This window comes from Saccopteryx bilineata, chromosome 3 (assembly GCF_036850765.1).
Source record: "Saccopteryx bilineata isolate mSacBil1 chromosome 3, mSacBil1_pri_phased_curated, whole genome shotgun sequence".
NCBI classification, from domain to species: domain Eukaryota; kingdom Metazoa; phylum Chordata; class Mammalia; order Chiroptera; family Emballonuridae; genus Saccopteryx; species Saccopteryx bilineata.
Genome location: NC_089492.1, coordinates 273170053 through 273279759, shown reverse-complemented (window position 1 = coordinate 273279759; position 109707 = coordinate 273170053). Strand labels below are relative to the sequence as shown.

General features: G+C 45.2%; 2 protein-coding genes and 1 pseudogene across 3 annotated transcripts; 2 read left to right on the top strand and 1 right to left on the bottom strand.

Annotated features, from left to right (window-relative positions):
- The first annotated feature begins 23316 nt into the window (after window positions 1-23316).
- On the top strand, window positions 23317-24500 carry LOC136330071 (keratin, type I cytoskeletal 18 pseudogene; annotated as a pseudogene).
- Window positions 24501-34747: 10247 nt separating this feature from the next.
- On the top strand, window positions 34748-99401 carry WDTC1 (WD and tetratricopeptide repeats 1). 2 transcript variants are annotated; one of them, XM_066269959.1, is made up of 16 exons: window positions 34748-34948; window positions 52269-52416; window positions 53861-53944; window positions 78790-78836; window positions 79256-79367; window positions 82045-82232; window positions 84980-85162; window positions 86080-86174; window positions 86572-86687; window positions 88310-88385; window positions 89003-89111; window positions 89877-90050; window positions 93076-93311; window positions 95007-95184; window positions 96099-96291; window positions 97442-99401. In XM_066269959.1, the coding sequence occupies exons 2-16, from the start codon at window positions 52369-52371 to the stop codon at window positions 97637-97639; spliced, it is 2037 nt and encodes a 678-aa protein (XP_066126056.1). In that variant the 5' UTR covers window positions 34748-34948; window positions 52269-52368; the 3' UTR covers window positions 97640-99401. The 2 variants fall into 2 exon arrangements, with proteins under 2 accessions (XP_066126056.1, XP_066126055.1); XM_066269958.1 differs by having other exon boundaries at window positions 34749-35179.
- On the bottom strand, window positions 46592-47780 carry LOC136329172 (large ribosomal subunit protein mL39-like). The gene is given in 2 exon segments (XM_066265119.1): window positions 46592-47599; window positions 47706-47780. Coding segments are annotated over 2 exon segments (1008 nt in total). The 5' UTR covers window positions 47770-47780; the 3' UTR covers window positions 46592-46655.
- Window positions 99402-109707: the final 10306 nt, after the last annotated feature.

Here is a 109707-nt window from a genome sequence, read left to right as displayed (position 1 = left end):
TCTCTATGCATTTGTTTCTGTCTTTTTTGTTTGTTTGCTTATTGTTCATTTGTTCTGGATTTCACATATGAGTGAAATCGTATGGAATTTGTCTTTCTCCTTCTGACTTATTTCATTAGCATTATACACTCAAAGTCCATCCATTTTGTCACAAATGGCAAGATTTCATTATTTTTATGGCTGAGTAGTAGTCCATTGTACGTATGCACTACATTTATTTAGTGATGGACACTTAGGTTGTTTCTATATCTTAGCTGTTGTAAAAAATGCTGCTATGGTCTGACTGGTGGTGGTGCAGTGAATAGAATGTCGACATGGGACGTTGAGGTCCCAGGTTCCAAACCCCAAGGTTGCTGCATCGCTTGAGCTTGGGCTCACCAGCTTGAGCGTGAGGTCACCAGCTTGAGTGTACGATCATTGACATAGCCCTGTTGATCACTGGCTTGAAGCCCAAGGTCACTGTCTTAAGCTCAAGGTCACTAGCTTGAGCAAGGAGTCATTGGCTTAGCTGGAGCCCCCTGGTCAAGAAATGCATGAGAAACAATCAATGAACAACTCAAATGATGCAACTACAAGTTCATGCTTCTCACCTCTCTCCCTTCCTGTCTGTATGTCTCTCTCTTGCAAAATAATGATAATAATAACGCTATGAATATAGGGGTGCATATATGTTTTCTGAATTCTTTTCTTTATTGATTTATGCATTTTAAAGAGGAGAGTGAGAGAGAGAGAGAGAGAAAGAGAGAGAGAGAGAGAGAGAGAGAGAGAGAAGGGGGGGAGGACCAGAAACATCAACTCCCATATGTGCCCTGACCAGGCAAGCCCAGGGCTTCGAACTAGCGACCTCAACATTCCAGGTCAACACCTTATCTACTGCACCACCAAAGGTCAGGCACATATATTTTTTCAAATTAGTGTTTTAATATTCTTTATAAAAATGCCCAGAAGTGGATGATATGGTAGTTCTATTCTTAATTTGTTGAGGAATCTCCATACAGTTTTCTATAGTGGCTGCACTAATTTACAATCCTACCAACAGTGCCCAAGGGTTCTTTTTCTCCACATTCTCTCCAACACTAGCTGCATTTTCCTAATAATTAGTGATGTTGAACACCTTTTCATGTGCCTGTTGGCCATCTGTATGTCTTCTTTGAAAAAATGTCTATTGAAATTCTTTGCCCATTTTTTTTCCCCCAGAAAAGTTTTATTTATTTTTTATTTTTTTTAATTTTTCTGAAGTTAGAAATGGGGAGGCAGTCAGACAGACTCCCGCATGCGCCCGACCGGGATCCACCCAGCACACCCACCAGGGGGGGATGCTCTGCCCATGTGGGGCGTCGCTCTGTCACAACCAGAGCCATTCTAGCACCTGAGGCAGAGGCCACGGAGCCATCCTCAGCGCCCGGGCCAACTTTGCTCCAATGGAGCTTTGGCTGTGGGAGGGGAAGAGAGAGACAGAAAGGGAGGAGAGGGGGAGAGGTGGAGAAGCAGATGGGCGCTTCTCCTGTGTGCCCTGACTGGGAATTGAACCCGGGACTCCTGTACGCCAGGCCAACGCTCTACCACTGAGCCAACCGGCCAGGGCGAAAAGCTGGGCACTGAGGATGACTCTGTGGCCTCTGCCTCAGGCGCTAGAATGGCTCTGGTTGCAATAGAACGACGCCCCAGATGGGCAGAGCATCGCCCCCTGGTGGGCATGCAGGGTGGCTACCCATCGGGCACATGCGGGAGTCTGTCTGACTGCCTCCCTGTTTCTGGCTTCAGAAGAATACAAAAAAAAAGAAGAAAAAACCAAAAAAAACACATTTTTTTTCATTGATTTGGAGGGTGAAGAATGGGGAGAGAGAGGGAGAATCATCAACTCATTGTTCCACTTAGTTGTTCCATCTAGTTGTATAGTCATTGATTGCTTCTCACATGTGCCCAGAACTGGGGATCAAACCCACAACCTCAGGGTGTCGGGACAATACTCTATCCACTTAGCCATCTGGCCAGGGCTTTTTGCCCATTTTAAAATCAGGTTGCTTGTTTTTAATTGCTGAGTTGTATGAATTCTTTATATATTTTATTTATTAACCCCTTATTTGATGTATGCTTGTCAAATAGCTTCTTCCATACCGTAGGTTGCCTTTTCGTTTTTTTTTTTTAAGTTTGTTTGTTTAATTTATTTTTTTATTTTTTACAGAGACAGAGAGTGAGTCAGAGAGAGGGATAGACAGGGACAGACAGACAGGAACGAAGAGAGATGAGAAGCATCAATCATTAGTTTTTCATTGCGCGTTGCAACACCTTAGTTGTTCATTGATTGCTTTCTCATATGTGCCTTGACCGCGGGCTTTCAGCAGACCGAGTAACCCCTTGCTGGAGCCAGCGACCTTGGGTTCAAGCTGGTGGGCTTTTCCTCAAACCAGATGAGCCCTCACTCAAGCTGGCGATCTCGGGGTCTTGAACCCGGGTCCTCTGCATCCCAGTCCAACGCTCTGTCCACTGCGCCACCGCCTGGTCAGGCGCCTTTTCATTTTGATGTTTGTTTTCTTCATTGTGCAGAAGCTTTTTAGTTTGATGTAGTCCCACCTGTTTGAATTTGCCTGATTCCTTTGCCTTTGCATGACTTCTTTTTTTTTTATATCAGTTCTCAGCAAATATTATCAATTTCATCTTTGGAATATATCCAGAATCCAACTGTTTCTTACCATCTCCCCTGCTACCACTCTGGTTCAGCCACCACCATTTCTTGTCCAGCTTATTATAATATCCTTTGAGCAGTCTCCTCTCAACAAGGCACCCAGAGGGATCTCTCTACCCTAAGTCAAATGCTGCCTGACCAGGCGGTGGCGCAGTGGATAGAGCATCGGACTGGGATACGGAGGACCTAGGTTTGAGACCCCAAGCTCGCCAGCTTCAGCGCGGGCTCATCTGGTTTGAGCAAAGCTCACCAGCTTGGACCCAAGGTTGCTGGCTCGAGCAAGGGGTTACTTGGTCTGCTGAAGGCCCACGGTCAAGGCACATTTGAAAAAGCAATCAATGAACAACTAAGGTGTCGCAACGAAAATCTGATGATTGATGCTTCTCATCTCTCTCTGTTCCTGTCTGTCTGTCCCTCTCTCTGTCTCTGTGAAAAAAAAAAAAAGTCAAATGCTGTCACCCCCTGCTCTCAGACCCCTCCAAGTTCCTTATTATGACTTATAAGGCTCCACCCAATCTAGCCCCACATTGCTCTGGTGTCATCTCAGACTCTTTTCCCATTATTCCCTCTGCTTTAGCCACACTGGCTTCCTTGCTATTTATTTTTCAGACACTTGGGGCTTAGTGCTTCCCCAGAGCCCTTTTTTTTTATTTTTATTTTTTTTGTATTTTTCCAAAGTTGGAAACAGGGAGGCAGTCAGACAGACTCCCGCATGCGCCCAACCGGGATCCACCCGGCATGCCCACCAGGGAGTGATGCTCTGCCCATCTGGGCTGTTGCTCTGTTGCAACCAGAGCCATTCTAGCGCCTGAGGCAGAGGCCATAGAGCCATCCTCAGCACCCTGGCCAACTTTGCTCGAATGGAGCCTTGGCTGCGGGAGGGGAAAAGAGAGACAGAGAGGAAGGAGAGGGGGAGGGGTGGAGAAGCAAATGGGCGCTTCTCCTGTGTGCCCTGGCCAGGAATTGAACCCAGCCAGGGCCTCCCCAGAGCCTTTAACCTTGCTGTTCCCTCTGCCTGGAATGCAGTGACCCCTAAGATATTTGGGTGTTTCCTCTTTTACTTCCTTAGGAAATGTTATCTCTCAGTGAGGCCTTCCCTTACCCCCTTCCCTCACCCCTCTATCAAATGTAATACCCCCACCCCACACTTTCTTTTTCCTTTCCTTTTTTATTTTTCTCTATAGCTTTTTCACTGCCTGACATACCACATATTTTTTTATGGCCTGTCTTACCCTCAATAGAACATAAGCTTCACAACAGCAGGGATTCAAAGCAGAGAGTACAATGGTTGGTAGGACAGACTTGGAGCCAGGCTGCCTGAATTTGAATGCTGTCTCTACCACTGCCTAGCCTTGTGACTCTAGGCAAGGAGCTTAACCTCACTGTACCTCAGTGTCTTTATCTGTAAGATGGGGGTGATAGAATCTATGTCATAAGGTTACTATGAAGATTAAACAAGTTAATGTATGTCAAGGTCTTACAATTACACCTGCTATAGAGTAAATGCTACATGTGCTTGCTATTATTATTACAGAATGCTTGGCTCATAGTAAGTCCTCCACAATTATTAGCTTTTACTGTTTTGTGTCCTGTATCCTCATCACTGAGTGAAGCACTTGGCGTATAATAAGTCATTCAAGAACAATCTGTTACACTTGAAACCATGTTAACACAATACATAAAAATAAAAAAAGAATGATCTGTAGATGAATGAATTATATGTATACATAAACAATAAATAGTATTTTTGAGTGTCTTTTAAATTTATATTAATGCCGTCTCACTCAATTTCTCTAATGTTAACACTTTATATTACTGTGATAGATTTGTTAAAACTAAGAAGCCAGCCTGGCCTGTGGTGGCGCATTAGACAGAGCGTCGACCTGGAATGCTGAGGTCCCAGATTTGATACCCTGGCTTGCCTGGCTAAGGCACACACAAGAAGCAACCAATGAACAACTAAACTGGAGCAACTATGCTTCATACTTCTTGCTCTCCCCTCTCCTCTTTCTGTAAAATCAATAAGTAAAATTTTGGAAAAAAGAAACTAAGAAGACAATATTAGCTTACTACTATTAATTGAACTCCAGATTTTATTCAGATTTCATCAATTTCATTTTCCCAGGATACTCTGTTGCATTTAGTCCTCATTTCTTCTTAGTTGCCTCTAATCTGGGACAGCTTCTCAGTCTTTCCTTGTTCCTGTAAGATCGGCCGAAGGAGGACACCCAAGTTCACGTAAGTTTATTAGGGAGTCATCTGCTGGGCTAATTCCTAAGGTGGAGGTCAGCAACCAGTTCTCTAACAGGTAGGGTTAAATAGGGGATTTGCGGGGTGGGGGTACAGGGGTGGGAGGTGAGGGGGAGGATTAACTGTAAGTAAACTAGGGGAACCTTCCAAACCTGGGTGAGTCAATCCGGATGCTTGGTGGGAGGTGATCTGGAATGTCTAGTTTTTTAATGCCCCTTCGTCTACTCAAGGGGAGAAGGGGTCATGGCCTCCGCCTGCAACTCTATCAGTTCCTATGACCATGATAGTCTTAAGGAGCAGTAGTCAAGTATTTTGCAGAATGTCCCTCAACTTGGACTTATTTGATGTTTCCTCATGACTTGACTGGAGTTACGGGTTTAGAGGAAGAACAGCACAGAGGTGAAGTGCCCTTCTCATCACATTCTCTCAGGGGGCAAATGCTACCCTAGTGGCTTATAACTGGTGATGTTATTATTATTACCTTTGAACACTTGGTTAATGTGGTGTTTCCAGGTTTCCCCATTGTAAAGTTAATATTTTTTCTTTCCCTACTCTATTCTTTGGAGGTGGTATCTAATCATTTTAATTTGCACTTTCCTGCTGTTCAGAGTTCTTATGGGAATTGCCTGTTCGTGTCCTTTGCCTATGTTTCAACTTGTTTGCTTGTCTTTAGTTCTTACTGGTTTCTAGGTGTTACTTATATATAAATTATAATTATTTTCTCCCAGGGAGTCATTTAATATTTTAATTTTGTTTATAATGCCTTTTGTCATGTAAAAGATTTTTATTTTAATTTAATCATACTTACATATTATTGCCTTTATTCTTTGTGCTTTTTAACAACCTTTGAGCACCCAGCCATGACTCAGCAATTCCCTACTAACCAACCACTGGCTCTAGTGACTTATTCACATTACCCCTTTGCCTAAATGCCTTTCCTCCCTTTCCCTTCTAGGTAAGCTCTTACTCATCTTTAATGCCATAAACCAAATGAAACCTCCACTGAAAAGCCCTCCCTAATTCCCAAGGTAGAATTAGGTTGTTGCTCTCTTCACATGCTCCCACATATGGACCCTATCTTGTTTTTTGTTTTGTTTTTAATATTTATTGATTTTAGCAAGAGAGAAAGAAAGAGAGAGAGAGAGAGAAGAAAAGAACATCCATCTGTTCTTGCATGTGCCCCAACCGGGGATGGAACAGGCAACTTCTACATTCAGGACAATGCTCCAACCAACCAAACTATCTGTCTGGGGCTGGACCCTATCTTTATAACAGCACATATTACATGCTATTATTTTGCTCTTTGCTTAATTATTTTTGTGTCTTCTGTCCCACTAGATTATTATTACTTGAGGAAACACCATGTAAGTCATCTCTGTAACCAAGCATTGGGCATGGTGCTGTCAATGTTTATTGGATAATGGGTAAGGCTATAGTCTGTATCAGTAGTCTGCAGACTTTTTGCTCTAGTGCCCCCTTTAAGATTTTTTTTAAAACTCTGCACATCCTCTGTATTTGTGAAGATTTCAGCAGGAGACAAATGGCACACTCAAATTAAGACAATTCAAGAAGGTTGCCTGACCTGTGGTGGCGCAGTGGATAAAGCGTTGACCTGGAAATGCTGAGGTTGCCGGTTCGAAACCTTGGGCTTGCCTGGTCAAGGCACATATGGGAGTTGATGCTTCCAGCTCCTCCCCCCTTCTCTCTCTCTGTCTCTCCTCTCTCTCTCTCTCTCCCTCTCCTCTCTAAAATGAACAAATAAAAAAAAAATAAAATAAAAAGACAATTCAAGAAGATTATATATATAAAGGGGCTAATTTAGAAGGTGTGGTCAAGGTATACAGAAATTACAAGGGATCACACAGGGAGCTGGGACGGCAGCAGCCAGGCTGCTACCACACGATTTCTCTGCCTTAAGAGGAGCATTAACTTTCTGTCCAGGGACAGAGTCAGACTGACCAGACTTCCAGAGTTGGAAACCAGGGGAATAGAGACACTGACCTCACTTTCTTCCCTCCCTCAGGCTCCTGTCAAGACTCCCCACTGGCCAAAGCCAAGCGAGGCTGGAAGACCCATCCAAGTCAGCCAACCAGGGGAGAGTCAGGAAGGACCAAGGCAGAGACTGGCTCTGCAGGACTACAGGCTGGATGTCTGGCATATTTTTAAATTGGCAGCTGAAATATATATCTTTATAAAGAATATACTGCCTAGTATATTGTAAATAATATTTTAAATAAAACTGTTCCATCACCCACTGAATACACTGTAAGTATCATTGTGATTTTTTTCTTTTTTAAAAAAGGTTTTTAATGTTTATTTTATTGATTTTAGAGAGAGAGAGAGAGAGAAACAGGAACATAGATTTGTTCCTGTATGTGCCTTGACTAGGGATCAAACCGGCAACCTCTGTACTTTGAGACAATGCTCTAACCAATTGAGCCATCTGATCAGGGCAGTATCATTGTGATTTGATACTCCCATTCATTTCAAGAGAATACTGGAGGCGCTCTCCCTCCAGGGAGCATGCCAGCTCCTTTCCCTTCCCCCTTCCCCTCTTATTTCCCCATCCTCCCACCCACCCCCTGCCCCCCACCCCCCAGTGCATCTCCTTAACTCAAAGGGTCTTCAAGAGAGAGACTTGCAGCCAGGGGAGCAGTGGGCAGCAGCAGCTCCCCCAGGCTAACTCCCTCACCTTGTCTCCAAGACTCCCTGTAAAGCCAGTGGCCAGGGCTACCATCATCAAAGCAGCCCAGCCCATGCAGGTTCGCATTGGATTCGGACAGTCGGTAAAGAAACAATGGAGCCAAAAACTGATAGGCCATTTTCTTTAATTCTAGCTTGCACCCTGCGGGCAAGTAAAAACACACACTGGGCTCCAAAACCCACTCACATTCAGTGCTCACAAAGCTACTGACTTATCCGAGTTTCCTAGAATCAAAGGTTTCTAGCTCACCAGACTTATTCTCCTGTTTCTCATCTCCTTCCTTCTCCCTGCACAAACTGGCTTCTCACTCAACACTCCGCCATCTTGGCTGCTCCTCCTGGCCTCTTCCACGTTGCCCTTCTCTGCTTTCTCCTCTCTAATCATCCCAGGAACCAAGAGAGCCAGCTCCTGTTCTGCCCCTATTTTATAGTGTAGCTTCACAACCTTTAATCCAATATACAAAACAGGAAGTCTCTAATACAAAGTCACTTCTCCGAGTCATGATGGGATTGTACCACCCCACATCAAAAAGGGTGGGAAAGGCTTAATCCCAAAACCAAGCCCCAGGCTACAAAGATCCTGCCTGCCCACAGAGACACACATTAATTTCACCTGGGCAACGCCATCTTTAACAAAGTGAGCATAATATATTTTATCTGCCCAACAATCCACCCCTATGCTCACTTTACTATCCACAATCTACATCACCGGCATCCCCGTGCAAGGAAATTAGGCCCATTACACAAATTACAACAACATGGCAAATCATACAATTTCAACAATTACAAAGTACACTTCACCAGTCTCTGAGCACTTTGCCCAAAGCGCAAAATGTCCTCAGCCTTCTTTCTAGCCATAGGAAAAGCTTCCCGGGGCAGGGGAGTGCTTCTAGGAAAGCCATCCCCTACCCCCATCAGGGTATTTCACATTGTCCAAAATCTGTAATCCGTAAATCCATCCAACAAAGGAGCCAATGCCCACTCCGGTCGTAGTCCAGGAAATCAGTCCGTGCACATGAGACCTCAGCCACCCCCCTCATTCCTGCCATCCTGGCAGGTCTTACACTGTCCCAAAGAGGAGCACATGGCAATGGTAGTCAGCATTTCCATCTCTGCTCCGGAGAACATGTCCAGCCCTGTGTCCCAAAATCGCAGACCTACCAGGGCCGTAGTAGGTGCTCCTTCCAGCTGCGCTCTCATCTTATGGAGACTGCGGATTGCAACTCCAGCCCGATTCTCCTCATCCTCCAAAGAGGAACTGAAAACACCAGCTCCCACTGCTGGGCTTGCAGCCCCGGGTCCGGCCTCAGCCCCAGCCTCAGCCTCAGCCCCGGCCCCGGCCTCCTGCCGCTGCTGGCTCTCCACAACATCCAGGGCAATCTGCAACTCATGAACCTGTGAATCCTCCTCCAGCAGCTGCTCCATTTCCAGGCGAATGTCGCAAACCTGGTTGGCCTTCTCCTCCAGCGCTTCCTCCATCCAGGGTCAGCATCGGTTTCTCCTGCGTTTGCTCCAGCTCCTTCCACTGCTCAGTTTGCAGGTCCCGGGCAGCTTCTTCCACAGAGCTCTCAGTTTCCTCACGCATGGCTGTAAAAGTCAGCCAGCCTACAATCCCCAAAAGGACAGCCATGGGGAACCCTAACACTAGCCAGTCCTCTACTCCACCACTCAAAGGCTCCTTGCTGATCTGTATCGAATCCTGCCACAGACTACGCCAAATGTAAAGCCAGCAGCCAGGGCCACTATCACAGCAGCCTCCTGGCCCATGCAGGTTTGCATTGGATTCGAACAGTCGGTAAAGAAACAATGGAGCCAAAAACTGATAGGCAGTTTTCTTTAATTCTAGCTTGCACCCTGCGGGCAAGTAAAAATACACACTGGGCTCCAAAACCCACTCACATTCAGTGCTCACAAAGCTACTGACTTATCCGAGTTTCCTAGAATCAAAGGTTTCTAGCTCACCAGACTTATTCTCCTCTGTTCCTCATCTCCTTCCTTCTCCCTGCACAAACTGCACAAACTGGCTTCTCACTCAACACTCCGCCATCTTGGCTGCTCCTCCTGGCCTCTTCCACGTTGCCCTTCTCTGCTTTCTCCTCTCTAATCATCCCAGGAACCAAGAGAGCCAGCTCCTGTTCTGCCCCTATTTTATAGTGTAGCTTCACAACCTTTAATCCAATATACAAAACAGGAAGTCTCTAATACAAAGTCACTTCTCCGAGTCATGATGGGATTGTACCACCCCACATCAAAAAGGGTGGGAAAGGCTTAATCCCAAAACCAAGCTCCAGGCTACAAAGATTCTGCCTGCCCACAGAGACACACATTAATTTCACCTGGGCAACGCCATCTTTAACAAAGTGAGCATAATATATTTTATCTGCCCAACACTCCCTTTCTCTGCTCATTTATTTTTTCTTTCTTTTTTATTTTAGAGAGAGAGGAAGGGAGAGAGAGAAAGACAGGAACATTGACCTGTTCCTGTATGTGCCCTGACTGGGGATTCTCCGCTCATTTCTTTCCCATTAGGTTTCTAGAGAGCTAAAGCAGCCCCGCCCAGGCTCTCTCCTGTTGCTTGTCTATTCCAGGCCCAGGGAAGTCTTTCACAGTCCCCAGCTCTGATAAACTTACTCTAAAAAAAGAAAGAAAGGAAAGAAGGTAGGAAGGTAAGAAGGAAGGTAGGAAGGGAGGGAGGGAAGGGAAGGGAAGGGAAGGGAAAGGAAGGGAAGGGAAGGGAAGGGAAGGGAAGGGAAGGGAAGGGAAGGGAAGGGAAGGGAAGGGAAGGGAAGGGAGGGGAGAAGAGAAGAAGGGAGGGGAGGGGAGGGGAGGAGAGAAGAGTGGAGGGGAAGGGAGGGGAGGGGAGGGGAGGGTAGAAGGGAGGAAGAAAAGAAAATTCTGGGCCACTTTCCCTCTCCAGAGAACACCCACGCCTTTCTCTTCCTTCTCTTCTTCCCCCAGGCGCATTACCTTTAGCCTTCTTTTGCCTCTGTAACTTGTTTCCTGAGCCTATTTCTTCTGAATCTCACTTTTCCCTCTGTGACTTTCTAAATAAACTTTCTCTTATTAAAAAAAAAAAGAGAGAGAGAATATTTGGCTGAATAGCTTGGTTGGTTAGAGCATTGTTGGGCAGATAAAGTGTATTATGCTCACTTTGTTAAAGATAACACAAGGAGGCCGTCACCCAGGTGATATTAATGTGTGTTGAAAATCCTTGTAGCCTGGGGCTTGGTTTTGGGATTAAGCCTTTCCCACCCTTTTTGATGTGGGGTGGTACAATCCAATCATGCCTCAGAGAAGTGACTTTGTATTAGGGACTTCCCTACTTTGTATATTGGATTAGAGGTTGTGAAGCTACAATATAGAATGAGGGCGGAACGAGAGTTGGCTCTTGGTTCCTGAGGTTAGCATAAGAGAGCGGAGAGAGTAGAGCCAGCAGCGGGAGGAGGCCACGTGGAGGAGGCCAGGAAAAGCAGCCAAGATGGCGGAGTACTGAGTGAGATGCCAGTTTGTACAGAGTTTGTATCTGGGATAAGGAAGGAAATGGGGAACTGAGGAGAATAAGGCTGTTGAGCTAGAAACCTTTGATTCTAGGAAACTCGGATAAATCAGTAGCTTTGTGAGCACTGAATGTGACTGGGTTTTGGAGCCCAGTGTGTATTTTTACTTGCCCGCCGGGTGCAAGCTAGATTAAAGACTATGGCCCACCAGTTTTTGGCTCCATGGTTTCTTTACCGACTGTCCGAATCCAATGCGAACCTGCATAGGCCAGAAGGCTGCTGTGATAGTGGCCCTGGCCCTGCCTGCTGGCTTTACAAGCATCATTCTGAAGTACAGAAGTTGCCAGTTTAATCCCCGGTTAGGACACATACAGGAATTGATGTTTGTCTCTCTCTTTCTCTCTCTCTCTCCCTTCTTCTCTCACAAAAAAAAAAAAAAAAGAGCCTTATTGGTGGTGGTGCAGTGGACAGAGCATTGACCTGGGATGCTGAGGTCCCAGGTTTGAAACCCCAAGGTTGCTGGCTTGAGCACGGGTTTATCTGTCTTGAGTGCAGGCTCACCCGCTTGAGCCTAAAGGTCACTGGCTTAAGCAGGGGGTCACTAGTTCAGCTAGAATTCCCCAGTCAAGGCACTTTTGAGAAGCAATCAATGAACAACTGAAATGCCGCAACTATGCGTTGATGCTTCTCATCTCTCTCTCTCTCTGTCTATTTGCCTGTCTCTCTCTCAAAATAATAGTAAATTTAAAAATACTGGAACAAGCTCTACTTTGACAGACAGAAATGCTACATTGTTATATTTTTCTTCTTAAATGTATGGTTACATTTTGCTTCCTCTCACAGAAAGTCCTAGGAAGATAAATTTTATGCTTGAAAGTCTATTATTGATTATCTAAATCATACTTCAACAGAAATTTTTAGATAAAATTGAAACTAGTATTATTATTATGTTAGTAAACAATTTATTAAAGCAATATAGCATATTCTTTTGATAAGTGATTATTAAGCAGAGAGTAGCCCTGGCTGGATAGCTGGTTGGTTAGAGCATCATCCAGAAGCAAAGAGGTTGCCGGTTCGATCTCTGATCATGGCACATACAGGAACAGATTGATGTTCCTGTCTCTCTCTCTCTAAAATCAATAAATTTAAAAAAATTTAATAAAGACTAAAATGAAATCAGAGATGCTTCTCTTACTGAAATATTTTGCGATCAGTTCATATATTTATGGATAAATATTACTTTTTCCTGGAATGAGACTAGATTTGGCATTGATTTTATATCTTTTTTTTTTTAATAAATAGAATCCCTGAGAAACCATGTTCACACAAATAACTAGATGAGAATGGAGGAAGTTTTATTACAATAATGTCAATTATTTTAATTCCTTTTGAGTTAGACGCCATAAAATCACAAAGTGACCTATCATCAAAAGTTATTTTTAATGACAACAAAATTAGAAACTTTTTCAACTTTACTGAAAGCAAAGAACTAGCAACTGCCAACTTGCAAAATGCTTTATTGTCCAGTCAGTAGGGTCCAGTCAGAACCAGCTTTGGTTGGTGCCCTGCAGGTTTTTACCCCTGCAGTGATGCTGTGGGTGAAACCTTGAGTTGAGAAGCCTTTGTGAAGTGTGAGCAGGTGAGGTGGGGAAGGAGAAGAAAGACCTGGACTTCAGCATATAGTCTCCTGAAGACGGGTCTTAGGAGAGATCTGGACATCAGTTCTTGGAAGTATCTGTGCGAAGTACCCCTGACTTTAAGGTGCTGATCTGAGAGGCACCCAATGCAGCCTTGCAAGTCAGGGGACAGTTTCGGGAGGAAGATGCAAAGGAATGAACATAACAACATTAGGTTCAGTTTATAATTATTCTTTAGACCGTATTTTTTTTTTGTTTGATGTTTTCTCCTCTGTATATATTTCATGATTTAAAAACATAGGTTTAGCCTGACCTGCGGTGGCACAGTGGATAAAGCATAGACCTGGAACGCTGAGGTCGTTGGTTCAAAACCTCAGACTTGCCCAATCAAGGCATGTATGGGAGTTAATGCTTCCTGCTCCTCCCCCACTTCTCTCTCTCTCTCTCTCTCTCTCTCTCTCTCTCTCCCCCCCTCTCCAAAAATGAATAAATAAAATCTTAAAAAGAAAAGAAAAATAAAAACATAGGTTTACTTTCCAGTAGCAGTGAACAATGATCCAGCACCCAGATTTTGGTTTCTAAAAGCCATTCTCCTGGGCCCTGGCCAGTTATCTCAGTGGCTAGAGCATTGGCCTGGCATACAGACATCCTGGGTTCAACTCCGAGTCAGGGCACACAGGAGAAGCAACCATCTCCTTCTCTCCATTTTCCTCTCCCGCAGCCAGTGGATCAATTGGTTTAGCATCAACCCTAGGTGCTGAGGATGGCTTATTGGTCTGAGCATCAGCCTCAAATGCTAAAAACAGCTCAGTTGATTTGAGGATTGGCCCCAGATGGAGCTTGCTGAGTGGATTCCTGTTGCAGTGCATGGGGGAGTCTGTCTCACTATCTCCCCTCCTCTCACTTAAAATAAAAAACATCCTCCTATAAAAAGAATCAAAGATCTTTGGAGAACATGCTGATTCTAGGGCTAGGCAAAAGAAAACACAAGATGAGCCCAGAGCATCTTATAGTGCTAAAAAATAAGGAAGTGCTCAAAAAACAAAGGCACACAAGAGTCAACCTGAAAGTTCCCAGTGGCCAAAGCTGGGACAATTCAAGCAACAAAATAAATAACAGTATTGGTTTATAACCCAAAATATTAAATATATGTCCATATTGATATAAATAAATAATTGGGAAAGAAGAAACAAATCTTCTTTAAAGAATTCCAGATTATTTATGTAGATACCCCCCTTCCAGAAGGTGGAGCTTAATCCCACTCTCTACCCCTTGAGTGTGGTGGGGAGGGGGAGAGGAAGGAAATAAGGGGTGAGAGTGGGTAGAAGGAACTTTACAGTGGAGAAGCCTGGCAAATATCATCAAGTGATAGAGGTTAACATCACCAGTAATAAGTCATTTGGGTAGCATGTGTCCCTTAATAGGATGTGATGGGAAAGTCATTTCACCTCTGTGTTCTTCCACTAAACCCATAACCCTAGTCTAGGCAGGAAGAAAGTATCAGATAAATCCAAATTAGGGACATTCTGTAAAATCCCTGGCTAGTGCTCCTTAAGATTCTCAAGATCAGCCTGACGAGGTGGTGGCACAGTGGAAAGAGCATCAGCCTGGAATACATAGGATCCAGGTTTGAAACCCCAAGGTCGCTGGCTTGAGCAAGGGGTTATCCCTCTGCTGTAGCCCCCGGTCAAGGCACATATGAGAAAGCAATCAATGAACAACTAAGGTGCTGCAATGAAGAATTGATGCTTCTTATCTCTCTCCCTTTCTGTCTTTCTGTCCCCATCTATCCCTCTCTCTCTTTCTCTCTGTCTTTCTCACAAAAAACAACAACAACAAGAACAATTACCAAGGTTGTATAAACAAGGAAAGAAACTGTCACAGGCAAGAGGCGACTAAGGAGACATGAGATCTAATTGCAATGTAATATTCTGTATGGAATCTTGGAACAGAGAGAGGACATTAGTGAAAAGCCTAGTGAAATCTGAATTAGTCTGGAGGTTAGCTAATGATAATATACAAACATTGATTTCCTGGTTTTGATAAACACACATTGCTAATGTAAAGTGTTAGTTAACATTAGAGAAAACTAGGTGAGAGGTATACAGGAACTCCCATGACTATCTTTGGAACTTTTCTATAAATCTAAAATTATTCCAAAGGGAAAAAAATTATTCCAAAGTAAAGCTTAATTTTTATATATCATATATATGATATGTGTGTATATATTTTCAGCATAAAAAAATGTCCAAACTTGTAGAGAATTTTTATGAGAGTTTATTTGAGCCAAACTGGAGCATATGCCAGGGAGCAATCTCAAATGCTCTAGAGCAGTGGTCCCCAACCCCCAGGCTGCAAACTGGTACTGGTCCATGGGTCATTTGTTACTGGTCCACAGAGAAAGAATAAATAACTTATATTATTTTCGTTTTATTTATATTAAGTCTGAACAATGTTTTATTTTTAAAAAATGACCAGATTCCCTCTGTTACATCCGTCTAAGACTCACTCTTGACGCTTGTCTCGGTCACATGATACATTTATCCGTCCCACCCTAAAGGCTGGTCCGTGAAAATATTTTCTGACATTAAACTGGTCCATGGCCCAAAAAAGGCTGGGGACCACTGCTCTAGAGAATAACAATTTTTCAGTTTCTTTTATGCATCTCAAATTAAGGAAGATTGGAGCCCTAGCCAGGTACTCAGTTTGTTAGAGCATCATCCCAGTATGCCAGGGTTCAGGTTTGATCCTCTTCAGGGCACATACAAGAAGCAACCAACAAATGTACAACTAAGTGGAACAACAAATTGATGTTTCTCTCTCTCTCCCTTCTTCTCACTCGCTAAAATCAATAAATAAAATTTAAAAATAATTTTGTGCTCTCTTGAGGATCAGTACTGTCTTTGAGGGATATTACTTCTGGTATTTCAAAGGTGTGCTAACCTAGATGACCAAGACAGGGCTTACTTACGGCAAAGGTAAACCTTCTACTAAAGTAATATGCCTGTGGCATGACTAGTCTTCATGACCTACCCAGTTAGGAATTTATGATCAGCTCACCTTGTGAGGTTACTTTTTATAAAACCCCTATTTTCATTCATGATATATATGAAACCAGGCAGTGGTGGGATTCAAATAATTTAATAGCCAGTTCTCAGCCCTAATGTCCATTTTAAGTGTAAAAAACCGATATACCGCCTGACCTGTGGTGGCGCAGTGGATAAAGCCTCGCTCGACCTGGAAATGCTGAGGTTGCCGGTTCAAAACCCTGGGCTTGCCCGGTCAAGGCACATATGGGAGTTGAGGCTTCCTGCTCCTCCCCCTTCTCTCCCTCTCTCTCTTTCTCTCTTCTCTAAAATGAATAAATAAATAAAAATAATTTAAAAAAACCGATATACTGAAAGGTAGTTTATTATTTCATGCATTTAATACTTTAATAAGAATAATAAAAGAGGTGCATAAAACCAGATTGTTATAAGAAAGTTTTAAAATATTAATGAAAAAATATTAAATAATACCTGACAAAAAACAATAAAGCTCTTATTTAAGATATTTTCATATTGCTTCTTTTTTCTTTTTTTTTCATATTGCTTCTTGATTGGCATCCTCACTTGCAATTTTTTCACCTCTGGACAGAATGAACATTACTACAGGCGCTTAGAATATGCTGTTGCGCAGAGGAACATTAAAAAAGAATCCGGAATGTAAATTTGTGATTTCCACATTGGGTGGCTGCCCAGGCACCTACCTTAGAGAAAACGCTGATTACAAGTGCCATTTTAACAACTGGTTCGCCAAACTCAACAAAAAATTAGGTATCAGTTCTGCTGAACTGGTGCGAACCTGCTGAATCCCCACCACTGAAATCAAGGGAGAAAAGCATCAAGAAAGAAAAGAGGTCTTGCCGTTCCAAGGCGAGGCCTCAGATGAGGCTGCATTGCAGGAAGTTTGGGCAAGAGGTGGGGTAGAGTAGCAGAGCCAACCTAAATTGCAGGTTGGGTTCAGGTTAAGCCTACAGGACTTTATCCTGTGGCCTAGCCTTTGAAAGCTATTGAGCAAGGGTGTGGCTGATTACACAGTGATTCAGCCTAGGTGGCATAGTTCAGCTTCCAGTGGCTCCCTACCCAGTGCCCCCTCCTTCCATGTGCTCTTCCTTCTTGGCCTGCAGAGGCCAAGCTCTGGCATGGATCTAAGTCACTAGAACAGAGATGATCATTTTCCTGCCCACCGTGTCCCACCGTGCCACACACAGCCCATCCTAGTTCAGTGGTCTTCAGAGGCTCAGCATTTAGAATCTCAATAGGCCACACCTGGGCAGCCTGGCTGGCACTGCCCACCCGGCACAGAAACCCTAGGGCAGGGAGTTAAAAGGGATGGAGCTTGTGTAAAAATCAACATACTCTAGATTGAGTCGTTCCTTCCACCATACCCCCTCTCTTCATTCCTTCCGTAATGGAATGAAAGCAGTCCATCGGTGCAGGGAAAGGTCTTGGAGACAGAAGAGGAGGCTTCAAGATGGAACCTAGGATACTATGTCTCCAGGAGAATTGTCCATTATCAATCTCTCTTCAGCAGGCCTGCTTAGAAATACAAATATGTCCAGGTCAGAAGCTGGGGGAAAGAAAAAGGAAGTGAAGGAATGTATGATATATACTTTTCCTACCAGCAGTCATAGCAACAAGAGTTCAACGCTAAAATGTTTCAGATTATCACACCTCAATTAAACCAGTTTCCTCCATTCTGTATCTTCTCTCCTTCCATAGGGAAAAGAGAAAGCTAACACCATTGAGCAGTCTCAACAGCAACTCTATATTAATATGCCCATCTTATAGGTGAGAAAACTGAGGCCCAGAAAAAGTAAATGGCATGCCAAAGGTTATGCAGCTGTTAAGTGGCAGAGCTAGGTGAAAACAAAGCCAGTTCAAATCTTTAGAAGTATGGGCTCAAAAAATGATCTTGGGCTGACCTGACCGTTGGTGATACAGTGAATAAAGCGCTGACCTGGAATACTGAAGTCACCGGTTCAAAACCCTGGGCTTGCCTGGCTAAGGCACATACAACAAGCAAGCGATGAACAACTAAAGTGAAGCAGCTACGAGTTGATACTTCTCATTCTCTCACCTCCTCTCTTTGTAAAAAGCAATAAAATCTTTAAAAAAAAAAAAAAGATCTTGGGGAACATCACAGTTTAGGGGAAAAGAAAATGACTTTATGATAAAAATCCAAATTTTTTACTGAGTATCCAGCTCCCATTTCTTTCTTTCTGTCTTTTTATTAAAGATTTTATTTATTGATTTTACAGAGGGGGATGGGAGGTCGAGAAGTTTCAACTCATAGTTGCTTCACTTTAGTTGTTTATTGATTGCTTATTGTACGTGTCTGGACCGGGCACGCCCAGGATTTCCAACCAGCAACCTCAGAGCTCCAGGTTGACACTCTATTCACTGTGCCACCACAGGCCAAGCTCCAGCTTGCATTTCTGACTTCACCCCCACCTCCCTGCCATGGCTAGAGTGGCACAGCATGCAGAGAACCTCTCACCTCAAAGCCCTGCCCTTCCTTTTTGCCCAGAAAGGTGTCCCTCCCCCATACTGTTCCCTCACTTCCTTTGGGTCTCTGCCTAAAAATGAGAGACGCCTTCCCTGATCATCTCACATATAAACAGCAACCTCTATCACATTTTCCCTTACTCTGTCTCACTCACTCTGTCTTCATAGCACCTACCACATCTTGACATCTTCATATACAGTTGACCCTTGAACAACATGGGTTTGGAGCCTGTGAGTCTACTGAAACACTGTCTTAAACTGTAGTTATTGTCTGTCTTCACCTACTAGATTTTTTTTTTCAGGGTTAGGTTAGGTTTGGGGTTAGAGTTAGGGTTAGGGTTAGGGGATAGGGTTAAGTTTAAGGTTAGTTTAGGATTAGGGTTAGAGTTAGGGTTAGTGTTAGGTTAGGGTTAAGGTTAGTCCACCTACTAGATCTTAAACTCCAGGATGACAAGGAACTGGTCTGTTTGGTTTACTGCTGTAATCCTAGAGTCTGACACATAGTAGGTCCCTAATGTGTTAAATGAATACGAAGGAGAATTCTATTTTCTTCCACTAAGAGTACTTCACACCCTACTCCCCATCATCTCCCCATCTCCCCATCATCATCCCTATCATCATCTCCCTAAACCCCTCTCATCCTTAGAAGCCTCACTCCTTGCTCTCCCTTCAGAAACTGTTTTTCCCTCATCTTCCCCAGTCAAGGATTGACACAGCCACCCACACAGCTGCTCCAAATGGAAGCCAGAAGTCATGCTCAACTTCTTTCTTTCTGCCTGCCCCACCACACGGTTTCCAATTACTCAGCTTGAATCCATTTCTGCCTCTTAAATTGTCTCCCAAATCTGCCATGTTTTTCAATCCCTGCTATGCTCCCTCCACCCGGCAGCCCTCCTTTCTTGCTTGGGTTGCAGCATCAGCCTTGTCACCAGTTTCTGCCTCTAGTTTGGCCCCTGACATTCAGTCTACACATAGCAATCAGAGTGATTGGTCTAAAGCTCAAATTGTCTGGTTAAACATCCCACTGAGTTTTCAGTGGCTTGATATAACATCCACGCCCCTTACCTACCTAGCCACATCTGCTTCTGCCTTATCAAACTGTGCTTATATCTTTAAATGTGCTCATCTTTCTTTTGCCTGAATGTTCTGACTAACTTCTGCTTGTCATTCGGGTCTTAGAATTAGATGCCACCTTTTCCAGGAAGCCCTCCAACCTCATCCATCCCACCAAACTGGGTTAGGAATCCTTAGTGTATAGAATCCGGACATTCTCCCCAATCAGAGGGATCCCAGTAGTCACCTGGTCTAATTTTTCATCCTTTTCCATTGCGTCCCTGATGGGTATCACTGCTTGAAAATGCTCCATTGCTTCTTCAAGACCTGTCTCCAGCCCAGACTCATCCAGAAACTCTTCTGGGGAGTGAAAAAAGGGCTCCCTCTGAGTCAGAATGTCTCTAGCTCAAACCCTACCTTTGCCATTTCCTAGTGCGACCTTGGGTGTGTCACTTCACCTCTGAGAAATGAGCCTCAGTTCCCTATGTAAAATGGAGAGAATAACATTAATATTCACTTCAGGGTTGTTATAAGTAAAATTACAGATGTTAAAAGACTGAAGTGTTATGTAGATATAAGGATGGTTATCTTTCTTGGCACAGTGCTCCTGCCACACTCACAGGCCATGACCCACCATTTTGCACTTAATTATTCCCTGTCTCCAATTGTCTGCTCTTGCTCCTGTGTGGTAGCCTGCTGTTTATAATCAGCACAGAAGCCGGCAGGGGTCATGTCTTCTATAGCTCTTCTGCATACCCTAGAGTTTAGAAATTGTTGCTGAGCAAATAGAAGGTATATGTTATTACTGTGATTATAACCAACTATCATTTATTGATCATGTATTATGCACTAAGTACTTTCTATATTGTTTCTAATTCTCAGAACTATCCAAGAGAGAGGTATTTTTACCTCCACTATGAAAACTGAGGCTCAGAAAAATCAAATAACTTGTCCAAGGTCACAGAGCTGTTATGACCTTGGGGACAGGGGTCTTGGGAATCTAGCGCTGTCCCCCATTGATGTTAAGGAGATTACAGCTTTCCGCCTACTGGCTCTTCTCTTGGTTATCAGCTGAGCTATGCCAAGACAAAAAGAAAAAAATAATAAAACTGGGGTCTTGGCGGAGAAGGCAGCTGCCATGCCATGCACCAAACACAGACAGGAACAGGTGACTTTTGACATTTCAATTAAGTACCGCCCCACCAAGAGCACACTCCCAAAGCCTTGGTTCTATGGATGCAATGGGTGACAGGTAATCAGGAAAACCCTGCGACATCTAGCAGTGTCAGCACTAAAGTGCTGCCAACGTCTATGTAAGGAGAGTAGATAGGAGTGGGATGTGATGGCCAAATTACTCACGGTGAGGGAGTGGTCAACTCACAAGAGTTTCTTTTCTCCTTGGCCAAGAATTTGATCCAGGAGGAGAGGTGCTATTCATAATCCACCACTAGGTGGCACTATACAAGGAGGGCACACAAATGACCAAGTAAAAACCATTCAATAAGAGTAATTAGAAGGGATTTTAGAGCAAACAAACGGTAAAATAAATGCCTCTTTTTTTTTTTTTTGAAGTTGGAAACGCGGAGGCAGTCAGACAGACTCCCGCATGTGCCCAACCGGGATCCACCCCGCACGCCCACCAGGGGGCGATGCTCGGCCCCACCGGGGCGTCGCTCTGTTGCGACCAGAGCCACTCTAGCGCCTGGGGCAGAGGCCACAGAGCCATCCTCAGCACCTGGGCAAACTTTGCTCCAATGGAGCCTTGGCTGCGGGAGGGGAAGAGAGAGACAGAGAGGAAGGATAGGGGGAGGGGTGGAGAAGCAAATGGGCGCTTCTCCTATGTGCCCTGGCCGGGAAACAAACCCGGGACTCCTGCACACCAGGCCGACGCTCTACCACTGAGCCAACCGGCCAGGGCCAAATGCCTCTTTTTACAGAAGAGATGTGAGACCCAAAAAAGTTATCCCAATTTCCCAGTTTCATGGGTGAGTCAGCACCAGAGACCCAGGTTTGTCAGTTTTTATGTTCAGTGCTCTTCACCTTTAAAGCTCATTAGGTGAAAGCTACATGCCCTTTACTCATGGTGTGATCTTACTCAAGTCGCTGACATTTTTCTAAGCTCCAGTTCATAGATTAGAGGATTAGTCTAGAGATCTGTGATGTCAATATGGTAGCCACTAACCACATATGGCTATTTAAATTTAAGTTAATTAAAACAGTCTGACCTGTGGTAACACAGATAAAGCATGAACCTGGAATGCTGAGGTTGCCAGTTCGAAGCTCTGGCTTGCCCAGTCAAGGCACATACAGGAAGCAACTACGAGTTGATGTTTCCTGCTCCTCCTACCCCCTTTCTTTCTCTTTCTTCTCTCTCTAAAATGAATACATATTTAATAAATAAAATTTAAGTGAATTAAAACTAAAATTTGAAATTCAGTTCTCAATCACTTGTTTGTTCATATCACTGTAACTTTGTAAGAACATGCTTGTGTTGCCATATAATGTATCAATGTTTTCTATTATGAATCATGCTTTTGTTGCTATATCTAAGAAATTGTTGCCTAACTCAGAGTCATAAAACTTCCAGGCCCTGGCCGGTTGGCTCAGTGGTAGAGCATTGGCCTGGCGTGCAGAAGTCCCGGGTTCGATTCCCGGCCAAGGCACACAGGAGAAGCGCCCATCTGCTTCTTCACCCCTCCCCCTCTCCTTCCTCTCTGTCTCTCTCTTCCCCTCCCGCAGCGAGGCTCCATTGGAGCAAAGATGGCCTGGGCGCTGGGGATGGCTCCTTGGCCCAGGCGCTGGAGTGGCTCTGGTCGCAACAGAGCGACGCCCCCTGGTGGGCGTGGACGGGTGGATCCTGGTCGGGCGCATGCGGGAGTCTGTCTGACTGTCTCTCCCCGTTTCCAGCTTCAGAAAAATACAAAAAAAAAAAAAAAAAGACATGGAGGAATCGGTCAGCACACATACACGAACAGATTGGTGTTCATCTCTCTCTCTCTCTCTCTCTCTCTCTCTCTCTCTCTCCTTTCCTTTCTCTCTAAAATCAATAAATAATTTTTTTAAAAAGATATGGAGGAACCTTAAATACTTATTACTAATATGAAAGAAGCCAATCTAAAGAGGTTACAATACTGTATGATCTCAACTATATGACATTCTAGAAAAGGCACAACTATGGAAACAATAAAAAAATGAGCAGTGCCACAGGTTGGGGGTGCAGGATGAGTAGGCAGAGCACAGCGGATTTTTGAAGGTAGTGAAAATATTTTGTATGATAATATAATGATGTGTTATATCATCATACATTTGTCCAGATCTACAGAATACATCATTGGTTAATTCTTGTATGTGCCTTGACTGGGGATCGAACCTGCAACTTTGGTGTATTGGGAAAATGCTCTACCAGTGGTCGGCAAACTCATTAGTCAACAAAGCCAAATATCAACAGTACAACGATTGAAATTTCTTTTGGGAGCCAAAATTTAACTTAAACTATATAGGTAGGTACATTCCTTATCAAGGTAGCGCCTACACGTGGTATTTTATGGCAGAGCCACACTCAAGGGGCCAAAGAGCCGCATGTGGCTCGTGAGCCGCAGTGTGCCGACCAGGGCTCGAACCAACTGAACTACCCAGCCAGGGCTACAGTACCATTTATTGAAAAGACTATCTTTCATCATTAAATAGTCAGTGATCCTTTGTCAATGCTGGTGAAATATAGTCAGTTGACTATTTCTGTGTGGCTCTATTTCTGGGTTCTCTATTCTGTTCTATTGATTTATTTGTCTATCTCACCAATACCACATTGTCTTGATTTTTGTAGCTTTGTAGGAAGTCCTGAATTTTTATAATGTCAGTCCTCTGATTTGTTGGTGCTTTAAAATTTGAACTTCGGGCTGCCTGAATCTAAGTCTCAGCCTCTTGCCTTCTTCCCCAACAACATGAGTTTCAGCACCAGCTCCAGCTTGTCCAGAAACTACCAGCTCCATGTAGTCACCCAGCCACAGGCTCCCACTCCACCAGTTTGAGAGGCAGCCAGGGTCTGAGGGCCTGGCTGGGGGGATGACCAGGTGTCCAACAAGCATAGGGGCCAGAACGAAAAGGAGACTATGCAATGCCTGAATGACCACCTGGTCTCCTACCTGGAGAGGATGCAAAGCCTGGAGTCTGCTAACTGGACACTGGAGAACAAAACCCGGAACACCTGGCGAAGAAAGGACCCCAGGTCAGAGACTGGGGACATTACTTCAAGACCATCAAGGACCTGAGGGCTCAGATCTTTGCAAGTTCTGTAGACAGTGCCCGCATTGTTCTGCAGACTGACAATTCCCATCTTGCTGCTGATGACTTCAGAGTCAAGTATGAGATAGAGGTAGCCATGTGCCAGTCTGTGGAGTGACATCAATGGGTTTCCAAAAGGTCATTGATGACACCAATATCACTCGGCGGCAGCTGGAGACAGAGACTGAGTCTCTCAAGAAGGAGCTGTTCTTCGTGAAGAAGAGTCATGAGAAAGAAGAAAACCATCTACAGATTGCCAATTCTGGATTGACTATGGACTTGCATGCTCCCCAATTTTAGGGACCTCAGCAAAATCATGAGGACATCCAGGCCCAGTATGACAAGCTGTCTCAAAAGAACTGAGAGGATCTAGACAAGTAGTGGCCCCATAGACTGAAAGGAGCACCATGGTGGTCACCTCATGGACTGCTGAGATAGGAGCTGCTGAGATGATACTCACAGAGCTCACAAGGTCCAGTCTTTGAAGACTGACCTGACGCGATGAGAAAGCTGAAGGACAGTGCAGAGAACAGCCTGAGAGAGGTGGAGATGTGCTATGCCATGCAGATGGAACAGTACAACAGGATCTTACTTCTCATGGAGTCAAAGCTGCCCCCAACCCCGCCAGAGGGGCCGCACTAGGCTCATGAGTACGAAGCACTGCTGAACATCAAGGTCAAACAGGAGGCTCATTGCCACCTACAGCCGCCTGCTGGAGGAAGGGCAGTACTTCAATTTGGATAACAACCACTACATACAATCTATCCAAAAGACCACAACCTGCAGGATTGTGGACAGCAAAGCGGTGTCTGGGGTCAACAACACCAAAGTTCAGAGACATTAAAGGCAGCAGAAGTGGGCATCCCTTGGGAGGCAGGAAGCCAATAAAAAGTTCTGAGAACATTGAACATTAAAATAAAATGAAATAAAATATTAATTTCAGGCCCTGGCCGGTTGGCTCAGTGGTAGAGCATCGGCCTGGCGTGAAGAAGTCCCGGGTTCAATTCCTGGCCAGGGCACACAGAAGAGGCGCCCATCTGCTTCTCCACCCCTCCCCCTCTCCTTCCTCTCTGTCTCTCTCTTCCCCTCCCGCAGCCGAGGCTCCTTTGGAGCAAAGATGGCCCGGGCGCTGGGGATGGCTCCTTGGCCTCTGTCCCAGGCACTAGAGTGGCTCTGGTCGTGACAGAGCGAGGCCCCGGATGGGCAAAGCATCGCCCCCTGGTGGGTGTGCCAGGTGGATCCCAGTCGGGCGCATGCGGGAGTCTGTCTGACTGTCTCCCCGCTTCCAGCTTCAGAAAAATACAAAAAAAAAAAATTCATATATATATGAATTTCATATATATATGAATTTCAAAATTTCAATGTGTTCTACATGCATACTGCTGGTTTCTACTTATAATTCCTGCCAAGTAGATGGTGTCATATGGTATATACTATTTACACAGGCATAAAGAGGTTAAATAACCAACTCATCCAACAGGTCACAGAATCTTGGCTTTAGTGCCTGGATGTACTAACCTGCTCCCGGGGGAGGGAACTTTGCTTTATCATCTGCAAGGTTAACAACTACTCTCCATTATACATTAAAAAAACACTGGGATTCTATTTGATCTGTCTCTTGTGAGTTTGATTAGCAGAAGTCATCTCCCTGGTTTTGATTGATACTGGGAACTCTGGCACCACTGAGGGTCTAACCATATGGGACTGGGTTTGGCCCCTGGGCTGTGAGTTCTGCCTCAAACTATCACCTCGAAAGGTTCTGTGGCAGATTACACTTGGTTGGCTAGTCCAATATCTACTCATTTATCTCTTTTCCTTTGCCCCCTCTTAAAACAGAGGCTGGAGATAACTTTTCAGACTCTTCCAAACCTACCTTGTAGGTAGTTACAAAACATAGTTCTGGCTGGTGAGATATTAGCAGAAATCTGTTGGAGGCTTGTAAACAGCTTTTGCTTTCATTAATAAAAGGCAGCTAGTGCTGCTCCCTTCTCCCTATTCTCCATGCCTTGAACGTAGATATGATGCTTGGTGCTGCAGCAGCCATTTTGTTACTACAGAAAAAACCTAAAGGATGCCGGAGCTAGAAAAAAAATAGAAACAAATTATGCTGAACAGCTAAACTAATTACAACAGTCATCTACCTCAGGGCTTCTTGTTATGTGAGAAAACTCAACCTGCAACTGAAAACAGTCTCAACCAATCTGCTAACTATTCTAGTGGGGCCATCATTATGCAAACATTTTTTGGAATGCTTCCTTTGGAAATACCATAGGATTCCTTGACATATTCTCTTGAATATTCCTATTAATGGCAATATCTGCCCCCCTTTCTTTTGCACAATTGAAAGGAAGTGGAGACCTTTTTATTTAGAAAGGAGAAGACACAGTTGGGATATGACAGCTATATTCATTATCTGAAGTTTTCTTTACTTTTTTTTTTTTTTTTGTATTTTTCTAAAGTGAGAAGCAGGGATGCAGAGAGACAGACTGGGATCCACCTGGAAAGCCCACTAAGGGGTGATGCTCTGCCCATCTGGGGCATTGCTTTGTTGCAACTGGAGCCATTCTAGCACCTGAGGCAGAGGCCATGGAGCCATCCTCAGCGCCCGGGCCAACTTTGCTCCAATGGAGCCTTGGCTGTGGGAGGGGAAAAGAGAGATAGAGAGAAAGGAGAGGGAGAAGGGTGGAGAAGCAGATAGGCGCTTCTCCTTTGTGCCTGGCCAGGAATCAAACCCAGGACTTCCACACGGCAGGCTGACGCTCTACCGCTGAGCCAACTGGCCAGGGCCTTTTTCCCCACAAGGAAGAAGTGCCCATCTGCTTCTCCACACTTCCCCCTCTCCTTTTTCTCTATCTCTCTCTCCCCCTCCCGCAGCCAAGGCTACACTGGAGCAAAGTTGGCCCTGCACTGAGGATGGCTTCATGGCCTTCATCTCAGATGCTAAAATAGCTGGTTGCTGAGTAATAAAGCAGTGGCCCCAGATGGGCAGAGCATCACCCAGTAGGGGGGTTTGCCTGGTGGATCCCAGTGGCTACATGCAGGAGTCTGTCTCTCTACCTCCCTTCCTCTCACTTAATAAAAGAGAGGGGGGCAAAAGTGATCAATATGATTATCATTCCTGCTAACTCTCACTAGATTGGCTCAGACCTCTATGGTTTACCCAAATATCACCTCATTTAATACACAAATCTATGTTGCCACAGAGAACAGAGTTGAGACAAATAAGTGTAAGATCTTTATTATCAAGAACTGCCTAATGATCGAAGTAGTACAAACAAGAAAACGTGTTGCCCTGTGAAACAGAAAGCTTGTTTTCCTGGGAAGGGCTGATCAGGGAACTGAGGGTGCTGAGCAGGGAGATTAGGACCCGCTTGACTCTAAGTTTCAGATCCAAGTTTGGGGAATGAGATTGGCTAATTTTTTCTTAGTCTAGCTAAATCAGGTTTTAGAGAAGGAACAGAAGATCAGTAAGATAAATGGGAGTAAGAGAGTGATTCCAAGTGGAGAGAACATCTTGAACACAGGTGCTTTGTGTTTAAGATGACTTTGGATACTCTTGATGGACTAGTTGGACCAGACAGTGTGGGCCCCTGGCGATTTTTTACTTTAGACAAGTCGCCAAACTGTTCTAGATCATAGTTTTCTCCTTGGTAAAATGAGGCAACTAACTGAATTCAGTAGATCTCAACCTTTACTCACAGTGACCTGGGCCATACACCCAAGGGCTTTGCAACCACAAACTCTAAAGGAAATAAAAGGAAGTAGTACTTGGTTTTTGTTGTTATTGTTCATTTCAACAATGAGATTCATATATGATAATAATTACCACATTACAAGTGGTAATTAACTTTTAAAGGTTGAATTGTTTAATTTTATTTATTTTTTACAGAGACAGAGAGTAAGTCAGAGAGAGGGATAGATAGGGACAGACAGACAGGAACAGAGAGAGATGAGAAGCATCAATCATTAGTTTTTTATTGCGCGTTGCAACACCCTAGTTGTTCATTGATTGCTTTCTCATATGTGCCTTGACCGCGGACCTTCAGCAGACCGAGTAACACCTTGCTGGAGCCAGCGACCTTGGGTTCAAGTTGGTGGGCTTTTTTTTCCTCAAACCAGATGAGCCCACGCTCAAGCTGGCGACCTCAGGGTCTCGAACCTGGGTCCTCTGCATCCCAGTCTGACGCTCTATCCACTGCGCCATCGCCTGGTCAGGCGGATCTTTAACTTTTAAACAGGCCTTTGTCAAGAAAATTTCTGTCCCCTGATTTAACCTTTAAAAAATTTTAAAAACCACCCTGGCCAGTTGGCTCAGTGGTAGAGCGTCGGCCTGGCGTGCAGAAGTCCCGGGTTCGATTCCCGGCCAGGGCACACAGGAGAGGCGCCCATTTGCTTCTCCACCCCCACCCTCTCTCCTTCCTCTCTGTCTCTCTCTTCCTCTCCTGCAGCCGAGGCTCCATTGGAGCAAAGATGGCCCGGGCACTGGGGATGGCTCCTTGGCCTCTGCCCCAGGCGCTAGAGTGGCTCTGGTCGCAACAGAGCGACGCCTGGAAGGGGCAGAGCATTGCCCCCTGGTAGGCAGAGCTTCGCCCCTGGTGGGCGTGCCGGGTGGATCCCAGTCAGTCGGGCGCATGCAGGGAGTCTGTCTGACTGTCTCTCCCCGTTTCCAGCTTCAGAAAAATACAAAAAAAAAATTTTTTTTAAACCATTTAATTGCAAACTATTTCAAATATCCAGGAAAGTACAAATAATAATAGGGATGTTTAATATTTTGCTATATTTACTTCTAATCTCTTTTTAAAGGAATATAATATTGCAGCCCCGGCCAATTCAGTTGGTTAGAGCGTCGTCCCCATGTGCCAAGATTGCAAGTTTGATCCTTGATCAGGACACATACAAGAATTAACTAATACATGCATAAAAAAGTGGAATGACAAATCAATGTCTCTCTCTCTTACTTCTTCTCTCTCTAAAAATAAATATCAATAAATAACCAAAGGTAAAATGAAAATATTTTTTAAAAAAAATAAAATGTTGTAGATATAGCTAAAACCCCATTCCTCACCCCTTCTTTCTTCCTTTTTCTCAGAGGTAATCAAAGTTAGATAGCAATTTCCCCAAAATTGCTATATATATTTCCCATTTAAGTTTCTGTATTTTTTGCTACGTAAGTATCTATAATATGTGATATTTTTGTGTTAAATTTTACATAAATATCAGACTGAATGTATCATCTTTCAACTTCCTTTTTCACTCATTATTATACTTTTTTAAATGTATCTATCCGTGGCCTGACCTATGGTGGCACCGTAGATAAAGCATGGATCTAGGACACTGAGGTCACTAGTTCCAAACCCTGGGCTTGCCTGGTCAAGGCACATGTAGGAGTTGATGTTTCCTGCTCATCCCCCCTTCTATCTCTGTCTCTCTCTCTCTAAAATAAATAAAATCTTAAATAAATAAATACAATGTATCTATTCTTGATCCTTGGCTGGAGAGCTCCATTGGTTAGAGCATCGTCCTGACATACCAAGATTGTAGATTCAATCTCTCAGGTACATGCAAGAAACAACCAATGAATGTGTAAATAAGTGGAACAACAAGTCAATGTTTCTTTCTCTCTCTCCCTTCCTCTCTCCTAAAAAATAATAAATCAATTAAAAATTAAATAAAGCTCTGGCTGGATAGGCTCAGCAGTAGAGCATCAGCCTGGTGTGTGTAAGTCCCAGATTTAATTTCCGGTCAGGGCATACAGGAGAAGTGACCATCTGCTTCTCCACCCCCTCCTTTTCCCCCTTCTCTCTCTTTCTTTCTCTTCTTCTCCCATAGCCATGGTTCAAATGGTTCAAGCAAGTTGGTCCCAGGCACTGAGGATGGCTCCATGGCCTCACCTCAGGCGCTAAAATAGCTCAGTTGCCAAGCAATGGAGCAGTGGCACCAGATGGGCAGAGCATCACTAGGTAGAGGACTTGCTGGTTGGATCCTGATAGGGTGCATGCAGGAGTCTGTCTCTCTGCCTCTCCACCTCTCACTTAATGAAAAAATATATCTATCCTAACATTTAATTCATTTTATAGTGTTTCATTATACAAACAAACCATAATTCACCTATTTTCCTATGGGACGGTTTGCTTGTTTTGACTTTTTTCACTATTTGAACACGGTTGGAAGTAGAATCCTTGCCCATGGCTCGCTCCTTAGGCTCATGTGCAACAGTTCCTCTATGATATTAGAAATAGAATTTCTGGGTTGTAAAATCTGAGCATCTTAAATTTTAGATTGAATATGCCCCCTTTTGGTGTCTAATCAGGAGATGAAAATGGTGATATCAATGACTACCTCTGCAGAGCTGTACAGTTGGGGTATCATTTGATATTCTTAGGAGAAAAAGAGGAGCTATGTTCATTGCCACCAAAAGAAAACACACCTAATTTGAGTAACAGCATTAAAGTTTTTTTAAATTGATTTTTAGAGAGACAAGAAAGGAGAGAGAGAGAGAAAGACAACAAATTTGCTGTTTTATTTATTTATGCATTCATTGGTTTCTTTCTTTCTCTCTCTCTCTCTCTCTCTCTTTCTTTCTTTCTGTTTTAATGTTTAGAGCAGCCTTTATTCACAATTGCCAAAAGTTGGAAGCCACCAAGATGTCCTTCAGTAGGTGAATGAATAAAAGAACTATGGCACATACATATTATACATGCTAAAAAGAAATGAGCTATAAAGCCATGAAAAGACACAGAGGAATCTTAAATATTATATATATTACTAATATGAAAGAAGCCAATCTGTATGATCCCAACTATATAATATTCTGGAAACAGTTCTGGAGACAGTAAAAAAAGTAGTGGTGCCACAGGTTGGGGGTGCAGGATGAATAGGCAGAGCACAGCGGAGTTTTAAAGGTAGTGAAAATATTCTGTATGATAGTATAATGATGTTATGTCATTATACATTTGTCCAAATCTATAGACTGTATTATTGTTTAATTCTTGTGTGTGCCTTGACTGGGAATCCAACTTGCAATCTTGGCATATCAGGATGATGTTCTAACCAATTAAGCTAACAGGGCAGGAAAAAAGCCTTATTTGAATAATCTTTTTTTGCTTCCAAAAGCCAAATCAGAGATTATTGGTATTGGTCACTTAATTAAATATCTACATAATACAATAACTGCTTCTAGAGTATCCTAGATAGATGATTGAACATCCTAAACCTGAATATTACCGAAGACAGACAGCTCACAACCTCCCAAAGTAACCCAGCTCTATTGGTTAGAAAGTTCTCTCTTAAATTAATCTGAAAACAGCTATGGTTGGGAAGGCTGTTTGATTCTGAACTTAACCCTCCTGTGAGTCTCTATGAGAATAATACCTAACTCATAAGGTGGGTGTGAAGATCAAATGAGTTAGTGCGTGTTTGAATGTCTACTATGTGGGTGCATAGATACATGTATGCACACATATATGTCATATATGCATAATTTATTCATATATGTAGAAAAGAGAAAGAGTGTTCATGAGAGAATAAACAAACTCCTGGTAGAAAATGCTCAATAAATAGTAGTTGCAGTTATTATTAGTATTTTTCTTCCTGTCATCCACTCCCTACCAAAAAAAGTTCACTCTGACAACAAATATTTACTGAGTGTCTGCTTTATGCCAAAGAGTGTGCTAGAAGTCACAGAAATCTCATCCACACTTCTCTGTGGATCTTTCTAAGATCCTCTGTGAGAATGCCAGCACAGAATAAGGGTTTAAATGGGGGTTATAATTTCAAATAATCTGAGTTTATATCCCAACTATACCACTTCCAGCTATGTGATTGGTGAGATTATTACTTAATTCACTAATAAGCACTTATCTCCCATAGTAAATATTCAATAACTGTTAGCTAGTGTTCAGTTTAATTGACCAGTGACCATACCCGGGTTTCAGCCTGAACCTAGGGAGCTATGGATAGATGATCTCAAAGCTTTCTTCTAGTCCCAAAGTTTATGGTTTGTTATATTCAGTGGGACATATGTGGGGGAAAGATCAGGAGGAATGACCCACGACATTTTCAGGAGAAAGGCATTTCATAAAGCTAATTTCATAAGGGTAGGTTCTAACTTCTCCAAATAGGGAGAAACCACCTTTTGGAAAATACAGACTAATTTATAATCTTTTTTAAATCAAATCATTTTAATCAAGTTAATGGTAAGCAGTGAAAAGGCAACATGAAAAGCTTCGTGTTTTACATGTTTAAATTGTTCTTCGTGTGGTGGTTACCAAGGGTGGGGGGGGAGGGAGGACATGGGAGGGAGGGAGGGAGAGTTAGGGGGAGGGGGAGGGGCACAGAGAACTAGATAGAGGGTGACGGAGGACAATCTGACTTTGGGCGAGGGGTTTGCAACATAATTTGATGACAAAATAACCTAGACATGTTTTCTTTGAATATATGTACCCTGATTTATTAATGTCATCCCATTACCATTAATAAAAATTTATTAAAAAAAAAAAAATTGTTCTTCATTGTCTTTATTTGTAAGGTGTTGAAGGGGGGACTCGCTCCTGAGTCTTCTCAGGTACTATTGTTCTGGAATGCTCTCGCATTTATCGTATAATTTGTCCAAATAAATTTATGAGCAGTTGGTGGTTTTGTAATTAGAGGATCGTCAGGTACACAGTGAAGCCAAGTGTTTTTGCCATTCATTTCAGTAGTGTATATAATTCATCACTGACGGCCAAAAAACTGTTTGTTGTCTTCATAGTATTTGTTTCCATGTTTGTCTTCCCTGACTAATGTATCAACCCTCGCATCATGTGCTCTGAAGAGAATTCATAGATAGCTCCAGAGGCCGCCCTGGCTGCTGACCTGCTGTAGCCGGTGCTTCAGGACCTGCAGAAACTCCATCTTGTCCCGCAGCCTAGCTCCCAGCTGTGCCTTTCAAAATGCACCAGGAAGGCCCTGGCTGGTTAGCTCCGTGGATTAAAGCGTCATAGTGAAACAGAAAGCGACAGATGAATGCACAACTTAGTGGAACAACAAATGTTGTTATTTTATATATTTTTTAAGATTTTATTTATTCATTTTAGAGAGCGGCCGAGAGAGAGAAGGGGGGAGGAGCAGGAAGCATCAACTCCCATACATGCCTTGACCAGGCAAGCCCGGGGTTTTGAACTGGCAATCTCAGCGTTCCAGGTGAACGCTTTTACCCACTGCACCACCGCAGGTCAGGCGGAACAACAAATGAATGCTTCTCTCTCTCTCTCTCTCTAATCAATCAATCAATACATTTTAAAAGCACACCAGGAGGAAGTGAACACTCAGCTGCAGGGAGACTAATTCATACTTGATGTGAGCAGCAAAAGGAAAAAAAAAACAAACAAGCAAGTCATAGAATGACAATCATGATACAAGCACTACAAATACTGAATATGTACAGTCATGAGCCACATAATGATGCTTTGGTCAACAATGGACCCCATACATGACAGTGGTCCCATGAGATTATATGGGGCTGAAAAATTCCTGTTGCCTAGTGTGGTTGTAGCCACAGTATATTTGTAGCACAGCTCATTACTCATGAGTTTGTGGTGATGCTGGTGTAAACTAATGTACTGTGCTGCCAATCATATTAAAAGTATAGGACATACAGTTAGGTACAGTACACAATACTTGATAATGATAAAAAACAATTGTCACAGGTTTATGTATTTACTATACTGTACTTTTTATTATTATTTAAGAGTGTACTCTTTCTATTTGTAAAAAAAAAGATTTGCTGTAAAACAGAATGTCATATTGCTCTGGTAGTAGCAGCCTCATACATCTCATGTTTACCATGTCTCTTGATTTATTTATTTTCTCTTGTGCTTGATTTGTATAGTAACGTGCTGTACAGGCTTGTAGCCTAGGTGCAATAGGCTATACTAATTAGGTTTGTGATGTTTGAACAACAACAAAATCAGCTAATGACACATTTCTCAATAAATATCCCTATCATTAAGTATGGCATGATTGTATATTCTGTCCTTCCTGAGGCTGGGCTCTGCTTGGCTCTCACTAGAAGGACAGGTAGTGTTCAAAAACTTGGACTCTGGAGTCAGGCAGATCTAGGTTTGAATCTCTACTTGGTTCCTAATCAGCTATGTGACCCAGGGCAAGTTGCTTTTAACTTTTCTATGACTCAACTTCATCTTCTGCAAAACACAGATAACAATAGTATCTGTCTAAGGAAATGTACTCAATACAGAGCTGACATAGTAAATGCTCAATAAAAGTAAAGTATTGTTATTATCCGACAAATGGCACCCTATGAGTGAGTTTCCATTCTCAGAAGATGACACTCTTCTTTTTTCTAATTTGAGGCTCCTCATGGGTGGGGCCTGGTCTCTGCCTTCAGAAAGAAGTTAAGCATAATGTCCCCCTTGTCACCTTGGGAACTTCCTAAAAGGAGGTAAAAAGGCTGGAACTGCTTCTCTTCATCTGAGGTGGGAACAGCAGTGCCTCCAACAGTCTCAGATGTTATCTTGTCTCTCCCATCAGCCTGAGGGTTCCCAGAGAAAGTGTGGCTGGCTCCCCTCCAGGCCACTCCGTATAGAACTGATTGCCTTTTATTCTCTCCCTTCAGTCCCGGGAGACAGGAGTGAGGAATGTGCAGCCTCCTAGAGTAAGATGGGATATGCTGAGCCTGGCTCTGGGGAACCCTGGGGCCCTAGCCTGAGGGTCTCACAATTCTGGGGCTCTGAAGAAGTCATGAGGAGGCTCTTAGGAGACTGTGTTGGGCTCTGGAGGGCAATGGGTGACTGTGACGTTTCTCCCAGAAAAGGCGTGAGGGTGCATTTTACGCGGATGTAGGGTGGGAGGTGCGTCTGGGTAACTAATGGTAACTGGGTGGGGTGGGTGGGGTGGGCCTACTCTGCGGGAGCTCTTCGATAGAGAAAAACTACGACTCCCAGGATGCCGCAGGGCTTAGTCCCGCTTTCCCGCCCTCTCACTGGCTGCCGGTCGGACGAGCGGCAAAGCGGATTGGTCGCGGCGGTGCGGGACTCCCCCACTAGCAGGTTAGTAGGCGCCGCCGGCAGCAGACGTTGACCGGGTGCGAGTGGTGGGAGAACCTGGCTCGCCATTCTGGAAACGGCCGGGCGTTCTCTCCGTAGCGTAGTGGCCGGTTGTGAGGCGCGCGGCGGGGGCGGAGACTGCGTGGCGCAGGCGCGGTGCTGGGCTTCTCCTGGGTCCCCAGACAGCTGGAGGAGATAAACAGAGAAGGAGGAGGGAGGGGAGTGCGTGTGTGAGAGCGCGCGAGGGAATGTGAGTGTGTCTGAGCGCGGGTGTGAGACGGTGCGCAGGGGCGGGCGGAGGCGCTGTCCGGCCCCGGCCAGGCGCCGGGCGGAGAGCATGGGAAGGGGCTAGAGCTGCCTGGGCACCCCAAGTCCCCTCCCCGGGATCCGCGCCCCCCCTCCCGGGAGAGGGGCTGGGCCCCCAGACGGACATGGGCTCCTGAAGTTGTGCCGCAGCCGGTCCTGGGAAGAGGCCTGACAGGTACGGGTAGCCGCCGCCCCCTGCCCTCCGCGGGCGCGGAGGCGAGGACTGGCAGCCCCGGCACACGGGCCGCTCGCTGTGGGCCGGCCCCAGCCCTGCCGGCCCGGGGGCCTGCGCTCGCCCACCTCGGAGCTTCGGGGTGTCCCGAGACGGGTTCAGGCCTCGCTGGGACGGAGGGCAGAGTGGGCCGGGGGCGGGGTGGGCACGGAGGGCTGGCGGGGACGTCGGGGAAGGCTCTGGGAGTCCGGGGAGGCTCTGCCGTGGGAGAGGTGAAAGTTGTCCTATCCCGGGACTTTTTTGCGGAGTTTTTGTTTGACATCTGATCTGGCGCGTGTCTCAGGAAGAAAGGGGCAGGTGGAAATGCCGATAGGGCAACATTTACTTGATCTGTTCTCTTAGTTTCCTTCTCTCTCCTTCTTTCTCTCTCTCCTTTCTTTCTCTCTCTTATTTTTTCTCTGTCTCCTTTCTCTCTCTCTCTCTCTCTCTTTCTGTGTGTGTGTGTGTGTGTGTGTGTGTGTGTGTCTCCGTGTGTCCGTCCGTGTCCAGGCTTCTGGCAGCCACAGATGTCTTCAGTGGCCCATCCTGGCACCAAACTGAACTCTGCCAAGGTATTTCCACCAGGCGACTGTATCGCCGGTACAAAGGGCCTTTACTCAGGACGGGGCTATTCAGTAGTCACTTCAAAGAATAAGTGGTGTGAAGTAGAAGGGAGACTGAGAACCTGCAGGATCCAATTCTTGTTACTGAAGGCTGCAGTGGGACGCCCCCTTACCAGCCAGGTTGAATTTGCTTAGTGCCCTCTGGCCCTCCTCTGCAGGTGTACTACCAGGGTCTTTAGAAAAGAGGTATAGGAACTTACGACTAATGCCTAACAACCTCATTTGACTATTTCCCTCAAAGTCCTTCTGTGACTTTCTTTAGCTTCCTGTGGTAGTGGTGGAACAACTTTAAAGTTTTTGTCTCAAGTTTGTGAGTTTAGAAGTCTGGCAGGGTTGCTGGAGCTTCCCCATTCTTCCCAAGGAAGGGGTCGATGATCAGGGTAAAGTGACAGGTGTTTTCCTTTTAACGAAGCCTGAAAGTTTTAACAAGAAGACTATTTCTGAGGGCACATCTTGACTTAGAGACGTTATGAAATCCCCATCCTAGAGCACAGGTATTCCCAGTGGCCTGCACTGAGCTGTTCTGTACCTTACAGTCCTTCTTGAGTGGTCAGCCTCTGTTCACTAGGTGAAGGAACACCTTAAGGCTATTTCTGGTTTGAGGTCTGGCTTATTCTCCGTGTAATTCTTATATTTTTAAAAAGATTGAGTTGATATTGGCTCTTGATAGATCCTCTATGACAGACCAGGGAGTAACTATTAGGGCTCTTTTGGGCTGAGTCTGGACTAATAAAGAATTTCTTCATTGCAGATGGTTGTGTTTCATTGGGAGGTGGGAAATGACCTTTTCTGTCATAGTTTGTGATCAGGTTGCTTTAATTCTGGGATCCTGCCATCCTTTTTTCTTTTGACTTGTTTGGGGGCACTTATGTTCAAGTCACATCTCAATTTGTAGTAGCTGTGCTTTGAGTCAGCGTTGCAGAATAATTAAACATCAATCCATATTTCTGCCTAGGACTCCTTTCCTTGGGTTACTGAAGGAAAGAGAATATGTGTAGATTATGGTGATGGTATTAACGTTTATGATTTCAGTCTTAAGTTTTAGAATTTCACACAGCTGACAATTTTTCTAGCTGGAAGGAACTCAGTATTGACTCATGAGACATCCTGTGTAGGGTATTTTCACACCCCTGAACTTCGAGGTCTTGAAGGATACAACTGAAAATCCCCACTAAACATCTGTGGATCTTGAGGGGCCATCTACTGGGAAGACCCAGAACTGTGACTGACTTTATTTTCTTCTCTCCTTTTTGAATTAGGAAATGTGGCCCACATGTGGAGTCCTGGGTTTCAGAGAGGAAGTAATAGACAACATATAATATGGTGATATTTACCTTTTCTTATGGCCACTGTTTTAATGATACATACTACTATTTCCTTTCCTCTTCCATCCTCACCTTTCCAGATTTTCCACTGCATCCTTGGGCTGCCATTGCCGATGGTCCACATAATATCTTCTCAGGCAGCTCTTCAAAAACCTAAGCCCTGGCGGTTGCCATCAGAAACCAATCCTTTGGTGTTATGACTGATATACTTTGAGAGATATATACTATATGGCATACATTCTAAAAAGTGGCTGCTATATGTTGGATTCTGTCATAAGTAGCGTTCTTACTTTTTTTTAGAGAGAGAGAAAGACAGAGATGAGAAGCATTGACTCAGAGTTGCATTACTTTAGTTGTTCATTGATTGCTTTTTCATACATGCCTTGACTGGGGCGGCTCCAGCTGAGCCAGTGACTGTTTGCTCAAGCCAGCAACCATGGGGTCATGTGTATGACCCTATGCTCAAGCTGGTGACCTTGGAGTTTCAAACTTAGGTCCTCAGCATCCCAGGTTGACGCTTTATGCACTGTGCCACCACCTGGTCAGTCCTTAATTATCTAATTTAACCCTCATACCCTGTGAAGTGAAAATCATTTTCTGTATTTTATATATATATGAAGATACAGGTTCAGAGATGTTAAATAACTTGCTTAAGGTCACATAGACAGTAAAGGAAAGGATCATAATTCAAACCCAGACTCTGGCCAGTTGGTTTAGTGGTAGAGTGTTGGCCCAGGTTCAATTCCCAGTTAAAGCACACAGGAGAAGTGACCATCTGCTTCTCTACCCCTCCCCCTCCCCGTTCTCTCTCCTTCTCTCCTCCAGTCCCCTCCCCCTCCCACAGCCATGGCTCAACTGGTTTGAGTACACCACCCTAGACACTAAGGATGGCTCCCTGGAGCCTCTGCATCAGTCACTAAAAATAGCTCAGTTGCAAGCGTGGCACCAGATGGGCAGAGCATTGGCCTCAGACAGGGGTTGCTGTTGTATCCCAGTTGGGGCACATGCAGGAGTCTGTCTTTCTATCTCCCCTCCTCTCACTTGGAAAAGAAGGGGAGAAAAAGAATTCAAACCCAGATCTGTCTCTTCTGGGACTCTGACCCATGAGGAAGAATTGAAAGGACCAAAGCTAAGAGCCTGGGGAAACATGATACAAATACTTGAAGAACTGTCATGTGGAAAGGGAACTGGACTTTCTCTGTGTGATTCTGGAAGGCAGCACTAAGATCAAAGGATGGAAATTCCGCCTGACCAGGCAGTGGCGCAGTGGATAGAGTGTCGGACTGGGATGCGGAAGGATCCAGGTTCGAGACCCCGAGGTCACCAGCTTGAGCGTGGGCTCATCTGGTTTGAGCAAAAGCTCACTAGCTTGGATCCAAGGTTGCTGGCTCGAGCAAGGGGTCACTCGGTCTGCTGAAGGCCCACGGTCAAGGCACATATGAGAAAGCAATCAATGAACAACTAAGGCAGGGGTCCCCAAACTACGGCCCGCGGGCCACATGCGGCCCCCTGAGGCCATTTTTCCGGCCCCGCCGCACTTCTGGAAGGGCACCTCTTTCATTGGTGGTCAGTGAGAGGAGCATAGTTCCCATTGAAATATTGGTCAGTTTGTTGATTTAAATTTACGTGTTCTTTATTTTAAATATTGTATTTGTTCCCATTTTGTTTTTTTACTTTAAAATAAGATATGTGCAGTGTGCATAGGAATTTGTTCATAGTTTTTTTTATAGTCCGGCCCTCCAACGGTCTGAGGGACAGTGAACTGGCTCCCTGTGTAAAAAGTTTGGGGACCCCTGAACTAAGGTGTCGCAACGCGCAACGAAAAGCTGATGATTGATGCTTCTCATCTCATCTTCGTTCCTGTTCGTCTGTCCCTGTCTATCCCTCTCTCTGACTCTGTCTCTGTAAAAAAAAAAATTAAATTAAAAAAAAAAAAAGGATGGAAATTCCAAAAGGGAAGACAGCTTGATAGGAGAGAATTTGGCTTTCCAAAAACAAAATGGGCTGCTTTGTGAGGGAGTGAGTTGCCCATTATTGGAAGTGTTCAAGCAGAGGCTTTGTCACTTCTTATCAAGGATGTGGTAAAGGAGTTCTTACTTATGTAGGTAATTGGACCAAGTGACATTTTTAGTATTTTAAACTCTATTTTGTCAAAATTATATCCAAATACTGGCCCTGGATGGTTGGCTCAGTGGTAGAGCATTGGCCCACCGTGTGGAAGTCCCAGATTCCATTCCCAGTCAGGGCACACAAAAAAAGGAACTATCTACTTCTCCACTCCTCCCCCTTCTCCCTCCCTCCCATTCTCCCCTTCTCTCTTTTCCCGCAGCCAAGGCTTGATTGGAGCAAGTTGGCCCTGGGCGCTGAGGATGGCTCCATGGCCTTGCCTCAGGTGTTAAAATAGCTTGGTTGCTGAACAACAGGCCCCAGATGGGCAGTTCATCACCTGGTAGGGGACTTACCAGGTAGATCCTAGCTGGGCCTCATGCAGGAGTCTGTCTCTCTGCTTCCCCACCTCTCAATTAAAATTTTTTTTAATTATATCAAAATCCTGTCATTTTGATCAGTAAAAAACTAACATGCATGTAATACTTTATGCCAGGCACTTGCTAGACACTTTCCCTATAATATCTCATTTAATTCTCAGAAATCCCCTAGGAGGTAGGTATTATCATTATTTTACTTTACAAATGAGGAAACAGAGGTTCCAGAAAGTTTAAAAATATGATGGAGGTTACATAGCTAGTATTAGTAGGGCTGATTTTGAGCCTATGTCTGTACTTTCTTAGCTTTGTGACCTAGGGTAAATCACATGTCCTCTCTGAGCTACAGTTTTCTCTGTGAAATGAGACTTGTGACAGTACCCACTTTACAATGGGTTTTTGAAGACTAAATGATGTACGCTTTTCACCAGACCTCACTGCTTGCTCTCAAGAGTCCAGGCTTGGGAGTTAAGGGGTACCACTTTGATTACTTCAGGGTAAATTCAGACCTGACTGAAACCCTGAGAGTTCTAGGGTTCATTCTTTGTGCTGTTAGTAACAGCTGCTGACTCCTCAAAGGGCTTTGTGGCATTAGTGACTAATACCTTAAAAACTTGAGGCCTGAATCAGAGGAAAATTCAGCCAACAGGTTGGAAATAGGAGGCAGTGCAAGAGGCCTTGTACAAAGAAAATTCTCACCCTACTATAGAGTCAGATTCAGGGATCACTGTTTGCATTTCTGTGTTTAATGTCTTATTTTGGGATGAACAAGGTCACAACTGCTAGAGCTATGACAGAGCTAGATGCCAAGAATAATAGCCCTTAATCTTCCCTGTAGCCATCTGGAGAAGTATTAACCCCGTTTTGTGGGGTTGGATGGACAGAACAGGATCAGACCTTGCCTAGGTAGCTATATAGAGGCTCTCTGGAGGCAGTGTTAGGATCAGGACCTTAGTAGAATTTTGCCCTTGTTCATAACCTCCAGATTCTGTTTTCAGAAAGCATAAAACTGCTTATCACCGAACTTTTTAGAGAGCCTTTCTCAGAATGGGAGTCAGGCATTTCTGGTAAGGTAACTTCATCAGTTGAGACTTGAGTGTTCCTTCTTGAGTCAGACATCTGTATGTTACAGTTACAACTGAATTAGAAGGAAGCATTTCCCAATTGATTGGCTTAGTTTTCCTTGACAATTAGAAGGAAGCATTTCCCAATTGATTGGCTTAGTTTTCCTTGACCTTTCTGCTAGGAGTAAAGTTAGAGGGTAAAACTTCAAAGGCTTTCTTATGAGAAGTGCTTTGAATCATGGCAGCATTCAGAAAGATGCAAGCTAGCTTGACCAGGCGGTGGCACAGTGGATAGAGAATTGGACTGTGATGCGGAAGACAGAGATTCAAAACCCCGAGGTTGCTAGCTCATCTGGCTTGAGCATGGGCTCCCCAGCTTGAGCGTGGGGTCACTGGCTCAAACATGGGATCATAGCTGTGACCCCATGGTCGCTGGCTTGAGCCCAGGGTCGCTGGCTTGAGCAAGGAGTCACTGGCTCTGCTGTAGTCCACTGGTCAAGGCACATATGAGAAAGCAATCACTGAACAACTAAGGAGCTGCAATGAAGAATTGATGCTTCTCATTTCTCTCTATTCCTGTCTGCCCCTCTCTCTGTCTCTCTGTCTCTGTTAAAGAAAGAGAGAGAGAAAGAAAGAAAGAGAGAGAGAGAAAGAAAGAAAGAAAGAAAGAAAGAAAGAAAGAGAAAGAAAGAAAGAAAGAAAAAAAGAAAGAAAGAAGCTAAAGGCAAAATTCGAGACTTCAGATGCTCTTAAATACAGTGAGACATCAGCCCTGACCTGTGGTGGCGCAGTGGGATAAAGTGTCGACCTGGAATGCTGAGGTCACCAGTTCGAAACCCTGGGCTTGCCTGGTCAGGGCACATACGGGAGTTGATGCTTCTTGCTCCTCCCCCCCTTCTCTCTGTCTCTGTCTCTCTCCTCTTTAAAATGAATAAATTAAAAAAAAAAAAAAAGATTTAAATACAGCGAGAGAGGACAGCATTTTCAAAATACACTCTTTTTTCTCTTTCTGTTCCCTACCTCTATCATAAAGTAATTGTGGCCCTAGCAGAGGGCAGGTAAATTAGGTATGATCACTGAAAAGCAAACTTCTGAAAACATGAAGGAAATTAATTTCACAAAGTTCAAATGGCAAGACAGAACCTGTACAGGCAGAGAAGACATCAAGGTTAGTTTTCATCCAGAGTATCCCACAAAGTGAAAGATTTCTTAGGATGGACTTCTAAAGAGAAAGCTTCAGCCAGCCCCATATGGACTCGTTTGAGCCTGAAGCCCCAAAGATGGCAAAGAACTTTTCCAAAGATGCTTTGTTGATAAGCCTGTCTTATCAAACACCTTTTTCAGATGCTGTTCTTGTGCCATCTTAATCCTTGACCCCGAAATGCACTCTTTGAATTTGTTAGAGTCAAGGTGATTGTGATTCCTTAGCTTAACGCTAATGAATAGTAGGAGGCAAAATTTCTTTTATGCAAGACTGTTTGGTCATGGTCTGATTACAGATAGTAATAGTGATTTTTTCATGGCCAACAGTGTGGGTCCTACAATTAAACTATCTAGTTTGACTCTCCGTTTAATGACTCTAACTTTGGGCAAATGAACTTCTCTATCCCTCAGATCCTTCATCTGTAAAATGAGGATAAAATTACCTGTCTTGTTGAGTTGTTATGAGTACTCATTTGATAACACTTGTAAATGCTTAGAATGGTCAATAAATATCTACCAAGCTCAGTAGCAGGTATTTCACATATATGGCTTTTTCATTCCCCATCACTCTGCAGAGATTGGCATCATCATCCTTGTTTTACAGATTACAAAACCAAGAATTGGAAAATACTGTCACACAGAAAGTAGGTGGCAGAACTGGGATTTGAACCTTAGGTCTGTCGGACTCTACAGCTCAACTCTTTTTATTTTATTATGCTAGTTCCAATGACCTTTATGCACTGGAAGTGCATTGTTTTTTTCTTTCCCATTGGATTGCTCCAATGGGAAAACCACCGCAAATAGAGTGAAAGGAAACTTGCATACATCTTTTGCATAATTCAGAGTGTTGAAAAGGGGTCAGTTGTCACTCCTTCTGGGGGCAACTTCCTGCAATGGGAGGTAGCATGTCCAGAGGAAAGAGAATACAGGTGACTTGGGTTCCACCTCCAGTCTCCTGCTATCTAGCAGTGTGTCCTCAGAATCATAGGATAATGGTATTGAAAGGGATTCTGTAGCTCATCACAGAGTCTGTCTCTTATTTTATAGATGGGGAACTAGGCTGACAGAGTGCAGTGCCTCACTGAGGGTCATACAAACAGAGGCCGAGCTTGTCCTCTAGCACAAGACTAGATCCCAAGCCGATACTTCTTCCTCAGTACTACACAGCATTGTGCTTCAGCTTTCCCTTGTTAAATGGGGATAATAATAGCTTTCAAGTCTTCTCACAGGATTGTTGTAAAGTTCAATTTAAAAGCATGAACAAAAGTACTCTGATAGGTTTAAAGCACTGTATGTATGTAAGATAACCATGCTGTTATTCATTCAGTAAGTATTTATTGGCAACTGTTAAGCCCACGTCACTCTTTGGAGACCTAGCAGCATCAATAGATGTATTAGCTGAAGAGCTGGCCTTCAGGATGCTTTTCGTCTTTTAAGAAAAGGATATAGTGTCAACCCAGCATGCCAAAAGTCACAGGTTCAACCCCAGGTCAGGGCACATATGAGAAGCAATCAATGAGTACACAACTAAATGGAACAACTAAGTAAAATGAGAGGAGTTGATGCTTCTCTCTCTCTGTCTGTCTCTCCCCTACTCTCTCTCTCCCTTCCTCACTTCTCTCACTCTCTCCCTTCCTCTCTCCTTCCTCCTACTCTCAAATCAATGGGAAAAAATTTTTTTTAAAAAGGAAAAGAAAGAGAAGCCGTATAAATAAGTACAGTTCAAGATGGGAGACAGACAAAGAAAGGAAGGAGTGAGGACTAATTTTTTTTTCTTTTTTAAAAATTTTTTATTGAGCCTGACCAGGTGGTGGCGCAGTGGATAGAGCATCGGACTGGGATGTAGAGGACCCAGGTTTGAGACCTCGAGGTCGCCAGCTTGAGCGTGGGCTCATCTGGGTTGAGCAAAGCTCACCAGCTTGGACCCAAGGTCGCTGGCTCAAGCAAGGTGTTACTTGGTCTGCTGAAGGCCTACGGTCAAGGCACATATGAGAAAGCAATCAATGAACTAAGGTGTCGCAACGAAAAACTGATGATTGATGCTTCTCATCTCTCCCCGTTCCTGTCTGTCTGCCCCTATCTGTCCCTCTCTCTGACTCTCTCTCTCTGTAAAAAAAAAATAATAATAATTATTGATTAATTAGAGAGAGAGAAACATTGATTTGTTGTTCCACTTATTTGTGCATTCATTGATTGATTCTTGTATGTGCCCTGACCAGAGATCGAACCCACAAACTTGGCATATTGGGATGACACTTTAACCAACTGAGATAGCCAGGGCTAAATTTTATTTTTGTAAGTTATGATTTATTTATTTATTTATTTTTCCTGAAGCTGGAAACAGGGAGAGACAGTCAGACAGACTCCCGCATGCGCCCGACCGGGATCCACCCGGCATACTCTGCCCACCAGGGGGCGATGCTCTGCCCATCCTGGGCGTCGCCATGTTGCAACCAGAGCCACTCTAGCGCCTGAGGCAGAGGCCACAGAGCCATCTCCAGTGCCCGGGCCATCTTTGCTCCAATGGAGCCTTGGCTGCGGGAGGGGAAGAGAGAGACAGAGAAGAAAGCGCGGCGGAGGGGTGGAGAAGCAAATGGGCGCTTCTCCTGTGTGCCCTGGCCGGGAATCGAACCCGGGTCCTCCGCACGCTAGGCCGACGCTCTACCGCTGAGCCAACCGGCCAGGGCTGTAAGTTGTGATTTTGAGATAGAGAAAAGAAGAAAGTGTTTGGGGACTTCTTTATAATTGAGATACAATTCACATATAGAAAAATCTAGCCTTTTAATGTATACAATTTTCAGTTTTTAATATATTCACAAAGTTATGTAGCTATCACCATTATCTAAATCAGAACAGTTCATCACCTGCCCCCAAAAGAAACCTGTACCGTTTAGCTTTCATCTTCCACTCCAATTACTCCCATCTTCTCCCTCAACCTGAGGCAGCCACTGATCCACTTTCTGACTCTGTGGCTTTTCCTATTCTTGATATTTAATATAAATGGATTCATAGAATATGTGTCCTTTTGTGAATGGCTTTTTTCACTTACCATAATGTTTTCAAGTTTCATCCATGTTATAACATGAATCAGAACTTAATTTCCTTTTATTACTGAATAATATTCCATTATATGGATATACCACATTTTATTTAACCATTGATGGACATTTGGGTTGTTTCCATTTTGGGGCTATTATAAACAATGCTGCAATGAACTTTCATGCACAAGTTTTCATGTGGACATGTTTTCATTTCCTTTGGATATATATCTAGGAGTGGAATTTCTGGTTCATGTGGTAACTATATGTTTAACTTTTTGAGACGAGGCTTTTTTTTTTTTTAAAGAGAAAGAGAGAAAGACAGGAAGAGAGATAGATGAGAAGCATCAATTCATAGTTGCAATACTTTAGTTGTTCATTGATTGCTTCTCATATGTGCCTTGACCGGGGCGCTCCAGCTGAGCCAGTGACCCCTTGCTCAAGCCAGTGACCTTGGGCTCAAGCTAGCAACCTTTGGGCTCAAGCTGGCAACCATGGGATCATGTCTATGATCCCACACTCAAGCCAGCGATCCTGTGCTCCAGCTGGTGAGCCTGTGCTCAAGCCAGCAACCTTCGAATTTCAAACCTGGGTCTTCAGCATTGCAGGTTGATGTTCTAGCCATGTGCCACCACCACTCAGGCAGAAGAGAAGGCTTTCTTAATTTTTTTCAATTGGAAGTAACACTGTCATTCACACTTAGTGAATTATCCAGTTATCCCATTAATTCTCACAACACTACTAAGGTAGGTACTATTATCTTTATATAACAAGTGAAGAAAAAGCCAGTGTTTTTTGAGCACTTACCACATGTCAGGTATTGTACTTTTTTACAATGTATCTCATTAGTGTTCTCAATAACCCTATAAGATATATATATATATTTTTTTGAAGATGTGATTAAGGAGCTTGAGTTGGCGAGATTATCCTAGACATCTGGATGTACTCAGTCTAATCACATGAGTTCTTTGCTAGCTGTGGTCAGGAGGAGACATGGCTGTGAAAGAGGAGAGATAGAAAGAGAGAGAAGGGGGGAGGAACAGGAAGCATCAACTCCTGTATGTGCCTTGACCAGGCAAGCCCAGGGTTTTGAACCAGCGACCTCAGCGTTCCAGGTCAATGCTTTAGCCACTGCACCACCACAGGCCAGGCGATAGATATTATTTTTTAAGTGAGAGGAGGGGAGATAGGGAGATAGACTCCTGTGTGCACGCTGACTGGGATCCACGCAGTAACCCCTGTCTGGGGCCTATGCTTAAACCAACCAAGCTGTCCTCAGTATCTGAGGCCAATGCTTGAACCAATCAAGCCACTGGCTGCAAGAGAGGAAGAGAGAGAGAAGGGGGAGAGGGAGGGGAAGAGAAGCATATGGTCACTTCTCATGTGTTCCCTGACCAGGGATCAAACGCAGGACATCTGCACGCTGGGTCAACGTTCTATCCACTGAGCTAACCAGCCAGGGCTAGAGGTAGATAGTATTACATATACCTACATATAATAACCTACCTTGGTTTTTTAACCAAGGTAAGTTAAAAAAACGAAAACCAGGAACTTAAAGCTCAATTGTTTTGTCCAGGATCACACAAACTAGTGTGCAGTAGAGCCAGATTCAAACTCGGATTTCTTTAGTCCATAGTTGGTTTTTTTTTTTTTTACATCAAAACTTTTATTATTTACTGTACATGTTTAAATTTTAAGAAGTTACTAGGTAGATGCACTGCCCTCTGTAGGTTTAGTTTGATCTTCAGTTACCAATTTCCGAGACCTTTCCAACAGCTTATCCCATATTGTAAAATGTGCTCTTAAGTGAACTGGTAGAGAGATACCCTGGAATCTCCGTACAAGACTTGAATGGGTGGTTTGAAGGTTGTGAACCACTGACACTTCATATTGGAAACAAATACTTGTTCTTGGAATAAGAGGGCCTTCGGTCACATCAATGAAGTCACCAAACCTGTGCAGCCTGACTATTCTCTTAGGGCTCTGAGATGCCTTCTCTTCTATAATATCTATTTTATACTTGTTGTGTTGAAATATTTCTAATGCCACTTTTGCACCAACTTCCAGAGTTTCAAATGGAAGATCTTTATAAATTAAAACATGAGCATCTTTTGTGAAAGAATGTAGATTCTCTTTTGTTGGCATCCACTCATCAAGTCTCTTATCCAAAATAACATCATAGCAGAAGGCTCCAGCAATTACAGGAACTTCTGGAGCTCTGACCAAACTGACCATGTATTCATCTTTGAACACCCTCTCAATCACACAGCCCATCATCATGGCACACGAACGTCAATAAGCCTTATTAACTTCGCCTGGATCAGGATCTTTAAAAGTAAGAAATTTAATATCACAGGACTTGGTCAAAGGCTTATACATGTCCCATGGCTGTCCATCCACAAGAGCCAGAATAGACTTCCTGCAGTACCACTCACTTAAATGCATGGCACAACTAAAAGGAGTTGAAACGTTTTTATTCATCACAAACACAGTGCCAGGGTCAGTTTTCCCAACGAGTTTCACTTCGATCTTCTCTGTTCGGGGTGTTAGAGACAGCTGTCTGTGTTTCTCTTTATTAAAGAGATCGTTCTGCATGTCTATCAGTTCGGTCAGGGACAGCCGAGAAGCGGGCGATGTTGCTGTCCATCCATTAAAACGCCAACCGGTCCGATCCACGCCTTAACTTGAATTCCGCGCTTTCGGCACCGGTTCTCTGTTGCCCACTAACTTCCTCTGTCCGGATCCAGTCTGTGATCCAGCCAGCCTTGCCAACGGGGGCGGCCCACCAGAGCCGCAGTGCCCAGACCCCGGCGGCCATCGCCTCCGCCCGGGCCGCCGCGTGCAGGTCCATAGTTGGTTTTTAACAGCTATTTCTATATTATTATAAAAACAGTAAATGGAATACTTGGAAAAAACAGAGGAACAGAGAGAGAGAAAGAGAGAGAATCACCTGCTGTCCTACCAAAGAGCTAACATTTTTGGTGGGTATCCTGCTTGTTATATAGCATAGATTTGTCTACTTTTTGGTTGGTCTCTTTTCCCTCCAAGGCTAAGATGGCCATATATATGTCTTGAACCTAATTTTAAAAAATTTTATTTATTGATTTTACAGAGAGAGGAGGCGGGGGAACGAGAAGTATCAACTCATATTTGCTTCACTTTAGTTGTTCATTGATTGTCCTATGTACCTTGACTGGGGAAGCCCAGAGTTTTGAACTGGCGACCTCAGCACTTCAGGTCAATGCTATATCCACTGCGCCACAACAGGTCAGGCTTGAACCTAGTTTTTTAAACTATATATGGTTATGGTTGTCCATTTTGTTAATCAGTCTTCCATGTTTTTAATGACTTTATAATAGGAAAGATTTTTTTAAAGGACTTTATTAGAGAGAATTCCAAATATATACAAAGTAAACAGAATAATAAACCCCTATACACCTACCATCCTATTTCAATAACTGTTAATATTCTGCCATTCTTGTTTGCTCTCAACCTGCCCTGCTTTCTACCCATCCCCTTCCATGTTTTAGGTAAAATTCACAAACCGTAAAAGGCAGTGATCTTGATTATACAATTTTGACAAATGGATATACCCGTGTAACCATACTCCCATCAATATATAGAACCCCTCTGTTATCCTGGAAGGTTTTCAGGTGTCCTTTCCTTGTCAGTTTCCATGCCTCCAAGTAAGACTTCTGATTTTTTTTTTTTAACTACAGTTTTGCCTGTTCTAGAACTTCATAGAAATGGAATCATACTGTATGTACTTTTTAATGTCTGGCTTCTATTGCTCAGCAACAGAATGAATCTATGAGATTCATTCATATTTTTGCCTGTGTTAGTAGTTCCTTTTTTAATATAATCATTTTACTGGGATATAATTCACATATGATACAATTCAACTATTTAAAGTGTGTAATTCAGTGGTTTTTAGTATACTCACAGGTATGTACAACAATTACCATGGTCAATTTTAGAACATATAGATCACCTCAAAAAGAAATCCTGAACTGCAATGAAATACCACTTCATACCTACTAGGATGGGTATAATTTTTTTTTTTTTAAAGTGCTGGTGAGGATGTGGAGAAATTAGAACCCTGTACATTGCTTGTGAGATTGTAAAATGGTTCAGCTGCAGTGGAAACCAGTTTGGCCATTCCTCAAAAAATTAAACATAGAATTGTCATATGACCCAGCCATTGCACTCCTTGGTATATGCCCAAAAGAATTGAAAACAGGTATTCAGACAGATACTTGTACAGGAATATTCATGGCAGCATTGTTTGCAATAGCCAGGGGATGAGTGGATTAATACAATGTGGCATAGCAATACTAACTCAGCCATAAGATTAAAATGAAGTGCTGATACATGCTACAACATGGATTAACTTCAAAACATTATGCTAAGTGAAAGAAGCTGGACACAAAAGGTCACATATTATAGTATCACATTCATATGAAAAGCCTAGAATAGGTAAATCCATAGATACAGAAAACAAATTGGCCCTGGCTGGGTACTCAACTGGTTAGAGCATTATCCCAATATGCCAACATTGTGGTTTTGATTCCTTGGTCAGGGCACATACAAGAATCAACCAATGGATGCATAAATAGGTGGAGCAACAAATCAGTGTCTCTCTCAAATCAATCAATAATAAAACTTTTAAATAAATAATCCATACTTAGAAGTATTTTCAGTTGTGCTTGTCTGCCTATAACAGTTGTGAAAAGGCACTGAATTCTTTCCTTGAGAGGGGAAGTGGGCTGTGCCCCAGAGTAAGCTGTATGCCAGTATGATATCATTTCTTCTCAGGATGGGAACAGAAATGTTCACCAAAATGCCCACTGAGTTATTAAATTTGATGTTTTGTTTTTGAAACCTTTGCATACTAGTCTAATGTTATTTTAAAATTCCAGTTTTCTCTTTTTACCGTTTACCTGCATTATAGTGGGTTTTTTGCTTATGTGTCTCTGTTTTTCCTTCTATTGTTCCTTTCAGTATTTCAAAGCCACACACCAATATTAGTTTCAGTCCCTGACCCTTGATTTTTTGCTGTCTTAGTATAGGTACCATGTCTTTCTTCTCTCTCTGTATTCTCCCATGTGTAGTGCAGTGCTTGATACTTGGTAAATTCTCAGTTAATCTTTTAAGAAAATTAATGAGTGAGCAGTGACAATTTTATTTTTGACAGAGACAGAGTCAGAGAGAGGAACAGATGGGGACAGATTGACAGGAAGGGAGAGAGATGAGAAGCATCAGTTCTTCGTTGCAGCATCTTAGTTGTTCATTGATTACTTTCTCATATGTGCCTTGACCGGGAGCTACAGCAGAGCGAGTAACCCCTTGCTCAAGTCAGTGATCTTGGGCTGCAAGCCAGCGACCTTTGGGCTCAAGCCAGTGACCATGGGGTCATGTCTATGATCCCACACTTGAGCCAGCAACCCCACACTCAAGCCGGCAACCTCGGGGTTTCAAACCTGGGTCCTCCGCGTCCCAGTCTGACACTCTGTCCATTGTGCCACTGCCTGATCAGGCAGCACTGACAGTTTAGTTGGCTCTTTTGGTGGATTCTCATAGTGATCTTTACTCTAAGAAATTACATACCGTAGTGGTTAAGAGTGTGCGTACAATTCTGGGTTTGAGTTCTTGTTCTGGCTCCAGTTTATTAGCTGTGTGGCATTGTGAAAATTGTTTCAGGTCTTTTACTCTACTTTGTCATCTGTAAAATGATAGTAATAACATCTACCTTACAAGCTTTTTGAGCTACTCTTCATCTATGGCCTTGGCACTCGTTATCTCTCCTGAGAAGGGTCCTACCCTAGTTCTTTGCAACTTCTTGTCATTCATATTTCGGCTTAAATGTCATCTTCTCAGAGAGCTTATCTATATTGGGCAGGATTTGTAGTTGTAAATAACAGAAACCAACTCTGGTTGATTATTGAAAGAATATTAGGGAAACTCACAGAATATTATGGAAGGCCACAAAGCCAGGCTTGAAGAATGGGCTAGAACAAGGGAAACTGGGTAGGAGCCAGGACACATAGTCAAAGTCATTCACAGAACCAGTTCATGAGATCACTTATACCACCACCACCAGCTGACAGGACCAGCATAGCCATTATAGCTCTCCCTTACTGCCGGCATGGACTGTCTGTGTCCTCTGATGTTTTTGTTTAAATTTTTTTAATTTATTGATTTTTTTTTTATAAGAGGCAGAGAGAGAGAGAGAGAATGACAGAACGGGAGAGAGATGGGAAACATCAATTCTTTGTTGTGATTCCTTAGTTCATTGATTGCTTTTTCATATGTGCCTTGACCTGGGAGCTCTAGCATAGCAAGTGACCCTTTGCTCAAGCCAGCAACCTTTGGGCTCAAGCCAGCGACCATGGGGTCATGTCTGTGATCCCACACTCAAGCTGGTGACCCTGCATTCAAGCTGGTGAGCCCACACTCAAGCTGGATGAACCTATGCTCAAGCCGGTTGAACCCACACTCAATCCAGCGACGTTGGGGCTTCAAACCTGGGTCCTCAGAATCCTAGGCTGACACTCTATCCACTGCATCACCACCTGGTCAGGCATAAAAGCGAAATTTTTTTGCTTTTACAAAATTTGTGCTGAATATGCTTGGGTATGGAACTTTTTTATTTCTAGTATTTTGTGCTTTCTTATAAATGATCAGAAATGAGATTACTAGATCTTTCTAGCCATCAGAGTTATAAAGCAGGAACAGGTTGCTTCAAGAGGTCATAAGATTAAAAAGTGTACTCATCAGGATATTGAAGAGGGATTCTTTATCGAATTGGATCTTGGACATCGCCCATTACATCTCCTATTCACTCTTTGTTTCTGTGACTGTGTTAGAGAGTTGTGTGTTCTGTCTCTGATACTGATTTGGTTTTGGTGAGAGCCAAGCTGAGGATCAGGGATTTGAAGCATGATTAAAAGTTTTAGACTGGTTGCCACAGATGTATACTGAGCAAGTGAAACTTGACATCTTTCTTGCTGTATACCTTTTTCTTATTTTCAAGATATGCTTCTTTCTTCATACTCATATCCAACTCTCCATTTTCTGGTAAAGCATACATGACTTATTCAGTGTTTATTTCAATACTTTCTGTGGCTGTGAGTCATTCCCCCTCCCCCCATGCCTTTCACCCTACAGAGGTTCTTCAACACTGTGGAGCAGGGCCATCCCACCATGTCATAAATCACAGGCTTCACTGAGTAGGCTGGTAGGCTGTTTTAGGGTTTAAATAGGGGCTTTGAAACCACCTTATTTTATCCTCCAAGGTTTGATGATTTTTCCCCCCAGGTAATTAAATGTGTGTCGTGTGGACCTGGGTTTTGCTGGAATGCTCAAGGGTCCTGAAGATCTTTATATAGCTTCCTTCTGTTGAATCCATTAAGAGAAGATGGCAAAAGTCAACATAACTAGAGACCTCATCCGCAGGCAGATCAAGGTAAGCAGCCCAGAACCAGAGCATGAAGTCCCTTGTTGCCCACAGGTTCAGTTTACAGCCAAAGAAACTGAGGTCTAGAGTTGGTGACTTGCCTAAAATCACATAGCTAATTAGTGACAGACTCTGGACTAGAATCAATGTCTCTTAGCTCCCATATTCTTTTACTCAAGAACATGAAATTCATGGAGACTCCTCTGTCCAAGTGCTTGTACCTGGGCCGCTGAGATTAATGGAGGCTGGTGTGAGAGGGGAGCCATCAGTATGCTGTGCATGCACGTGTGCATTCGTGTACGTGCATGTGTATGTGGGGGTGGGGGCTTGCAGCAGAAGTAAATGTAGCTTCTTCATGTTGCTCCAGCTGCTAAGTTGAACATATAATAGAACCTGGGAGAGTCTTGGTCCCGGTTCAGCCTAGACTCTTCTCTTCTTTGAGGGCCTCCTGTACCAAAGCCTGCAGGATGTCCTCTGCAGGATGTTCAAGAGAAGACACTCCAGTACTGTGAGATGAATGGATGACCGAGCAATCAAGTTCATTTAGTGAGGTAGCCCAGGGAAACCCTCAGTAAAGGAGCTCAGGGGTTTGATAGAAGAGATTCAACCAAGACATGATGTGCTTCTCTAGTAAGAACCCTATGCTATGGTCAGGAGCTTAATCTCACCACTGCCCTAATTAACTACCTGAGCAACTTTAGTTATTTTGCCTCCCTGTGCCTCAGTTTTCTGTTGTTAAATGATAATAATGTCTGTCTGCCCGCAGGCTAATCTTGAGGATGCAATTCAAAAGAACATGAGAAAGTTCTTTGAAAAGGTTAAATTTTAAAAAGAATTCAAAATCTTTTTTTTAAAAAAAGTGGTATATAGCACAAGCTGTGGTCACCACCCAGAGGGATTGAGTGTGTGCCTTTATGTGAGCCGTGTACTTTGTGCGCGGTAGTTTGTGTTTCATATCTTTTTCTTCTCATCCCTGAATCTTTTTGGAGTTTGGTCAGTTTGTGAGGGTTTTTTTTGTGATTTAATTAGACTGGTGGCCCTCAAGGGCAAGGACCATTTCCTAGAGGCACAGGATCAGAGTTGGAGGGACCGTGCAAGTTATTTTTTCTCTTTACATATCTCACACAACATGTGTCCTAAGGAAGATGCCCACCCTCTCCAACCTAATATGGAAACATTCCCTATTTATTATTTCCAATTTTTTTCTTTGTTTTTTTTAATTCTTGCATTTTATTTTTATATTTTTGTAACCCAGCAAGCACAATTTAGTTCTTATGTACTCTCTCCTATTATTCTCTAATCCCTGCCCTAGGATAGTGCAAGCTCCCACAAGCTGATTTCTTGTATTTTTTAACTCCTGTGGTGCCCAGCACGGTGCTGGATCTATAATAGGTATGTAGTAAATCATGTTGAATTAAATCAATGAACCCATGCCTTTGTTTCTGTCCCCCAGGAGCGTGGTGCCCTGAGCTTCGAGCGGCGCTACCATGTCACTGACCCCTTTATCAGACGGCTAGGCCTGGAAGCAGAGCTGCAGGTAAGGTCCAGTTTGCTTCCCTTGATACAGATGGCTGGCTCTCCTTTCTTTGCCTGCAGAGAATCCTCTTGGCATTGTTCAAGTTGTTCAAATCATAAACAAGTTTTTCTCTGCAGCTCATATCTAAAAGTTACCTCTCCTTTCCAGCAGTTTTATTAGGTAGGTAAATCTGAATCAAGATTAGTTATTTACATGGTTACACAGAAATTATTTTTGGGTCATGTTATGTGCTTGGAAAAAAATGTTGAATTGTATACCACTGTTTTTAATCTGTTGGCTTAGGACAATAATGATTCTTACCTTTATACAGGAATTTAGAGTTTACAGAGTGTTTTCATATACACAAACACATACACATACACACACACACACACATACATGCTTAGTCTCTAAGAAATGCTGTGGAGAGGTAGAGGGGGAATAGGTATTACCAAAATAAAAATGCAAGTTTAGAAACGCCAAGTACCTTGTCTGTATTGTCTTTTTCAGTCCAGAAGTTCCACTTTTTCGTTGTGTCTGACAGCGACACTCCATAATGTTAGTTCCATTCCCTTTTCTTCCTCAGGATCATGTTTTGAATCCAACTTATAACTGTCTTTTCCAGCTTAGTGTTATCTGCAGGTCAAGTAAGAATTCTCTTTGGTTCCTTTAGGTTAGTGTTTGTAAGTGATTGTGTTGGTCTTAGAAAAAGGCTAACAAGAAATTTATTGAATGTTAACAGTGTTATCTCAAGCCTGACCAGTGGTGGCGCAGTAGATAGAGCATCAACCTGGGACACTGAGGTCTCAGATTCGAAACCCGAGGTCACTGGCTTGAGCACGGGCTCATCCGGCTTGAGCGCAGGCTCACCAGCTTGAGCATGGGATCACAGACATGACCCCATGGTTGCTGGCTTAAGCCCAAAAGTCACTGGCTTGAGCCCAAGGTTGCTGGCTTGAGCAAGGGGTCACTGGCTTGGCTGGAGCCCCGGGTCAAGGCATGTATGAGAAGCAATCAATGAAAAACTAAAGTACCACAACTACGACTTGATGCTTCTCATCTCTCTCCCTTCCTTTGTGTCTTTCTCACTAAAAACAAAAACAAACAAAAACACCCACAATGTTATCTCAAGGTAGTGAGATTATAGATGATTATTATTACTTTCTTTTAATTATGCTATTTTATTTATTGTAAACTATAACTATACTAACAGTAATATGGAAAAGGTAAGTAATAACTTCTTAGTCCCCCCTCCATAATGCAATTACTATTAGCATTTCATATACTTTGTTTTATCTCCTGCATATTTTTACATCAAATTTTTAAGTTAACATAAACTAATTCTTTTCTCCACATTGCCAAGTAATTGTCACAACTTTACTTAACTTTATTTTCTGCTTATAGGAGTAATAAATGTCATAGTATAAAATATGCACTAGATAGAAAAAATGTAGAGAAGAAAACAAAATCACTTTTAATTCTACTATCTAGAGATAAACATTGTTAACATTCATTGTACTACTTTTGTGTATTATGAAGCAGAATACTGGTTAAGAGATGGGCACTGGATGCCTGACCTATAGTGGGGCAGTGGGTAAAAGCATTGACCTGGAATGCTGAGGTTGCCGGTTCAAGATCCTGGGCTTGCCTGGTCAAGGCACATGCAGGAAGTAACTACTATGAGTTGATGCTTCCCGCTCCTTGCCCCCCTTCCCACCATTCTCTCTCTCTCTCTCTCTCCTCTCTAAAATCAATAAACAATTTTTTCTTGACAGAGTAAGAGAGAGGGATAGATAGGGACAGACAGACAGACAGGAAGGGAGAGGGATGAGAAGCATAAATTCTTCGTTGTGGTTCCTTAGTTGTGCCTTGACCGGGGGGCTACAGCAGACCAAGTAACCCCTTGCTCAAGTCAGCGACACTGGGCTCAAGCTGGTGAGCTTTGCTCAAAACAGATGAGCCCATGCTCAAGCTGGCGACCTCAGGGTCTTGAACCTGGGTCCTCCACATCCCAGTCCGATGTTCTATCCACTGTGCCACCACTTGGTCAGGCAATAAATAAAAATTAAAAAAAAAAAAAGAGCATTGGAGCTTCATAAATTTAGTTTTAAGACCTATCTTCTCCAATACTATATAGCCTTGTGCAGGTTACCCCTAGTTTCCTGATTGATAAAATAGAGCAATAACTGAAAATTGTTGTGTTGATTAAATTAGGAAGTTTGTGTGAAGCACTTAACACACTGCCTGAATCAGAGAGGCTAATGCAATAAGACAGCAACTATGAGTCAGGTCTTCTAGGTTTTCTCCATACTGAAAAATGGAGCTTGCACTGTTTACATAGTTTAATAAAACCATTTATACCTTTATATTATCATTGTTTTCCCATATTTCTAAAAATTACTTAAGAACATAATTTTTAAAAACTTTTTAGTTATTGATTTTAGTAAGAGAGAAATGGAGGGAGAAAGAAAAAGAGATAGGAACATTGTTCTGTTCCTGTGTGTGCCCTGACCAGGGATCGAACCTGCAACCTTTTTGCTTTGGACAATGCTCTAACCAACTGAGCCATCCAGCCAGGGCTAAAAACATAATTTTTTATATATATTATTGTTTATCCCCCCCCTTTTTTTTTTTAGTTTCTCTCCATATTTCCTTCAGAACATAACTCCAAGTACATCCCTGTAGTGCATTTGGGGGTAGGGCACGAAAGGTTCTACCTCCCAACAGGACATTTGGCAATGTCCAGAAACAATCTTGATTGTCAAAACTAGAAGGGTACTGCTGGCGTATAAGTGGCTCAGGATGCTGCTAAACATCCTACAATACACAGGACAATAAAGAAAGTGCTGCAGAGAATTATGCAGTCCCAAATGCCAATAATGTTGCTGTTGAGAAGCCCTGCTCTGATGGATGCTGAAGAGTCAGTGACCCCTGGCTGGCTGGGCTTCTCCTCATAGCTGTGCCTCCACCCAACCCATATTATCTTTACCATCTCTTCCTGTTTTAATAACTCTGTCCAGAATAGACTTGGAAACTTCTATGACTACAAGATGGGATTCCATCTATTGTTTCCCAAGGTCTAGAACTCAAAAACAATTATGTTAAGGTGAACTGTTTCAGTGTGCACTTGCCTAAAGGCTACCTTGCCTAGGACCTGTATTAGCAGTGCACAGTGTGAAGGATGTGCACAGGTTTAGATGTTTAAAAAAAATACCTAGTTTAAATCTCAGCTTTGCTACATATGAAATTTAGAAAAGTGAGAGCAGATAGCAAGAAGGGGACTGAAAAAAGAGGACAGAGAGAGGAGAATGGGGTTGGATCTGTTAGATTTGGAAGCCTGTTGGATAGCTTGGTGGCAATGGCAGGTACAATTGGGAGAGAGCTCCAGACTCTAGGGAGAAATCTGGAGACTTCAATTGTCCATAGAGCCTTAGAGAATAGGGTCCAAGGCATTCCAGCTCTCAGAAGTTAATTACAAGCTAAGGAAATAAAAAAAGGTAACTAAGAAAGAGTAATCAATGAAGTAGAAAGGAAACAAAGTGAAGAGAGTGTAAAGGCCAACTAATGAAAGTATTTCAAGAAAAGAGTGTTTGCCTGACCAGGCAGTGGCACAGTGGACAGAGCGTCGGACTGGGATGCAGAGGACCCAGGTTCGAGACCCTGAGGTCGCCAGCTTGAGCGTGGGCTCATCTGGTTTGAGCAAAAGCCCACCAGCTTGAACCCAAGGTCGCTGGTTCCAGCAGGGGCTTGCTCAGTCTGCTGAAGGCCTGCGGTCGGTCAAGGCACATATGGGAGAGCAATCAATGAACAACTGAGGTGTTGCAATGCGCAACAAAAAACTAATGATTGATTCTTCTCATCTCTCTCCGTCCCTGTCTATCCCTCTCTCTGACTCACTGTCTCTGTAAAAAATAAATAAAAAATTAAAAAGAAAAGAAAAGAGTGTTTGGTAGTACTCCGTGCTTCTGCAGGCTGAGTCAGATGGGGACAAAACAATGACTGTGGACTTGACTAGTGTAGTTTTATTGGAATAGTGGGGATAGATGCTATTTTGGAGGGTTGAGGGGTGAATTGGAAGTGAAGAAACAGCAATAAGTGTAGACAATTATCTTTTTCTTGTTTTAGAAAGTAATGGAAGTTTCTTTTTATTTATTTATTTATAACAAACATTTTCCCCAGATGAAAGGAATTATAAAATATAAGCAGTAAAAAGAGTGAACTTGACAAGTTTTCGTCTCTTTCCTCTGTACATCTACTTTTCACCTTTCTTCAGCTCACCACCCGGGCAGCTGACTTGCTCAGGTATATCGGTGTTCTCCTTTGTCCTCTTTCTTCTTCTGCTTGGCATTAACCAATGGGGAGTCATTTCAGGAGATTGGAGGAAGAATGACATCTTTTTAGAAATTTTTTATTCAGTGAGAAGAGGGGAGGAAGAGATACAGACTCCCACATGCACCCAAATAGGGATTCACCTGGCAAGCCCACTAGGAGGTGATGTTCTGCCCATCTGGGGCATTGCTCTGTTGCTCAGCAACCAAACTCTTCTTAGAGTGTGAGGTGGAGGCCATGGAGCCATCCTCAGTGCCTGGGGCCAGCTCACTCTAATCAAGCCATGGCTGCAGGAAGGGAAGAAAAAGAGAGACAGAGAAGTAAGAGGGGGAGGGGTGGAGAAGCAGATGGGTGCTTCTCAAGCAGGTGGGTGCTTCTCAAGCAGATGAGTGCTTCTCCTGTATGCCCTGACTGGGAATCGAACCTGGGATGTTCACACACTGGGCTGATGCTCTACCACTGAGCAACTGGCCAAGGCCAAATGACATCTTTTTTATTTCTCTTGCTTCCTCCCTTCAAAGTCATTTTGTTTTGTTTTTCTCCCAGCTTTATTGAATTATATAGATAACTGTTGAACAACTTTATTTATAAAAGGAAGCATATGGGGTGGTAGCTGGAGGGGCCAATGGGACCCCTAAAGGAGAGATTTGTAAGAATGGGGAGAAATACTAGAGCGTGTTTATGCTGATGAGAGCAGAAGGGGTTGCTTATATAGGAACAGGACAGAACAACTGACGGAGCACAGTCATGGGGAAGGCTGGTGCGATTGGATTGCAGAGTTGAAGCAGGAGACTTGATCTTTGAATTGAGCAAAGACATTTGGCTTTGTTACAGGGTCCAGGAGGTCTGATATCAGGTGAGAGGCAAAGACTGGGAGAAAAACTGGAGAATCATTGACATGCAGATAATCTATAATAGCAGTTCTCAAAGTGTGGTGTGCAGACCCCTGGGGATCCCCATGACTCTTACAAAGGAATTCATTGGGTCAAACTACTGTCACAGTAATACTAAGACATAGCATCAAACTGTCATTGAATTCTTTACCCCATGCACATAAAGTGACAAAAATATCCAGATTTACTTAAAATATTCTTTCTTTTCTTTTTTTTAATTTTTTTTTTTAATTTTATTTTATTTATTCATTTTAGAGAGGAGTGAGAGAGGGAGACAGAGAGAGAGAGAGAGAGAGAGAGAGGAGAGAGAGGGGAGGAGCTGGAAGCATCAACTCCCATATGTGCCTTGACCAGGCAAGCCCAGGGTTTCGAACCGGCGACCTCAGCATTTCCAGGTCGACACTTTTATCCACTGCGCCACCACAGGTCAGGCTACTTAAAATATTCTTAATGTGAAGCAGTGAAAGTTATTAATTTTGTGAAACTTCAACCTGTAAGTACTCGTCTCTTTACTTTTCTGTATTACGGGATGGGAGGTGCCAATAAAGTACTGCTGCTGCATGTTGAACTGTGAGGGTTGTCTTGAGGAAAAGTACTTGTGCAATTTTTTTCCCTCTTTATTGACTTTATTGAGGTGACACTGGTTAACAAATTTTATGAGTTTCTATATACTATATTTGTGTGTTCACCACCCCATGTCAAGTCTCTGTTCATCATTATTTATCTCCCATGCCCTCCTCCATATCTCCCACCCTCCCCTTGCACTTATGCAGTTTTTTGAGTTGCAAACTCAACTATCCACTCTTTTCATGGAACAACATCTGAAAGAAAGATGTAAATGAAAGCTATAGTTATTAAATGTGTGTATTTGGCAGACATTTTCTTGAGAATGAATGATATGAGCTGTCACTCCAAGAAAAGCTACTGACTATATTTGTTGCCCAGGATAATATTTGAACTTTTAAGTAAAAAAAGGGAAAAAGAAAGAGAATATGGGAAAACATGTATCTGCTACCTAAGCTTGATAGTTTTTCAGTACTTAAAAGACTTTTTAAATTTATTTTTGACAGGGTCAGAGAGAGGGACAGACAGGAAGGGAGAGAGATGAGAAGCATCAGTTCTTCAGTACAGCTCCTTAGTTGTCAAGTGATTGCTTTCTCATATGTGCCTTGACTGGGGGGCTACAGCAGAGCAAGGTACCCATTGCTCAAGCCAGTGACCTTGGGCTTCAAGCCAGTGACCTTTGGGCTCAAGCCAGGGACCATGGAGTCATGTCTATGATCCCATGCTCAAACCAGCAACCCTGTGCTCAAGCTGGTGAGCCCATAAGCTGGATGAGCCTGCGCTTAAGCCGTCAACCTCAGGATTTTGAACCTGGGTCCTCCACGTCCCAGTCTGATGCCCTATCCACTGCACCACTGCCTGGTCAGGCTTAAAAGATTTTCTTGATGAAAGCTCTGGTGATAATAACAAATGTCAACAATATTGCATAATGAACGTTAACATTTAGAATGATTCACTGTTTTTGTTTTTTTGAGTTTTTTTTAATTGTAGTGAAAGTTTATTTAGAAAGTCATAGACTGACCCTGGCCAGGTGGATTGGTTGGTTAGAACAGAGGTTGCCAGTCTGATCCCCAGTCAAGGCATGTACAAGAGCAGATCAATGTTCCTGACACTATCTTTCTTCCCTTCTCTCTAAAGTCAATAAAATAAACATTAAAAGAAAAAAAAGAAAAGAAAGGGGAAATACATTAAAAAAAAAAAAAGGCACTAGCTGCCCTGGCTAGATAGCTCAGTTGGTTAGAACATCATCTCAATATACAGAGATTGTGGATTCGATCCCTGGTCAGGGCACATACAGAATTTTTTTTTAAATAATCTTGGCTTTAAAATGAAGATTGCCAAAGACTAAACTGGAGCCAGCCAGACCAGTTAAGCGGCAGCAATAGTGATCCAGGAAGAGGTGATGGGTCACCTGAACTAAAATAATGGTAATTTGGATGGAGAGGAAAACGTTTAAGACGTAGAATTAGCAGAACTTTTGGTGACTGAACGTAGAAAGTTAGGATAAGAGAGTCAAGGAAGAAAGTCAAGTTTCTGGCTTGAGTGGCAGGGAAAACGGTAGTATTGTTCACTGAATTAGGGAGCACTGGAGAAGGAATAGGAAAATGATGAGCTTGATTAGAGGTGTCTGGATCTGTGGGTCATGTATTGTCTAGTGCTTTTTTCTTTTTTTTTTTTTTTTTGTATTTTTCTGAAGTTGGAAACGGGGAGGCAGTCAGACAGACTCCCACATACGCCCAACTGGGATCCCCCGGCATGCCCACCAGGGGGCGATGCTCTGCCCATCTGGGGCGTTGCTCTGCTGCAATCAGAGCCATTTTAGCGCCTGAGGCAGAGGCCATGGAGCCATCCTCAGTGCCCGGGCCAACTTTGCTCCAATGGAGCTTTGGCTGTGGGAGAGGAAGAGAGAGACAGAGAGGAAGGAGAGGGGGAGGGGTGGAGAAGCAGATGGGCGCTTCTCGTGTGTGCCCTGGCCAGGAATCGAACCTGGGACTCCTGCACGCCAGGCCGACGCTCTACCACTGAACCAATGGCCAGGGCCTCTAATGCTATCTTGATAGGTAGTTGGAATAGTTGGGTCTGAGCTCAGGATAGAGGTATACATTGGAGTTGTTGGTTTGGGAACAGTGAGCAGCATATAGATTGGAACAATGAAAGTGAGTTGTGATTGTGATTGCTTTTGGGGGGTGTGCAGAGTACCAAGAAATTCCACAAGTGAAAGAAATAGAATGAATCAAAGTGTGAGCAGGACTTTAAGGATGATCAACACTGATATAGTTGCTCATTTGCTGAATTTTACAATATACACAAAATATAGAATTGCTACAGCAATATCACTACGAATGACAAATCTACTACCTAGAGTTCAGTTAAGATTTCCTTAAAGTTTATTTTGTCTTTAAAATATACACGGTCAAAGAATTTATACCGTATTTCCCCATGTATAAAATGCTCCCATATATAAGATGCATCTTAATTTTGGGGCCCCAAAAATTGAAAAAAAAATGTATTACATAAAGTTATTGAACTCAAGTTTTATTCATCATAAAATTCATAGAACTTCTCAACACTCAAAACTTCCACCCATGAGCTTGTCCTCATCTGTGTCTGATGACAAATCACTGTCTTCATATATTGCCTCATCCTCAGTTACATCTATGGCATTTGAAATCTACAACCACTGTACAAGACGCACCTCAGTTTTTTTTTGTTGTTGTTTTTTTGTTTTTTTGTATTTTTCTGAAGTTGGAAACGGGGAGGCAGTCAGACAGACTCCCACATGCGCCTGACCGGGAACCACCCGGCATGCCCACCAGGGGGCGATGCTTTGCCCATCTGGGGCGTTGCTCTGCTGCAATCAGAGCCATTTTAGCACCTGAGGCAGAGGCCATGGAGCCATCCTCAGCGCCCGGGCCAACTTTGCTCCAATGGAGCTTTGGCTGTGGGAGAGGAAGAGAGAGACAGAGAGGAAGGAGAGGGGGAGGAGTGGAGAAGCAGATGGGCGCTTCTCGTGTGTGCCCTGGCCAGGAATCGAACCTGGGACTCCTGCACGCCAGGCCGACGCTCTACCACTGAGCCAACTGGCCAGGGCCAACACACCCAGTTTTTAGACTGAAATTTTTTGGAAAAGGATACATCTTATACATGGGAAAATACAGTACATATAGTTAAAGTACTGTGTTCAAAAATACTTCAGTTAGTTGGCATCCCTTCCCCATCTTTGTTGATTTTTGAATGTGCAAAACCTCAACTTTGTACTAAAAGTAAAAACTCTAGCCCAGGGGTCTCAAACTCAACTCAGCATGTGGGCCGCAGAGCAAGATCACAGCCGTTCAGCCGGCCACACTAGGTCTACAAAAGGCAACTGTTAACGCAACACTTTTCTCACTGCAGTTGAAAACAAAAAAAAATCAGTACAACAAGCACAATTGTACATGCAGTTTACTCAGTGTCACAGAACGACCAGAAACTGTAGTTTGCATCACAACTGCTGTTAACTAAGCTAATATCTAGCTAGGATGGTAGAGAAATGAAAAATACAAGTAGGCCCCTAGGCTTACTTAATTTTATCCAAAATATTTTGAACTTCGTGGATTAGTCTGCGGCCGCACAAAATTGTTCGGCGGGCCGCATGCCCGCGGGCCGTGAGTTTGAGACCCCTGCTCTAGCCTGACCTATGGTGGCGCAGTGGATAAAGCATCAACCTGGAACGCTGAGGTCACCGGTTTGAAACCTTGGGCTTGCCTGGTCAAGGTACATATAGGAGTTGATGCTTCCTGCTCCTCCCCCCCTTCTCACTCTCTCTCTCATTCTCTCTCTCTCTCTCTCTTTCTGTCTCTAAAAATGAATAAATGTAAAAAATTAAAGTAAAAGGTCCAGAGAAGGATCACTGCATTTTCTCTACCCATTAGAGGTGACCAATCATTAGTTTCTACTTATCTATTACGTGCTTGTGTTTGCAAAAATATGCAAGTACATACATAAATTGTTATTTTCCCTCCTTTCTTATACCAATATTGACAAAAATAATATTAAAATAGCCTTTAAACATACGTAAAAGATTCCATTTTACTCATAAGAGAAATGTAACTTAAAACCATGTTCAGTATCATTTTTCATCTGTCAGAATGGTAAAAATTCAAAAGCTTAACTACACAGTCTGTTGCCGAGTTGCAGAGAAACAGGCACTCTCATGCATTGCTACTGGGAAGGCAAAGTGGTGCAATTCTCATGGACAGAAATTTGGCAATATCTAATAAAACCACATATATTGTACATTTATTCTTTGGCCAAAACTCCCTCTTCTAGGTTTTTACCCTGAAGGCACATCACCAGTAATAATAAAATGCATATGCACAAGGTTATTTATTATGGTATTTCTGTAATTGCAAAATATTGGCAACAACTCAAGAATCCATACATGGGAATTCATTGAATAAATCTTGGTTCATCTACACAATAAAGGGCTATGCAGCTGTGCAAAAGAACTCTATGAACTGACATGAGTGATTTCCAAGATATATTGGTAAGTGAAAAGAGAGTATATATATCTGTCATGCCTCAATGATTCTTCATCCTCAAGTCCTCCAAGTCCAGTAAAACCTCTGTTCTCTCCTTACATGTTACCTCATGTCTTTACTTCCTTCCCTACCCCCCTGAGAATCTATGATTCATTACTACAGTCATTCTCTTGCAACATTCATCTGACAGAACCCCAACCCCAGATGATCTCTTAGCTTTCCTATGTCTCTAACTTTCCCTTTCCCTACTGATTCTTCTCCCTTGGGATGAAGCATGCCCAAGCTTCTTTAATCTAAGAAAGTCCTTCCTTGATGCCAAGTCCACATCTAGCTATAACTTTCCACTTCTCTTCCCCTTCTTGGCCAGACTGGAAGAGTAGTCTGTACTCAATATTGTCACTTCCTCACTTCCTAATACAGTCATACACTGCTTAATGACAGTGATACATGCTCAACAATGAGTTGTTAGGCCATTTTGTCGTTGTGCAACATACTAGAATGTGCTTACACAAACGTTGATGGTATAGGCTGCTATACACCTAGACTATATGGTATATATCACTGTGGCTCGTCATTGACTGAAACATTGTTATGTGGCACATGACTGTAATCCCTCAGCCCACTTCTACTTATCTATACCACACACCACAAAATGCCTCTTGCCAAAGTTACTGTTGTAGCTTCCTTGACCTAAATTAATATTCACTTCCTAGTCTTCACCTTGCTTGACCCAGCAGTATTTGGTAGTACTGGGCACTTCCTCCATGTAGCTTTCTTCATCTGAGTTCTGAGGCATCACCTTCTCTGTTTTACTTCCTACTGCTCTAGTTTCTTTCTTGATACCTTTTGCATACTCTTTGTCCACCTGGCCTTTATGTTGGTCTTTTTTATGGCTCTGTCATAGGCTTTCTTCCCACTCTACTGTGAGGAAAGGAATCTCACTTTACAAATAAGGAGAATAAAACAGCATTTCCAGCCCTGGCCGGTTGGCTCAGCGGTAGAGCGTCGGCCTGGCGTGCGGGGGACCCGGGTTCGATTCCCGGCCAGGGCACATAGGAGAAGCGCCCATTTGCTTCTCCACCCCCACCCCTCCTTCCTCTCTGTCTCTCTCTTCCCCTCCCGCAGCCAAGGCTCCATCAGAGCAAAGATGGCCCGGGCGCTGGGGATGGCTCCTTGGCCTCTGCCCCAGGCGCTAGAGTGGCTCTGGTTGCAGCAGAGCAACGCCCCGGAGGGGCAGAGCATCGCCCCCTGGTGGGCGTGCCGGGTGGATCCCAGTTGGGCGCATGCGGAAGTCTGTCTGACTGTCTCTCCTCGTTTCCAGCTTCAGAAAAATACCAAAAAAAAAAAAAAAAACCAGCATTTCCAAGGTCACATAAGTGGCAGGCGATTAATATTTATATCAGGCCTGTCTGGCTCCATAGATCATATTCTTTTTACTTCAACAATGCGTCTACATTTTTATTATTATTATTTTGTTTATTATTATTATTTTTTTACAGAGACAGAGAGTCAGAGAGAGGGATAAACAGGGACAGACAGACAGGAACGGAGAGAGATGAGAAGCATCAATCATTAGTTTTTCATTGCGCGTTGCAACACCTTAGTTGTTCATTGATTGCTTTCTAATATGTGCCTTGACTGCGGGCCTTTAGCAGACCAAGTAATCCCTTGCTCAAGCTGGTGAGCTTTTGCTCAAATCAGATGAGCCCTCACTCAAGCTGGCGACCTCAGGGTCTCGAACCTGGGTCTTCTGCATTCCAGTCCGACGCTTTATCCACTGCACCACCACCTGGTCAGGCTTTTTTATTATTATTGAGAGGCAAGGGAGGCAGAGAAATAGACTCCTGCATGTGCCCTTACCTGGATCCACCTGGCAATGCCCTGCCCATCTGGGGCTGCTGCTCCATTGCTTGGCAACCAAGCTATTTTAGTGCCTGAGGTGAGGCCATGAAACCATCCTCAGCACCAGGAGCCAGCTTGCTCAAATCATTGGAACCGTGGCTGCAGAAGGGGAAGAGGAAGAAGAGAGAAAGAGAGGGGAGGGGCAAGGGTAGAGAAGCAAATGGTTGCTTTTCCTGTGTGCCCTGACTGAGAATCTAACCCAGGACTTCCACACACCAGGCTGACGCTCTACTGCTGAGCCAGCTGGCCAGGGCTGTGACTACTTTTTTAAAGGGTTAAACCAATAGTTCTGGACTTGGAGTATTTATTTTCTTGCCTTACTTATTTTCTTAATATTTTCCTTAAACAAGTAATAAACATATATCTCTCCTTCACAATCTTGCTTGTTTGCTTTTGTTTCTAATTAATTTGAATATAAATTCACTGGAAACAAGTCAGGTCAAACTAGATTGGTTTCTTTTTGAAAATATTTGGTAGACTAAGGCAGTTTCACAGTGTAACCTGATTCTAACAAAGACTTGTCAGAGTTTTGTTTTGTTTTTTACAATATTAGTTTAGAAAAGTAAATCAGATACCAAATTCATTGAGTAATCACTCTCAGAAAAAGAAGGGAGATCAACTCTGTGAGAGATTGAAAGGCTATTTTGTGTGTGTGTGTGTGTGTGACAGAGAGAGTCAAAGAGAGAGACAGATAGGGACAAACAGGAAGGGAGAGAGATGAGAAGCATCAATTCTTTGTTGCAGCACCTTAGTTGTTCATTGATTGCTTTCTCGTATGTGCCTTGACCAGGGGGGCTACAGCAGACTGAGTGACCCCTTGCTCAAGCCAGAGACCTTGGGCTCAAGCTGGCAAGCCTTGCTCAAACCAAATGAGTGCACGCTCAAGCTGGTGACCTCAGGACTTCGAACCTGGGTCCTCTGCATCCCAGTTCAATGCTCTATCCACTGCACCACCGCCTGGTCAGGCAAGACTATTCCTAAATTAGGGGTCAGCAAATTATGGCCAGCCTGACACCTGTTTGCTGGCTTTTTTTGTTTGTTTGTTTCTTTTCTTTTTAGGTGAGAGGAGGGGAGATAGTGAGGCAGACTCCCATATGCACCCTGACCGGGATCCAACCAAGCTATCCTCAGTGCCATAGGGCAATGCTCAGACCAGTTGAGCCATCCTCAGTGCCCGGGGCCAACAATCGAACCAATCCCAAGCTACTGGCTGTGAGAGGGGAAGAGAGGGAAAAGGGGGAGAGGGAAGGTAGAGAAGCAGATGGTCACTTTTCATGTGTGCCCTGACCAGGGATTGAACCCAGGATCTTTGTACCTCGGGCTGATGCTGTCCATTGAGCGGGTGAGCCAACTAGCCAGGGCTAATGTTTCCCATTTTAATACACTTTTCTATACCGTGACTGCTTATCTGAACTCCTGAGTAGCATAGGATATACCTAAGATTACAACACAGATTCTGTATATATCTAGTCAAGTGCAAAAAAAACATGATATTGTGTCTAGTCTGGACCACCCAATCACCTGTAAATGTTTTATTCCCACTGGATGTTTAAAACGTATTAACTCACCAAAATTGGAACTAACCTAAATGTACAACACTAAGGTAGAAATAAATACAGTTTGCCTGACCTGTGGTGGCGCAGTGGATAAAGCGTTGACCTGAAAATGCTGAGGTCGCCGGTTCGAAACCCTGGGCTTGCCTGGTCAAGGCACATATGGGAGTTGATGCTTCCAGCTCCTCCCCCCCCTTCTGTCTCTCCTCTGTCTCTCCCTCTCCTCTCTAAAATAAATAAAAAAATAAAAATAAAAAAATTTTAAAAAAAGAAATAAATACAGTTTAAGCTTTGGAAGAATAGTCTGTAGCCATTTGAAATGATGCTTATGAGGAGATCATAATAACATGGGGAAAGGCTTATGTTATAAGTTTGGAGAAACAGAGGAGAAAACAAAACATCATTAGCTCTGTGAGTACCAGAGATGTGTCTGTCTGACTCACTCTCTAAGCTAGTACAATACTGTCAGGCACAGAGCAAAGATATAAGTTTTAAGAGAGACATCCCAGAATTAAAAAGGCAGTATGTGACATCATGATTAAGAGCCACGCTCTAGAATCTATCAGACAGGGGTTTATATTTTGGCTATACTGTTTACACAATCTGAAAAATGAGAATAATCAGGGTGTTTTTATCACAAGGTGGTTGTAAAGATTAACTAAAAACATATAGGAGGACACAATATTGTCCCTGTACATGGTGAGAATGTGCTTAAGTATATATTAGCTACTACTATTGTTATTACTACCTTTTTTTCTCTTTCTTTATTGAGGAGTGATTTACATAAAAATAAAGTGCATATCTCAAGTATTGAGTTAGATGAGTTTTGACACTTGTGTAGCTACCACGCACAGCAAGATAGAAAATACTTTCGTCTCCCTAGAGAGTTCCCATGGTACCCTTTGCAGTCAACCCTCCTACCTCAGAGCATTCACTTTTTTGGCTTCTGTCTCCATAGATTACTTTTGCCCGTTCTTATACTTTGTGTAAATAGAATTTTATGGTGTATTTTTGTGAGTGTTTGGCTTCTTTTGTCTAGCATGTTTTTTGAGTTTCATCCATGTTGTTGCACATAACTATAGTTTGTTTCTTCTTATTGGTGAATAGTGATACACTGTATGGATGTATTATATTTTGTATTTCCATTCTCCTATTGATGATCCATTCTCCTGTTTATTTTAAAAATAAAGCATCTATAGATATTCTTAAACTAGGTTGTTGTTTTTTGTTTGTTTGTTTTTTTTGTGTGTGTGTGTGTGTAACAGAGTCAGAGAGAGGGACAGATAGGGACAGACAGGAAGGGAGAGAGATGAGAAGCATCAGTTCTTCACTGCAGCACCTTAGTTATTCATTGATTGCTTTCCCATATGTGCCTTGACTGGGAGGCTATAGCAGAGCGAGTGACCCCTTGCTCAAGCCAGCGACCTTGAACTTCAAGCCAACGATCTTTGGGTTCAAGCCAGGGACCATGGGGTCATGTCTATGATCCCACACTCGAGCCAGTGAACCCACGCTCAAGCTGGATGAACCCGCACTCAAGTGGATGACCTTGGGGTTTCAAACCTGGGTCTTCTGCATCCCAGGCCAATGCTTTATCCACTGTGCCACCACCTGGTCAGGCTTAAACCAATTTTTTTTGTGGACAAATCTTTTCACTTCCCTGGAGTAAATACCTAAGAATGGAATTACTGGGCCATTGGATAGATACACACTTAACTTTATATGAAACTACCAAACAGTTCTCTAAGGTGATAGTAGCAATGAGATCTCTTTTTAATACAGGTAGAAATAGGATGACATTTGAGGTAGTCCAACATAGCCAAGGACTTTGGAGTCATATTGACCTGGGTTCCCATCTGGGCTCTGATATTAACCACTTGTGTGGCCATGGGTAAGTTATTTATTATCTGAGACTTAGTTTTACCTGTAAAAAGGAAGCGATAAGATCATGTATATTAATATCTGATATTCTACCTAGCAGTGGAATACTAAGGTGGGGGGAATACAGCCCCGGTTGGGTAGCTTATTTGGTTAAAGCATCATCCCAATACACCAAGGTTGTGGGTTCGATCTCTAGTCAGGGCACATACAAGAATCAACCAATGCCTGACCAGGCAGTGGCTCAGTGGATGGAGCATCGGACTGGGATGCCGAGGACCCAGGTTCGAGACCCCAAGGTCACCAGCTTGAGTGCGGGCTCATCTGGTTTGAGCAAAAGCTCACCAGCTTGAACCCAAGGTCGTTGGCTCCAGCAAGGGGTTACACAGTCTGCTGTAAAAAAAAAAGAATCAACCAATGAATGCATAAATACAGGGGGTCCTTGGGTTATGACAGTCTCAACATATGTTCAAGTTTACGACACTCCCATAAAAACTTTAAAAAATTGAGGCATGAGCCTGACCAGGTGGTGGCGCAGTGGATAGAGCGTCGGACTGGGATGCGGAAGGACCCAGGTTCAAGACTCCGAGGTTGCCAGCTTGAGCGCGGGCTCATCTGGCTTGAGCAAAGAGCTCACCAGCTTGGACCCAAGGTCGCTGGCTCCAGCAGGGGGTTACTCAGTCTGCTGAAGGCCCGCGGTCAAGGCACATGTGAGAAAGCAATCAATGAACAACTAAGAAGTCGCAACGCGCAACGAGAAACTGATGATTGATGCTTCTCATCTCTCTCCGTTCCTGTCTGTCCCTGTCTATCTCTGCCTCTGTAAAAAAAAAAAATAATAATAAATAAATAAATAAATAAATAAATAAAAATTGAGGCATGAGTGTTTCAGCTTACGCCACTAGCTTTGTACTTACGGACTATGTGGGTGAACTAGTTTGATTGCATGCAGTGGAAGAATACACAGTACAGTGTACAGTATGGTATATCTATGTCCTTTTCCTTTTTCTGTGGCTTAGTTGTGTTTTTATATTCTACATTATGATTTTACAACTGTGTTAGGATAGGTAAGTGACTTAGGCTAGTGTGTGTGTGTGTGTGTGTGTGTGTGTGTGTTTTGTGACAGAGATAGATACAGAAAGGGACAGATAGGGAAGATACACAGGGAGAGAGAGAGAGATAAAAAGCATCAATTCTTCATTGCAGCATCTTAGTTTGTTGATTGCTTTCTCATATGTGCCTTGACCGGGGGCTACAGCAGAGTGAGTGACCTCTTGCTCAAGCCAGTGACCTTGGGCTCAAGCCAGCGACCTTTGGGCTCAAGCCAGGGACCATGGGGTCATGTTTATGATCCCACGCTCAAGCCAGCGACCCCACGCTCAAGCTGGTGAGCCCATGCTAAAGCCAGATGAGCCCATGCTCAAGCCAATGATCTTGGGGTTTCAAACCTGGGTCCTCTGAGTTCCAGTACAACGCTTTATTCACTGCACCACTGTCTGGTCAGGCAGCTAGGGTATGTTTTGAGTTACACCAAAATTTGGGTTATGTCACTGTTGTAGAAACGAACTGTGTCATAACCTATGACCCCCTATAAGTGGAACAACAAATCAATGTTTCTCTCTCTAAAATCAATTAATAAAAAAATTAAGGGCCCTGGCTGGTTGGTTCAGTGGTAGAGCGTCAGCCTGGTGTGTGAATGTTTCAGGTTCAATTCCCAGTCAGGGCACACTGGAGAAATGACCATCTGCTGCTCTACTCTCCCCCCTCTGCCTTCTCTATATCTCTCTTCTCTTCCTGCAGCCATGGCTTCAGTGGAGCAAGTTGGCCCAGGTGTTAAAGATGGCACCATGGCCTTGCCTCAGGCGCTAAAATGGCTTTAGTTGCAACAGAGCAACACCCCATATGGGTAGAGCATCGTCCCCTAGTGGCATACCAGGTGGATCCCTGTCCGGCACATGCAAGATTCTGTCTCTCTGCCCTCCTTCTTCAAACTTAAGAGAGAGAGAAAAAAATTAAGGTGGAGACAGTGCAGGCTATAAGGGGGTATATAGTTCGTAAAGAATTTAAAGCAGTGCCTGACCTGTGGTGGCAAAGTGAATAGAGCATCGACCTGGAACGCTGAAGTCACCAGTTCAAAACCCAGGGCTTGCCCCATTCAGGCACATATGACAAGCAACAAGCAAGCAATGAACAAATAAAGTGAAGCAACTATGAGTTGATACTTCTCTCTCTCCCCGCCCCACCCCATAAAATCAATAAATCTTTTTTTTTAAGTGAGAGTAGGGGAGATACAGAGACAGAATTCCACATGTGCCCCAACTGGGATCCACCCGGTTATCCACCCTGTCTCTGGGGCCAATTCTCTGTCCACTTGGGACCGCTCTCAACCAAGCCATTTTTAGTGCCTGTGGCAGAGGCTCAATGGAGCCATCCTCAGCACCTGGGCGACATGCTCAAATCAATTGAGCCATAGCTGCAGGAGGGGGAGGGAGAGGGAGAGAGAAAGAGAGAGAGAGAAGGGGAGGGTGGAGAAGCACATAGTCACTTCTTCTGTGTGCCCTGACTAGGAATCTAACCCAGGACTTCCACATGATGGGTTGACACTCTACCAGTGAGCCAACCAGCCAGGGCCAATAAATAAAATCTTTTAAAAAAAAGTTAAAACAGTAGTAAATCAACTAAAAGTCCATTTGCTGTTTATTATTATTATGTGCCTATGATTCTTTCTATGCAACGTCAGTGATGAAATGCTTCCCTTTGCTTTTTTCCCCATACACCATGCTACCTAAATCAGTATAGGGTCTTACAATACATAGCAATTATAATGAATATTTAATAAAGCTAAGTAGGAACTAAGAGTTGGGTTGCCATTTGGAACTTAAATGAGATTTAGAACTTTTATTGCAGGATCTTCCTCTATGTACTTTGTATCCTCCAGGTTCCTGGTGCACAAGGCTCACTCTATGTACAAACATTCCAGGGTTGCAGGGAGGCACACAGAAGTCTCTTCCTCTCCAGTAGCCTCCTCTGAATTGCTTCAAAATTTCAAGTTTTATCTCCTTACTTTTACCCACTTTTTTTTTTTTTTTTTTTATTCAGTGAAATGAAAGGAGGCAGAGAGACAGGCTGCCGCATGCACCTCAACTGGGATCCACCTAGAAAGCCCACTAGGGGGCGATGCTCTGCCCACTGGGGTGTTGCTTTGTTGCTCAGCAACCGAGCTTTTCTTAGTACTTGAGGCAGAGGTCATGGAGCCATCCCCAGCACCCAGGGCCTGCTTGCTTTAACTGAGCCATGACTACAGGAAGGGAAGAGAGAGCGTGCAAGAGAGAGAAACGAGAGGGCGTGTGGAGAAGCAGATGGTCACTTCTCCTGTGTGCCCCGACCAGGAATCGAACCCAGGACATCCACATGCTGGGCTGATGCTCTACCACTGAGCCACCCAGCTAGGGCCTTTACCCAGTTTTAAATTCTGATATGTTATAGGCATATTTTCTTCCATTGTGTTCTTCAACATGATTATAAATTGTACATCCAACCTTACTTATCAAGGCAATAATAACTCCTCTTAAACACTGTTTCTTGTAGTATATGTGCTGCCAAAGCGAGCACAACACTGTTTCTTGTAAAGTAGCTTCTCAAACACATGCTGTAACTTATAAAGCCCTTTATTCATATAAGGTCTACTGGAAAGTTCTGTCTGTTTCTATCACAAGTTTCGACACGTAAGCACATTTATTTGGTGCATGTGTGCCTCTCTATTTTTATCACTTAATGTATACATACTGATGTAGTAAATTAACTAAAACAAGGTTGATTCATATTAGTCTTATGTGTGAAGCAATAGTGTACCCATGGCTACTGATAAAGTTCATTTACTCCACTGTAATTTTTACGAATTCAACAAGGAAGAAATGCTACAGAACCTTGTCTGTCACATCCACCATATTCCCTGGACTTAGCACCCTCCAACTATCACTTGTTTTTGTCCTTACAAAATTTTTTGAAGGGCAAAAATTCAAAAATGAAGAGGATATCAAACAAGCACTGGTTCAATTTTTCACATCAAAAGATAAGACATTTTTCAAGCCTGACCATGCGGTGGCGCAGTGGATAGAGCATCGGACTGGGATGCAGAGGACCCAGGTTCGAGACCCCAAGATCGCCAGCTTGAGCGCAGGCTCATCTGGTTAGAGCAAAAAGCCCACCAGTTTGAACCCAAGGTCGCTGGCTCCAGCAAGGGATTACTCAGTCTGCTGAAGGCCCGTGGTCAAGGCACATGTGAGAAAGCAATCAATGAACAACTAAGGTGTCGCAATATGCAACGAAAAACTAATGATTGATGCTTCTCATCTCTCTTTGTTCCTGTCTGTCCCTGTCTATCCCTCTCTCTGAGTCACTCTCTGTCTCTGTAAAAAAATAAACAAAAAAAAACAAAAAAAAATTTTTTTTCAAAAATGGGATATACAAATTGCCCTCACGCTGGCAAGAAATCATTAATAATAATGACAATTATATTATTTAATAAAGTTTATTGACGGTAAGAAAAATTTTTATTTTGTTTTATTCCAAAAGTGGACAGAACTTTCCGGTAGACCTTTTTTGTCAATACTGTTGACCCTTGAACAACGCAAGGGGTTAAGGGCACCAACCCTCCCTCTAACACAATTGAAAATCCGTGTTTAACTTTTCTTTTTTTTTCTTTCCTCCCACCAACTGAGAGGTGGAGAGGCAGAGAGACAGACTCCTGCATGTGCCCCAACCAGGATCCACCTGGCAAGCCCCATAGGGGGCGATGCTCTGCCCATCTGGGGTGTTACTCCGTTGCTCAGCAATTGAGCTATTTTAGCACCTGAGGTGAGGCCATGGTGCTATCCTCAGCAACCAGGGCCAACTTGCTCACATGAACCATGGCTGCGGGGGAGGGGAGAAGAGAGAGAGAGAGAGAAGGGGGGGGAGGGGGGGAGAAGCAGAGGGCCACTTCTGTGTGCCCTGACCAGGAATCAAGCCTGGAACCTCCACACACTAGCCAATGCTCTACCACTGCACCAAGTGGCCAGGGCCGTGTTTAACTTCTGACTTCCCAAAAACTTAACTGCCCTTGGTAACTACAGGGGATTGGTTTCAGGATCCCCACAGATACAGAAATCCATGGACACTCAAGTCCCCTATATAAAATGGCATAGATCAGTGTGTACAGTTCACCCTCTGCATCTGCAGACTCCCAGCTGCGGATTGAAAGCAGTACAGATATTTATTGATTTTACCTATTAGGTTACCATTTTATTATAAAAGGATATTATTCAAGAACAGCCACATAGGAAAGAGGCATGGAACAAGGTTTGTGAGAAGGAGCATAGAGCTTCCATGCCCTCTCTGAGCATGCCACTCTCCCCAAATTTCCATGGGTTTATCAACCCAGAGCTCTTTGAACCCTGTCCTTTTGGGTTTTTATAGAGGATTCATTACATAGATATGATTGATTAACTCACTAGCCATTGGTGATCTGTTCAACTTTCCTAGAAGTCAGGGGATTAGAGCAGAAAATTCTAGCCCTTCAATTATGTGTCTGGTTCCCTAGCAACCAGCTCCCATCCTTTGGTGCTTTCCAAAACTCACCTTATTAATAAACTCAGGTGTGGTTGACAGGGGTTTGTTATGACTATCAAGACACCTTTATTGATCTTATTACTTAGGAAAATCCAAGTGTTTTAGGAGCTTTATGTCAGCAACAGGGATGAAAATCAAATATATATTTCTTATTATAAATCACAGTATCATAGCAGATAACCTTTTTGAACATTGTTTTTCTTACCCATGAGAATGGTTCCTGTTTCTTAAGATAATGGATGTAGATAATTGAGTGCTGTATTAGTTTCCTATTGTTGCCATAACAAATTACCACTAACAGTGGCTTAAAAGAACACAAATTTTGCCTGACCAGGCAGTGGCGCAGTGGATAGAGCGTCAGACTGGAATGCGGAAGACCCAGGTTCGAGACCCCGAGGTCGCCAGCTTGAGCATGGGCTCATCTGGTTTGAGCAAAAGCTCACCAGCTTGAGCCCAAGGTCGCTGGCCCCAGCAAAGGGTTACTTAGTCTGCTGAAGGCCTGCGGTCAAGGCATGTATGAGAAAGCAATCAATGAACAATTAAGGTGTTGCAATGCGCAACGAAAAACTAATGATTGATGCTTCTCATCTCTCTGTTCCTGTCTGTCTGTCCCTGCCTATCCTTCTCTCTGACTCTCTCTGTCTCTGTAAAAAAAAAAAAAAAAGAACACAAATTTCATATCCTACAGTTCTGTAGGTCAGAAGACTAACCAGGCTGAAAGCAAGGTCTTGGCAGGACTGTGTTGCAGTTCCAGATTCTAGAGCCTGCTGCATTTCTAGACTCATGACCCATTTTTCCATTTTCACAGCCAGCAGGTTAAGTCCCTTTCCCACCTGCATCTCTATCCTATGCAGCCAAGAAAGCTCTGATTTTAAGGACTTGTGTGATTATATTGGGCACTTGGATAATCTGGGACAGTCCATCTCAAGGACCTTAACCTTAATCACGTCTGCAGAGTCCCTTTTGCCACCCAACATGACATACTCGTAGGTTCCAGAGGACCAGAACATGGACATCTGCGGGGGTCAGTGTTCTGCTGACCACAAGTGCTTAGCACTGTTCCTAGCTCTTTGTAAGCCCTCAGTTAGCAGCAGTCTCTCCAGGTCCTTGGACCTCTGGGAAGTTCCAGACTCAAGATTTGACCCCACCCCCTGCCCAGGTACATGTAATTTACAGCCTGCTAAAAAAATGAGAACGCCAATGACAGAAATGATGCTAACCCAGAAAGAGTGACCAAAGCCATGGGAAAATGAGAGGCTTCAGATCAGCAAGTGCTCTGAGAAGTTTAAACAGAGTAAATGTGTCTGTAATGTATGTAAGTTCAGAACCTGGAAAGAAATGAGGTCCAACCCAGATGAGAATCTTTATAGAACAAAGGGGAAAGAGAAGGCAGAGGAGAGGCCTTTTCTGACTGATAGTCGGGGAATTATATTTGTTCATATCACTTCATTCTTCCCGTTAATTCCACTGGACTCATTTGTTCATTTATGCAACAGGTGTATGTACCAGGGACTGGACCCGGCCTTGGGGATACAGTGAACACAATACACAAAAGCCTGCTTCCACAGGGCTCAGTCTGGTGAAGCATACAACCATGTCAACACAGAGCCATAACACAGTGTGACAGTAGGAGCCCACAGGAAGGCTATGGCTCCCTCCCAAATTTACACGACAGGAAAGGCATCTTGAAAAAATGCCTATAAACTGAAACCTGAAGAATGGGCTAGAGCAGTGGTAGTCAACCTGGTCCCTACCGCCCCCTAGTGGGCGTTCCAGCTTTCATGGTGGGTGGTAGCAGAGCAACCAAAGTATAAATAAAAAGATAGATTTAACTATAGTAAGTTGTTTTATAAAGATTTATTCTGCCAAACTTAGCGAAAATCCAACATAAAGTACTTGGTAAGTAATTATTATGATATGCTTTAACTTGCTGTAACTCTGCTTTATAAATTTTATAAAGTAAAGTTACTTCCCTACTTTATAAATCACCATTACTGTGGAACCGGTGTGTGGTTAGAACATTTTACTACTAACAGAGATACAAAAGTTGGCAGTAGGTATAAAAAGGTTGACTACCCCTGAGTTAGAGTATTATCAGTTTCAGTTAGGATATTTTGGGTCACAAGTAACAGCCCAATTCAAATGGCCTTAAACAGTAATGAACTAATTGGCTCACATAAGTGAAAATCCAGTAGAATAGACATCTGAGTTGGTTACTGTGGTCACTCTGGCTTCATTTTTCTATGATTCCATCAGCTGGGCTTTCCCCTCTATGTGAGTTTCCCTCTCAGGCTGGCATCCCTCATGATGGCAATTCCAGGTGTCACATCAGAACTTCGAGCATTCTCTCCTGTGAATGAGGAAACTGCTTCCCCAGAAGCTCCCAGCAGCTGTCCCCCTTTTATCTGATTGGGGTCACAGGCTCATTTCTGAGCCAATTCCTGCGCTCAAATGAATGCCATGTTCAATTTGGCTTAGGACTAAGTTTCTGACCCTGTCACTGTGGAAAGAACAGTGGATTTACCCTTCCTGAAACACATGGTCTGATTTGGGCAGGGGGATAATTAAGTGAAAATCAAGTTACCAATAGGATTGAGGGAGGTTGAGGAAATAAAACAGTATGTAGGAATGCCTAGTGACTCGTTTTCTTCTTCTCCCATATAAGACCTGTTTCTGCCACTCCATACTTTCTGCTTTTCATGGATTCTGTTTCCTCATAATTCCAGATTTCTCTCTGTGCATGCTTTCAACTTCAGCATTTGTTAACTGCCTCACTCTCTAGTGCAGGGGTCTCAAACTCACGGCCCGCGGGCCGCATGCGGCCTGCCCACCAATTTTGTGCGGCCGCAGACTGGCCCGCAGATTAATCCACGAAGTTTGATTAGTCTGTGAGCCGCACAAAATTGGTGGGCGGGCCGCATGCAGCCCATGGGCCGCGACGCGAGTTTGAGACCCCTGCTCTAGTGTTTCTTAATTCAAATCCCCAAGCTCCAGACACTGGCCCAGTGTACCTTACTGTTCAAGGCTCCACCTACTGGAAGTAAATTCCAGAAGATCAGGGACTTTGATTTGTAGACTGCTGCACTTCCACCATCTGATCAGTACCTGGCTTGCAGTGAGTGCTTGGTAAATTAAATATATGCCAAATGGATGAAAGATCAAAGATCAGCCTTCTCATTAATTGGCTGCCCTTGGGTCAGATGCTTCTCTGGGGAAATTTTCTGTGGTTGAGGGGCTGTCCCTTGAAGGACTGTTGACATGTCCCTTCTAGTGGTAGGAGCAGAAATTTGTTTGTATCTCACTTCCTATTACTTACTATTATCTGAAATTTAATTTTCTTTTCTGCAAAATGGGATCAATGAAACCTGCCCTTTATGACTCAGGGATGTTTAGTATCAAGTAAGATCATGAAAATGAAAGTGCTTTATATATTGTAAGATGCCAGGCAGTTTAATGAAGTCCTGGTCACTCACATGCACCTGGAAAATATTGATGATGGAAAGGTTAGTTTACCTTTCAGTTCTGCTTCTTGGTGTTGAGTTCCACTTCTTGGTGTTGAGTTCCCCAGGAGAACCTCTAACTGGCTCTCTTCTTGTCCCTTTCCATCGCTCCTCCAGGGTCACTCAGGATGTGTCAACTGTCTGGAGTGGAATGAGAAAGGAGAGTAAGTATAAGCTAGAGCACCTAGGGGGTGCTAGAGAAAGGGAGTGGGAGGCTGGGGATCCTCTTCCTAGGTCGAAGGAATGAACACCCAAGTGAAAAGAGACTGCTGTTCTCTGCTGCGTACTTTAGTCTGTCATTATCAGCACACAGTAAAACAAGGAAGCCCAGACTGATGGAAGGTTGGATGACCATCCAAACCCTGCTTTTTGATAAGCTGATGCAAAACTTAAGGAATAATGGCAAATTCTCAGGACAAATAGAAGAGAATTGACCAGTATTTATAAGATAGCCTTAAATTCTGTGACATATACTGTTATTTAAGTTCTGTGTGACTTAACTCCTTATTGTTTGGGAATGTGGGGTAGAGAGACATTGTCCACGAACTTGAGGCAAGGTCAAAACCCCTCACTCTGCTTCCAGCTTGCTGGCCTCTGGTTCCGATGACCAGCACACGATTGTGTGGGACCCACTGCACCATAAGAAGCTGCTCTCCATGCACACAGGCCACACTGCAAATATCTTCTCTGTCAAGGTGAGCAGGATAAGCCACAGAGCAAGTGAACAGGATGGCTGGGCTGTATACATGGTTGTGTTTGCAGGATATGCGTCCCATGAACCCCATGGGGTCATATACACCTTTGTGATCTGAGCATCTAACAGTGATTCCTGAAACCCTATCTCTTTTCCATATTCCACTTCCTCTTTTAGAGCCAAGAGGCCAGCTCTAGATGAGTTTGTATTTATGTGAGTGGTGATGGTGGGAGGTATGGTTTTGAGCATGAATTTAGTTACAGGAAGACCTGTGTGACTCCCTTGGAAGCTATGAAGTTGATGAGGTCAGGCAGATGACCTGACCTCTCTGAGCCTGTTTGCTCATCTGTAAAAAGGTAGTAGCTAAGGAATCCCTAAGATCCACAAATAAACAAGTGAATAAATCCTTTAATCTTAAAAAAGGAAGTACCAATCCACAAGGTTGATGTTACCTGGCACAGGTTCCACCTTTCATAGAAAATGTGTCGGCTGATTGGTTGGTGGAGGGGAGTTGAGCTGAGAAGAGTTGAGAAAGGAACTTATAAGTGTCTTCAGACCTCTGAAGACCTATTACGTAGAAATGACATGAAACTTGTTCCTTTCAATACCAGAGAGCAGGCCTAGGACAAGTGGCTATCAGGCCGCAGAAGCAAATGCCTGTGTGATGAAGGAAAGAACTGTCTAAGGCTTAGAGCAATTTGAAAAAGGTAGAATGGGCCCTCTGAGGATGTAGTAAATGTACTCGCACTGAGGTGTTCTGCCTTCTGGGAACTTTATCTACCAGGTTTAAGGGTGGACAAAATGACCTTTAAGGACCTTTCCAGCTCTGAAATTCTGTAAGGGATGTATGAGAGTGAGGATATCCTTTGGAAAGCCCTCTCTCTTCTGGTATTAAAATACTAGATATACTTACATGGATGGGGAAAAGTAGGCTAACAGTAGTTCATATGGAAAATAATAGAATAATTAATAATAATACAGGAATAAACTTTCACATACAATCATATACCTACTTTGCCCACCTCTGTATTTAACCCACGAGCTCCCCCTCGTGGCAGCTACAGTGTGTGACTGTGGCAGCAGCCACAAGTTTTTCCCAAGGCTCGCCTGTTTATTTTTTGTGCACGGACCATATGCTATCTCCAAACAGCATTAAAGACTACTAGTTGTCCCTAAAATTTGCTAAATTCCATACATTTTATCTAGCCCTTGACCTAGTGAGCCATTAGAGAAGTATATGTGGGAAGAGTGACTTGTTGCTTTTGCTTGACCGTTTAAGTCAAGTGGGACAATAGTTGTTTAAACGCAGAGTAGTAGCCTCCTCAGCACCCATTCAGCCTTGTTGTGGGTTGCTAGAAACATCAATTCACAAAACAGATAATTTAGTCTTTTGAACTCAAGAAAGAAGAGAGGAACCCAACTAACACCACACTCAAATATTTTTCTTCCTCAAAACGAGGTGTTAGACCAACATACTTTTTTTTTAATTGTATTTATTGGGCTGACACTGTTTAACGAAATTATACAAGTTTCAGGTGCACAAGTCAACAACACATCTTCTGTGCATTGTATTTTATGTTCAACCCCCAAGTCAAGTCTCTGTCCAGAACAGCATGCTTTTTAAAAATTATTATTCAAACTATGTTTGTGACTATTTTGTTCTTACTGTATGTCATTTGGAATATTTTGTTCTCAAGTTCATTAGAATAGTAGGGTCTTGTTCTTTTCGAATTATTTTTCAGAAGTAGAAGTTTTGGGTCAAACAATAGAAATAGTTTTTATCTTTGCTACCTATTACCAGATTGTTCTCCAGAAATACATGAAGTAATTTAAAACACCCACTCCCTTAAAACACTGAAAGTTCTTTTCATGTTAAGACTGATTTACTAGCTAACCCCCAGGCTTTTAAATAGTGGACATGAGGCAGTATAGCATATGGGAGTCAGACAGACTTGAGTTTCAACATAGTCATGCTGAATGTTAGTGCCAAACTTAAAGGGGATTTTTATGTTTGTTGTTGTTTTTAGCGAGAAGGAGAGACAGACAAGACAGACATGAATAGCATCTACTCATAGTTGCAGCACCTTAGTTGTTCATTGATTGCTTTCTCATAGGTGCCTTGACTGGGGGCTCCAGCCATGCCTGTGACCTTGGGCTTCAAGCCAGCGACCTTTGGGCTCAAGCCAGCGACCATGGGGTCATGTCCTGAGCCCACACTCAAGCTGCCTACCTCAGGATTTCGAACCTGGGTCCTCAGCATCCCAGGCTGACGCTTTATCCAATGTGCCACCACTGGTCAGGGGTTATTTTAACTATCACTAAGATAAACTGCCTGCCCTGTTGTTTAGCACATGGTAAGTGCTTAGTAAATAGTGACAGCTCTGATTACCATTCACTCAATCTGTGGAAGAATCAGAGGAAAAAGTTTCCTTAGGTAGTCCTACTTGGCATAGGTCAGGACTACCCTGGCAAAGTAAAGGTGTGTGCCCCGATTTTGTCCCTTAGGCCTCAGGGCTGATGTTTGAGGCCCACAGTTTTCTGTGGCTTTGTCTTGGATGGGCTCATTTTCTTATCTGATACGGAGAGGGAAGGAGGGCTCTAACATCCAGGCCAGTGTCCTTCCCTGGCCGACCCTACTTCCACCACCTGCCAATCTCTCCTTCACTCTCTCGGAGCAGTTCTTGCCTCACGCCGGGGACCGCATCTTGATCACGGGGGCAGCTGACTCAAAGGTGCATGTCCATGACCTGACGGTGAAGGAGACCATCCACATGTTTGGAGACCACACAAACCGGGTGAAACGCATCGCCACAGCACCCATGTGGCCCAACACATTCTGGAGTGCCGCTGAGGATGGGCTTATTCGGTAAGGGCCAGAGGCGTTGATGGGGCCTGTGCCTCCCCCTGCACGTTGGCCCCCCTCATGCTCACCTGCCCATACCACTTCCTTCCACAGGCCTGACTCCTTCCCTCCAGCAGAGCCCCAGCCTCATTAGTCTGCCCAGAGCGGTTGTCTGTGGGCAAGCTCGGCTGGGAACAGTGCTTCCCCTGCTCGCCTTCCCCACGTCCTCTCCTGTGCTATGTGCAGGCCTGCCGGCCCCCCACCTCAGACGCATGCCTCCTCCGGCCTGTCACACTGCTGTTCCCTCAGCTGGTTTTCTCTGTGCCCCGCTCTTCTGTGCAGGACTTCTTACCCTGAGATCTGCTGAAGAGACCCGCTCAGAAGCACTTCTCTGATCATCCTAAAGGAGACCCCTCCCGTTACTTTCTGTCTCACTGGCCTGCTATATCTTCTGTAACTTGAGTCACCATCTGTAGTTATTTTATTTACTTTTTGGTTTACTTTTTAAAAAATATATTATTTATTAATTTTTTTAGAGAAATAAGAGAAAGAGGAGTGGGGGGGTGCAGAGTGGGAAGCATCAATTCATAGTAGTAGTTGCTTCTAGTGTGCATTGACTGGGAAAGCGCGGGGTTTCAAACCGGCGAACTCAGCGTTCCAGGTCGATGCTTCGTCCACTGCGCCACCACCAGTCAGGGTGGTCTGCTTCTTGTCGTACCCCTTACTGAATAGTAAACTCTCTCAGAGCAGCTCTGTGTCTGTCTTGTCTTTGTGTTCTGTCCCTAGGGCCCAGCACAGTGCCTGGCACATAGAGACACTTGATACGATTCTCTTGAACAGTTAGTCAGTGAATTAATGCCTGTGAGGGGAAGAGTCATCCAGAAATGGTAAAGTGGACTGTCCCCTTTCCCAGGGGCCAGTATTGTCACACCTTTGACTCTACTTCCCTTCATCCCAAAATGGTCTCATTGTACTTCTTTAACTTCTCTCTTCAGATATGACCTTAGAACTTTCCTTATCTCCCCAACCTGTTTTAACTGCCTCTGTTAAGACCCCCCACCCACCCAAAGGACCTTGTGCCTTCTTCCCTGTTACAGAGGAGGAGAGGTATCTAAGTCATGTCTAAACTGTAACACATCAATTAGAAGCAGGGCCCTAAAGTCAGACAGATCTGGGGTCAAGTCCTACCTCTGTCACTCAGTGTTTGACTGGGGGAAGAAACTTCACCCTTGAACCTCAGTTTCCTCATCTATAAAATGGGAATTATCATAGTATGTTCCTTTTGGGTTTGAGCATTGAAATTGAGATAGTGCCAGTAAAACCTTAGCATAGCACAGTAAGTCCTCGCTTAACGTCATCAGTAGGTTCTGTGACTCTAAGTGAAATAACATAAAATGAAACTGATTTTACCATAGGCTAATTAATATAAAAAAGACCTGAGTTCCCATACATCTCATCAATGTTATAGTGAAACAGCCCTGAATGACAAGAAGGCGTTATTCAAGGACCTGCTGGACTTAGAAGACAGAAAGCACTTGGTTAGCGGCTGTCCAACTCTGTGTTGCACCTGCTGACCTTGACTGACCAGACTGTGTCAGGGCAGCAGATAGAAGCTGCGCGTGAAGGGCTTGGGTGGCAGCCTAAGCACTGAGGTGCAGGCACAGTCAGGGGAGCTGTCCTAGGAGAAGGAAAACATGAACCGACCTTCCAGAATAGAGAGGATTTGGACGGGCAGGTAAAGCAGAGTGGACCCCAGCTTGAGCAGAGTCTGTGAGGGCGCAGGTAGCTGTGGCATGTACAGGATAGAGTTCTGCAGTTATAACTGACCCACGCTTAGGAGGCTGAGGAACACAGTTGGAGAGGGATGTGAAATCAGGTCTTGAAAACCAGGCTGAGGAGTTTGGTGAAAGTAAAAGTACATTCAAGCTAAAAATATTGAGGAATCACTGCTATTTTGAGCTGGAAAGTTAGTTTAGAAAGAGAAGGTGAACAGTGAAGAGATCATTGCAAATGTCTAGGCAACAGGTAGGTGAGCACAGGGTGATGTGTCCTCCACTTTCTGCATGTGCCTGTGTATCGCAGCGAAAAGGCTCCCTGGCTGCCGCGGCGGGCGTGTGCTGCTTCCAGGTGGACGTTTGGCATGACCTTTGCCACCTGGATGGGACTCCTGGACTTCTCTTGGCACTTGGTGTTTCTGGGTAGCTCTTAGATGATCTCCAGATTCTCTTTTTTGTCACCTCCATACTTCTTTTGTTTCCTACAGGAAACTGGACTTACAGCAGGAATTAGAATTAAGGAGCAGGGCAGTCTTAGGAGGCTGTCCCAGCTCTGCACTTACTAGCAGTGTTGTCCCAGGCAGGTTATTTAATTTCTTTGAACCTCGGTATTCTAATGGTACCTAGGGATGGGATGATGATTTAATTAGATAATACATGTGCAACACATAGGGACAATACTGGACACAAAGCAATTTCTCACTAAGTGGTAGTAAGTAGTAGTAATAGCACTTAGTAGCAACAATACTGACACCTGTTTTGTTTTTCTTTTTAAAAACAAAGGACTTATGTTAGAATAAAGCACTGTATGAGAAGCCTGCTACAGGGGCCTGGCACACAGAGGGCACCAAGAAGTGAGAATGGTTTTTGACATTCTTATTATTTACAAACAGTCCAGAGCCCCTTCGAATCACCCGGCATTACGAGGCCCTGCTTCTCCCCTGCCTTCCACATGTGGACTCGCCCTGAGTCCCCTAACTCGGTCCTTTCCCACAGCCAGTATGACCTTCGGGAGAACAGCAAACACTCAGAAGTGCTGATCGACCTGACAGAGTACTGCGGCCAGCTGGTGGAGGCCAAGTGCCTCACTGTCAACCCCCAGGACAACAACTGTCTGGCAGTGGGGGCCAGCGGGCCCTTCGTGAGGCTCTACGACATTCGCATGATCCATAACCACAGGTAGGAACAGCTCAGCCTCCGGCAGGCAAGTCCCTGGGAACCTGCGGCCCCTTCCCCTCATTGCCTAGCCCTTTTCTCTTTGAGGTGGTTTTTAAATTTCTGTGATTTAAGAAAATTTAATTCATGCTTGTTTTGGAAATATGAAAAGTATGATTTAAAAGTGACCATAATCCATCACTTGAAAGAAATCACTGTGTATAGTATTTCCTGCTTGTTCTTTGACTATGAGTGTTTGTAAAGAGCTATAATCTTGTACGTGAATTTCTTTTTTGTACATGTAATTTTTTGTTCCTTTAAAAAAAAAGGAGACTATATTAGAACCTCCACAGAAGTCCCAGCCCCAAGCAGCTCTGCCAGCCTGGGTTCTAATGGACTCGTGGGACCAGTGCAGGAATATCTGGCCTGCCTCGTTTTCATTCATGGGCGTGGGAGAACGCTGTTGCTCCTCACACACGACACGATCTGGACTAGGCCTTGAGCCTCAACTTCCTCTTCTGTAAAACGAGGACTAGGGGGTGGTCACAAGGACCAAGACAGTTGGCAAGACGTACTTGTTAATCACTGCAATGTGTGTGTCCACAGCTGTCTAGTTGGGGGGCCTTTGGGGTTGTGAGGGAAGGAAGAAAGGTACTTGCTGCAGCTCTCAGGGATACGGACTTAGGTCTTCTTCTAGGGCAGAGGTCCCCAAACTTTTTACACGGGGCCAGTTCACTGTCCCTCAGATCGCTGGAGGGCCACCACATACAGTGCTCCTCTCACTGACCACCAATGAAAGAGGTGCCCCTTCCGGAAGTGCGGCGGGCCGGATAAATGGCCTCGGGGCCGCAGTTTGGGGACGCCTGCTCTAGGGGGTGTGGTATGCTCTAACCAAGGGTAGTACTAGGCGTTGTAACCAATCTGGTTTGCCTTTCCACCAGAAAGAGCATGAAGCAGAGCCCTTCAGCAGGTGTGCACACCTTCTGTGACCGGCAGAAGCCCCTTCCGGATGGTGCAGCCCAGTATTACGTAGCAGGTAGGGCTTAGCCCAGCTCTGGCCCCAAACTCGTGGCTGGGTGCTGGCTCACTCTGAGGCAGTACAGGGAGGTGGTGTGGCACACTGGTCAGTAGCAAGGGGTTCAGAGTCAGACATACCGGGGCTTGAATCCTGACTGCCATAACCAGCCATCATGTGACCTTTGGCAAATGAAGCCTGGATGAGTCTTCATTTCTTTTCTATTAAGTGGGTGTAATGAGTAAATGAGGTAAAGCATGTAAAGCAGTTATCCCATGGTATAGGGACTCAACACTTGTACCTGTTTTTATGAAGATGATTGCTATCATCATCGAGATGGCTGACTTCACACAACTCTGTGCCCCTTTTGGGAGGTCCTGGGAGCCTGACACTGGGGTGACTGGGCTGTTCCCTGCAGGTCATCTGCCAGTGAAGCTGCCTGACTACAACAACCGTCTGAGAGTGCTGGTTGCCACCTACGTGACCTTCAGCCCCAGTGGCACAGAGCTGCTGGTCAACATGGGCGGGGAGCAGGTACGTACAGCTGGGCAAGCTGGCCCTGCCTTTACCCCACACCCAGAGCCAGGGCTGTGTCCCTCATGTCAGCCGCCACAGTGCAGGCAAGTAGCCTTATTGTGAGTGACACTATTGTGAAGTGTGGGAATGACATGGCATCATTGGAATTCCCGGAGAGGTGCCCTGGCCTGGTCTTTTTCTTGAGCATAAGTTTTAGAACTGACAGACCTGTCTTCAAATGCTGACTTTCTGTTTACTAGCTATGCGCTGTCACTTTGAACAAGTCTCTTCATTTTCTAAGCCTTGGTTTCCTCATCTGCTCCTTTCCTAGGAGGGGGTTCTGGGGGCCAGGCATGCAGCCAGGCCCTGGTTTGGGGCCAGTTTTGAAAAGTGTCTGTAGATAATGGCAGCCTGCTAAATCTTCTGTTTGCACCTTTTAAGTCAGGATATTCACTAAGTCTTGCGCAAATTCATTTATTCTACAAATACTTGGTGAGCTTGTACTCTGGAACTAGCATTTTCATAAACACGAGGGAGACAGGTATGAACTATAATCCATCCCAGGCTAACGGAAGACACAGCAAGTGAAACAGATACCAGGTCAGGTGGGATCTTGTACAAAAGAACAGAATAGAGAATAGGTGAGTGCCTGAGCTCAGACAAGGGTAGCATAAGGGTGAGGGAGAGACAGTCTAGCAGAGTGGGTCAGAGCTAGACAGCCTTGATTTTGGGTCCTGGCTTGTCACATGCTGCTTTTATGGCCCTAGATAATTTTTTTAGCAAGAGAGAGACAGACAGATAGGGACAGACAATTAGACAGGAAGGGAGAGAGATGAGAAGTATCAGTTCATAGTTGCAGCACTTCAGTTGTTCATTGATGGCTTCTCATGTGTGCTTGTCTAGGGGGCTCCAGCTGAGCCAGTGAACCCTTGCTTAAGCCAGGGACCTTGGTCTCAAGCCAGCAACCTTTGGGGTCAAGCCAGCACATGGGGTCACATCTATGATCCTACACTCAAGCCGGCAACCCTGCGCTCAAGCCAGATGAGCCCTCGGTCAAGCTGGTGACCTTAGGGTCTCAAACCTGGGTCCTAAGCATCCCAGTTTGATGCTCTATCCACTGCACAACCGCCTGGTCAGGCTGGCCCTAGATAAATTAAGCTCTGAACGTACATTTTTTCATTTGTAAAGAGGATGATGATAATAGTACCTCTTCGTGGGAAGGTTTCTAGGATGAAGTCAGTCATATAAAACACTAAACATAGTTCCTAGAGCAAAGTAGGAATTCAACAAATGTTAAGTAATAGTAGGTGATATTTACTGAGGGAAGTACTAACAGTATTATTTTAGGTAAATTGCTTCTCTTCTCTGAGGCTTCGGTTTTCCCATCTGTAAAAAAGAGACATTTTGTTCTGTGACTTCTCAGGACCTTTACAGCTTAAACATGTGATTCTAATTAATGACAGTATTTCCAGCAGGAACTGGGAAGATTTTCTTGCTGAGGTTTGCTCCCTAGAAACCCCTCCTGGCCTCGCGCCATGGCTCCCCTGCTCAACACTTCCTGTGTGCCTGAGAGCCACCCAGGCCTGTTCAGCCTCCTGCTTGCCTCCCAGCCTCGCCTCTTCTTGACCCCTCCACTTTAGGTCTATTTGTTTGACCTGACGTACAAGCAGCGGCCATACACCTTCCTCTTACCCAGAAAATGCCACTCCTCAGGGGGTAAGTTCTCCTTTACTTGTCCTTTAGGGAAGCTTGAGTGTGCCACTTCTGCTGAGAAACCTGCCCCTTCCCTTGGGCTGTGACTGTGATCCTCCAGAATGAGTAGATTCTCTGAAATGCACCGTCTGCACAGTAAAGAGGGAAGATAACAATAGGTCACAAGCTCTTTGGAGAGATTTGTGTCACAGCCCTTTTTACTTGCCTCTGAGAAAGCAGGTTCTTTCCATGAGTTGGCTCTTGAGAACCTTAAGTTGTTGCTCTTCCCTTATCATCCTGGATCATTCTCCTCATTGACTTCTTACTGGGGCCGAAAGTTGATTTACTAACCTCCTTACCCCCCCTATCCTTATCCCCATCCCCATTCCCAACTCCTGCTAAGGGTAATGCCAAGTTGAAGCTGTGTCCCCCTTCAGCCAGCAGAGGGCGCACAGGCTTTTCTTTATGCCCTTGCTTGCCGGCCTGCCAGAACTTGCTTTCTGGGAATGGATCTTATACCCTGGGAGGATGGCCTCAGAATGGAACCATCAGACCCGGTGATGGAAGCTGGAGGGCTGCCAAGGAGAAATGAGGACCTCTTCTTGAGTTGTTGCTGTTCCTTTCTCCCCATCCCCTTCCAGAAGTTCAGAATGGCAAGATGTCCACCAATGGCGTGTCCAATGGCGTGTCCAATGGCCTGCACCTCCACAGCAATGGCTTCCGGCTACCAGAGAGTAGGGCACATGTCAGGTGAGGCCAGCCTCGTGTCCAACCCTCCCAGCCCCCGTTACATCTTAGGGACTAGAGGAAGGGGCATGTCTTATAAACTTCCTCCTGAACCCCACCCAGGCACATATGCCAGAGTCAGGGGCCTGAGACAGAGTGTTTTCTGGAGGGTGATTAGTGGTCCCAATGCCACTCCTGCCCGGTAGGACTCAAGTCATGCTCAGCCTGAAGCTCTGGTCCTTTAGACCGGAAGCTGTGGTCAGGGCCCAGAGGCTAAGTGCCTCATCACGGAGCTCCCTCCTAAGCAGGTGCCACACAGACGGGCCTCTCCCATTACACTTTTCTCCAGCCCATAGCATTACACTTTTGCCTTCTGTGCTCTGCTGGGCCCTGTCCTGGGCTTTGGATACAGGGGTATTCAAGTCCTCTAACCCTGAGGGAAACAGAATTCTCTCTAGAGACATCCATGGGAGGGACTTGGGTAGTCACGAGGTTCAGCTCAGTGGGGAGGCAAGTCATGTCAGCTACTGTCACGCCCAGGAGTTTGGTTAAGAATTGCCTTAAACCTGTCTGGGACAGCTTCATTTTTCCCTCTCTTGTTTTTTAATTGTATCCATTACCTGTCATGGTAACTCAGGCCAAGGATAGGACTGGTTCCCTCTTCTAGATGACAGTGCATATCTCAGGGGCCAAGAAAACCTGGGTGACCCTCAGACAAGGGTACAGACTTCCCAAGGGGCTGCTCTGACCTTCTTAGGCTGGCCTGACTTGGCTGTCTTTCCCCCGTAGCCCCCAGGTAGAGCTGCCCCCATACCTGGAGCGTGTGAAACAACAAGCCAATGAGGCTTTTGCCTGCCAACAGTGGACCCAGGCCATTCAGCTTTATAGCAAGGCCGTGCAGAGGGCCCCTCACAATGCCATGCTCTACGGGAACCGAGCCGCTGCCTACATGAAGCGCAAGTGGTGAGTGGGTCTGGGCCGGGGCAGTGGGTGGAGGCAATGGGCTTGATGGAGCCATGTTGCTGAGGCATCCAGGGAAGGTGGTGGTAACATCCTGCAGCCTTTTTGGGCTTCTTAGGGCCTCTAGGCTGGTGGTGGGCAGGTACCTGACCCATGAGTCAGGAAGTTTCGAGCACCAGGGAAGCTCACAGCTAAGTAGAATGTGTGCACAAGTAGCTTCGACATGGGGCTTTGTTATTAAGTGCTGTGGCCACTGGGGAGATAGGAATTGAGAGACTGGTTAATCCCGACTGTTGGAGATTTGGGCCTTCATTTGGACATTGAAGGAGCAGCGGAATCTTGCTAGATGGAAATGAGGTGTTGGTGAATTCAGTTTATTTGTTTGAAATGACTCTGTAGCTTCTTGACCTTGGAGAATGCTTTTCTGTGCTCTTAGACTCTTTGGAAGCACAAACAAGATCCCAGATATCTGAAGCTGGCTGTTGAGTCATGCCGGGTTGTAGTGGCGAGTGGCAAAGGAATGGGTCCATATCCTGAAGAACCCTTGATCTTTGGGGAGCCTCGTGGCCCCCAGCCCTTCTGCCTATAGCACCAGCAGGCAAGCAGACAGGCAGACCCCATCCCCCAGCCAGGGCCAGGACTAGAGATGGATAGAGCTGGGCCCACAGCCATTTCTGCTCCGTCTGGCATCCGTCGGCTCTGCCCAGACAGACAGGCCAGCTGGTGTGCCATCGTCTGGCTGCAACTAGGCAGGCCAGAGAGGGAAGCTTAAGAAACCCTCCCAAGTCAGCAGGATGGTGTGGGGGTTTGGGAAGATGCTACCCCCACAGGCCTTAGCTCAGGCATCAGGAGTTTGCCAAGGGTTCAGATGGCAGCCAGACCCAGGAGATGACAGTTTGGGGGCCATCCTGAGGTGTTTGCCTCTCTGTCCCAGCAGTTGGGTGGGTCCTCATCTAGGCTCTAGCTGAGAGCTATTTTACTCCTGTGTTCTTGCTAAAAGAGGCAGATAAGTTTCCAACCCTTGGGTGCCCTCGACGTGTTCCCTGAACTCCTACTACACACTAGGTACTAGAGACACCAAGTTCTGTCACTCTCAGTTCTTTTGCTCCCAGGGCTCCCAGCCTCTGAACAGGGGACAAAGACATGGACACAGTCCATCGTGGAAGAGGGAGGAAGCAGTAGGTCTTTTTGAATGGTCAGGTGAAGTGCTGACCATTCAAAGAAAGGTTGGGCCACTTTAGCTCGGGGTCAATCAGGAAAGCCTCGGGAAGATGTGGTGCTGAATGGGCCAGAAGTGTGGGCAGGCTTAGACAGGAGATGAAAAGGCGGAGGGACTATGAGGGAAGGACATTCCCAGGGAGATGAAATGGTATGAACAAAGGCATGGGGGTGGGGGGCTGACTGAAAAGCTTGTTTGCAGAACAACAAATCCATTTGGCTGGAGCAGAGGGTTTGGGAAGGGACTGGCAGGAGATGAGTCTGTGAGGTAGCCTGGGGCCGGCTTGGGAAGGACTTGGAATGCAGAGCGGTGGTGCGTTTTGGCCTCGATTCAGTGGATGATGGGCAGCTACTGAAGAGCATGAGCAGGAGAGGGTGTGCTGAGGGCCTTCCTTTCAGGGAGATTGATCTGGCAGTGAGTCTGGATGGGTGAGCCCTGGGGCCAGTCTGCTCTCTCCTCATTCCCACATGCCTGCCACTGACCCCTAGAATGTCACATTCTGGCCCAGGCCAGTCTCCCCAGGGCTGCCATCTGCTCCTGGATGCAGTGGGAGCTGTCACCCTCTGGCTTCTGGCTAGTCTCTGGTCTGGCCCTCCCCAGGAGCTCTGAGGGGCACCTTGCAGGCGCTAATTGGGTTTCCAAACAGCGCCTGCTCCCTCATCACAGCCCCTCGCCTGATACTGGCCACACCATGGAAGGACTCTCCCCTGCCTGCCCACACTGGCTAAGCTACTCCAGGGCTGGCTGCCCCTTTGAGTGCCATAGGAGAGGAGGGTCAGGAGGACATTGCCGTGTCGGGCCCGTGTGGGCCTGTGCAGGAGGGCTGGGAGCTGTGCCGTGGTGGAGGGGCCATGGGCCATGGGACCGCTGCTTGGCCTAGCTGAGTCTTAGGCCCAAAGAAAAACAGGAAAACAGCTCCCAAAGGAGAAGTGGCCCCCATGACCCATCTGGCTCTCCAGGTGAGAGGTAGGATCCCGTCTGTGAGTGCTGGGGGAGTGTGGATCTTACGGTCTGGGGGGGGTGGCTTCTTCTTTGACCCCTCCCCACTGACTCCCCCACAAGGAAACATTCCCACTTCCCCTCGGGCACGCTTTAGGAGGTTGGAAAAGTGAGTGGGGACGATCAGGAGCTCCCGGTGTGCAGGCCGCCACCGCCCTCCCCTCGCCATCAGCTTCCAGAGAGCTGACTCTGCCAGTCTGTCAGGCCCCATCCTCCAGCCCCGGGAGGTAGAGGCCACAGCTGCTGTGGATCAGTCAGCCAGGACAGAGGGGGGTCTGGCTGAGGGCTTGCTGCCTGCTGCTCAGACCCTAAGTCTCCAGCCTGGCACTTCTGGCTTCACCAGACCACAGAAGTGTCCTTGAGGGCCCCCTACCTTAGACATGGCTTTGAAGACCAGTCAGGGGGATTTGAGGAGGTGGATGGAGGAAGAGAGAAGGAGGGCTTGGGGAGCCTGAGACCGGCAGGATGCCAAGCCTTCTGCTGCAGAGCTGCGGGTGCCTGGGGTGATTGGGGGTGCAGTTTCACACTATGTCCAGCAGAGGGCAGCCTGACACTGGGTTTTGCCACACACCCACTTCCCACCCCATCCCACCCCACCCCCAAGACTTCAGAGTTCCTGGCTTGCCCCCTTTAACATACTCTATCTACTGGGGAACAACCTGGTCTGATCCAAGATTCTTCATCCCCAAGTCCCCTTGCTCTGAGATCTGTCAGAGGTGGGATGGCCACAGAAAGCCTGGGCTGAGCGGGGACGACTCTTTGCGTGCCATATGGCCCCACCTTCAAGCCACACTCTCCTATCTTATCCAGGGATGGTGACCACTACGATGCCCTGAGGGACTGCCTCAAAGCCATCTCCCTAAATCCATGCCATCTGAAGGCACACTTCCGCCTGGCCCGCTGCCTCTTTGAGCTCAAGTACGTGGCTGAGGCCCTGGAGTGCCTGGATGACTTCAAGGGGAAGTTCCCGGAGCAGGCCCACAGCAGCGCTTGTGACGCACTGGGCCGTGACATCACAGCTGCCCTGTTCTCCAAAAACGATGGTGGTGAGAGGGCACTGGGGCGGGGCTGCTGTCACTCTTTCTGTTTGAGGTGCTACATGACATTCTGGAGAGGACGTGTACCTGGGATTGGAGAGGCCTGGGTTCAGATGCTGATTCAGAAATCATGTGACCTTGAGACAGTCACTTGGTTCCTTTGAGACTCAGTTTCCTAATCTGAAAAGGAGGCGGGATGGCACCTCCCGTTCAGTTTCTATTGAGGATTAGCAGTAGCCTGTTCAGAGCACCTGGTGTTGCGCCCGGGACTCGGGATAAGAGTTAGCTGAGCGCATTCAGGCAGTGGCTTGCAGGGCATTCTTATGCCCTCACAGACGGGCCTGTGGGCATCTGAATGAGGGGCAGCCACCGGGGGCTGTGCTTTCCTGTTGGCACACTTACAGCAGACACAGCAGCAGAGGGAGCAGAAGTGCCTTGGGTGCAGGATGTGCAGCCATGGGCTGCCATCTCTGCTGTGTGGTGACCGTGTGACCTTGGGTAAAGCACAGCCTGTGCAACTGCTGCCTTCCCTGCAGAGAGAGCATCTGAAGCCCTGCCCGGCTCACCCCAGCAGCTTTGGTGAGCACGCTGGGTGATTGTAGTGGGGTCTATACACACGAAAGGTGAGCTCCCTGGGGCAGATGTGGACTCCTGCCTCTCTCCTTTGCAGTTTACTAACCATGCCAGCGATTTGTTTGTTTGAAGTTATGAAGCATCTACTATGTGCCAGGCACTGTGCTGAGTCCTGGAAATATAGCTGTGAACATGTCAGATGGGATTTCTGTATTCGCAGAGTTTACAGCCTAGTGAGGGAACCAAACAAAGGAGAAACAAAGAGTGTGCTGGGTGCCGTGGGGACCCGATGTGGTGTCGGTGTATGGGGGAGGGCTTTATGGCAGCCTGGGGTTTTGTTTTAATTTTTCCTTTGATGGGGGGGGGGCATCAACTCGTTGTTCTGTCTAGTTGTGCATTGTTGATTGCTTCTTGTACATGCCCTGACTGGGGGTTGACCCTGTAACCATGGTTTGCCAGGAGGACACTTATCCACTGAGCCACCCGGTCAGGGCTAGTCTGGGGTTCTTGTAGAAGAAACTTTTAAGCTGAGCTCTCAAGGATGAGAAGGAAGTGTTGAGTAGATACAAAGTGTGGGAAGCTGTGGGAAGTACTAGTTCCTGGCATAGGCACCAGCATGTGCAGAGGCCCTGAAGCAGCCAGGAACAAGACACTTTTAAGAAAACTGGTGTGATTTTACCCAAAGCCCTTAACCTATCAGTACCTCAGTTGGGATCCATGATAACTCGTCTTCAAAAGAGGAAGGGCTTGGACCTCACTGCCTTTGGAACTATAGATCTGTTTAGAAAAATCGCCTCCTCAAGCTTTCTTGGTAGTGCTTTACCCTCTCCGCCTCTCACCTCCACAAAAACAGACCATGGGCCTCTGCATCCTTGGGGCTTCCAGACATTATTCAGGGCCCTGAGCGAAGGCCCTCCTGGCATAGAAATCTCCTCTTGAATATCCTCAAGGGCTGGATCCAAAGATGCTTCTCTCCCATAGTCGTTCCCAGTTTTCCAGGGTAGGGTTAAGGGCATGTAGCCCACGTTGCTAGTGCTTGGGCTGAAAACAGGACTGAGACTAAGGGTGGAGGGAGATGGGGGAGGGGAGAGAGGGACGGAACTCTCACCTTCCCTTGCTCTCTGCCCCCAGAGGAGAAGAAGGGAGCTGGGGGTGGCGGAGGCCCTGTCCGCCTCCGCAGCACAAGCCGCAAGGACTCCATCTCAGAAGACGAGATGGTGCTGCGGGAGCGGAGCTACGACTATCAGTTCCGCTACTGTGGCCACTGCAACACCACCACGGATATCAAGGAGGCCAACTTCTTCGGCAGGTCCGAGGCCCTGATGAGGAGCCGGGCACAGCCTGGCTGGGCAGCAGGAGGCTGGGGGGCAGGAGGGCATAATTCTTCTAGAAAAGTTTCAACTCTGTGTTCTGCCTCTGTACCCTTGGTTACATGGCTTTACCTCTGTGGGCCTCAGTTTCTTCATCCATAAAATGAAACCAAGGACCCCCACTCATGGAGCCACAATGAGGACTAATGAGATTATTCGGTGCAGTGCCTGGACTGTTCCGTCCCCCACCTCCTCCTCCTGTCTCCATGTGCAGAGTTTGGTTTCTTTATCTGGGTGCTGGAGCCTCCCTCTGCTGGGGGTATGCGGCAAGGGCCCGCAGAGACCGCCAACCTTGGCACACCTATCATGTGCTCAGAACAGTTCCCAGGTACTGAGGGACAGAGTCTGTCTCCTAGACACCGTCACCCCAGCCCTGCTTTGTAGATGTTGCACTTTCTCTGTTCGGCAAGACACATGAACATGGATCAGTAATCTCTCCACCCAGATCCCCCTGAATGCCCATGGTGTGTGAGGGCAGGTGTGCTGTAGGATTTGGGGTCTTGATCTGGAGGGCTAGGACACTGAAGGAAGGCTCAGACAAGGGTGTCCCACAACACGAAATCTGATCCTGGCACCCAAGGAGCTTAGGATGTACTTCGAGGGATGGTATCTGGGAGGGACCCAGGCAGTCCATGACCTCAGTTTAAGGGAATAAACAGTCACTCGAGCCCTACAGTGTGAACGGACTGCCATGTCCTGAGTCAAGTGAAGACCTCAGAGTTTGGGGGGGCTGAGCAGCTATAGAATTCCCTACTCCCCTTGCCCTAAGCCACACAGCCTCTACTTGAGTCTACTTGAGGCTGCAGGGCAGTGCACACTTGACCTCCCTGCCCTCTGTCCCTCCCCCTACCAGCAATGCGCAGTACATCGTCAGTGGCTCTGACGACGGCTCCTTCTTCATCTGGGAGAAGGAGACCACCAACCTCGTCCGCGTGCTCCAAGGGGACGAGTCCATTGTCAACTGCTTGCAGCCGCACCCCAGCTACTGCTTCCTGGCCACCAGCGGCATCGACCCTGTCGTTCGGCTGTGGAATCCCCGGCCAGAGGTGAGGGTGCGGACAAGGTGGCTGAAGCCAGACAGGAGGGCAGGACAGCCTGCGTGCAGGCCTCCGGGGCTGAGCCTGTGAGGGTCGGGAAGGGAACGGAGTCCAGGGGGTAGGACCTGCTAGGGGGACGAGCCCACGGCGGTGGAAGTGGGGCCTCATCCTGACAGTTCCTGACGCAGTGGGCAGTTCCAGGGACAAGAGTTGGCTCCTCCTCTGAGCACACTGTGAAGATGAGTCTCACAGGACAGAGCGACCAGGGACAGGGCAGGGAGGGAACCAAGCCAGCTCCAGCACAGTCATGAGAACAGGCCCCTCCCTCACTGCTGCGGTGTGTCCCCGAGAAGCCAAGCAGAGAGAGGCCTGTCCCTCAGTCACATGGAAGTGCTCAGGCTTTGGGGTCTGGTGGGCCTGAGTTTGCTTTAAAGATTGGAGAAGTGATGCCTATGAGGTATCACTTAGGACAGTGTCCTGGGAGTCCCTTCCACTCCGAGGGCGGGTGGCCAGAGGCTTCCAGTGCCTTCTGCCCCATCTCCTCCCTCTTCCCAGCTGGCAAATCAGAAGGCAAGTGTTGTATCTAATTCCTAAGTCAGTTTGCTGCGAATTCTACAGAGAGAGGCTGCAGCGCCCTCCCTTGACAGGAGAAGAGAAGATAAAGGAAGGGCTGTTGGGGGTGACAGCAGCAAGGGTGAGGTGGGGGGACTGTGTCTGCACCCCCACTCCAGGTATCTAGTACGGGCCCAGCATAGGCTGGTCTGTGTCCTCCCTCGCCTGTGCCCGCGTGCGGGTGCCCTGATGTGATCGGTATGTCCCCATCATTTTCTGGTGCGGACTACGTTATGTACACCCTGATGTGTGTATTTCCCCCAATGTCTATCGCAGCGTCTGCATCCCCCCAAATATATCCCAGTGTGTTTCGTCCCCTCCCATGTGGGACACCCATATATAACCCATGGCATGTGGGGTCCCTCACAGCTATCCTGGCGTGTGTGTGTGTGTGTGTCCTGTGCGTCCCCCAGTGTGTGTGCTCCCTCTACCCATGTGTACATATGGACAAACCGATATAAACCCACAGCCTTCTGGTGTGCGCATTCCCCTCCAGTCTGTGTGTGACCGCACACTGGATCCCAGAAGAGTGTCGCCTCCCCCACAGAGTGAAGACCTCACTGGCAGAGTTGTGGAGGACATGGAGGGCGCTTCCCAGGCCAACCAGCGACGCATGAATGCAGACCCGCTGGAGGTGATGCTGCTCAACATGGGCTACCGGATCACAGGCCTGAGCAGCGGGGGCGCAGGGGCCTCTGATGACGAGGACAGCTCCGAGGGCCAGGTGCAGTGCCGGCCCAGCTAGACCCTCCTGTCCTGGTCCCAGCCCCTGCTGCTGGCTGGACCCTCCGCCCTGGGCAGGAGGTCAGGGGTTCTGTTTGATTTGTCTTCCCCCCACCCCATTTTTTCATTTCCTCTATTTTGTTTGTAGTTTGGCATTGGGGGTGGGGGTTGCTACAACTTGCTGGCTTTCAGACTTTTGGGCAGATTGCCCTTGACTGACCCCAGCCCTGAGCAAGAGAGCAGGAGGGGAAGCCCCTCTGTGTGCCCCCCACCGCCCGCTTCCAGGTCCCTGGAGGGCTCTGGCCTGCCTCAGGCGCCCAGGCAAGGCTGAAACCAGCTTCAAGGACTGCCCTACCCTTCAGTTGGCAGCAGGGAGGGGAGTGGGACTCACAGTCCATAAGGGCTCGCCTTGACCTGTTGCCACTCTTGCTCCCTGCCTGGCAAGGCTAGTTTCCTGTGGTCTTCAGGGAAGGTTCTGACAAAGGATGGGGTTCCACCATCCCTCCAGAGCCACTGTGTTGGGGTGGAAACGGAAGGAAGGAGTGGGAGCAAGGTGGGTGAGGCCATTGTGCCTCTGGGGTTCAGCCTTCCCCAAGGACCCTGGCAAGGGCGGGCACACATGGTCCCCTGCCGGCTGGTGCCAGCCCCCTGCACTACAGCGACTCTCGACTCTCCTCTCGGGTGCTCCTGGCCTCACTGTGACCTTCCTGCCAGAGCCCCAGCCAGCCCACTCCTGCTGAGGTGGCGCTCCCTGCTAAGGGCCCTCTCGCCCTTTCTGCCCTCCCTCCCAGCCACATGCAGAGCCGCCACAAAGACCAAAGAAGTGATGGCTTTTCTCTGTCCCCTGCTGCTGTGGGAGGAGGAGGGTGAGTCTCCTGAGCCACTCAGATGGGAAAGTCCCCAACTCAGCCCCCTCCCTCCTCAGCAGCCCCAAGCTTTACACTGGATGCAGCGGCCCCCGCCACCCACCATGCCTCCCTCTCTGTCCCCTTGGCTCTCAGCTCCGGAGCTGCTCCTGGTGGTTGGTTCATTCTCCCCCCTCTCCCTCCTTCTCCCCCTCAGTGCTTACTTGGCTCCAGCCCTCCAGCTGCAGCCTCTGGGGAGAAGCAGCCTCCTTTCTTCTTTTTCTCCCTCCCTTCTTCCGCCCTGCCTCTGCCAGGTGCCTCCTCTCAGTCAGCCTTCAGAGCAGCCCTGGAGACAGGAGGGCCATGTTATAAAAGCTTTTTCACAGTTTTAAGAAGACACAAAGTAGTGGGCAGGAGGGGCGTCTGAGGATAGTAGTGGGGGGTCTGGCACCATCTCATCTTGCTTTAATCCCAGCAACACAGGTGGCAGTTCCTCTCCCTTCCTCCCCGTCCCTGTCCCCTGTCCCCTGTTCCCGTTCCCGTTCCCCTGTTCCCACCCCTCTCTCCTAGCTTGGTAATGAAGTGTATTTATTGGCGAAGGAAACAGCTGCTGCTGCTTCTCCTGCTGCTGGGACTTGCTCCCCTGTCTCTTCTCCATGACTTTTCTCCAGCCAGGGAAGGAAGAGCTGGGAGGATTGGGGATGGGCCCAGAGGCCCCTTTGCTTTCCTGTGTTCAAGCTGCCCACCATTTCCTCTCTCCCTGCTACCTGCCGCCGCCCTGCCCCTCTGCGCCCTGCCTGTCCGCCGGCCCGGCTGGGCCCTGCAGTGTGGAGAGACACATAAGCCTTACTGTCCTCTGGGGGCAGGAGCCGAGCCTTTTTGTTGCTCTGCTCCCAGAAGAGTGAGGGTGACGCAATTGATTAAAACCGTTTTGTTCTAGGTGTGGCTAGTGGCATCTGTGGGGTGCAAATGGGTCTTGGGGCCAAAGTGAGAGTACTTGATCCCTCACCTCTGTAGCTCTGTGACTGAGTAACCACACCCCTCCCAGGCAGGGTGAGGCCTGCCTGGGAGGGTCCCTGTGATCTGTGGCCACCAGCCTAGCAGGGCTGAGTCCAGAGCCAGCACTGGTAGCTGTGAATTGCAATAATCAGCTCTCATTCTCTGGTTGGTTTTCTCATCTGTAAAATAATGCAGTTTGGGGTCTTAGTGGTTTTCAAACTTTTAAGTTAGAACCCAAACAAGAAGTAGACATTTTACATTGTGTCCCAGGATACCTATGCTTATTTGTGTGTATATAATGAACATAAGTTTTACACAGTAATACCCTTGCTACATGCAATGTGTTCTATTTACCATTCTGTTTTATTAAGGAGAAAAAAATGCTGCTTCTAACACGCTAATTTGACTTCCTAGCCTGTGGGGTTTTTAGGTGTCCTGGACTGGAGGACTTCTTAGACCAGAGGTGCCCAAACTTGCTCAGCCCACAACACCTCCAGCATTAGCACCTTGGTAATTTTGTCATGGAACCTCTAACCCAAAATACCTCACAGATTGATTTATTAAGCAGTTAAACTAAGAATTTATGTCTTACCAAGACAGTCATCATTTAAAAAAATAATACATATAAATGAAAAGAAACAATATTTTTATTTCTTTCTTAAACAACTACAGTAACTAATGGGATCTGTGTGCTTGGTGGGCACCGAAAAACATGCCAGACTTTCTATTCAGATTGGAAACCACCACCCTCACTTCCTGTTGCATGTTGACTTTTATTTGCCTTTTATCACAGCAGCCACTAAAAACCCAGCTTCTCAAAGATGCCAGAGGGCTGCAGCGCAGCCTAATCATGAAACTGAACTACCTGAGCCAGTTCTCTCCAGAGCCAACAGATGCGGAGTATCTCAAATTTAAAATACCCTACTGGGCCCCCTGTGAGTTTGACGTGGCTCCCTAAGGTGCCTTGATGTGCAGCTTGGGAACTGTAGTTCAGTACTGTGGGAACAACAGTTTCATTACTGAAATGTTGTTATTCTGTTTGCACATTTGAAAAGAATCAGGCTGGGGCCAGCAGGGCACACTGGGCTGTGCCGGAGGCCGGAGGCCGACAGCAAAGAGGGCCTGCAGAAGCACAATAGGTGGTGTGTGTATGGAGCAGGTGCTGTGGGCTGGGAGCATTCCTCCGTGTTCCCAAACTGAAGTTTGCAGAAGCTCTTGCAAAACATTTGCAGACCTGCCTTACCAGGCAGTGGTGCAGTGGACAGGGCATCGGACTGGGATGCAGAGGACTCAGGTTCGAGACCCCGAGGTCGCCAGCTTAAGCGCGGGCTCATCTGGTTTGAGCAAAGCTCACCAGCTTGAACCCAAGGTCGCTGGCTTGAGCAAGGGGTTACTCGGTCTGCTGAAGGCCCACGGTCAAGGCACATATGAGAAAACATTTGCAGACCAGGCAGGGGAAAGACAATGTTCCAGGCTGAGAGAGTGTAGTGCAAAGTCCCAGAATCCCTCACGGAGCCTGACTGATTCAGTTCATCTGCATTGCTGAGGGAGGGGTGACCCATGGACTGAAGGGGCAGTCAAGTTGTGGAGGGCTCCCTTTGCTTGGTAAAGCCTGTAGGTTTAATCCGGTTTAATCCTGTAAGCAGGAGCCACTGGAAGACTTCTCTAGGGGGCTCCCTTTCATTTGGAGATGGTACTCATTTTTTTATTTTTTAAATTAATAGACTTTATTTTTATTAATGTTTTATTGATTTTAGAGAGAGAGGAAGGGAGAGAGGGAGAAGGGAACATCGATCTGTTCCTCTATATGCCCTGACCAGAAATTGAACCGGCAACCTCTGAGCTTCGGAATGATGCTCTAACCAACTGAGCTGTTCAGCCAGGGAAGAAACTTATAGACTTTATTTTATTTTATTTTTTGACAGAGACAGAGAGTCAAAGAGAGGGACAGATAGGGACAGACAGAAAGGAAGAGAGATGAGAAGCATCAGTTCTTTGTTGCGTCACCTTAGTTGTTCATTGATTGCTTTCTCAGATGTGCCTTGACCAGGGGGCTCCAGTTGAATCAATGACTCCTTGCTCAAGCCAGCAACCTTGGGCTTCTAGCCAAGGATCATGGAGTCATTCATGTCTATGAGCCCACACTCAAGCTGGCAACCTTCAGGTTTCGAACCTGAGTCTTCAGCATCCCTAGCCAACACTCTATCCACTGCGCCATTGCCTGTCAGGCTTAATGAACTAATACTGATACATTATTTTTTTTAATTTTTTATTTTATTTTATTTATTTATTTACAGGGACAGAGAGTCAGAGAGAGGGACAGATAGGGACAGACAGACAGGAATGGAGAGAGATGAGAAGCATCAATCATCAGTTTTCGTTGCGACACCTTAGTTGTTCATTGATTGCTTTCTCATATGTGCATTGACCGTGGGCCTTCAGCAGACTGAGTAACCCCTTGCTGGAGCCAGCGACCTTGGGTCCAAGCTGGTGAGCTTTGCTCAAGCCAGAGGAACCCGCACTCAAGCTGGTGACCTTGGGGTCTCGAACCTGGGTCCTTCCGCATCCCAGTCCAACACTCTATCCACTGCGCCACCGCCTGGTCAGGCTGATACATTATTATTAACTAAAATCTGTAGTTAAGAATAGGGTTACCTGACCCATGGTGGCGCAGTGGATAGAGCATCGACCTGGGATGCTGAGGTCCCAGGTCCAAAACCCTGAGATTGCTGGCTTGAGTACAGGCATACCAGCTTGAGCATGGGGTTACAGGCTCCAGTGTTGGACCATCAACATGATCCCATGGTCGCTGGCTTAGCCCAAGATCTTCAGCAAGGGGTCCCTGGTTTGGCTAGAGCCACTCCCTCATCAAGGCACATATGAAAAGCAATCAATGAACAACTAGAGTGTTGCAACTTTGAGTTGATACTTTTCCTCCCTCTCCCTCTCTCAAAAAAATAGGGTTCACCCTTTGTATTGTACAGTTCTGTGGGGGGGGGTTGTTGGGGTTTTTTGTATTTTTCCAAACTTAGAAGCGAGAAAGCAGTCAGACAGACTCCTGCATGTGCCCGACCAGGATCCACCTGCATGCCCACCAGGGGGTGATGCTCTGCCCATCTGGGGTGTTGCTCCCTTGCAATCGGAGCCATTCTAGTGCCTGAGGCGGAGGCCATGGAGCCGTCCTCAACGCCCAGGCCAACTTTGCTCCTATGGAGCCTTGGCTGTGGGAGGGGAAGAGAGAGATAGAGAGGAAGGAGAGGGGGAATGGTAGAGAAGCAGATGGACACTTCTCCCATGTACCCTGGCCGAGAATTGAACCTGGGACTTCCAAATGCCGGGCTGACGCTCTACCGCTGAGCCAACCGGCCAGGGCCAGTTCTGTGGGTTTTGACAAATGCATGATGTCATGTGTCCACCATTACACTGTCATACAGAACACTGTGTTCCATCTATTCAGCCCTCATCAGCAACTCCCTCAATAAAAAAGAAGTAAAAAAAGAAAAAATAAATATAAAAGCAGTACTTAGGAATAAATCTGACAAAGTATATACAAGATCTATATAACAAAAACTACAAACTGATGAAAGAAATCAAGGATAATCTAAGCAAGTAGATATTCCATGCTCATGGATAGGAAGACAATATTACTAAGATGTCATTTCTTCCCAATTTGGTCTATAGCTTCAATGAAATCCCAGTTGAAATCCAAACAAGTTATTTTTGGATTATTGACAATTTTTTAAGTTTATAAAGATTGTCAAAAGACCCAGAATAGCCAACACAATAAAGTCAAAGAAGAACAAAGTCGGAGGATTGATGTTACCCAGCCTCAAGACTTACCATAAAGCTACAATAATCAAGATAGTGTGGTCTTGCAAAGACTAGACAAGTAAATTAGTGGAATGAATAGAGATCCCAGAAGTAGATCCACATAAATACAGTCAATGGATCTTTAACAAAGGAGCAAAGTCAATTTAATGTAGAAAGAATAGTTTTTCAACAAGTAGTGCTGGAATAATTGGACATCTACATGCAAAAATATGGAGCTAAACACTGATTTTACACCATTCACAAAAATGTACTCAAAATAGATCATAAGCCTAAATGTAAAACACAAAAGGATGAAACTTCTAGAAGATAAAGAGAAAATCTCAGTGACGTTGAGTTTAGCAAGGACTTTCTAGATGCAACATCAAAAGCATAATCCAAGAGCCCTGGCTGATTGGTATCGGCTCAGCGTGTAGAAATCCTGGGTTTGATTCCCTGCCAGCACACACAGGAGAAGTGCCCATCTGCTTCTCCACCCTTCTCCTTCTTTCTCTCTCTCTCTTCCCCTCCCACAGCCAAGGCTCCATTGGAGCAAAGTTGTCCTGGGCACTGAGGATGGCTCTGATTGCAGCAGAGCAACACCCCAGATGGGCCGAGCATCACCCCCTAGTGGGCATGCCGGGTGGATCCCAGTCAGGCGCATGTGGAGTCTGTGTGCCTCCCCCGGCTTCTCACTTTGGAAAAATACCAAAAAAAGAAAAGAAAAGCATAATCTATGAAATAAAAAAACTGTTAAGTTGAACTTCATTAAAAACTTCTATTCTGCCTGAGCTGTGGTGGCACAGTGGATAAAGCATCAACCTGGGATGCTAAGGTTGCTGGTTTGAAACCTTGGACTTGCCCAGTCAAGGCACATATGGGAGTTGATGCTTCCTGCTCCTCCCCCCCTTTTTCTCTCCCCCCTCTCTAAAAATTAATGATTAAAATCTTTTAAAAAATTTTTTTTAAACTTCTGCTCTAGGAAATCACTTAAGAGAATGAAAAAGACAAGGACTGGGAAAATTTTTGCAAAATACATCAGATAGCTTGACCTGTGGTGGCACAGTGGATAAAGCGTTGACCTGGAACACTGAGGTCGCCAGTTCAAAACCCTGCACTTGTCTGGTCAAGGCACATATGGGAGTTGGTGCTTCCTGTTCCTCCCCCCCTTCTCTCTCTCTCTCTCTCTCTCTCTCTCTCTCTCTCTTTCCTCTTTGAAATGAGTAAATTTTTAAAAAATTTAAAAACAGTAGTGTTAACAAAAAAATCAGATAATATGAAAACCTAATTTAGAAAATGGTCAAAAGATCTGAACAGACACCTCACCAAAGAGGATATACAGGTGACTAATGAACATATGAAAAGATAGATGCTCAGCATTATGTCATTAGGGAATTACAAATCAGTGAAATCACTACACACCTTTAGCATGGCTAGAATCCAAAAAACTGACAACACCAAATGGTAGCAATGATGTGGAGCAACGGGAACTCATTGCTGGTGTGAAGTAAAATGTTACAGCCACTTTGGAAGACAGTTTGGCAGTTTCTTACAAAGAAATACAGCATTACCATAGGATCCAGCACTTGCTCTCCTTAGTAATTACTCAAATGAGTTGAAAACTTAGGTCTGCGTAAAAACCTATGCAAATGTTTACAGCAACTTTATTTTTAATTGCCAAAATCTGGAAGCAACCAAGGACTCCTTCAAAACATGGACATATAAAGTGTTGTACAGGCATACAATGGATAGTACTCAGCGATAAAAAGAAAGGAGCTCACAAGCCACAAAGACGTGGAGAAATCTTAGGTGCGTAATGCTTGGTGAAAGAAGCCAGTCTGAAAGCCACACTGTATGATTCCAACTATCTGACATTCTGGAAAAAGCAAAACTATAGAAAGTAAAAAGATCCGTGGTGCTCCATTTTTAATGTGTTTCCACATGTGTGACTCATCCAAAGTTCCCAGCAGCCTGCTGATAGAGAGCCTGGGGCTCGGATAAGCCCACACAGTGAGTGTATAGCAAAACAGACATTAGGATTGGGGCTCCTGTGTTTGTGGTGTAGCCCCAGAGGTCTGCTGCAGGTCTTTGTGCTTAGGAGCATGCTGAAATGTGGTTGCAGAACTTAAAAGACAGTTAAGAGATCATCTAGCTCAGAGGTTCTTAGCTCTGGCTATACATCAGAATCACCCATCCATTATTTTAAGCATCTGATATTCATTCTAGTTACCACCAGAGCTGAGAACCACTGATCTAGCCCTGCCCCTACATTATACAAATAGGGAGGAGTTCCAAAGAGGGGCAGGGAAAAGGGACAGGCTGTCTAAGGACCCCAGTGAATTAGACACAAACCCAGGACTGGATTCCTAATCTCTAATTGCTGGTTCAATTCTTTAAAATAACTTTCTTATTTAATGTCATGAAACTTTTTGAGCTCCTCCTCTGTGCCTCACACTGGCTTAATGAAAATGCACCCAACCAACTAGCCCCTGCCCCTCTGGAGCCTCCACAGTATTTGGAAGATGTGCAATAGCAAACATGGGGGTTGTGTGAGATCCCTGCATGTTGTATTTCACTGGGAACTGTGAGTCCTCCCCCATACATCTGCCATGGACTGCTCTGCTGTGTGCCAGGTTCTGTGCCTGGCAGGGGAGGAAGGCATTCTGATGGACACATGGCACGCATGAGGCACTCTATTTGGCCTTGTTCTTCCTGCTCCCAAGCCATTTCTTTTTTTTATAAGTTCTGGCCTGACCTGTGGTGGCACAGTGGATAAAGCATTGACCTGGAACACTGAGGTCACCGGTTTGAAATCCTGGGCTTGCCTGATCAAGGCACATATGGGAGTTGATGCTTCCTGCTCCTCCCTCCTTCTCTCTCCCTCCCTTTCTCTCTCTCCTCTCTAAAATGAATAAAGTCTTTTAAAAATAAATAAATAAATAAATAAAATAAGTTCTGGTCCTAAAGAGGTCATCATTTACACCTGTGTTATGGTGAATTGCAGAATCTCAGGCTGGCCTCATCCACTCAAAGGCCCTAAAGAGGTCACCAGCAGAGACAGCCCAGGCTTGAGGTTCAGAACCCTAACTGTAATATATGCTTAGACTTCCGGAAAGTTCCTGAACCTCTCTCAACTCATTTTCTTCATCAGTAAAATGGGTGTTACCCATTTACCTCCTCTAGTTACTTTACTACATTGTAAGGAGGCTGCAAATCACAATGAGATTATACATATGCCATCAAAGTGCGTTTTAAATAGTTAAAAGAGTTCTACAATGATGATGTGTGGTTTTAACTGCTGTAATAACTAACACTGAGTGTTGGGGGGGGGTTACGAAATGTTCAGGTATAGCCAATCAAACCTTACAAGAACCCTACAAGATGTGAATTATAATTTCCCATTTTAGAGATAAAGAAATTGCTGCCCTGACAGGTTCAATTCCTTTCCTAAGGCATGACAACCACTGAAAGAGATAGGTTCAAACACTGGGCTTCCTGGCTGACTCATGAGTTCACTTGTTTAACCATAGTGCTTTACTGCCCACCTGGAGGTGGGAGACTTAATTTCTGGTCCTAGCTATGCTTTCGACAATCTTGGGTAAGTCTGTTCATCTATAAAATGGAGTGGAAGAGAAAATCGTAAACTCTGATGTCTAAAGGGTCAGAAGTTTGTGCTTAAATGATCCCCTTCTCACCACGAAAAGGTTTAGGGCTATTTTGGAAGACAGTCTAGGGTTTTATGGGGAGAATCCCAGTCTCCAAGAACTAGAGAAGGTAATGAGGGAATAGAAGCAGAAAAGCTGCAGAAGAGAGGACACTACTCTCCCATACACCACACTCACTGCATGACGCCCAGCAGGTTCTTCCTGCAGCCTGATCGCCCCTGGCTTGGCCCACTTCCCTGGGTTATTGATTCAGGTGATTCTTCCCCAAAGCCTTAAAGGAGGCCATCAATGGTCAACAAATAGCTCCAGTGACATTCTCCAAGCACTTCCTATTGGTTGGTTCCTGTGCTGAATACAGGAATCAACAGATGCAGTCAGTCAGTACTCTCCTCAAGGAGTTCACAGTCTCTTGGGGGAGACATGTAAACAGCTAATGCTAATGCAAATACACATGAATATTCAATAGGTAGAAATAGCCTCCGTGCTCTGGGAGCAAAGAGGGAGCATTTGCTAGAAACCTTGAAAGTGGTGTAAAAGAGTAGGGAAGGGCATTCTGCTAAAGGAACTGTGAGCGGAGACATGAGAAATGCAGTACAGGGCTCTGTTCTGTCAGGCAGACATCTCAGTGAGGTTAACTCTTAGCAAGTCCCAAGGGAGACAGGGATGAGGCTGGAAAAGAAGGTTGGAGTTTGGGGCCAGACCATGGGGAGCTTTGAATGCCAAGGTGAGGAGTGAGATGGCCTGAGGGAGGTGGTATGTGAGCCCTGGGGATTTGCACCTGGGGCCAACTGAAGGGTGTCCTGACTCCCACCAAGAGAGAATGTGCCCTGAGTTCACCCTTCAGACAAGCAACATCTTACCCTCCAAGCTTTCCCAGCTTGACAGTTCCAGCTCTGCCCTCCTTCCCTCCCCCAGCGTGCCCTAAAAGTGGATCCAGATGGTCATTCCTATTTTAGGTCGGTGTGTGTTGGGGGAGGGGTAGCTATGAGCCCTATCAATCCTTTCCTGAGCTCTCTGTTCGAGGAGCTTCCTCCAGGATCCTGCTGGGATCCTGAGCCTGGAAGGAAGTGTTAGCCTTTGATGGAGATTTCCCATCTGTCTGTGGGTGATAGGGGTGACAGCAGCAAAGGAGGAAAGGACACAAGCCAGGGAGGTTTGTATGGTGGCTGAAACAAGGTGATGTGTATGTATGAGGCAGGGGGATGAGCTGTGATGGGGAACAACCCTGGGTTAGGGCCCCAGAGGAAGCAGAGGAGGAGCTGGCTTCTCCCTCCGGGTACCTGGCCTTACTCATGTGCCTGCTTCTTCAGCTACCTAGGCCAAGGGTAGGATGGTGCAGGCCATAGGGAAGGGAACATGGGCTCTCTGGTCAGACCCTACTCCTGAGCATTGTGCCTATCAATCTCCATGGGCCCCTTCAAAAAGCCTGGGGCACCTAGAGGTAGCAGGTGATAGGCTAGGTTCCTGCCCTTAGACTGTCTATAGCAAGCATGTGGCACCAAGATTATAAATATTTGCCATTCGCTCAATTTAGCAAATATTTATCCAGAAAATGCTATGTGCTAGACATTTCTAGGCACTGGGTTTACAGAAGTAAATAGAGAATTTCTGCCCTCAAGAAGTTTCTAGCTTAGTGGAGGCCAGCAAATGTGCTATGAAGGAAAAGAGCAGGGTATTCCCAGGGAGATTGCCAGGGGCTTTCTAATTTAGATTGGGTGACGAGGGAAGGGTTTTCTGAGAAAGCGACATTTAATCTGAGATAAATGGAAACGATCCAGTTTAAGTGTTGGAGGACAGGGGGGATTTCAGTCAGAGAACAGTTTGTGCCAGGTTCCCAGTATGAAAGCATGGTACATGAGAGGAACTGAAAAAAGGCCAGGGTGGCTATAGCATAGTGAACAAATAAGACACAGGGCCTTGTAAACCACAGTAAGATATTTGTGTTTATGTGAACTGCAATGGAAAGCCACTGAAGATTGTTAAATTAAATGCAGTACTTAGGTTAGTACTACCAAATTTGTGGCAGTCCCTAAGAAGGACTTAGGTTGTTTATTCATCCACACAGTAAGTGCTTAAAGGGCACCCATAAGCCCTGTGCTAGAACTGTACTGACAGTGATGGTAAAGGAATGTTTAAGGCTCAGAGCCTGTGATAGAGAAGAGACTACAGAGCTACAGTGGTTGAATTGAGAAGTAATATAATTTATTCACTCAACAAACATACCGCACACCTAATCTATTCTGAACTTTGTGCTAGATGCTGGTTGCTACCCTTCTAGAGTCACACACTGCACACGGGGTCACAGGATACACAAACAAACTCAAAGAATTTTGACTAGGTTAGAATTATTTTCAGCTGTGATTTCTATCAGGCCTTTAAAATACATCCATTTAATCATTCAACAAGTCAGAAAAACATCTAGTGGGCATCTGCTCTGCACTAGGAACTATGCCAGCTACTCAAATCAAGGACCTTTGAGTTCTGTAACAGAGACAGGCATACCCCCTCAACATGCATTAAAATATTAAGTGTTTAAAAAAAAAGAAAACAGGGCGACAGACTTTCTGTAGATCAGCGTTGAGGGAGGTTAATTCAATGGAAGAAAGACCTTCCCAAAAAGAGATAACCACCACCTTCCTGAGTAGACTTGCTCCCATCTCCTAGATCACGTGGTCTGGATTTTAGCTGCTGTTTTCCTTCTTGTTCGCGCATTTCCCTTTTCCACCCCAGCAGATTCTATTTTCTTTGTCTATCTTGGCATCCTTTAAAAAGCC

Coding starts and splice junctions, on each gene's coding strand:
- WDTC1 (XM_066269959.1), top strand. CDS start 52,369: ATGGCAAAAGTCAACATAACTAGAGACCTCATCCGCAGGCAGATCAAG. Junction 89,112..89,876: donor GAGAGTAGGGCACATGTCAG/GTGAGGCCAGCC, acceptor TTTCCCCCGTAG/CCCCCAGGTAGAGCTGCCCC. Junction 90,051..93,075: donor GCCTACATGAAGCGCAAGTG/GTGAGTGGGTCT, acceptor TATCTTATCCAG/GGATGGTGACCACTACGATG.